General features: G+C 39.8%; 2 protein-coding genes across 4 annotated transcripts; both read right to left on the bottom strand.

Moving 5' to 3' along the window:
* Positions 1-31,114: 31,114 nt before the first annotated feature.
* Positions 31,115-98,070, bottom strand: PDXK (pyridoxal kinase). 3 transcript variants are annotated; one of them, XR_004255590.1, is made up of 12 exons: positions 96,540-98,067; positions 68,315-68,369; positions 58,928-59,032; positions 52,434-52,517; positions 46,476-46,522; positions 45,216-45,301; positions 44,767-44,812; positions 42,861-42,972; positions 41,544-41,680; positions 40,610-40,676; positions 38,721-39,019; positions 31,115-35,686 (listed from the first exon to the last, which is right to left on the bottom strand). XR_004255590.1 is itself a non-coding variant. In XM_032219304.1 (11 exons), exons 1-11 carry the CDS (start codon positions 96,630-96,632, stop codon positions 38,821-38,823), a joined length of 840 nt encoding a protein of 279 aa, XP_032075195.1. In that variant the 5' UTR covers positions 96,633-98,070; the 3' UTR covers positions 31,115-38,820. The 3 variants fall into 3 exon arrangements, 2 of the variants coding, with proteins under 2 accessions (XP_032075195.1, XP_032075194.1); XM_032219304.1 differs by having other exon boundaries at positions 31,115-38,828; positions 96,540-98,070; XM_032219303.1 differs by having other exon boundaries at positions 31,115-39,019.
* A 6,716-nt stretch (positions 98,071-104,786) lies between these two features.
* Positions 104,787-132,961, bottom strand: RRP1B (ribosomal RNA processing 1B). Its single transcript, XM_032219576.1, has 16 exons — positions 132,742-132,961; positions 132,281-132,363; positions 127,479-127,536; positions 126,553-126,638; positions 123,655-123,716; positions 122,599-122,728; positions 121,511-121,575; positions 120,970-121,136; positions 120,303-120,394; positions 119,712-119,809; positions 119,519-119,538; positions 111,841-111,966; positions 109,529-110,235; positions 108,280-108,414; positions 107,849-107,915; positions 104,787-107,440 (listed from the first exon to the last, which is right to left on the bottom strand). Exons 1-16 carry the CDS (start codon positions 132,884-132,886, stop codon positions 107,250-107,252), a joined length of 2,232 nt encoding a protein of 743 aa, XP_032075467.1. The 5' UTR covers positions 132,887-132,961; the 3' UTR covers positions 104,787-107,249.
* Between the last annotated feature and the right edge of the window lie 11,218 nt (positions 132,962-144,179).

The raw sequence follows: 144,179 nt of genomic DNA, 5'->3' as shown, positions 1-144,179 counted from the left end.
AAGTATAAACATCGAGGGAAGAAAAATGATTACAATTAATATCAATGGACTTAACTCAGCAACTAAAAGAAAGAAAATATTTTATAAATTAGCGGGTCACATGCTCGACCTCGTATTCCTCTCGGAGCAGTGGAGTTGTGATCTTGGTTTGAGGGGTAGTGAGATCTTACCCCTGTCATGGTCGGACCACTGCCTACTGAGGCTTGACTTTCGGAGACCAAACCCCCACTGTAGGGAGGAGGAACCGATTAGGTGGTTCCACCCCAGGTGACTTATGGACCCTTTGGGCTTTCAGACGGAGCTTGGAGTTATTCCTGATACCCTCGTCTGCAGTCTGGCGGAGACTCTGGTTGCTGCCTGGAACTCAGCAGCGACAGAAGCTCTTAACCGGATTGTGCCTTTACGGCCGATCCGAGGCAGTGGATCCAGGAGGGCCCCTTGGTTTACTGAGGAACTCCGGGAGATGAAGCGCCGAAAGAGACGCCTAGAGCAACGATGGAGATCCAGTAAGTCCAAGTCAGACCGAGCACTTTTAACATCCAGCATCAGAGCTTACCTCCGGGCAATTAGGATGACTAAAAGAACACACATTGCCTCTCTGATTGCTTCCGCTGAGTCGCGCCCAGCCGCCTTGTTCAGGATAACCCGTTCCCTCCTAAATAGGAGGGATACGAGCGATCCTTTGCAAGGCAGAGCTGAGGACTACATCCAATTCCTCGCGGATAAAGTTGCTCGGCTTCGGATGGACCTGGACTCCAATTGCGCAGAACCAGCTGAGGCACCAGGGGAGAATCTGGCAGGACACCACTGGATTGATTTTCAGGCTGTTACCCCTGAGGACGTGGACAAGGCCATGGGAGCTGCAAGTGCCTCCACATGTGTACTGGACCCGTGCCCTTCCTGGCTGGTTGCTAACAGCAGGGAGGTGACACGGGGCTGGATCCAGGCGGTTGTTACCGCCTCCTTCGGGAGGGGTTCTTTCCCCCCGCTCTAAAGGTGGCGGTGGTGAGACCCCTTCTGAAGAAGCCATCTCTGGATCCAGCCGTTTTAAACAATTACCGTCCAGTCTCCAACCTCCCCTTTGTGGGGAAGGTTGTCGAGAAGGTGGTAGCCTTTCAGCTCCGACGGTCCTTGGAGGAAACCGATTATCTAGATCCCTTCCAGTCAGGATTTAGGCCAGGCTACAGCACGGAAACCGCTTTAGTCGCATTGATCGATGACCTCTGGAGAGCCAGGGATGGAGGTTATGCCTCCGTCCTAGTGCTCCTTGACCTCTCAGCGGCTTTCGATACCATCAACCATGGTATCCTTCTGCGACGACTGCGGGAGGTGGGGGTGGGAGGCACTGCCCTACGGTGGTTCTCCTCTTACCTCTCGGACAGGTTGCAGTCAGTGTTGGTCGGGGGGCAGAGGTCGACCCCTAGGCCCCTGAATTATGGGGTGCCACAGGGATCAGTCCTGTCCCCCCTCCTGTTTAATACCTACATGAAGCCGCTGGGTGAGATCATTCGACGGCACGGGATAAAATACCATCAGTATGCGGACGATACACAGCTGTATCTGTCCGCCCCGTGCCAACTCAGTGAAGCGGTTGATGTGATGTGCCAGGGCCTCGAGGCTGTTAGGGACTGGATGGGGGTCAACAAGCTTGTACTCAACCCAGATAAGACCGAGTGGCTGGTGTGCTTCCCTCCTACTAATTGGCCAAGTGTTCCATCTCTCAGGCTGGGGGGTCAAACAGTACACCCCTCAGACAGGGTTCACAATTTGGGAGTCCTCCTGGACCCACAGCTGACTCTTGAACACCACTTGTCGGCTGTGACCAGGGGGGCATTTGCACAGGTTCGCCTGGTGCACCAGTTGCGTCCCTACCTGAACCGGGAGGCTCTCACAACAGTCACTCGTGCCCTTGTGACCTCTAGACTGGACTACTGCAACGTGCTCTACATGGGGCAGCCCTTGAAGAGCATTCGGCGACTTCAGCTTGTCCAGAATGCAGCCGCGCGAGCGATCGTGGGTGCGCCTTGGTTCACCCACATAACACCTATCCTCCGCAAGCTGCACTGGCTGCCTATTGGTCTCCGGATACGCTTCAAGGCGCTAGTTGTCACTTATAAAGCCCTTCATGGTATTGGACCTGGGTACTTGAGAGACCGCCTGCTGCCAATTACCTCCACTAGACCGATTAGATCCCACAGATTAGGCCTCCTCCGAATTCCATCTGCCGGCCAGTGTCGACTGGCGACCACCCGGAGGAGAGCCTTCTCTGTGGCTGCTCCGACCCTCTGGAACGAACTCCCCGTGGAGATTCGAACCCTCACCACCCTCCAGGCCTTTCGCAAAGCCCTTAAAACCTGGCCGTTCCGACAGGCCTGGGGCTAAAGAACTGTTGCCCCTATCTCGAATGGTATGACTGTTGTGTTTTAATCATGCATTGTTTTTTATGTCGTTTTAAATTCTTGTTTGTATCCCCCTTCCCTGTCGAGCTGTGAGCCGCCCTGAGTCCCCTTCGGGGGAAAAGGACAGCATATAAATAAAATCAATACAATACAATACAATACAATTAGGGAAGTTAAAACTTGACATAATCTGCCTACAATAAGTACATATTCAAAAGAGATATGTCAGCCTCTGCTTTGCTGCTGCTTCAGCTGCCATTGAAACGGGGAAGGGGGGCCCCTCCCCTCCGGGAAATCCAGGAAGGAACAGTCACTACTACTCTAGTCAAAGTATTTCCTGCAGCTCTATGGTACTGGGTCATCTTTTCTTATAAAAGTAAGTAAAAGGGGCGGGGGGTGGGTCCGTTTTCTTGTTTTAACATTTTAATATCTTCAATGAAAGTACTGAGACAGAGAGAGAGGTTAGACAGAGTGTCTTTTGTCTTGCCCCGGTGAGGATTTCTTAAGCAAATCCACTGCACTTTCAACATGAAGCCAGAAAATTGGGACTTTTAAAAAACACAGCGGGAGACGGGACAAATTGTTAAAAATCGTGACTGTCCCGCCAAAATCAGGACGTCTGGTCATCTTATGCTTTGCGCTCTTCCTGGTTTGTTTGTTGTTGTTTTTTTGCAGAAACTGCCTGGCTTAAGTGGGGAGGGAGGAGAAGGTGTGTGAGAGCCTGCTTTGAGCTCCTACCACTGTTTAGAGAAGCTGCCAAGCCTAAATTCAACTATCACATCTGAACTTTAATTTTTAACTCTTTACTTGCAAGAGACCCTCTGCAGCGCTGTAAAGCCTTTGCCTGGAACAAAAGGGGAAGGAACCACAAGGGCCCATAGAAAGGAGAAGGGAGGGGAGGGATATTCACTGACAGCTTCTCTCAGCCTGTCATTACTTCTGTTCTATAGTGATCCCTATTTTTTGTAGCACTGTATTTATTGGTATCTTACTAATAGCAATTTTTAATCTCTAGGAAACAATTATGCCAAGGAAAAGAAAAATTGATTCTGAGAGTAGGATCTTCAAAGAACAGTGGACTTCCAATTACTTTTTCATTCAGTAAAGGAAAGAGCTGTTTTTCTGATATGCCAGGATTTAATGGCTGTGTTCAAGGAATATAATTTGCGTTGACACTACGAGAGTCGACATAAGAACAAATATGATTGTTTGGTCGGACAAGCGTGAAAAGACAAAATATTAAAACTGAAAAATGGATTGACAACTCAGCAAAATGCTTTTGTGAAGCAGAAGCAGATAAATATTTCATCACTGCGAGCAGGTTTTCAAGTTGCCAAGCTAATATCACGTACTGGCAGACCATTTGTAGAGGAAGAATTTGTTAAAGAATGCCTTCTTTCTGTTGCCAAAGAGATGTGTCCAGAGAAGACTGATTTATTTAGTACAGTGAGTCTTTCAGGACCTACAATTACACGAAGGATTGAAGAAATGGGGGACAATTTGCACCAGCATTTGCAAAACTCCTCAAAAAATCTTTGCTATTTTTCATTGGCACTTGACACAAGCAATGACGTTTGTGATTCTGCACAACTTCTAATTTTCATTTGTGGGACAAATGATTATTTTGAAGTCACAGAGGAGCTTGCTGCATTGAAAAGCATCAAAGGAAGAACAACAGGAGAGGATATCTTTAAAAAGGTTCACAAACTCGTGACCCGTCAAAAGCGCGGACGGCAAAAGCGCGATTGACAAAATCGCGCCTTTGACGTCATCACAGCGCGACGAAAAAGATCGAAAAATTCAAATAAAAATTAATAAAAATTAAATTAAAGCAAGCCGATTCACATAAAGGTAAGGGTTAGGTTTAGGGTTAGGGTTAGGGTTAGGTTAAGGGTTAGGGTTAGCTTTAGAGCGTTAGCGTTAGCGTTAGGGTTAGGTTAAGGGTTAGCGTTAGGTTTTTCGTTACTTTAACGGTTAGGTTTAGGGCTAGGTTTAGGGTTAGGTTAAGAGTTAGGTTTAGGGTTAGGTTTAGGGTTAGGTTTGGGGGGCTTAGGGTAAGGTAAGGGTAAGGTTTTCGCTTTATTTTTACATTTTTCGAACTTTTTCATCGCGCTGTGATGACGTCACAGCGCGCTTTTGTTGAGCGCGATTTTGTCCTACGCGCTTTTGTGGTGGAACCCACAAACTCTGGATGATTTGGAGCTGGACTGGTCTAAACTAGACAGTGTGACAACTGATGCTGCTCCTAGCATGGTGGGATGTATGAAAGAAGTGGTTGTATGCATAAACAAACACAACCACTCGCATCCAATAGCCATACACTGCCTCATTAACCAATAAGCACTATGTTGTAAGTCACTGAAGTGGGACTCTGTCATGAAAGTTGTGGTGTCTTGCATTAACTTCATCAGGCTATATGTACTAAACCACAGACAGTTTCAGGAATTTCTATCTGAGCTACATGTTACCTATGAAGATATTTTGTACCACATAGAAGTCCGTTGGCTGAGTTGAGGGAGAGTTTTGAAAAGCTTCTATGACTTTCTTCCACAGGTTTCTGCTTTCAAAAAACAGAGAAGTACCAGAGCTCAAAGATGAAGAATGGAAATGTCACCTTGCCTTTCTGACAGATGTAACAGAACTACTCAACAGTTTGAATGTGAAACTTAAAGGAGTAATTTGAAGTAAAATTGGACCTCCCCATTAAACAAGTGAAAGAGGAAAATGTTTGCCATTTCCCTATTACTCAAAACCAACAGTTGCATTCCCAAGCAAAAAGTGTGTGGATTCAATGGAAATGTTGCAAAGGGAGTTTCAATTAGATTTAAAGAGCTTCATGCACATGAACAGGACATACAGCTTTCTCGGAACCCATTTTCTGTTGACTTTGAAATTGTTGATCCAATTTACCAAATGGAACTGGCTGAACTACAGAATGGTGACTCTCTGAAAGACACATTCAAGTCAAGCAGCATTACTAATTTCTATCATCTCTCCCCTCTGAGACATATCTTAATCTCAGGAACCATGCACTCAAAATGGTAACCATCTTTGGCAGCACCTATGTCTATGAACAGACTTTTTCCAGACTCAATCAGCTGAAATAACCAACCAGATCCAGACTAACTGATAAACACTTACATCACTTGCTATGACTGGCAGTGACAAATATGGAATCGGATATCTTTCTCATCAGCCAAAAGCAGTCTCACACTTCCCATTGAATTAGTAGTATACTTATGTTGGTTAAAATTGTTCTTCATTCTAAATATTGTATTATTTCATGGATTTTTTTACACTACAAATAAAGATATGTGCAGTGTTCATAGGAATTTGTTCATGTTTTTTTTAAAAAAAACCTATAGTCTGGGGGAACGTTATCTCTCCTTAATGCACCATTGGAGGCTGGGGAAGGGTTGTGTTGATTCTTGCCTGCTTCCAATGTCTCTTAATGCTCAATCTTGGGGGTTTCCTTTACAGTCTTAATTGGTGCAGTTCTCAGTCTGATTGGTCATCTGAAACATATGATCAGGAGTTATTTTGAAGGAAATCCTGTTTGTTTTATTGTTTTTTTAATGGCCTCTTTTAAGGAGCCTGAAGCTGCTGTTGTAATGAAGTTAGGCAAGTGGCAAGAAAGTTTGCACTCTTTTTCCTTTTTGGGGGGTTTTAATAAGTAAATAGATTCCTTGGGTTGAGCAAATACAGCTTAGGAAGTATTTAGTATTTAGTATTTATTAATACTTATAGGCCGCCCTTTTCCCTGAGGGGACTCAGGGCGGCTTACATAAAATGAGGGGAGGGGTTATACAAACAATAAACACACACAATACATAAAAGTAAAATAATAAGCAACATTCATTCATCATTCGGGTGGGGGCAATTATCTTTGTCCCCAGGCCTGACGGGCTAGCCAGGTCTTGAGGGCTGTGCGGAAGGCCTGGACGGTGGTGAGGGTACGAATCTCCACGGGGAGATCGTTCCAAAGGGTCGGAGCTACTACTGAGAAGGCTCTCCTCCTTGTAGTTGCCAGTCGGCACTGACTGGCGGATGGAACTCGGAGGAGGCCTAATCTATGTGATCTAATTGGTCGCAGGGAGGTAATTGGCAGGAGGCGGTCTCTCAAGTACGCAGACCCACTACCATGAAGGGCTTTATGAGTGACAAGTAGCACCTTGAAGCGCACCCGGAGATCAACAGGTAGCCAGCGCAGCTCGCGGAGGAGAGGTGTTATGTGGGTGAACCGAGGTGCACCCACAATCACTCGCGCGGCTGCGTTCTGGACTAGCTGAAGTCGCCGGATGATCTTCAAGGGCAGCCCCATGTAGAGCACATTGCAGTATTGTAGAGCACATTGCAGCACATTGCAGTATTGTAGAGCACATTGCAGTATTCCAGCCTAGAGGTCACAAGGGCCCGAGTGACTGTTGTGAGAGCCTCCCGGTTCAGGTAGGGTCGCAACTGGCGCACCAGGCGAACCTGGGCAAATGCCCCCCTGGTCACAGCCAAGTTGCGAACCCTCTCTGAGGGGTATAGAATTTGACCCCCCAGTCTGAGCGATGGAACACTGATCGAATTATTGGGAGGAAAACACAACAGCCACTCGGTCTTCTCCGGGTTGAGTACAAGCTTGTTAGCCCTCATCCAGTCCATAACGGCCTCAAGACCCCGGTTCATCACGTCCACCGCTTCATTGAGTTGGCACGGGGCGGACAGATACAACTGAGTATCGTCCGCATATTGATGGTATCTTATCCCGTGCCTTCGAATGATCTCACCAGCGGTTTCATGTAGATGTTGAATAGTAGGGGGGATAAGACCGGACCCTGCGGCACCCCATATGTTAGGGGCCTAGGGGTCGATCTCTGCCCCCCCCACTAACACCGACTGCGACCTGTCCGAGAGGTAGGAGGAGAACCACCGTAACACAGTGCCTCCCACTCCCACCTCCCGCAGTCGTCGCAGAAGGATACCATGGTCGATGGTATCGAAAGCCGCCGAGAGGTCGAGGAGAACCAGGATGGAGGGATGGCCTCCATCTCTGGCTCTCCAAAGATCATCGGTCAATGCGACCAAAGCGGTTTCTGTGCTGTAACCGGGTCTGAAGCCTGACTGGAAGGGGTCGAGATAGCTTGCTTCCTCCAAGGACCGCTGAAGCTGGAAGGCCACCACCTTCTTGACAACCTTCCCAACAAAAGGGAGGTTGGAGACTGGACGGTAGTTGTTAAGGACAGCTGGATCCAAGGATGGCTTCTTCAGGAGGGGTCTCACCACCGCCGCTTTAAGTGCGGCGGGGAAGTGCCCCTCCCGAAGAGAGGCGGTAACAACCGCCTGGATCCAGCCTCATGTCACCTCACTGCTGTTGGCAACCAGCCATGAGGGACACGGGTCCAGTACACAGGTGGAGGCACTCACAGCTCTCATGGCCTTGTCCACATCTCCAGGGGCAACATCCTGAAACTCAACCCAGAGGTGGTCTACCTCGTCCTCTTGTGCCTCGGCTGGAACTGCAGGGATGGAGTCCAAATCCGACCGAAACCGAGCAATTTTGTCCGCTAAGAATTGGGCATAATCCTCAGCTCTACCCTGCAAGGGTTCCCCCGTATCCCTCCTATTTAGGAGGGAACGGGTTATCCTAAACAGAAGGACAAAGGCAAAATGAATGGCTAAATTGGCCACGCCCACCCAGCACGCCCACCCAACAGTCTGAGAGGCCATGAATCAGCCCTGTGATGGAATAAATTGAGAAAGAATTAATATTTTTGTATGACCACTAGAGGGAGCCAAAGAGGGAGTTTTAGAAAAGAAATGTGTAATCATTTGATTGGTTGAAGAAATATAATGTTAGAAGTTGATTGGTTAAATGTCATAATTCTATATAAGGTAATAGTTAGGGCGTTATTGTCGCTGATTGGTTTGTAACCGCCCCGATCAGGCTAGCTGATATGGGAGTAGGAGGAGTTAGGGAGGGTATAACTGCTGTTTCGCTTTCGTAGTGGGTGTGGCTCTTTCTTGTAACGCACGAGAAATCCACCACGCTTTGCAAATCGTTGATCCAGAGAGATTTTTAATAAAAGAAACTTTATTTCTCTACTCCAAACCTCGTCTCTGAATTTCTTGTTCAGAATTCTGCAAACAAATTGGGGGCTCGTCCGGGATCCAATCTGCATTGGGACTCTGAGGGGTCCTCCTCAGGTGCACCCCTTTCCTTTTTGAAAGGAGGGGAACCACCCAGAGGACTGCGTAGCTCTTGGAAGCCCGTAAAAATTGTGCAATAGACGAGCAGTAGGAGGAGAGTGAATAAAGTGCGGAGCAAGCCTGAAGACAGACCGGGTAACATCTGCGCGCAGACCCTGGTGAGTACTGGTTTCAAAACACCAGAACACAAGACCCAGGGAGGTCAGGGTTAGAGTGTGTGGATGTGAGAACTAGCAACGGGGCTGGGTGGAAGTCCTTTTGAGGGATCTCAGGGGAGATCCGCAGGACGGAGTGAGTGATGGGGATATTGTGAATATCCGGAGACGGTGACGTGTGGAATTGAAAAGAGTTGCTGGGAGGAACACAGGCGCACATACTCAAGGAAAGGCTACCTACCCATATAAGGGATGGGGGGAAATACAAGTTCAGCTGAGAAAGGAATACAGTGTGTAAAGAAAATTAGAAAGAATCCTAAGCTTAAAATCGACCCGAACGGCCCACTGGGCCAAATGCTGGCCGGATGGGGATCCCCACCTTATAATCGGGAGATTTTGAGATTAGGATTGACTAAAGAAGATATGGTGAATTTATGTTGTTTTATCTGGTGGCAAGATGATAATGTAGAGTGGCTGCGGGACGGCTCTATGAATTTCTTTAAATGCCATAATTTATATGATTACGTGAAACAGAAACAGTGTAAAAGTTTGGACAATGAGTTGGATTATGCCCTGCTCTGGAATCCGGATCTTTGGCCACCAGAACGTATTCTGATGGTGAAACCCGGAGAACAGGAAGAAGAGGAAGAAACCCCAAAAAGGGATTTGCTGAAAAATATTCCTCCCCCGTATAATCTGGTTCATATCCAAAATCCACCACACCCGGCTAATATAGTAACTCCACCATTATATCCTGAAATGCCAGGAGGAATAAGCCAACTCACCCCAGGGCAGTGGTCCGGTCCCCCGATGCCCGTATTAAGTCCACAGGGAGGGGGAAACCCAGTTTGGACTCCTAATTGCCCCACTCCGCCAACCCCTTTTCTAACGCCATACACTCCGGGGGTTGACGAGAAAACAGGATGTTCAAGGGACAAACTAGATAGTACAAGGAAGAATTTAATGAGCCAACTAGATGAAGAGGAACAGGTTAAGCAATTTCCTCTAAGAGAGACCCCAAATGGAGTAAATGCCCAAGGGGCCCCAATTATAACATATGTACAAGAACCGCTAAGGGCATCGGAGGTTCGAGCATTTAAGAAAGAAATGAAAAGCTTCATTGAGGATCCATTAACAGCTAGTGATCAATTGGACTCTCTATTAGGACCCAACATTTATACGTGGGAAGAAATGCAGAATATAATGGGTATCTTGTTTAGCCCCGAAGAGAGAAACTTAATCAGAGTAGCTGCCATGGCGGTGTGGGAACGAGAGAACCCTGTGGTGGAGGGAGGAAATCAAGACAGAGGAGATGCTAAGTACCCCCTAGTAAGACCAAACTGGAATAATAATGAAGCAGAGGGAAGAAGAAACATGCAAGATTTAAGATTATTAATTATAAAAGGAATGAAAGAAGCAATACCAAAAACTCAGAACATGACTAAAGCCATAAATATAGAGCAGGGAAAGGAGGAAACACCAGCTACATTCTTGCAACGTCTTAAGGACGGAATGCGGAAGTATGCTGGGGCGGATCCTGACGATGCCCTAAATGTGCAGATAGTTAAAATTCAGTTTGTAACTAAGGCATGGCCAGACATTGCAAAGAAATTACAAAAGAGAGAGAATTGGACTACAGAATCTTTAGAAGTTTTGTTAAGGGAAGCACAGAAAATATATGTGAATAGGGAAGAGGACAAAGTGAGAAGGGACGGACAGAGGACAAGCCGAATGATGGCGGTCGCAGTAAAGGAGGCTATGCAAGCACAGCCCGAGCAAGGAAGAGGGCGAGGCTGGGTGTCACGTGGACGAGGGAGATACAATACCGGATTTAGAGGACGGCCAGGAATGCCAGGAATGAGAACTAGGGGCGGAGTCGCTAGAGGAATGGCCCGAGGAGGAAAACTAGGAGAAAGAGGAACTTGCTTCCATTGCGGCAAGGCAGGACATTTTAAAAGAGAATGTCCCGCTCTGGCCGGGGAGGAGCAAATTAACCGATTGATGGAAGAAGATGAAGATATCTATTAGGGAGGTCAGGGGCCCTTCATTAGGAGTTCCCGCCGGGAGCCCTTGATAAATTTGGAGGTGGGAACCCAGGAATATACCTTCTTAGTGGACACCGGAGCATCTCGCACCTCTGTGTGTGTGATGCCAAAGGAGGGAAAAATTGACAATCAGGCAAAAATCAAAGTTAGTGGGGTAAAAGGGGAAGCTTTTAATGTGAAGCAGTTAGAACCAGTGAAAATAAGATATGGGAAAAATGAGATCCGGACTCTAAAATTATTGTATGTGCCTGAAGCAGGAATTAACATCATGGGAAGAGACTTGATGTCTGCCTTGGGACTTACAATAAGCTTTGATAAAAGTGAAACAGTTTATGTTCTAACAGAAGAGAAAGAGCAAAAGATTGATCCTTTAGTTTGGGTGCAACCGGGAAATAGAGGTGGATTAGAGATAGAGCCTCTAAAGATAAAATTGAAACCCAATAGTGAGATAGTAAGCCAAAGACAATATAATATTTCGATGGAAGGAAGAAAAGGTCTCCAACCAGTGATAGATCAGTTGGTGAAAGACGGGTTGTTGGAAGGGACTATGTCACCTTACAATACCCCTATATTGCCTGTGAGAAAACCAGATGGTACTTACAGGATGGTGCAGGATTTGAGACTTTTAAATAAAATAGTGGAAACCAGACATCCGGTAGTCCCAAATCCTTACACTATTTTGAGCAAAATACCTGTAGAACACCGCTGGTTTAGTGTAATAGATTTAAAAGACGCTTTTTGGTCCTGTCCTTTGGACAAAGACAGTAGAGCTTTATTTGCATTTGAGTGGGAGAATCCTTTCACTGGGAGGAAACAACAGTATCAGTGGAGGGTGTTACCTCAAGGATTTACAGAATCTCCAAATTTGTTCGGACAAGTATTAGAACAGACCTTAGAAAAGTTCAAGTTACCAAAAGGAATAAACATGATCCAATATGTAGATGATCTCTTAGTGTCAGGCAAGAAGAAAATAGATACCGAAGAAGGAACAATAGCCTTACTAAACTTTTTGGCCCAACAGGGTCTGAGAGTAAGTAAGGGAAAACTTCAGTTTGTAGAACAAGAAGTAAAATATTTGGGACATTTAATTAGTCAGGGCTCAAGAAAGATCAGTGCTGAAAGAATTCAAGGGATTATAGAACAACCAAGGCCTAAAACGCAAAAAGAGTTGAGAAAGTTTTTAGGATTAATTGGATATTGTAGGTTATGGATAGAGGATTATGCCAAATGGACAAAAGGATTATATGAACAGTTTAACTCAAACAAAACCATTTAAAATTGGGTGGACCGAGGGGTTAGATGAGGACTTTCAGAGACTTAAGCGCTTGTTAGTCAGTGCTCCAGTCTTAAGACTTCCCAATTTAGAGAAACCGTTTCACCTTTTTGCGTCAGTAGAAGGAGGGACAGCCCTGGGAATTTTGACACAAAGTTGGGCAGGGCAAAAGAAACCAGTAGCATATCTGTCCGAAAACCTTGATCCTGTAGCTCAAGGATGGCCCACATGTATACAAGCAATAGCAGCAGTAGCGTTATTAGTAAAGAAGAGTGAGAAAATCACAATGGGAGGGGCGCTAATTGTAAGCAGCCCACATCAAGTGAGAACATTGTTAAGACAAAAAGCTGGGAGGTGGTTGACTGATTCAAGGTTGTTGAAATATGAGGGAATGTTACTGGATCATGCTGACCTAGTCCTGACAACTGACTCAGCATTGAATCCAGCACAATTCCTCAATAAAACCAGTTCATCTGAAAGAGAAGAAATTGAACACTGGTGTAGTGAAATAGTAGATTTAGAAACAAAAATCAGGCCAGATTTACAGGATACCCCTTTGGAAAAAGGAGAAAGATGGTATATTGATGGTTCTTCACGAGTGGTAGAAGGGAAAAGACAAAATGGATATGCTATAATCCAGGAGGGCACATGGGCTCTTCTGGAAGGGGGGAGAATGCCAAACCATTGGTCTGCACAGGCAGCCGAATTGTATGCCTTGAAAAGAGCTCTCATATTGGGGGAAAAATCAAATTTAACGATTTACACCGACTCTAAATATGCGTTTGGAGTGGTGCAAACCTTTGGGAAGATTTGGAAGGAAAGAGGATATGTGACAAGCCAGGGAAAGGACCTGATACACCAGCAACTAATAGAGGAGGTGTTATCAGCCCTTGTCCTGCCCCATAGAATTGCTGTAGTGCATTTGAGAGCACACCAAAAGGGAGATGAGGTTGAGAAGAAGGGAAACAGGTTGGCAGACCAGGAAGCTAAAGAAGCTGGTATGAATGAAGTTGTTGAACAAATCAAAATTATGATTCCCCATGTATTTGAAATGATGGAGATACCAATTTTTAATGAGAGAGAGGAAAACAAAATTAAACAGATAGGGGGAACGAAAGATGAAGATGGAAAATGGTGGTTACCAGATGGGAGACAAATTCTCAATTACTCCCTCATGAGACAAATCTTTGAAAGACTACATGAGGGGAGTCATTGGGGAACTCAGGCTTTGATTGATGAAGTATTAAAAAAATATGCAGGAGTAAAAGTCTATACTGCAGCACAACAAGTAACTCAAAAATGTATAATTTGTCAAAGGGTAAATAGAAATCAATTAAGGGAAAAACAAAAGAGAGGGAGGCCTTTAGCGCTCTATCCTTTCCAAAATATACAAATAGACTTCACTGAAATGCCACAAGTGGGAAGATATAAATATTTGTTGGTTATTATAGATCATCTGACAGGATGGGTAGAAGCCTACCCTTGTTTTGATGAAACTGCAAGAACTGTTGTTAGATTATTATTAGAACATATTATACCAAGGTATGGGATTGTTCAGAGAGTTGATAGTGACCAGGGAAGACACTTCACGGGAAAAATTACTCAAGGAGTGGCTAATGTATTGGGAATAAAATGGGACCTACACAGTCCATGGCATCCGCCCTCTAGTGGGAAGGTGGAAAATATGAATGGAAAGATTAAAACAATGTTGACAAAATTGTATTTGGAGACAGGAATGAATTGGACAAAAGCTTTGCCGATAGCTTTATTTAGAATAAGAACACAACCCAGGAGGGATGTGGGAGTCTCACCTTATGAAATGTTATTTGGAATGCCACTAAGGAATGCTGGGATACGAATGGGGAATTTACCTAGCAAAGACAAAGGGTTGATACAATACTTGCAAATACTGTCCCAGACTTTTGATTCTTTCAGAAAAGCGGGCTATTTAATACAGACTCCTCCATTGAGCTTCAAAGTACATTCCATTGAAGTGGGAGACCAGGTGTGGATAAAGACTTGGAAGGACGATTCCCTAAAGCCAAAATGGGATGGACCATTCCTGGTGTTGCTGACCACAGACACTGCCATCCGGACGAAAGAGAAAGGCTGGACCCACTACACCAGAGCAAAGAGAGCCAACTTGGAGGAGTCGGAAACTTGGAAGGCCTTTCAGAAGGAGCCATTGAAGTTGGTGTTGAAAAGGCAGTAATTCTTCTAAAGGAAAAGGCCCGTGAGTTCCTGGTTTGTGACCAATGTGTTGGTTCTGTTCCTGTCCATGTGAAGCTTGCTGTTGTTCCCATTGTATTGACTGTGTACTTTGTACCCACTGCAAGATCCCATGTGACATTGTGATAACTGAACAGTGCCTTCGGGAATACTTTTCCTATACTAACCCATTCTATACAGACCTTCGTATTACGCCAACAGTGCAACAGGCCATTGACAATCCATTTTATAACAACTATCACGAAGGAGCTCTTGATCCCTCTCTTTACATCGTGTATTGGCCGTTCTTATGGCCCAAGGGAACGACAACCTCGATGTCCCTTTTTCAGAGGACCGTTACCCGGGCAGGAAGCGGGATTTTGGGACTATTGGGCTCCTCGGCCATCTTGCAAGCATTTCCTGTTGCATTTTCTAGGCATGACAATAATGATGGGTGTGTTACTTTTGGTGGTGTGGGGAGCATGTGAATATGAGTATCAAAATAAGGAGGGAATAGTAGAGGATTTCTATGGACCTCCTTCTAAACAGAATCGCTCAAAAAGAGAGATAAGTTTTTACCATCATGCGAAGAGATTCATAAACCCACCCGTAAACACCATTTGTATAAAAGGAGGAGGATTACAAAAAGGAGAATTCCAATATTCGAAAATGACACATGAGGGATGCAATCTAACATTAGAAGTAACATCAAAACAACTTCACTGGAATTGTGTGGACTCTGTCCACCAACCTGGTAGGGAGAAATTGCTTTGTTAGGAATGGATCTATTCATGTTGGGAACAAACTCAGCAACATGAAAAGTCAATAATGGTATTAAAAGAAATTGGGGATCAGATCCAATTATTGGAAAGTATGGAAACATTCCCTATGGAAAGTACAGTAATAGAAAGAGAAAGGTTGAAAGAAATAAGGGAAAATATTAAGAAAATTGCCAAATAAGAGATGGGGGAATTGATGGAATAAATTGAGAAAGAATTAATATTTTTGTATGACCACTAGAGGGAGCCAAAGAGGGAGTTTTAGAAAAGAAATGTGTAATCATTTGATTGGTTGAAGAAATATAATGTTAGAAGTTGATTGGTTAAACGTCATAATTCTATATAAGGTAATAGTTAGGGCATTATTGTTGCTGATTGGTTTGTAACCGCCCCGATCAGGCTAGCTGATATGGGAGTAGGAGGAGTTAGGGAGGGTATAACTGCTGTTTCGCTTTCGTAGTGGGTGTGGCTCTTTCTTGTAACGCACGAGAAATCCACCACGCTTTGCAAATCGTTGATCCAGAGAGATTTTTAATAAAAGAAACTTTATTTCTCTACTCCAAACCTCGTCTCTGAATTTCTTGTTCAGAATTCTGCAAACATCTGTTTAAAAATTTTGAGGACCCCTGATCTAGTGGTATTTTCAGTGCACTGAACCAGCTATCCATCTTTTTTGTGGCTCAATCAGAAAGGGCAATTCCCAGTTATTAGAGGGATGAGACACATTTGCAGCTTTTTCAAGTGGCCAATAGGAGCTTAGCAAATTTTAGCCTTTAATTAGCAATAGTACTTAGACTTATATATCACTTCACAGTGCTTTAAAGCACCCCTCCAAGCAGTTTATAGAATCAGCATATTGTCCCCCAGGAATCTGTGTCCTCATTTTAACAAACTCAGAAGGATGGAAGGCTGAGTCCACCTTGCGCTGGTGAGAATATATGCAATACTAACCACTGTGCCACCATGTCTCTTAATTGTATCAACAATAAGGTGACCAGACGTCCCGCTTTTGGTGGGACACCCCCACTTTTTGATACATTTTCCCGCGTCCCGCCCGCTTTTTAAAAAGGCACGCTTTTTTTGGCGCTCGCAGCTCCCGCCCATCAGCTGCTGGGCTGGCTCATCGTTCTGTTCTATGCTACCTACAAATTTAAGCCAGCCCAGCCTGCCGCTCACTGGCCTGGACTCCAGCCAATCAGTGAGCTGGCCAACCAGCTCACTGATTGGCTGGACTCCTTAGCTGAGGACGCCTGCGCGAGTCTCCATTTTATTTTGTCTTTGTTTTGGGCAGCTGCGCTTACTCACTGGTGGTGAGTAAATCATGTTTTGTAATGTACTTATTTGGTACCGTGGGAATCGGGAGGCGCTGGGGGGAGGAGACAGCCCCCTTCTCCCCCTTTGGCTTTGCGGAGTTCACAGCCAGCCCCTGTGGTTCCATCCAGAGCCTGTGCTGCGCTGGCACGGGCGGCAAAGCTCTGGATGGAACCACGTGGAAGTTCTCTGTGGGAGTAAAAAGCCGCTGCCGGTCGCGCAGAGAACTTCCACTCGGTCACGGACGGAGCTTTGTGGCGGCGCCTGTGCTGTGCGCTTGCCTTCCCAGTGACCACGCCGCAAGTCCGCGAGGCATGGTCGCGTCCCGCCGCCCTCCCCTGCGGCTCTCCTGCCGCAGAGTCCGTTTTTCAGACTTGCTGCCCTTGCAGACAACTTTCACTCGCTTCCGCGGCTCTCTCGCCGCCCGGCAGAAGCCACGTGGAAGTTCTCTGGGCGAGGTGAAAAACAGCCGCCGCCCCGCCCGCCCTCCCCGGCTGGGCTGGCTTAAATTTGTAGGTAGCATAACGAAACGATGAGCCAGTCTGGGCGGGGGAGCCTCCCCCGCCCATCAGCTGCTAGCTAGCTCGCTGGGCTGGCTCATCGTTTCGTTCTATGCTACCTACAAATTTAAGCCAGCCCAGCCTGCCGCTCACTGATTTAATTGGCCTGGACTCCAGCCAATCAGTGAGCTGGCTGGGATGGAAAATTTTCAGCACGCCACGTGCTGAAAATTTTCCATCCCAACCAGCTCACTGATTGGCTGGACTCCTTAGCTGAGGACGCCTGCGCGAGTCTCCATTTTATTTCGTCTTTGTTTTGGGCAGCTGCGCTTACTCACTGGTGGTGAGTAAATCATGTTTTGTAATGTACTTATTTGGTACCGTGGGAATCGGGAGGCGCTGGGCTGGGGGGAGGAGACAGCCCCCTTCTCCCCCTTTGCGGAGTTCGCAGCCAGCCCCTGTGCTGCGCTGGCACGGGCGGCAAAAGCTCTGGAACCACGTGGAAGTTCTCGGGCGGCTGCTCCCTCGCTCTCCTGCCCCGGAGGGAGCAGCCGCCCGAGAACTTCCACATGGTTCAGGGGTTTCAGGGGACATCTCTGATATCTCTGACATCTCTAACCGTTAAGGGAGGAAGGCGACAATGAAAGGAGAAGGGAGGGGGAGGACAGCACCCGAACCGCGATAGCAGAGAACCGATACGCTTAGTCAAACTGAAAGTCGAGGAAAAGCACTTCGTCCCTTTCACCCGAACCAGAGCTAGGGCAAGCCCCGTGGCCGTTGCACACGTGCGCGATCCTATTTTCTCCAGGGGGCGACAAGCCCGAGGAAGAGGGAGCCGCGCAAGGCTGGTGCATTGTTCCAACTTCAGGCACCTTGTCATTGCAGGCTCTGGGCTGACCCTGCCTGAGAGCAGCTGCAAGCCAAGAGAAATTGAGAGAGAGGGAATGTGCTTCCTTCCGACCTTCCCGCAAATGCGCCGCGCTCTCCAGAAGGGCTAGGACGAGTCCGGCGGCTAAGCAACGCGCGGCCTTCTCCGGGACTGACAGCCGCAGCGAAAGTAGCCCCCGCCGGCCGGCCCTTGCTTTTGTCTGCTGGGTAGTGAAGGCGGCGGCGGCGGCGGAGGAGGAAGCAGCCCGGTGTCGCTGCTCGCCGCGTGCTCCCTCGCTCGCGGCCAGGCTTTGGTCCCGCCTTTCCCGCTCTGTGCGTGGGAGAATGTGTGTGTGTGTGTGTGTGTGTGTGTGTGTGAGAGAGAGAGAGAGAGAGAGAGAGGTAATTCATAAAATCACTTCCCCCTCCAGCCATTCTTCCCCGGCTTTCCTACAACTGACATTTCTGCCACTGCATGGTTTTTTTTAAAAAAAAAATTGTGGCGGAGGCTGTTTGCTTCAACATGGCTTGCCTCGTCTTTTGGGGCGGGAGGAGGGCTCTGCCTTAAGCAAGAATTGCATTAAAGACCAGAGCAACAGGTATTTCCTTATTTGCCTGGAGATAGATAATTCCTAGGGATACTTGCCATGTTCTTTCATCACCATGACGATCTTATTTTTTTGAGCTAAATGTATTTTTCCAGTTTGAATTGGGCATAATCTTTTTTTATTGATCCACTGTCAGGAAGAGGGATTATAATTTAAAACAGATGATTTCAGTGGCATCTTTTTTTATTAATTTAAATTTCTTTCCGTTCTCCATACCCATCTTCTTGTATCAAATAATAGCTGTGGATTCATTGGTATTAAGTGTATATGTTTGAAGCAGTGCAGGAAATCTTGAAAACTTATGAATTTCTCTCCCCTCTGTGGCATTAGGCCTTAGTATCTGATTTGCTATATAACACCTTGTGTCATATATAGTCAATATAGGCACAGAGTTAATTTTTTTTAACATTTTCTAATGGTGGTGTGCCTCGTGATTTTTTTCATGGAAAAAGTGTGCCTTTGCACAAAAAAGGTTGAAAAACACTGCATTAATATATCCATTTCGGCACAGTCCATAATTTTTCTTATTATTTCTTCTTCATTTAGGTTTAGTTTATTTTTCCACTTCTGGGCGAAAGCGATCCTTGCTGCTGTAAGTATATGTAGTATTAGATATTGTATTTCTTTTTTGTATTTCATCGGTATAATTCCTAATAGAAAGAGTTCAGGTTTCCAATCTAACTTAACCTTTGTTATTTCTTCCAACCAATTTTTGATCCTTTTCCAGAATTTTTTTGCCTCTTCACAAGTCCACCATAAATGATAATATGTGCCATGATGTATTGAATCACATTTCCAGAAATTTAGCGAGGTATTTGTTGAAATTTTGGCCAACCTTGACGGTGCCAGATGCCATCTATAATAAAGCATTTTGTACTGGTTTTCCTTGTATGGGATTGATAGTGTCATTCTTAAATTTATTCCCCAAAATTTTTCCCATTTGTCTAGTTCAATGTTATAGCCAAAGTTCTGTGCCCATTTTATCATTGGTTCTTTTACAATTTCCTCTTCCATTTGATACTTCAAGAGGAATTTGTATATTTTCCCTATCATCTTTCTGTCCAGACTTTGAATAATTTTATCCAATTCGTGTGGTTCTGTTTCAATACCATATATTTTAGTGTCTTTATTGTATTTAGTTTTAATTTGGAGGTAGGTTAGCCAATCACCTTTCATATTCTGATCTGCCAATTCTTCAATTGTTTTTAAATTTCCCTGTCTGTCAATTAGATCTCTGTATCTTAGAATTTTGTTCCAATCTGTAAAATTTGGGTGTGTCGTTCTTTCTGTTGGTGATAGCCAATTTGGGGTTTTCACATAGTGTTTTTTTTTTATTTTGAGCCATTGTTGCACTAAAGTTCCAATTAAATGATTTTGAAAGTATTTGTGCGTTTTATGTTTGTCATTCCATAAGAAATTATGCCAGCCTGCCTGCAGGTCATGGCCTTCTAAGATCAGAATTCTTTTATTCTTTAACTCAATCCAATCCTTCATCATTGTCATTGTTATTGCAGTTGCGTATATACTAGGCTCCCTGTGTGCTTCCATCCATCGCTACGAAGATCTGCTGACTCTGCCTGCCTGCTGGTAAGTGAGCCGGGTTTTTTCTTTTATTTTTTTAATGTATTTTAAAATAATATTTTATTTATTGTGCATATGATTTTTTTAAAATAGTGGTATTCTGTGTTGATTCTTTTTTTAAATTGTCTTAGACTATTTAAAAAAAGATTCTATCCAAAATAAATTGAAATAAGCCATTTTTAAAATTTCTATGCACAATACTTTGAAATGGACTCAGGAGTCATGATTGACACTGAGTGAATTTGCACTTTAATAATCAGGAAGATACAATGGCATTGAAAAAAGTGACTGATGACCATTTTTCACACTTAGCGACCATTTTCACACTTAGCGACCGTTGTGGCATCCTCATGGTTTAAAATGATTTTACTTCAATTTATTCTGTGTGGAATAGTTTGAAATGGTGACAGTATAAATTATTGCTGGTGTAATACTTAACAATGGTTTTTAAGGATTTCTTTTATTTATAGAATACCTTTTTATTATTTTGGGGGGATTTTTATTTTTAAATTGTTTATAAAATGTATTTACTACAAGAAATGTTCCTTTTTGCAAATGTGATCTTTGCAAATCTTTGTGATGCAATATGTTCAGACCAGGTTATGTGTCTCAAAGTGGCTGCTATTCTATGGGCAGGCCAGGTTGGTGCAAGGCAGCTTTGCCAGATTTGGTGTGTTTCACCCTCATTGAATTTTATATCGTATAAAATCATATAATTTTAATTTTTTTTAGATTATTAACATAATGAGTAAGAAAAGAGGATGCAAATTCAACGATGATCTAAGAAGTGAATTTCCTTTTCTTAAAAAAACAAAAAGCGATCACATAGTAAGATGTGAGAAATGTATCGGTGAATTTTCTATTGCGCACGGTGGGAGGCATGATATTACAAAGCACTTGGAGACGCAGAAACATAAGAGATATGTAGATGCTGTTGCATCTTCCTCCAGAATGCAGGACTATTTTCATAAACCAACGTATGCAGACGAAGACAAGAAATTAGCATTAGCAGAAGGACTTATGTCTTTTCATGCTATTAATCACAATCATTCCTTCAGATCAATGGACTGTACATCACAAGTTGTCAAAAAGTTATTCAACAAAAAATTTACCTGTGCTAGAACTAAATCCGAGGCAATTGTGCGTAATGTGCTTTCCCCATATGCATTTTCAGAATTAAGCAAAAATCTAGAGAAAATTAATTTTGTATCCATATACTCTGATGCATCTAATCATAAGGATATCAAATTATTTCCAACCCTTATTAGATTTTTTGATTCGGAAACTGGAATAAAAGTTAGAATGTTAGATTTTGTTTCTTTGCCTGGAGAAACTTCGGAAATAATTTTCAGTCCCATTGTTAATATTTTGGAACAAAACAATTTAAAACACAAAATAATTGCATATTGTGGAGACAATACGAATGCAAATTTTGGAGGAAAAGTGAGAAGGGGTACAAATAATATTTTTTATAAATTAAACCAAAACCTTAATCAAAACATTATTGGTGTTGGTTGTGCAGCGCACATAGTACATAATGCCATTCAAACAGCTGCTGACTTGTTGCCCATAGATGTGGAAAATATTATTGTTTTGTGAAGATGCGGAAGTCGAATATTGCAAAATGCTTGGATATAGTAAAACGCGCTGGTTAGCTCTTTTGCCAGCTCTCGAAAGAATTTTGAAACTATACGATCCTTTGAAGTCCTACTTTCTATCACAGGATAAAGGTCCTAGAATTTTAAAAGAGCTTTTTGAAAAAGAATCTTCAAAAATTTGGCTAGAGTTTGTACACAATCAAGCAGCTCTTTTTCAAAATAGTATAAAACTTATTGAAGGTGACAAAATTTCGGCAATCGAAGTAGCAAATGAACTTAATAATTTAAAATTTCAGTGTCAACAGCGGTTAGAAACAATTTTTATTCCCATAACTATCCGTAATATTATAAGGCAGCTAGAAGAAGAAGGTGCAATAAATCGTGCAGATACCATGAATCATTTTAAAAACTTCTATAGTAACTGAGTAGATTATTTAGAAGAGTGGACGGTACATTTTAACAATATCGAACATTTTAATTGGGTTGAATTAAAAAAAGAACTTGATTGGCATGATGTGCAAAAATCATTCGAGCATATTCATCAAAATTTCCCAAATAGTGATATTTCTGAAACTAATCTTTTTACTGAGGTATCACATTTAAAACTATATATGAATAAGGAAAAGGTTGAATCTTGGGCATCAGCAAAAATGACAATAGAGAATAAATGGATAGAAATATTTAATCATTTTCAAAGAAACCATATTTCATATAATAATGTATTAAAAATTGTGGAATATGCGCTGTCCTTACCAGGAACTAATGCTGCGACTGAACGTGTTTTTTCTGCGGTAAATCAAGTGTGGACATCAGAAAAATCACAATTAAGTGTTGAGACTTTGAAAGCCATTTTATGTGTCAAATATAATTTAACAAATTCGTGTGAAAAACTTCATGACCTTTTAAACAATGACAGCAATCTACTAAAAAAAATTCACTCAAGTGAGAAATATGCCAAAGAGTAAAATTATTCTGTACATAATTTTTGTCAATATATTTAATAAATATAAATGTAAATAAACGTATTATATTTGTACTGTACATAATTTTTGTCAATATATTTAATAAATATAAATGTAAATAAACATATTATATTTGTAAATTGTAGTTATGTTGAAATAAAAAAAATATTACAATACTATTTTTGTGATGTATGAAAATTTTTGTTGCTCCGTATAAAATTTTTAATCAAGCCCCCCCACCCGGCAGAAGCCCCGGGACCGAGTGGAAGTTCTCTGCGCGAGGTGAAACGGCTGGCAGCCGCCTCTCCCATGAAGATGAAAGAATGGAAGGAGGAAGGAAGAGAAAAAAGGAGGAAGGGAGTGAGTGAGGAAAGAAAAGGATGGAAGGAGGGAGGAAGGAAGGAAGAGAGGGAAAGAGCAGAAGACAGATAAGGTGAAGGTAGATAAGCAAGAGGAATGAAGGAAGAAGTGAGGAGTCTCGAGGAGGGGGAAAACATTTAGTGACCAAAGTTACAATGGCATTGAAAAAAGTGACTGATGACCATTTTTCACACTTAGCGACCGTTGCGACCATTTTTCACACTTAGCGACCGTTGCAGCATCCTCATGGTCACGTGATCAAAATTTTGTTTGGCAACAGATTCGTATTTATGCTGGTTTCAGTGTCCTGGGGTGACCTTTTGACCAAAATTTTTTTTAAAAAAAAAGCCCCCCCCCCCCCCCCGGTCAAGGGCGTCCCTCTTTTCCAATCTGAAAATCTGGTCACCTTAATCAACAACCACATCATCAATGAGGTTAGCTGCATTGTATACACACACATACACACACACACACACACACATTGTCATAAAAGGAAAAACTCTATTTTAAAACTGGAATCCTAAGGACCAACTTTAAATTGCCTCAGTTACGGGCTGGGGATGGACAAAAACAATTTCATGAGGGGATGGCAGAAAAATGCTGATGCCAGAGCATGCATCTTCTATGATTTGGGACATCATGAAGAATCTCAATTCAACTCTCCGTATGAAACATACTGTACATCTGCAATATTGTAATGCAATCTCTTCCTCCAACCTGTATATCAGGATCTCTACCATTAGAATGAATACACAAGGCCATCTTCCCGGTATCACCAACCCCTGCCTCCCAGGATCTCCTGAGTAATCCAGTATTTATGCATACTCATGTCTTCTGTTACAGACATCAATAGTGTCTCTCCATCCTAATGCTCACAGGTGGTGAGCACCACTCAGAGCTTTCTGTCTTCATAAAACCAGTAATCATAGGAGCAGCCACCATGAATCCCCCACCATTTCATTTTTATTTCACTAGAACAAAACTGAGTCTGCTAACTATCAAATTCTCATTTGCTGAATCAGGCCTTGATGACTATCTGGAGCTTTTTATATCCATGGATCAAAGTCATCCCCCCCACCCCCCGGTTACATGGCCAAATAAGATCCAGGGATTTTGCAGACATTGACAGTTTTGTTTCTCATTCTGCTGAGGGGGGGGGGGGACGGACGGACTGGAGTTCTATAGTTGCTTTTGTAAATATTTTAAAATATTATTTTAAAATAATATTTTAGTTACTATATAGTACTCTTTGTTTATAAGCACTTTGAAAGCTGCTCTGCTTCTTTTTAGGTATGGTATTTTGCAAACTATTATGTTTGTAAGTCCAGTACTTTGCAAAGATAAATCCCCCCCACATAATTTTGGGCACCTGCTGGAGAGCTTTGCAGGAAGAACTGATCAGTGGCAGCAATGTTTTTTTTTTCAGGCTGCAAGCTGGGAGCCCTGAAAATCCCCATCCCACTTTGGGAACCTGTCTGGAGCTGCTTTATATCCTGGACGGAAGACTTGAACCACTTCACCAGAAACAGCTGATGGGATGGTGGTGGCAGGAGTTGGAGGTTCTATACCAGTGATGGCTAACCTTTTTGCCATCGTGTGCCAAAAGCGGGGGGAGCATGGGGGTCAAGCGCACGCATGCCCTAACCCATGATTCTATGCACCCTCCCCCCACGCTCCCCACGCTTTTGGCACACGATGGCACAGTTGCACAACCCCCTGGAACATTTTAAACACAAAACCCCAAATAATATATAAACCCCAAATAATAATATATAAAAGCCCACCTATCCCAAACCCCATCTTATCAGCTGTCCCAGAACTGCATGCTGCTGTTGGTTCTGCTCATCAATAAAGTCCTTGTTTCCAATCAGCCTCCATTTTATTTCCAGCGCTTTTCTCCCAGCTTGGAATTGGACTAGATTCCCCCCCCCAACAATTGGCACCCTAGACTCCAAACTAACCTGACCAATGGACCAGTCCCAGGTGTCTACCTTGCTGGCAGCAGCCCCCTTGCATCTGTGGATGATCCCCCCCTCCCGGACCTTGGCCATTTGGAGCAAGGCTAGAAAAAGAGTTTTGAGTCTTGAGCTCAACAGGCTGCTTGGAACGTGAGTACCTCTAAATTTTAACTTTAGAAACCCAGGAGGCTGAAGTGTGTGTGTGTGTGTGTGTGTGTGTGTGTGTGTGTGTGTGAATCCTCCCTCTGCCACAACTGGCTCCTGCTCCCCCTGTGCTTTTCCTAGCCACAAACTGCTTCATTGCTTGTCTCACTGGACTGTGACCAGTGAATTCTGGAAAGCAAGGGGATTTGGCCAGCGCTCAGGACCATCTGTTAAAAAAAGTGAGAATGTGCTTCCTTCTTTCCCATCAGCCTCCATTTTATTTCTAGCGCCTTTCTCTGGCTTGGAACCAGACCGATTTTTTCTTCCAACAATATATTCTATCTGAAACAAAAAAATAAATGCACTAGCCTTTAAAAACAGATCTGTCTGTATGACTAAAAAGAAGAAAATGCAACATCAAATGAGTATAAAGCAGTTTCAAAGCCATTTTGTAGTCTCTGTCTCTCCCTCTCTCTTCCCCCCCTCACTCCCCTCTCTCCCCTCCATATAATCTCAGCAGTTCTTTTAGAATTTTTAGATTCTCTGCATAATTGTGGGAAATTTCTGCTAAATTTATTATGTATCAATTTTTTTCTTTAAAAATTTCTAAACCATGGTCTTGTTTGCCAGGCAGCACATGTATATTATTTCTTGAGTATTCTTATCAAATATTAGGGATACTCCTACTTTTCCCAGATGTCCTTGTCAAGAAGTGTTAACAGTTCTGCATATCAGGTGCTAAACATGTTTGCACCAGTTGTAATGCATGAGATGACTGGTACCTTATCATTCTTCTTGACTGGCCTTGTCTTAAATCCTCCATCTGGATGGATTTGTAGTTCTGTGTAGAATAGTATAATTGTTTAAAAAACACAACATTGTACTTATTGATGAACTGCAAAGACTTTAACAAAACATAACTGTCTTAAAGGTTGATTGTTAACTCATGAGAATGTGCTATTCTCCTCCAAAAGTCTGTGTAATCAATACATTTTGTTAAATCGGGTAATGGAAAGGCACACAAAGCTAAAGGCAATAACAGCTCTTTATTATAACACAACAAGTAAGAACAATCCAGCGAAGGTTGAGTCTGACAGCAGCTCTTTTATAGGGAGCTGTCAGAGCCTTCGACCAATGAGATTAAACCTCTGTTCCCGCCAGAACAGAGGACCTTGATGGAAACCATTATAATTGAAGCTAGTATCTAACATATTTTGTCCTTCCTAGAGATAATTTATATGTAGTAGAAAAAGTAGATTATCTTCTGATGTAAGTAATACAGAAAAAAACACGTTTATTTGCAATAATACATGCATTTGTGGTAATTTGATGATACTGTATGTTTTTGCCATACAATCATACTGTATATCTTTTTTCTACACCAAAATTGTCTGTTAAAGAAATCTTGTACAAAGTGGCACTAAGGAGACCAATTAATGTCAATCCTCCTGGGAATATGTTTAATAAGAATGGGCCAAGTGAGAATAATTAAATTTGTTTTCTTTATTACAGAAAGCAAAGTTAACTTCATTGTGTAAATACTAACATTGGAAATGGGAATGATAATTTTAAAAATCTTTTTCTTTAAAGAAAATGTTAAGTTGCCTTTAAATGAAGGCATAAAACCTCCTGAATTCTGGATTGACTCATTGTTTTGCTATGTCAAGATATCAGCCATGCAAGCTGAATACCACCTATTTTAGAAGGAAGAGATCCTTAAAACAAAAACCTCATATTTTGTTAATTGGCCCATAAACTCAAGAAATTCATCTGAACCTTCTAATTACTAAGGGCAGCACCTAAATAAAATGCTGGTCAAGTTTAAATATTACAAAAGCTGGGGTGAAAGTTATTTAAATAGTTAAAGAAAAGTTATTGTTGATTTTCATCATATTACGAATCATGTTGATTTGTGTGGCTTTAATCTTAAACAAATTCGATAACTGTAATTTATTCTTGGTTTAATTATTTTAGTCACAGCTATACACATTGGACAAACCCATTTACTAGTCAGCTTGTGCTTAAACTGCCAGTGGTTCTCCTGGAAAATAAAAGAGGCACAGAAATTGCCCATATAATTTTTGCAGCAACATCTCTGCTGCTTTTTATATTTATATTTAAATTTATACGGAATGGTTTGTTTTAAGAACAATGGAACTGGGAGGATATATTTCCCCAAACCTGCATGTGTGGATTAGGACTCAGATCTACCGTGGTATTTTAATTTGTGTTTTAACTGAGGAAATATTGGTTAGCTAGGAGGAATGTGAAGCCTCAAACTGCTCCCCACAACAATTTGCTATGGTTGCCAGCTACCTGCCCTTAATTCTACTTTAGAAATTTATGGGAGTATGCCTAATAAAATCTGCTTGAAAACATAAGTTTTCAGCTTTATAAAGTTGACTGAAAATGAAACTCTCGATTGATACATATTGTGTTTATTGGTCTTTTAAACTCCCATAAATTAAATTGCAAATTTAATGAACTTCTGTTGGAAATATTCTTAGACTACAGTTCATAAAATCCATACAAAATTGTCCTGGGTGTGGAAGATTACATATGCATCTAGTCAGTGCGGGAAGGGGATGGGAATAATCAAGAGAGTTCTGTCACATCTGGACCACTGAACTCTGGATGCCAGCAGTAGATGTCAGCAAAATAATTCTGAAATCTTTAGCTCTTGGCTGCATCTCATGGTCTTCTGCATCTGATAGGGATTACTATATTTTGTTTGGTGGAACAGTAAATGGGTATCAGGATCCTTGGTTTATTCCTCTCGAAACATATTAACACCATGAAACTGCTTTTTACTCCTCTCTCTCTTGTGCCAATACATGCATGTGTGCATGGACATACACATATATTCATAGCAATTGTATTCATATATCTTACCAAGCCATTATGCCAAGTTTACAAACCACGATAGATGGGTTTGCACATAACCTGCCAAGAACAGATCAAGAAAATCATATGATTTATGATCCTTCCTGTCACAGGATTACTGGAATTTAGCTAACTATATACCGTAGCACTATACACTATACTATACACTTTCTTGGTCACTGCTAAAAACCAGACAGATTCTGGTAGCATTAATTGATCATTCTTGACGAACTACATCCTCCTACCTATCTACATCTCGCATTCTGCTTAATAGCGTCATCCTCCTACTTGATCATTATTAAATAGCACGTGATCTTGCATATATGAAAATATCTAATTTCTTCATTTAAAGCCATATTTGTATTATGCAGTGCATTGTCATATGTAAAACCTGGAGTTTTCCAAGTGTTCTGGACCACTATCCTCAAATAGCAAGATTAATGATTCTAGCTGTTAGTTTTTGGAGTGTACTAGCTTGATTCTAGCTGTTGGTTTTTGGAGAGCCTAATTTTTAACTTTAGCAAAAAAAAAAAAAGAAGCTTTTTGGATATATAAATGCTACAATAGTGCCATTGTGTGTTCAAGGGAACTTTAGAACACTGTTGATGAAAACTACAGATGACTATGAATATTGCATTAAAGTAGAAGTCATCAATCATTTGTTGCATGACAAGGATGGACAAATTGTAATTTTCTGCAACGCAGTCTAAAGCAGGGGTGTCAGACTCATGGCCTACAGGCCAGATGTGTCACGAGCTGGCCATACCCATGCCCGGTTTAGCGAAGGGAGAAAAAGTCACGATATGATGCCATGACGACACAAGTTTGACACCCCTGGTCTAAAGGCTCAGATTATTTTTTATTACAGTGCTTCTTAATTTTTTTTCTTTCAGGAGGAAGTTTCTTCCCATTTTAAAAATTATAAAGGATCTCAAAAGAGCATTTGTTCATATTGATATATGCATTAATATTTATTGTATTAAAAAAAATTAAATTCTTTTTTTGCAGTTAGTGTTTTCCCTTCTGTACATTTCTATCTTGCGTTCATAATCTCGTTATTCATTATCCATTTTTATATACATTTCTTTAGTTATTTATACTTAGCTACTTATGATCAAGTATTATTTACCTATATTGTGCTTTATATTTTTACTGTCATTTATTCTCTTACATACAGTTATAGGTATACGTTCACATAGTTATTCTTTTTCTTTGCCATTCTTATATTATTATTATTCCATTTAAAAGGTTATAAGGTATAATTTGGAATGTATTGTTTGGAATGTACAGAAGGGAAAACACTAACTGCAAAGAAACCGATTCGGAACTGCTGTATGATATACGATGGAACTTATTGTTCCTATGTTGTTTTTAAGTTATGTGGTTTTTGTTAATGTGTTTAAGTGTTCTGTTGATGTGCTTATGTGTATAAAATAAAAATTAAAAAAAATTAAAAAAAAATTAAAATTGACACTTTCACTGCCGTTACCAAATTCCACAATTGTTTGTGATTTTAATTGTATCTAATTTAACTGTTATTTTTCAACATAGTCCGGCAGACTCAAGAGATGACCTTGGAGGGATCCTCAGTGTTTAAGAAACACTGTTTTATGATATAAATTGCAGGTAGGCTTATAGCTTACCATGCCCTCCATTCCACACATCAATATTTTCTCTTTGCTTGCCCTGGTTTGTGTCTGAATGGAGGAATCTTGGAAACTGCAGCAGGAACCTTTACCACTCATTTTATTAGTTCATCAAGCTGAGTGTCTTTCAAACTTGGCAGCTTTAAGATGCTTGCTTTAATCCTTTAGTGCAACTTTAAGACATGGTTTTGTACTGAGGCTCTGTCCTAAAATGGTTATTATCTGTATTTATTCTGCACTTTTCACTTCAAAAGAACATAGCTCTTGCTTGCAGATGAATATCCACAAAGATGCATGAAGAAATTGACTATTTTTCTTAAGAGGATGGCATTTCAATGATTTGGTCCATAAAGGTGTAATAAAAAAGTAAAGTTATTTTTAGAATAGAGCAGCTCATTTCTAATCAAGCTTCTTTGGACTCTAGAAGGGTCAACTTGGCATCCCGATTTAGCTGCCAGATGCTGATCCAGGTCCTTGTCGCTCTCTCAAAACACCAAAAAAACAACCCCTACCACTCTGAGGAACCTATCAGAATTTGAAAGTTTCTATGATCTTTGGCATTTTGACTAGAATGATGTGACTGAAATTTGGACTTATAGACTCATATAGCATGCGTCTGTACTGTATGTAATGTTTAAGCATGGCTTGCACAAACCTGGTGGACCTTTCCAAACCTTTTTGCACAGCAGTCATTTTGGCATAAAATAGTAGGGCACATAGAGATGTTAGCAATGATAACACTTGGGGTTTCGTTTAATTTAGGTTTATGGGAGCCAGGAGTTTGCTGTTGCTCAAGTGTAAGGGGAGATCACACTACATATTTGCCACTTTAGTCTATGGAAGCTGTTTTTTTTCTATTTTTAAATACTGCCTACAAATTTCCTGTATTTTCTGATTGTATTCTAATAAGCAGACTGAGCCATAATTATATATGGTTATTATACCATCGCCACAACAAATCTAATGGTGGTCTAAGAATTTTGCATGATATATATGGAGAGGGAGGTTGTTATCCAAATATTTATCCATATATTAATACCCATTAATAAGCCCACCTGTGAAAACAGACCCTCAAATTTTAAACCAAAATGCAATGAAAAATGTGTCAACCACAGATAAGCCAATTGTGAATATTAAAACATAGAAAGAATTTGAGGTCAGCTTATCTGCAGATGGGCACATTTTTCATGGTATACTAGTTAAAAATTCATAGGTGGCTTTGTGAAAGAATATATTACAACCTGTAATGCAAAATATAATTCCTCCCTTGAAGAAAAAAAATAGAAAACTAATATCCCATAATATTCTTCTTTTTGGTTATTTTATAGAATCTAATCTAGAAAATTGGAGGCTTTTAAAAATGTTTTTAACTGTTTCCATTCTTTTATGATTACATCTACAGAATATATTCTCCTAGAAAATAATTTTCTCTTTATATGCTTTTTTTGGGGGGACGTATGTCCCTCATTAATTTGAGCAAAAGTAAAAGGGACCTTCTGGAAAATCATATCATCACTAGCTCAGCTATTATGCTTCATTTTAATGAAGCACAAGAGTTAGCAGACTCCATTTTTTTAAAAAAAGTACATAAATAGACTAACCATCACACTTTGTTCAACAGGAATTAAATCTTGGTCTTCACTTAGATTGCTCATTGACTTTATTATCTTTCTACTTATTACATATTTTAGCATGTAAACTTTACTACAAAATGGATAAAAGTCACATGTGCCAAACCAGAAAATATACAAACAACATTCTTCATAGGGACAGTGGCCACTAACAGTTATACACAACTGCACATCACGTAGATTCTTTTTTTCTGGAATAAAAACTATTTGTCTACTTATTGTCCCTACAACTTAAGAACAATTAATAAGAAGTATAAACATAGAACCATTTGATTTCTTCAATACAAAGCACTACACAAATGTCATAGACATAGAAAGTTTGCTCGCAAATATTCTCCATTTAATATTTTAGAGCTAAAAATATATTTCAAAGGCATCTTTAATTAAATCCATCTAGGGCTGTTGGGGTTGATCAAACTCTCTTTCTCATTTCCACAGCCATCCTCTTCTATCCAATCTTGCAGCTTTACATTCTTGGAAGAAGCTGATATGATGTACTGTAGCTGAGACCTAAAATTGTACAACTGTCTATAAAAATATATAATTTTATTTCCCTTGCTGAAGGCCTGCACTGCTAAGCCTTCAATTTCTACGTTAATTTCATGTACATAGAACTTTAAGACACACAGAGAGAAAACATGCCACATTTTTCTAGACACAACTATTATTCTAATAAGCAATGCAATGAAAGGCAATATGTCAAAGATACACATAATTTCCACTTTTCAACATATGGCACAATTTAACAGTATTTTTTATGTGCTTCCTCTACTTTGTGTTCTTTAAATGCACCCAAACTATGATTTTTGATACAAGTCTTAAGTTCAAGAATACATTTTTGCTTTAAAAGGCAGGCAAACTTGGAGTACCAGTACCAGTTGCACGGGTATCAATTGTCTTTGGATGACATCATCCAGACCTAGGACTAGACTTTTGGAAAATAGTATATGCAGTTGGCCAAAATAGCACATCCTTCTCCATAGCCTCACTTTAATCCAAATGGAAGCAAGAGGGTAGTGTGTTTCTTTGCTATATTTGCTTTTTATATTTTGCCAATTTCACCATAAACATCACTTCCATTCTTTTAGGATGTATTTAAGGACTAAATTTTATGCTTCTTAAAAATTTGAGAAAACACAAATGCATTTGCATGTGTAACATCCCTAAAGGAAGAAGTTCAGTATTCTAATTCAGCTGGAATTCTGCCATTTCCCATGCAGGTGATCTATTAACTACTCAACACCTAACACAGTGTTTTAGATTTGAATGAAATAGTTCAATAAAGTTCTCAAATTGCAACTTTGCTGAATTAGCACTCCAAGTCATGTTACCTTGTCATTAATATGATTTAAATTTGTACAGGATGATCTCTAACATTAGGAAAGGAGAAATATTAGGCCACAGTTTACATCACAAACAGACATGGTCCACAACATTTCAAGTTTAAAAGCAGGAGACTCTTGGGGGGAAATGGAATGAGAGGGGTCTATTAGTTGATATTGCTGGCTCTAGTATTCTTTTCCCACTAGAAGTTTCCAGTTCTTGTAAATGCAGATTTTTGTGTAAGCAGCTCAAAGATCAGAATAACTGATCAATAATACAGTCAGTTTCTGTATACTTTTCCCCAACTATTTTTATACTGAATGTGAGAGTACAAAGGCAATTTAATGTAGTAGCAAGCACTGATCAACCCCCTATCCCCCTAGCCTTAATCTAAAGGCCATGGGCCATTGCTGGCATTAGAGCCACCAAATCAACAATGATCAGAAGCAGAGAAAAAGATTAAATTCATTGTTACACATCTGGCAATTTCTAAAGTTCAGTTATAAATTTAGTCACTTTAAATATCCCTACCTTACTTTGTAAACATATCAAACTAGATAGATGTACAGAATATGTAATGAAATGCTCATCATCCATTTTATCTACACTTTATATAGATTAAAACCTCATTACAAGGACTATGTAGTCCTTTGGAATTGATTTCCAAAAGGTACTTTTGATCCTGCATGCAATACTTTAAAACAGCTGCTTAGTCTTGGGAAACAAAATGGCTGATTTAATGCACTGCAGACAAGTGCTACCTTTGTGTTCATGAATATTCCAAATAAAACATCCAAAACTTTGTATAGTTCTTCTCCATACGACTTAATTAAATGATACCGATAACCATGCCACTTTAGGATGAAAAAAGCTCATTCTTTAGTAGATTGGGCTCTTTGTATGAACTCATGATTATTTGACTGTTGATTCTCTTTAGACATTTCACATGCTGATAATGATCCTCAGCCACCATTCACATTATGATCCTCAATCATCATCCACATGTTCATATCAAGTAATGAAAAATAAAATAAAATAAAATAAAGGCCACCTGATTTAACTAATCTGGTTTTGTTTAAGTTTGACATACCTTACAACAAAAAGAAAATCTAACCATAGTTATTCACAGTAGTATTGAATAAAGATACAATCTTTCTTGCTATTTATTATGAATCAAGGAACAAGTATGATAACAGTATCAGAAAGATTATAATTAACACCAAGATCAGGGAACTCAACAAGGCAGTATCTTTAGCTAGAAATCTTGGTCCTCTAAATTCTTTGTAAAGTATTGCATTGATCAGATTTGATGCATTTTGAATACAATTTGGTAAAGAAATATCAAAAGAAAGCAGTTTTAGTATCTGTACATGTTTCTCAAAAGCATGTTAAAATGCAAGGATTTGTATGTTTTCACACACGTATTTCTACTTATTTTCTACGTTATTATGTTCAATGTTGTGAGAAAGAATTGAATACATTAAAGTTAATTTAAGCTTCATTTTACATGAATTTTGGTCCTGCTGATGAGTTAGTAAAAGATTACACTATGTGCAAATGTAGTAGATGTTCCTCACGCAGTATATTTTAAAGAAAAAAAATAACTTCAAGGAGATAATTAATTGCTTAACCATTTCCCTGCTATTGATTTCTGTGCACAGCATTGTCATCTTCTGAAGCTATTTTGTTTAAAATCTAAGCATGTCAGAATTCAGTTACACTTTTTTAAAGAACATGATTGGCTTCTTGTGAATCACAAACAATTCAAACCATAGTAATAAAAATTAGTTTCGCAGATATACTGTAACGGTCCTTGCCAAAAGTGGGATACATAAGAGCTAGAAATTATCACCACCATTCATTTTTGTTAAAATAACTACTAAAAAGTAGTAGTGGTTATTCAATTTAGTGTTATATGTCAACATGGTTATACTTCTGCCAATATTAAAATACACACTATTTAACTTCTTTAGTTTCAGCATGTTTCTTATCTAGGCAAGATCAGCTTTGTGTCCATATGTCTTTCCGTTTGCGTGCGTGTGTGTGTGTGTAGAGAGAGAAAGAATGAGTCTAGTTCCTTGCATTAAAGTATTTTAAATTGCTGAGGCGGAAAAACATAGTTAGGTTCACACTTTAGGATACTGGCTAAAGGCAAGCCAAGAAACCACTCTATTGTTTGTATAATTCAGCCAGTGAATTTGCTATGGTTTATGATAGAGACTGGTAATCTTTAGAAATGGTGGATATCATTATACAATCTCACACAATACTGAAAGTGCCAAGCACATAACTGCATTTTTGTAATGCCAAAATGACATACAATTATCTCATCCTGAGTTCCCACAGAAGAATGGTGAGACTTCCTGTGATAGCACATTTTTTTTTAAAAAAAACAGCATTTTACAGGATTTATTTAGAAATTTTGATGCCTATGTGTTACCCAAACCCATCTATGGTTATAGCAAATCCTTGCCTCTCTTCTGATCTATTTCACTGCTTTTTGGAGAAAAAATGGACAGAGAGAGATGATTGGATACTGCCAGCATCTTCTTTCCTTATTCCAGATAAAAGCAGATGTGTGAGGATAGTGTTGGTGCCTGACGTGTATACTTGGGGAACAGTCATCTATAATGTATATATTGAAACTCAGTTGAGGATAAAAATGACATGGATGGGCCTGTAAGTAGGACAACAACTCTATGAAATGTTCTTTCCTTTAAAAGATTATGCCGATATATGAAGTATTTGTTAGTAGCTTTGTGTACTTCTGATTCCAAAAGTATTGGGAACTGGTTGCTAAAAGAAAAAACAGTCATAGGGAAACTCAATCACTGTTCTATGCAATATGTAGTTTTACTGTATATATCTAATCAGATAATGTAAAGCAATTAAAAATCTCAGCAACTACCAATGATCTGTGATAACATACTGAACTTTTATATCTCCTTTTCTTTAGTGACTTCCTGTTGAGTCTCAAACATAAGAATCAATGTCTGTAGCAGGAGCAACAGTGTTTGCTTAATTTTCCTCAGAATTAGGGGAATGATTAAAATTAGCCAGCACAGATTTAAAAACACAGATAAATAATATTTAGTATTAAAATACATCAGTTTAAAGTAATATTTAAACTTTATTATAAAGTGAAGATGAAGGTTGATTTTGAAGGGATCTTTTCTTTCCTCCAAAAGGAATACTTTGCTGTTCTCCAGACTAGCTGGATGCCTGGCTAAGGTTACAGTTGTACTGACTTGGTGATTATTCTACAAGAGAAGGCATTTGAGAAGGTTTAACATAATTAAAATTCTGCATTGAATAAACATTCACCTTTTCTTTAAAAATAAAATAATTGTTATTTATCTAAGAAAAAACCAAATCCAAATGCTCAATTTGAGTTAATATATACTAGTTAATGTATGACAAGGGAAAAGGCAGCTAATTTTGTAAAAGACAAATTAATTCTCCTAGAGAATTACCAGTTTAATTGGTAGCATATTTTTGATTATTGCAGCTTTAAATATCTATTTTTCTATGAAAGATGATGAGCCTCAATATAGTTGCCCCAGATTTAGGAATATTATGGCACTAATTCACCTACTAGGAGCACAGGGCAAGAATGATGATTGTCAATTTTCAAATTTCCCCAAATTGTGCATAAAATGCAACTTTAATCCTTGATATGTTCTATACACTTTTAAATGTCCAGATTTAAAGTCTCTGTGCTCAGCTTTTTTTCCAAAATTATATTCCCCCAGTCCAAATACTATGTTGGATATAGAAAGGGCAGTGAACACTGATATTGGATTTTTTAAAAGTTAGAATGGCAATTGTTGACATAACTACTTTGTTTGGTTCTGTTGGCAGGAATCTCATGTGGTTGTAGATTGTCACATTTCCTACATTTTAACTGCTTAAAGGTTATTTCATGGAAATGTTAACAATAGATAAATGACTTCAAATTTCAGTCAATTATAGAATTTTTCCATATTTCAACAAGAGAAATACTTTTTCAGATACAGAGTTTGCCTTTTGTTCTAATCTTAAAGGGAATGCATTTCTCTCAGATCTGTTAAACATGTTTTAACAGAAATCATGTTGGTATTTTGTCTCCAACAATAAAAAAGTAGGTAAAAGAAGTTCTTATTCAAAGTGAAAAAGAGACAAAGAAAAAAAAGAGTTCCATTGGTCTAAACTATTAAATAAAACTTTTCAAGGTATTGTTTCTATAGCAAACCAGGTATCCAGTCAAGATATAACTGGGTGATAGTGTCGGAATCTCCTGTGCTTTAACCTGAAAACCTGAAATCAGAATTCTACCAAGATGAGGTTGATTCATCTAATGGAATGCTTGAAGCTATGAAAAAGGGCGTATACTGGCATTTTCTAGTAAAAGAAGCAAATATGGCTTCCAAAACAATGCAGTGTCTAGGAAGTGGTTCAAAATGTCTTTAAGCTTCCAATACAGATGCTATGAGATTGCATACCAAAAGGCTGGACAGGGCATGTAGGCAATATTTGGCCAATGTAGTTTATGAAAACAATCAATGATATGCAAGTGTTGTTTACATTTTAATTCTTTCTGCAGGCAAGATGTAGATAGACAGTTTACCGCCCATGCTGCTGTCATGCTTAGCAAAGACATTAATGCCTACCCATTAGTGAAAGGCTATTCCAGAAGACAGAAAAGGTCTTATATTGCCCTAGCCCTAAAATAGGCCACAAGTGAGAAACTTGTTTGATGCTGAAGACCACTTTGGAGAAAGAAAGAAAAACCCTTTCAGGTGTATGAAGGTTAGATCATTTAAATATTTTTAATGAATGAAAGTTAATAAGTCTTTAAGATTCTAAGAATGGATTTCACAGGTTGGTTCAAGAGTTTCATGTGTTAATGACAGCACTTTTGCAAGAATCTGAGATTCAAAGATGTCCCAAGAAAAAGATATTTATAGAAATAATGAAAATACCCTGATTACCTGTAAAGAAGAAGGATCGTGGATTGATATGATACCCTGTTTTTTCTATTCCATATTACTTATGAAAAAATCAACAATGGGGGAAAAGAAATGAGACTAAAGATTTAAAATTAACTGTGCATGATCTTAAGACTAATAGATAAAGAGAATCAAAGCCAATTTAGTAATTTCAAAGAGATTGGGCGGAAGAGGGTGTCAGGGTTTAATGACTGAGGTTTAGACAACAGGTTCCTGATGCTTAGTTGGCAACTGTAGCTGGTTCTTTCAGAGGCAAAGATGGCCACAAACACAGTTGCCAGTGAAACATCAAAAAATCTGTTGTCTAGGCCACCCTGAAGCCCAACACCTCACAACAGATACTGGCCATGAAAGCCTACACCAATATATTCAAAGAGATTGCATTCAAAAGAAGTCCTGTTCTCTACTGATTTCCAAAGTATTTAGGCATATTTACATTTCACTGCAATGTACAACTTAATTATTTTAGAGTAAAACATTAATAACTGTAAATTCATGAGATTGGTCTGTACTGGTTAATCAATATTAATGGGCATTAAACTCCCAGAAAAATCTATGTTCTTTTCCGGTGTGCTATTTTTTGAAAGGGATAGAAACTGCAACAGCAATGCCTAGTGTGTTAAAACTCTGCCTCTGGTGTAACTGATTTATTAGATGGTGCTTTAATTTAATTTTCCATTCATAGAGCAGGAATACCCTCACTCGCAGCAATAAACAATGAATTGGTCTTAATATGAAACACATAGCCTTTCACATCACTCCTAGTTGTCAGAAGATGAACTGGGATACTCAGATTTTACAGTAAGTATTGGTTAAGGAAAAAACTGATAAAATTGAATCAAACCTATTCTATCAGAGGTAGAATCACCATTATATTCTACACATCATTATTCTTTCTAAATAAAAATATGACATGGGATATGTTTAATAGTTTGATAATAAAGGATTAGCACCTCTGGACAGTGGAATCTTGGATTTATTCACAGATGGGAATGGTTCAGACATGTTATACCTCCAAGGCCTGTGTACAGTACCTAAAGACCCACCCACCCATCCCTTTACATTGCCTGAACCTCTCTTTTGCTCCAGTTGAGGTACTGAATATTTAGCAGGCTACCAAACCTCTTCATTTAAGGGAAATGGTAAACTACTTAATTGGCACATGACACTTCATCACAGTTTATATACTCCGTCTTGAAATCTTTGGCAAGGCAGGAAACCTTGCGTGCTTATACCCAGGTTTTATAATGAGATTAAATTAATTTGACAGCCATTTTCATACCTGGGAGGGAGCTGTAATACACACCTAACTTTTTTTCTCTTCTTAATTCAAGCAAGTCCAGCACATGTGCTTGGTAGTGGATCTCATCTATGCTGGGCACTATTTCATGGAAGTCAGGTTTCTGTCACAGATCTAAGGCAAACATCACAATTTACAGGAAAGAAAATGAGGACATCAATACATTGTGCGTTGTTAGGAGATACACAACCTTTATAACACAGTAGCAGTTATTATTATCTCTGGATTTTCTATATCCTTTTTGCTTTGGACCATCCTCAGTTCCAGCTGGGCTGAATTAGGTTTGTTTCCTTCTCCAGCTTCGGCTTAAAAGAAAACAAACAAAAAAAATAATACCATGGAAATTTAATATTAATATAAAACAGCACAGAAGAAAATCTCAGTTCTCCTAGACCTATAATTCTCCCATCATGAATAAACTTTACTGTCCTTCTGCTAGTTTTAAGATCAGTGCATGAAGTTTTAATATAAGAATTGTGAAATCTGTAAGTCTCAGATATGCAAGTTTGGTTTTTTGGGTGTGTGTGTGTGTGATGAATGTGAATGCCTGTCTCTGGGAAATAAATCTAGTCTGCTCTCACTAACTGTTGGAAGATATTAACAATTTATTTACAGATAGACCCATGATCATAATGGAGTCTGTCCATTGTGGTTGTAAATCATGACAGTCATAAAATGAGTCACCCACATAACCAACCCAATTTGTATTTGTGTTTCAGTGAAGCATTTGTGTATGTTTGTGTATCTCACAATTATTGCTATCTGTTTTTGTTCTGTTATTTTCATTTCATACATTGAAAACTGCACTTTATGGTTTTGTTATTTGTATTTTGAAGTTGCATTTACAATGAAAATATTTGCTGTTTTCTCCCTAGTATTTATTCAGCACCATGCTAATCCATCTTGTGACCAATATTCATAAACAGAACTATTTTCTGTAAATGGGGCATCTTTCTCCATTCCAGCATCACATTGGCTGGAAATTAGAAGAGTTGTAATTTTAATGCACTTGTCTGTTCCACTTTAAAACTATCTCTGCCGGTGGCTCTTGCAATACATTCTATATGTAAGATGAAAGGAAGATAAAAGAATAGAGCATCATAATTTTTCTTCCTGTTTCTAATGATAAGGCTTCAAATTGTGGCCCAAATTAAGGCAGTTCAGGAAGTAACTGGATCCAACTAATTTTAAAGATCAAACAGAAAGATTTATCAAAAGTTAAATTACTTTCTCCCAGAGATTTGTAAATTATCTGTAACATTTAAACAATGGATTAATTTAATCAGAACTTCAAGGTTGTAACCTGACTGTTATTTTGGCTGGGTTGTTACATAATATTGTTGTTGTCACTATTTCTGAAGAAGTAATAGTGGCCTGTTTTACACATAATGTAAACCAATATATGAGTGGATTCTCACATTATATAACCCCCACCAAATCACATTATGGCTTTTAGGGAGTCATAATGGGACAGTAAGTAATTGGATTTACATAACAGACTGGGCTAAATGTTATAATTAGCTCCTTGTGTGAGTTTTGTCTGTATGATTAATGTATAGTTTCATGTGTTGTTCAAACCATAATTCATCAAACCATAAGGTAAACCATGAGTTACTATGTTATATGAATAGAACCATTAAGTCAGCACAGAAGTCTAGTTGCCTCGTTATTATCTGACCATTTGATCCTTTCAACTAGAGGTACAAAAAAACTGAACAGGGGGCTTGAGCAAATCACATGCTCAGTCACTCAGCAATGACACTTTTTAGTAAATCTTCTAATAATAAATGAATATACTGTATGCAGAATCATATACTAACTAATTTACTAACTAACTAACTAACTAACTAACTAACTAACTAACTGTATGCAGAATCATTGTGAAATTGACCTACCCTTTGCACTCTTGATGGTCCTTTGCAAAACATGTTGCATCGCTGAAACTGTCTTTTCACAGGCCATCTGCAATTGTAAAAAAGAAAAAGAAGTTTTACGATTATTACCATTTCATTATTCTGACCACATTGAATATTGATTGATAGTTTAAATCATTATTTAAATTAGATAAGAAATGCAAATCAAAGTGCACTAGAAAGAGTGCAGAAAAGAGCAACAAAGATGATTAGGGGACTGGAGACTAAAACATATAAAGAACGGTTGCAGGAACTGGGTATGCCTAGTTTAATAGAAAGAAGGACTAGGGAGACATGATAGCAGTGTTCCAATATCTCAGGGGTTGCCACAAAGAAGAGGGAGTCAAACTATTCTCCAAGGCACCTGAGGGTAGAACAAGAAGCAATGGGTGGAAACTAATCAAGGACTGAGGAGAAATTCCCTGATAGTTAGAACAAAGTGGAACGGCTTGCCTCCAGAAGTTGTGAATGCCCCAACACTGGAAGTCTTTAAGAAGATGTTGGATAGCCATTTGTCTGAAATGGTATAGGGTTTCCTGCCTAGGAGGGGGTTGGACTAGAAGAGTCCAAGGTCCCTTCCAACTCTGCTATTGTATTGTTTTACTTTTAAAACTGTTTCCCTATTTTAGAAATGCTGTCTTGACTGACACACCTGACAGAAGTTGATTTGTTATGTTTTTTTCTTTGGTGGGTAAAATTATAGATTGTGGTTTAACATCAGGTCCAAGGATCATTTTTATGTTATCTCCTTTACAGATAAGGCTTCCACTTTATTTTAGATTTTTTTTTATGGCCACCCAGACTTTTACTAACCTAATATATAGCCTTATTTTGCATAATCTCTTGATCCTGCTGAGAATAGACAAATATTTTTTCTGTAATTGATACAAAGAAATAAAAAAAAATCAATCCATACCTTAAAATTGTCTGGGTGTTTGTGAGTCCAAGCCAAGAGCATAGCAGCAAATAGATCTCCTGTTCCAACAAAGACAGCATCTACTTTGGGAGATTCTATTCGGATCCTTTGTGTCACTATGGTGCCATCTGCTGTAGCTAATAAGGCATTATTACATGTTATTTATATTCTTTGTTATAGTATCATATAGAACAGTATATTTTAGCATGGCTTTGTCATACATTACAGTAAATCAGGGCCCAAATTTAGATGCACTGATAGTAAACAAGCTATGAACAATATTGGGTGCATGTTGCAATTTCGTGGGAGCACAAGAAAAAAAACAATGAAATATTGGACTTTGACACCAAACTGAATTGGGCTAGTGGACTTTGCAAAATTAAGGACCCCTGCTTCCTCAAATCTTTAGGCAAGTATACCTATCCTGAAGTCTCCCCTTTCAATGAAAACTTGGAATCTCTTGGAGAATGTGGAATGAAAAGTTTAGAAGTGAAATTAGTTACTTTCTGATGACTCAATTACACTTTTTGAATTGTGATAAGATGCTCCAATGAGTCAACACATCTGAAAAATTGTTTCATTCAGTGGGATTTCCTTCATACTGTAGAACATACAGCTACTTATGTTATGGAATTCTGTATAATTGGCATTTCAGATCCTGGGCAGCTTCTGCATGATGTGGGTGATGTATCTAACTCACATAAGTTCATTTATTAAGTGATTCAGCACCTGAACAGTTTGACTTCTTTTAGTAAATACTAAAGGTATACAATATAACCAGTTATTTTAAAAGGAGTGAGAACTAGGGAATGGAATGGTGAATCCCACCCATTTTAAACAAGTCAGCATTAAAAGAATGCAAACTGCTTATCAGAACATAAAATATTATTTTTTAAATCACCTAATATATATCTTGAATATAATTGGCATCACCACTATTAATGAAGAGGGCAAAGTTACAATCATCTCATGATCTATAGTCTTCCTTCATGTTTTAAACAAGATTATTTTATATAGCATTATTGCAACAATAAAGCAATGTTCTATTAAGCAGAAAATCACTGACTCATATTAAGTGATACCTGCTCAAAAACAAACTCTATTTAATCCAAAAATCCATACTCTCAAGCGAGACAGGATTGCAGCTAAAATATTTATTTGTATGTTTCTGCAATTTATGCTTTATACATTTGAATAGTAACTGAAAACAAAGCATTACTTTTACTATGTATTAACAGAAATGGGAAAAGATGGGTAATTGTCATGCTACCTGTAAATGCTCAATAGGAAAGACAATTGATTAAAAATAAAACGTACTTCTCCTTTGGCTTCCTAATGCAATCAGATAATCGTTTCCTGAGGGTGCCTGAAGGTCTGAGCTGGTGATTACAACCGTTTCTGGTCCCATATTGTGGAGCATATCCATTACCTTTCCAAATATATGAGAGAAAATATATTAGTATTAATGTGCGTTTGTGAGATGGTGACTCTGCTTCTTGGGACATAAATTTCTAAACTGTATTCCTTTTTATATAAAATATAATACAAAGAAAAAAAATGTTTCACAGCTTCAGTTATTTAAAACTGTCTTTATCAGAGGTGAAATTGCTCTGGCAATAAACTGCTTCAGTGCATGCAGACATGCAAAAAAAAGTACACAGAGACATGTATAAATCTCTTAGATCTGATTTATTCAGTCAGTAGATCTATGTCACTAACAGAAAGTAAGATATTTTTTGCAAGGAAACAGAAAAAGATGAGAATATCTGAACAAAAGAACACATGATGGCAAAATGCAGCATCATTTTTCTTTTGAGAACCAACACTTCAGCTATGCTGATGTGAAAGTATTTTCTAGAATGACTTTAGGAAAGCAGCTGCAACTGAATTAATTAAAACTGGTTCTGGTTCTGGTTATAGTAATAGGAACTTGGAAGAAAAGGCAGAGATGGTAAGATTATGTCCTTCATATAAACTAGCCTGCAAAGCAATTGGGCTCACTTTATAGAATATGTTGAATTGTCTTTTCCAACTAATATCTTGTAACAAAATGAATGTTCATCTCCTAAAATTAACATGGAACATTAAAAGACTGAGATAACATTACAACAACCCTGTTTTATACTTGACTGAACCTTAGATTTTCCCATATCCTATAATATTGTATGAGAATAAACCAATATGTTAAGGAAAAATTTTCAATAGAAATTTTAATAGGTGGCCAAGCTAAAACTTAAACTTGTTAATTTGTAGGCTACTAAAGTTGGACCTTTCACTTCTGCAGCTAAAATAGTTAATTTGACATTTTGTAATATTGTCTTAGAATGAGAATTTCATTTTGACAGAACATAATTAGTAAAATTAATGTCAAAATATTTTACTGCAAGAATCAAATGCACTGCCTTTTATCCAGCTTACATATGTTGAAGCAATAACAACAGGATGGGACATCCAATGGTCACTGATATCAATGGTACTTCCACAGACATAAATGACAGGATTGTATCATGAAAATAATATCAATTTGTGTACTCTACAACATATAATACAACTGATCTTATTTTGATTTAGCACAGTCTTCTGCAACTTGGTCCCCATCAAACTACACAGATTTCACCTCCCAACATTCTAAAAAGTGGTTATGATGGTTGATGCATTCTGGAAGATGAAGTCCATGTATTTTAAGAAAGGATAATACCAGGAAATGCGGAGTTCTTTCTGTATAATTTCATCAAGACATTCTCAACAATTAGCTTGAGAACAAAATATTCTACTTGTCACCTTTTCATGTGGCTGATACAATAATTTTGGAAGCCTTATATGTGGATTGTCAGAAATTTGAAGGATAAAATAATTATCAGGAACTAGGAGTCTTACTAGGAGCGCTAAAGGTGTGAAATTAATAGACATCCCAGAAAAAATATAGATATATTAACAGATTTCCTTAATGAAATGTTCTAGGATAAGTATCCTCTGTAGTAAAGTGGAATCTGTTTATCACAGAAACTCAAACATCATTACTACAAAATTGGCATAAACACCAGGGGCAGAACTACATAGCAGCTGGAGATGAAATCTGATATTCTCCATTTCATTTATTGCTGACAGATATCACAGTCACTTCTAATTTATAATTTTCTGCATAATGGGTAGTGGGATTTTAGTAGAAAAGAGATATAGCTCTATCATCCTGAAGGAGAAGCCTGGCTTCCAACACACTTACCTCTATTGCTTCTTTTTCAGTATGTATCTTCCTGCCAGTAAGTAACCTAAAGTAAGGAAATTTAAGGAAAACTGGTAACACTAGTTTTCAAAATGCATTTTTGAAGAACAGTAAAATAACAATAGCTTTATTTTTATCTTAGCTCGAATGCAAGTAAGAGGATTAACAGTTTTACTGCATAAATGTATTTTTCAATTTCCTCCCCACATGATAGTTTTTTTAAAAAATAAAATAAGAGAAAAATGTACTATGTCCTTTAAAGAGACACTAATTTACCATTTTTAAACCAACAACCAAGTTTATACATTTTTTAAAGTTTTAAAGATTTTTCAGAGGGCAAGAAAACTCCTAAGCCTATTTTCTTCTTCTTCCTCGTCTTTTGTTGCTGCTATTCATTGCTGAACAATGAAAAGAATTACTTTGTTTGGAAAATTTGTAACAGCACTCACTCAGCTTCAAACTGATTTGGTGTTATTATATCTGCTACAGGTACCACATTATCCTTATACACTGGAAAGAGGTCCTTTGGAACATACTGTAAAACAAAGGAAGTTATAATAATTTTAGAAGGTTAGGCAGTTCATTCTAGGAAAGTGAAAAGGGTTAAAATACAAACACATCCAGGGACAGTTCCAATTAAATAACTGACTGAGACTAAGTAAAGTACCATATTTTTCGGAGTATAAGTTGCACCTTTTTCCCTCAAAAAATGAGGCTGAAAATTTGGGTGCATCTTATACACTGAATACAGCAATTTTGACCTCCTGAAACCCCGCCCCTTTACCAAAATGGCCGTGTATAGTCTTTAGGAGGCTCCCAGAGTGCTCCTGGGGGTGGGGAGGGCAAAAATGAGTAAAAAACAGGCCGATTTTTGCCCCTCCCAGCCTCCAGGAGCACTCTGGGAGCCTCCTAAAGACTATGCATGCCCTTTTTTGACAAAAAAAAACCAGGCCCGTTCTCAGGAAAAATGGGTCGGTTTTGGGAGGTCTGCAGAGTACAAAAACTTTTTTTTAAATTTGCCTCTTCAAAATCTTGGTGCTTCTTATACTCTGGTGCGTCTTATACTCCAAAAAATACTGTATATTTAGAAAGTTTCCATGTGAAGGAATGTCAAAACAAATGTTGACAATCCCCAACATAAGGTTGTAACAGCTCCAAACTAGATGCAATACGGTCTCCTAATCTTCAGATATCTATGATTCAGCTCTTTCATGTATATTTGCAAAAAATGTATGAATTTCTATAGATATGAGGTGTATAATAGCAATACTCTACATATTTCCACACATTAAAATGCAAAATTGTAAAAAGGTCAGAGTGGCATAGAGAAAATAACTTAAAATTCATTGACATGCCACTTCCAATAAATAGATTTTCATGGAAGCACTCATTATGCAGCCATGCTTCAAGCAGTTTCATTTTTCTGTCCATCATGAAAACTCAGGATTAGTTTTCTCTTCAAAAGCAGTTCAGTCTTAAGCAATGTTCTGCAGAAATAGAAGATGCCTATGTATATTTTTCACTGAAAACTGACACTGCTGTATTTAGAATAAGCATGGAAATACATGTGTGGGGGATTGTCCTAATAATTTCCGATGAATGTTGTAAGGTTTATTATGCCTAAAAAATACAATATGTTGGAACGTGTAGTTACTTTAACATAACACATTTGTTTATAAAAATGGGCCAAATTCATAATGGATACCAACCATACAGCCTTCCCCGCTCCATTTGTCACCCATCACAGGATCACACACTACAAAAGAAAGTTAAAACTTAATCATAAGAAGGGAACGCATAGTAGCATGTAAGATTGTTTTAAAATTAGTAACAATTAAAACAAAACACTGTCAGCCTTGTTTCAAATTTCAATATTACTTCCAGTAATGTTCAGAAATGGGATGTAAGAGATCTTCTATAATGACATATCACATTAAATGACATGATAGTGGTATTCCTTGCTTTAAAAATTGTTCCTGTCCTGTGCAAAAAAGAGAAGTGGATCTCTGTAAAAGCAATACCAGAGCGCGGGGGGAGGGGGGAGGGGGGAGAGAGAGAGAGAGAGAGAGAGAGAGAGAGAGAGAGAGGGAGGGAGGGAAGGAGAGAGAGAGAGAGAGAGAGAGAGAGAGGGAGGGAGGGAGGGAGGGAGAGAGAATTTGTGGCAGAATCCAATCTGAGTTGATCACCGGGAGTTTTATTCTTCCACGCTTTTTGACGTGCTGGAGTCCATCCTCGCAGAACTTTTCCCTCTCCCAAAAGTGTGAATGATCATTTGTGCATTTTACATGAGTCCATAAGAAATCAGGCAAAATCACAAGTAGTATGGCTACCTTAAAAAACTACAGAAACACTTCTCAAGCTCGGACCATTTAAGTGACCAGAACACCAGCAGGAACAGTCTAATGCCCCATAACAACTTTTCCCAGTCTAACAGCTGTTCATAGTTTTGAGCTTTTGTTCCCTGGCTAACGACAGTTGTAGGTAACTTAGCAGTCCATTATAACTGGAGGAAAATTGGTTGTGAAAGACTGTCTTAGGATGATAGAATGTGTTACTTCTTTAAAAGCAAAAAATAATAATTTGTTCCAACACAGCCTTATTTGAAAACTCAAAGACAGCAGGTAATAGCTACATGTGGTACAAGCTTCTCAATGAGTGCTGTATTCAAATTATCTTTACATTCTGGTACTGAATTGCCTCTTTAATATTAGAAGAAATAAGCCAATTTACGTAATAAATAGGTAGCTGACTCTTGTAACATCAGATAAGGTTATTGTCTTGCTTTCTGTTTTATATTCATGAGCAAAAAGCAGTTAAAAACAGAGAGTAATTTAACAGATTTATCTCAAGTTCCAGATAACATTACAAATCCAACTTAGTCTGTAGTGCTTTTGTGCCTTCTTATATTATTCATATATCTTTTTGAAGCCTATAGAGAGTTTTCAGGAAAGCTATTAATGTGATGGACATATATTGAATTATTAATTTAGAATTAATATCATAAGAATTATAAGGCCATCCCTCTCACAATTTTGTACTCTAGGCAGAGTACAAAAGAAAACTTAAAAAGAATAAATGCAATGGGGGGGGGGGCAACAGGGTCAAGGCTATCCAATTCTCGGAGTGCATGGTGGGATTGCAGTAATAGAGAAGGCACATAGCTTATAGATGATACTGCTTTAGAGAAGGGATCTGGGGCATGCCCATTCTCTGCACCTAGTGTGACATTCAGAGACCACAGGGTAGAAGCAGTGCTGCAAATAACCAGATCCTAAGTCATGTAAGTCTTTATTGGATCCCGCAGAGGAAAACCTTCTGAGCGTAAAGACATTCTTCTCTTATATTATTACGAACTTTATCTATTTAAAAACTGCGCTCAACCGCTTGGCGGTTCCAGAACGGCGCCCATCTTGTTGCTGAGTGAAGAAGTGTTTGTAGGTATGGATGGTTGAGAGAATGTTCCCACGTGTTTTTAAACTTAAATTTTTAAATTTTCCATTTTTATTCTGTATCATTGTATATTTTAATATTTTATTATTAGTGGGGTATGTGTGCGGAGAATGTCTGGTCGGTATGCATGAGGGAATTGAGAGTGCGGCCCGGAGCCCCCTCCACTGAGTGCAGAAGCAGAAGTGGATGTGGGCCCGGTTCAGCCTCTCGTCCCAGAGTGTATGATATGAATGGCCTGCTGGGGAGAATGGGGGCCGTGGGAGGGGAGGGGGGTCTACGGCTGCAGGGACGGGCCAGAGCATCCCGGTCATAATTGGGAGAGGCAGGCACAATGGGAGTTTCAGGGCGGGCCATTACAGGGGAAGGAGCACTCACTATGTCACAGGGATCCCTCATTCTGGTCCTGAAAACTCAGCCCTAGGACCAGGTGGCAAGAGATGCTAGGGCCCTGGCCTCAGGTTGCTGCTGCTAGATGCCAGGTCTGTGATTCAGAAAGCTCCCCTCGTCCGGGACTTAATATTAGACGAGGGGGCAGACCTGGCATGTATTACTGAGACCTGGCTGGGCCATGAGGGAGGAGTCCCCTTCTCAGAAATGTGCCCAGAAGGATTTCAGGTGCTGCACCAACCACGACACCAGAGAAGGTGTGGGGGAGTGGCTGTTGTCATCCGAAAATCATTAGCACCTTGCAGGATCCCTGCTCCAGAGACTGTCGGGTGTGAGTCCCTGCTGGTGAAGCTGGACCTTGGGAGTCAAGTGGCCTTGTTGTTAATGTACCTACCTCCCAGCTGCGTAGCAACAACCCTGCCTTTGCTCCTGGAGTCAGTAGCCGGTTTGGCGGTTGAGTTCCCCAGACTTATAGTACTGGGGGACTTTAACCTGCCATCTCTCAGCGAACGCTCTGATGGGGCGCAGGAGTTCATGGCTTCCATGACAGCCAAGGGCTTGACCCAGGTAATTCAGGGTCTGACTCATACAGCAGGACACACTCTTGACCTTGTGTTTCTCTCAGAGCAGTGGAGAGGTGATCTGGAATTGAAAGGCATAAAGACCTTGCCCTTGTCATGGTCAGATCACTTCCTACTGAGGCTTGATTTTCTGAAACTACTCCCCCACTGCAGGGAGGGGGAACCGATTAAATGGTTCCGCCCCAGGCGCCTGATGGATCCTTTGAGATTTCTGATGGAGCTTGGGGAATTACCTGACTCCCTTGCCCACAGTCCGACGGAGTCTGGGGCTCTGGATCGGATTGCGCCTTTGCGGCCTCTCATTGCGGCAGTGGATCCAGGAGGGCCTCTTGGTTTACCGAGGAACTCCAGGAGATGAAGCGCCAAAAGAAACGCCTAGAGCAACGCTGGAGGGCCAGTAAATCCGAATCTGACCGAACACAATTAAGAGCCTTCATTAGGACTTATCTAGTGGCGATTCGGGCGGCTAAATGTTAGCATTTCTCCGCTCTCATTGGGTCCTCAGAATCATGCCCGGCCGCCCTGTTTAGGATAACCCGCTCCCTCCTGAAAGGGAGGGATGCGGGCAAACCCTTGCAGGGAAGAGCCAAGGAATTTGTTCAGTTTCTGTCGGACAAAGTTGCTCAGATTCGGATGGACCTGGACTCCACTTGGACAGTACCTGCTGAGATGCCGAGAGTGGGCCTTGATCGGATTTCCTGGAGCGAGTTCCAGCTCGCTACTCCTGAGGAAATGGACAAGGCCATGGGAGCTGTAAGTACCTCCACCTGTGTACTGGACCCGTGTCCCTCCTGGCTGGTTTCGACCAGCAGGGAGGTCACACGAGGCTGGCTCCAGAGGATTGTTAATATCTCTCTTCAGGAGGGATCTTTCCCGCTGCCCCTAAAGGATGCGGTGGTGAGACCCCTCCTTAAGAAGCCTTCTCTGGACCCAGCTATTCTTAACAACTATCGTCCAGTGTCCAACCTCCCCTTTGTTGGGAAGGTTGTCGAGAAGGTGGTGGCCTGTCAGCTCCGACGGACCTTGGATGAAGCTGATTATCTAGATCCCTTTCAGTCAGGCTTCAGGCCTGGTTACTCCACAGAAACTGCTTTGGTCGGGCTGACCGATGATCTCTGGTGGGCCAGGGATAGAGAACATTCCTCTATCCTGGTGCTTCTTGACCTCTCAGCAGCCTTCGATACCATCGACCATGGTATCCTTCTGCGACGACTGGGGGAGGTGAGAGTGGGAGGCACCGTGTTACGGTGGTTCTCCTCTTACCTCTCAGATAGGTCGCAGTTGGTGTTGGTTGGTGGACAGAGGTCGACCCCTAGGCCCCTAAAATACAGGGTGCCTCAGGGCTCGGTCCTGTCCCCCGTCCTATTTAACATCTACATGAAGCCACTGGGTGAGATCATTCGTCGCCACGGGATCAAATATCATCAATATGCGGATGATACCCAGTTGTATCTGTCCGCCCCGTGCCAACTCAGCGAAGCGGTAGAAGTGATGTGCCAGTGCCTGGAGGCTATTAGGGTCTGGATGGGAGTAAACAAGCTGGCACTCAATCCCGACAAGACCAAGTGGCTGTTGATGTTGCCCCCCAAGAACGGACCAGATATTCCATCTCTTAGCCTGGGGGGCGAAACCCTTCGCCCCTCAGAGAGGGTCCGCAACTTGGGTGTCCTCCTGGATCCTCAGCTGACATTAGAATACCATCTGTCGGCTGTGACCAGGGGGGCTTTTGTCCAGGCTCGCCTGGTGCTCCAGTTGCGGCCCTACCTGGACCGGGAGGCACTTCAAATGGTCACTCATGCTCTCGTCACCTCTAGGCTTGATTACTGTAATGCGCTATACTTGGGGCTGCCCCTGAAGAGTGTTCGGAGACGACTATTGATCCAGAATGCAGCCGCGCGAGCGACATCAGGTGTACCTAGGTACACCCATGTTACACCTATCCTCCGCGAGCTGCACTGGTTTCCCATCGGTCTCCGAATGCGCTTCAAGTTGCTGGTCGTTACCTTTAAAGCCCTACATGGCTTAGGACCTAGATACCTACGGGACCGCCTCCTGCCACATACCTCCCAACGACCTATAAGATCCCACAGATTGGTCCTCCTTCAGGTACCATCGACCGGGCAATGCCGGTTGGCGACTACTCGGGGGAGGTCTTTCTCTGTAGCTGCTCCGGCCCTGTGGAATGATCTCCCCGCAGAGATCCGGACCCTTCCCACCCTCTCGGCCTTCCGTAAGGCCACTAAAACCTGGCTGTTCCGGCTGGCCTGGGGCTGTTGACCCCAAAATATGGTCCAGCCCCACTTGGAATGGAGTGCACGGTGTGTTTTTAAGTCTATCTTTTCTTTTTTTTCTATGCCTTTTGATTTATTTGTATGTGAGCCGCCCAGAGTCCTACGGGATTGGGCGGCATACAAGTGTTATTAAACTTTGAAACTTTGAAACTATAGATAATAACAAGTATCTTGAATGGCACCCAAATATCTATTGAGAACCAATGATGTAATGTGGGCAGAGCAAGGCACAGCTATTGCTACCAGTACCAACAAATTCTGGAGCATTTGCAGTTTCTGGTTGATCTTCAAGAGCAGTCCATGAGAGCACATTGCAACATCCAATCAAGTGATGACTAAGACAAGAGTCACCATAAAATGGGTCTCCAGAAATTCAATTGGCAAAAAATATGGAGTTGTTATTTAAAGACCCTCTGAGTTGCAGTTGCCACTTGTTCCTCAAATAGGAGCCATGAATCCAGGAGGATCCCAAATTGCAAACTGGCTCTGATTGATGGAGTGCAATCTTGCCTGGCAACAAAGGAGGGAGAATCTCCAGAGCTGGATTAATCAGTTCTGCCAAATTATCCAGTTCCACTGCATTCAGGAATGGCTTCTTGAAGAGAAGCTGGACTACCATTTTCTTCAAAGTCTATGGAATCATATTTTGAAGGCATTTTAAGTGAATGTGTTTTTTGAACTGTAATTGAAATGTGTATGAACTTTAATTAATAAGTACAATTTTCCTTTATCTCCAAACTAAGTTGTAAGTCAAGATGACTGATACCAATTTCTTATAACATAAACACCGCTAAAAAATCTCAGATTGAGGAATCTCCAATAGTATATAATGAATAGCAGCCTTCCTGAACTTAGTGCTCTCCAAGGCTGTTAGTCATCAGCATCTATCATTTCAGGTTGGCAGGTTAAGGCTGGGATGGGTGACATAAAATGAATTGCTTATGTATCAAAAACTTACCATATACCAGATTGGAGTTCTGTTGCTTCAGCTCTTGAACAATATCAACCACCATTGCAAGGAATGATTTATCCCGGGTATAGCCTTTGATAAATTGAGAAAGGAAAATTATGATTATATAATAATAGCTTTGTTTCCATGTGGATACCACAATTGGTATATTATACCGAGCCTAGGTGGCGCAGTGGTTAGGGTGCAGTACTGAGGGCCACTTCAGCTGACTGTTATCTGCAGTTCAACGGTTATAATCTCACCGGCTCAAGGTTGACTCAGGCTTGCATCCTTCCGAGGTGGGTGAAATGAGGACCCAGACTGTGGGGGCAATATGCTGACTCTGTAAACCACTTAGAGAGGCCTGAAAGCCCTATGAAGCGGTATATAAGTCTTTAAAAAAATAAAACAAATTGAATTTTAAAACAAAAAAAAATAACTTATTTTAAATTTGTAACTGTATTGAAGAAAGTTGGAAGTTTCTCTTTTTCTATTGCTTTTCGATTTTCTTTTATTCCTTTGCACTTCTCTTCCTCTATTTTTCCCTTCTCTTTTTATTCCTTACATTTTATATTTTGTAGAAATTGAAGGGTGTATAACTTTCAATATATATTACGTAGGAATTGTAATAGTATGACAAACTGTTGTCTGTGTCCACAGTAAACATCTCAATGATTGATCCTTTATGAAACATCGTAAACTTTCTGAGATTTGGGGAAACTATTGCCTGGCTTTAGTTTAGCAATGCTTTGATTTGTCCTATAGTTGTATTTGACAAGCCTTCTGTGCAATGTTGTTCCTACTTCTAGATTAATAAATTAACGTGTGGTGTGTGTGTGTGTTCATAACAAGTCTCCCATGTACATTTTTTTTTGGTGGAAAGCCAATACAGTCTTATACCCCAAGGAGCAGAATAGCCTTTTGGCCAGCTTATGTATGGATTAGCTGAATCATGCTGATTTCTTTGTTTGTGTGAATAATATAGTGCCAGCGATAATATATTTATTTTTAGCTTGATTCACCCAGTTAGTCCAGGTGTGGAAAATAGAAAATTTACCAAAGGCAAAGATGTCTGGCTTTCACCAAAAAAACCAAGGTGTTTTTTTCTCAGTTCAAAAACCAAGGTGCTCTTAATTATTTATGTGTGATTTTTATATCTGTTTCCTTTCCATTGTTAAACAAATCAGTTAACCTTTTTCTTAAAAAAATAGACAACTGTAAACAAATGGTAAAGACAAGACATTTAAAATAGGGACTAATATATATGAACCCAGCGTTTAGATTTTGACAGTGCAATGTTTCTCAGCCATTACCCAATTAGTCCTCGAGTTATGAATGTAATAGAACCTGTCAATTACATTTGTAACCCGAAGATTCATAGGAAACACATAATTTGACCACAATCACTCCAAGCTTTCACCCACACAATCACTATTCAAATGTGTGTGTCGTTAAGTGCACCTGACGAATCTCAGGGTGGGAAAGGCCATGGGAGGGCCTAGTGATAGAACAAGGCACCTGCTCAAGACCACCCAAGACCTCCCCCAACCCACTGAGATACCTCATGCTGTTCACGTTTGCTTCCCCTCACCCCTACTGAGACACCAAGACTCACTTACCTTGCAAAGATCTAGTGAGCTGTCTCCTCTCCAGCCTCTCTGTTGCAGTTTCTTTACCTGCTCCTACTGCTCCAAAAGCGAAGCAGTGAGAGCAGAGGGAGTACAGGACAAGCGTGCCCTGCTCGGCTTCTCTGATTCACTGAGGCTGCCTGCCACTTCTGGAGCGGCAGGCAGCCTCCTTGAGTCTCTTCCAAAGGTTTCCAGTCATGGTGTGGAAAAGCATTTGCACACCAATGGGAGACCTTGGGGTAGCGAAATTGTCTTGCTTCAAGCCTCCCATTGGCATGCACATACTTTTCGCGCACAGACTGGAAGCTTCTGGGTGCCTTTATCTCACAGGCCTTCAGGAACCCTTTCTCTGCAAAAGCGGATGGGTGCCTGAAGTCGTGTAAGATCATGGCCCCAGAAACTTCCAGTCTCCAGGCGAAAATGCTTGAGTGCCGATGGGGTGCTTTGAGGTGGCAAAAATATAATTTTGCTGCCCCAAAGCCACCTGTTGGCATCCCAATGCTTTTCCACATTGAGAATGGAAACCTTTGGAGGAGACTTACTGCGGCTGCCCGATGCTCCAGAAGTGGCAGGCAGCCTCAGTGAGTCAGAGAAATCAAGCACGTTTGTTCTGCTCTCCCTACTCCACTTTTGGAGCGCTGGGAGCACACAAAGAAACCATGGCAGAGAGACTGGAGAGGAGAAAGCTCACTAGATCTTCACAAGATAAATGATAAATGAGTCTCCATAGGCTTGCCTATGGAAGCCCGGCGGAGGGAGGGAGGAATAGGTGAATGCTGCAGTGCCTCTGTGGTCGTTTGTAAGGGTAAATGACTGCCATGGTGCTGAACATTTGTAACCTCTGGACTGTGTCATAAGTACTTTGGGGGGTGGGGGGGTGTTATATCGCAACTTTGCACAGTTGCTAAGTGAACTGTCGTAACTTGGGAATTACCTGTAGTTTGTAAATCATGGTTTATGACTTACTAGATTATGCTAGAGTGTACTAACCTAGTACTATATAGAATCTGAATCTTTTCAATCTTATTCTCCACTTAAGCTTTACAGAATAGAATTAAGGATTTAATGTATGTAGTCACTTATAGCATATTCAACGGTGACTCTAAAAGCTGGATTAAATATATTGATAATGACCTACCTAGTATTAAATTCTGCTAACCACAATGAGACATACTGCAAGGTAAAGAGTGGTGCTGCAAATTCAGGAAAGGGATGGAAAAACAAGTCTGCCTTTTTTGAATGAGATCCAGCTTTTCAAGCCCCCTCTGTGCACCATGGTTGCCTTTCCAGGATCAGAGACAGCAAAATAAGACCACCAGGGATATGCTTAGAGAAGCTGTAAATTAATAGGATTGAAAGTCCTCCTCTGTCCTGGAAAAGAGGGGTAATGCATCATATTTGTATTGTACAGGCTGTTTTCTTCCAAATGGCAATCTTTCAAATGGAAGTGATTAAGAAAAAAAGGTCTTCTTTTTTTCACTCTACCAGAACTTTGGGAATCTTCTTTTGGATTCTTCCCCTACCCTTTTAGTGGTAAGATTGTTTTACCCTTGTTCTGAATAAAGTAGATGTGACCAGTTTTTTCTGCCTTAGCTAAATTAAACACAAATGTTGCATTAAACCAAAGCATATATAGCAGGATGACCTTTATACCTTTTACTTATAGTTAACTATTGCTTTGAGTTTAGTTAACATGGCTAGTGATAATCTTTGAGAGTTTAGGATTGTGGCTAATTATTTACCCACAAATTTTCCCACTATCAACCAATATGTTTTACTTTGTTTTCAGATAAAGTCCATGATACTTGTGTATACAATGAACCAATACAGAAACACAAGACAAATTATCCATGGCTATATTGGGAAAATATATTAAAATAGATTCCTCTTTAATTCAAATTAAGTATGCATCTACAAAATACATTATAAGAAAGACTGGTGAGAACTACAATACAATTTACTATATGAAATAGGGAGAAGTGGCTATTCTTTATTTTTATAAAAAGATTTTATTTTTATTCTATTTGTATTAGATAAGATACAAGGAACATATTTAAAATATTGTGCACTGTGCAGCCTTCATTTTCAATTTACCAGCCTAAGAGCTGATAATGCGAGGCAAAATCTGAACAATCATAATGAATAGTGGTTGTTTCAGTATGTACATAATACAATCAAGGAAAAAAGGAAAAGAGTTGTAGGCTAGTAGCATTTCATGATTCCAATAATATATTCCTTTCAGTATTGTACATGAATAAATATGCAAATATTCTATAGCTTTGGTTTTTTGCTGTGTCAATGTTGTGATTCTGAGCGGAAGACAACTAATCTAGAGAAGGGCAACATTAGAGGTAAAATGGTGGAGGAACAAACTGGTTGAAGTGAGCAATGCAAGTTCTTGCTAGATATTTGCCTGGAGTCCCAGTTTCTAGCTTGAAGCCAAAGCCTTCCTGAACTATTTTTGTTTTGGTAAGTGTAAACTTCATCTAGAAGCAAAGGTGAATAATTTCCAGGTCCCAAAACCCACAACCACTCTCCTTGCTAGGTCTGAGCTAAAAACTATTATTTCCCATTCAGACCCCCACAAACTCCTGACACTGGGAAAGAACCTAGACCAATGATGGTGAACCTTTATGTCCCACACCCACAATGCAATGTGCTCCCCCACCTACACATGCACACACAACCCCCCATGCATGCATGCTTGACCACCCCCACTGAGGGGGGAGTTTTACTGGAGCCTCCGGGAGGGCGAAAATGGCCTCCCCTGGGCTCCGAAACCTCTTCGGAGGCCAGAAATGCACTCCGTTTTTGGCACCAGGAGGCTTCAGGGAGGGCTCCGGAGCCCGGGGGAGGCAATTTTCGATCTCCCAGAGGCTTGAGGAAAGTTTCTGAAGCTTGGGGAGGGCAAAAAATGAAACTTCCGGGCCTATAGGAAGTTCAGAAATGGACTGTTTCTGGCTTCTGGAGGGCCCCTGAGGTCCGGGGGAGGCCATTTTCGGCTCGAGGAAAACCTCCGGAGCCTGGGGAGGGTGAAAAAGCGGGCCTTCTGGAACTTCCGTTTTTAGCCCTCCCCAAGCTCCGGAGGAGAAAGTGGCCTCCCCCGGCCTTCCAGAGAGGCATAAAATCAGCTGGCTGACACACACGTGTGCTGGAGCTGACATAGTGCAATGGCTCACATGCCCACAGAATTGGCTCCACGTGCCACCTGTGACACACATGCCATAGGTTCAACATCACGGATCTAGACGATATCACTTGGTCAATTAAGGATCCAGTTCCATAGGTCAGGTCCATAACTAAGTATCATTAGCATATTGATATCTGATCTCATACTGACTAATTATCTCACTGTGTGATTTCATGTAAATGTTAAATAAGAGCACTAGAACCTGGGGACCACCATAATGGAAGGATGTTGGGCTGGATCATCTCCCTCCACACAAATTATGGAATAGCTATAGCCATGAAGGAAGGACAAGAATCAATGTAACGTTGTACCTCTATGTTTAAGTGTTGAAATCAGTCTAGAAATACACCATGATTTATGGTAATGAAAGCTAGGGTGGATGCACTATTTTTATCCCAGTCCCACCAGAATTAATGTACAAGTGCAATAAGTTCATATGGATGCAATTACATATCTGTTCTGCGATACATATATTGAGTTCACTTAAGAACTCAATATAGGTATTGAATATACATTGAGGATATATTATATTAACTGAACCTAAGTATTAATTTTTGAATTGTTTTGCTTCATTAAGATCATCTACCAAAACAATCCAATTGCACATAGTAACCAAAAAATAAAGGCTATTTTCAAATTGTCCTGAAATGATACATATTTTCAAGAAAGTCAAAACAACAATTGGAGGTAAAAAATCTTGATAAAATTAAAAAACGTGTAACTTTGTAAGGTAGGGTATTCTTTAAATTTTATTAAGGTAGGGAAATTCTTAAATGCTAAAGAACCTTATGTGGCTCTTCCCTATACTGTGGGACTCTAATGCTTATCAGCCCCAGCCAGTGGTGTATTAACCATTAAGCAGACTAAGCACGTGCTTAGAGCACCAGGCCCAAGGGGGCATCACAAAGTTGAGAAAGAAAAAACCCTCAATAAAGCTAGGGGCGGGGGCACCAAGATTTGTCAATGCTTAGGGCTCCAGAGAGCTTCATTCCACCACTGACCCCTGCTAGAGAGTTGTTGTATTTGGAAAGCTTAAGAAATTCTTTAGCTGGCTAGCTACAGGAAATAAAAACTGTCACCTTGCAAAATTCCTGTGCAGTTATTCTTATATTTTGCTCACTTACATTTTCCTCAAGGAAAATAACAGAAACATCTCCTAAATAAAAGGTTTGTTTATACTGAAAATTCATTTCTACCACAGAAAACAGGGCAGTCTCATTCATTTATATCCAAAAATGTCATGGAAACCAAAGAAGAAAAAATGTCAATTGTGCAATGCCCTTCATGGCAATCTTTATGGGTTATGGATCCAGACTCACATAATTACATTTTCCTGTTATCTATACGTTTAAAAACATCCTTTATCTTGTAGAAGTTACATAAATCAATATATAAATCAGCTTAATCTAGCAAGTTTCAACTAGTCAGTACAGAAAGGAAATTAAAAACTATTGTACTTTTTGCAAGGAGGTAAAATCAGATTAACGATCCATAGAGAGAAAGTGTACCGTTACAGTTATTTATGATCATGCACTTCCTCTCTAGATAAGGGACCCTTTTGCTTTTATCCCACTTAAATGTTAATGTATAATAAGGTTGATCAATTTTATTCCGGTTGAAATCTTTCTAGTTTTTTATTCATTGTAACTAAATTGTTACAAAAAACAAAGCAGTAGATACTTTACCAGTAAGTACATAGTCGTAATGATTCACATTGTTCAGTTTCAGTCCTTCATACAGTTCATGAAGTTCATTTGAATTTAATACGTGTCCCTTCCAATGATTATAACCTGAACAAAGAATGAAAACAGAAATTTGGTGCTGTTATATGGCATTTGGGTTAATGGACCTCATTTAAAGATAACAAGTGGAAATGAAAGTAAGAATGGCCACTCAGCAATACATATGATATAGTTTGAACACTTCAAATAAAGCTTCAAATTGCATTAGTACTGTTATACTAAAAATAACAATAATGCCTGGGGGAAAATAAAAAACTAAATAGTTTAACCATCGGAGCTGGGAGAGGGAAAACTGGGCTTTTAATGCTGGGGAAAATGTTACTTAACATTTGGGCCACTCAATTAAAGGTGCATCTAGAGACCACACAAGGACATTATACAAATCATGAATTATCTACCCCAGTTTTTGAGACAAAGATCAACCTTTAGATTTTAATATTAACAAACACTAGAAAACCTGGGACCGGTTGAATCATTATTTCAGAGATATTTCCTTACCAGATTCTTCCATGTCTTTAACAGTGGCACAGCTTCTAATGTACTTGAAAAGTTCTTAAAAATTCAGGGGGATACTGTATTTAGAAGTGTATCTGCTTTAAAAGTAGCCCATATTGTACTGTACGGTGCAGTTTTATACATTTTATAATATTATAAATGTTTATGTCATAAAATGCTTTATGATAATTTTATAACATTTAATAAAATTTGCCAAATTTCCATTCCACAGGAGTCATGGTCCTGTATTTCAGACACATTCTAAACATTAACCCATTTGAAGTATCTTGATTCAAAAGGTTTTGCCCTACGATGCACCATTTTGCCCACACAAGGTTACATGTACAGACAGTTTTAAGTAATGTATAAATGTTTAAACATTAACAAAGGGTCCAAGAATATTCCTTCTTGGATAATAGTCTGAGAAGTTTTATATTCAAATATATTTTATTCTTTATGCTGTTTCTCTCTTCCCCACAAAATATTAACAGAACCCACAATGGTCTGGGAATCAGTGTCTCCACTACATAATTGACAGTCAGGCTGAAACTAACTTAATCAACCAAAATTAGCAAACTTCCTCAAATAAGTTTATTTATTTATTTTATTTATTTGTCTTGTATGCCGCCCACTCCCGGAGGACTCCGGGCGGCTCACAAAAGACAAGGGAAAGAGGGGAACGAGACAAAGACAACATATTAAAAACAAAACCAACATTCACAATTTCCATGGAGGTAGATGCTTCTCGGCTCCCCCCAGCCTGCTGGAACAGCCAGGACTTGGTGGCTTTGCGGAAGGCCGGGAGGGTAGTAAGGATCCGGATCTCAACAGGGAGCTCGTTCCAGAGGGCTGGAGCTGCAACTGAGAAGGCCCTCCCCTGGGGAGTCGCCAGCCGACATTGGCTGGCAGATGGAATCCGGAGGAGACCTAACCTGTGCGATCTAATTGGTCTGAGAGTGGTAATCGGCAGGAGGCGGTCTCTCAGGTACCCAGGTCCGATGCCATGTAGGGCTTTATAGGTAGCGACCAGCACCTTGAAGCGGATTTGGAGACTAATAGGTAGCCAGTGCAGCTCGCGGAGGATAGGTGTAATGTGGGTGTACCTTGGTGCACCCACAATCGCTCGCGCGGCTGCATTCTGGACTAATTGGAGTCTTCGAACACTCTTCAAGGGCAGCCCCATGTAGAGTGCATTACAATAATCCAGTCTTGAGGTCACAAGGGCGTGAGTGACTGTCTGAAGGGCCTCCCGATCCAGGTAGGGTCGCAATTGGTGCATCAGGCGGACCTGGGCAAAGGTCCCCCTGGTCACAGCCGACAGATGGTGTTCTAGAGTCAGCTGTGGGTCCAGGAGGACTCCCAAATTGCAAACCCTCTCTGAGGGGCGTATAATTTCACGCCCCAGCCTGAGAGATGGAACAGTTAGACAATCTTTGGGAGGGAACATCAGAAGCCACTCGGTCTTGTCTGGATTGAGTGCCAACTTGTTTGCTCCCATCCAAACTCTAACAGCCTCCAGGCACTGGCACATCACTTCTACTGCTTTGCTGAGTTGGCACGGGGCAGACAGATATAGCTGCGTATTGTCTGCATATTGGTGATACTTAATCCTGTGCCGGCGTATGATCTCACCCAGCGGCTTCATGTAGATGTTAAATAGGAGGGGGGACAGGACCAAACCCTGCGGCACCCCATACTTGAGGGGCCTTGGGGTCGATCTCTGCCCTCCGACCAACACCGACTGCGACCTGTCCGAGAGGTAGGAGGAGAACCACCGCAAAACGGTGCCTCCCACCCCCACCTCTCGCAACCGTCGCAGGATACCATGGTCGATGGTATCAAAGGCCGCTGAGAGGTCAAGAAGCACCAGGATAGAGAGGTAACCCCTATTCCTGGCCCGCCAGAGATCATCGATCAGCGCGACCAAAGCAGTTTCCGTGCTGTAACCAGGCCTGAAACCCGACTGAAAAGAGTCTAGATAATTGGCTTCATCCAAGGACCGTCGGAGTTGCGAGGCCAGTTACCCAGACCTAATCCACATATTAAAGGATAAGGTCTGCAAACACAGTTAATTAAATTAGGTCTCTCAGAGCCACTGCATGTTCACAATAATAACATACCTACGCACACATACCTCAAATGTCACCCTAAATAGAATCAGCATGTGACACCCCAGACAAGCTCCCCCTATAAGAATCTGGTACTGTACCCCAAGCAAACGGTTTTGCTTTTAGGAATAAACATTTCTTCTTTCCTCATAGCTGTCTGGATCTCCTTTTTATTTATTCTTGAGAAGGAACCCCAAATTATTCTTCTGACAAACGGGTAAGGGCTATCACATTTTTTGTTTGAGATACAGAATGTACCTGCACCCTGTGCTTTTGAGGTACCTGGATTCAAAAATTGTTCCTCTGTGATGCACTGTTTCACCCAATTAAAGATTATACGCAGATAGACATGAGAGTTTGAGTAGTGCATTGGTTAAAAAAATCTTACAGAAAGAAAGCCCACTTTTGTGGTGAAGGAGCCCTGCTTGTATTTTGGAGTGTTGCTGGATGGAAGCTTTCACCACTACTGATATGCTAACTCCACATACGATCACTCCTTTTATAGTGAGTGCACACGGATCAGATGAGTTCAGTAAATCTTTGTTTGATGCTGTAGCCTGTGAAATAGTTTGATGCATTTCAACCCAGTACCACTGCTAATATTGTTGAGTAATAATGGCCGGAAATTGATTGGTTTGTAGGTGATGATCCATTACTTTATCTCCCAATGTATTTATTTTTGCAGATGAAAATAAATCAATGTTAATATTCTGTTAACACTATTATACTTTGGAATTTTTAAAAAAATGGAATTTGAAGGTCTGCTATATTCCAAAACTGAAAGTATAAGAAAGGGTTTTTCAAGTTTTATGAGGCACAAAATCCATCAGCTTATAATGATAATTATTCGCCATAGCTTTTGAACCAAATTCAATCACCAGATTTCTCTGACCTCTTCTTATTAAAGTGTTTGCATTTCAGGTCGTGACAGTACAAAAGTTCAAAGATGCACACATCAGTTGTGCCAAGAATACTTATGAATAAACATTGGGAGGGAAGGAGGAAATGCTCCAAGGCATTCAAGGACACAGTACAGTATCATAGTGTGAACAACAGAAAGCATTGGGTAAGCAAGAAGTGGGTCAACACACAAATATTTTATCTGTGGAAACTTTCAAAATTCTACTCTTACCCCTCAGGAAAGATAAATTAATCCTTTGCATTTTACTTACATTTTCCTTAATTTAGTGTGGACTTTGAAGTTTTGCTTAATAAACAACAGAAGTAGCTTGCATTTACTTTTACATTTTCAGTTCAAGCAGACAGTCCAGAAAATACTTTGGCTAAACTACTCTAAAAGGTAAAGTCAGAGAAAAATGTCAATTAAGAAGGCTTTTATGGTATAGTTGTATAAGCCTGATCAAGGTCAATTTATTGTGCTCTTATATAACAATTTAGGTAAGAAAAATACACAAAGACTGTACTTGACAAATTAAAATAAAAAAGACAGTCTGAATAAAAATGTTTTCATAGATGACAAAAAGACAACTAAAATGGAGCTTCCCCCACTTATATTAGTAAAATTGCCTTACTATGATGCACATTCCCTCAACTTTACTTTCACCTGATCTACAGTTGCCTACAAAAATTTACATACAAATGGTATGTTTCAGTGAATTTCTAAGCAGAAGCTCACCTAACTTCTAAATGGTACTTTGCTTATTCAATTTATGTTACATTTCTAGTTATTTTTACATCTATCTCCGAAACATTGTCTTAAGACATATAAGTTTAACCCTGGAGTTCTCTCCTGATCCTCAGAGATTTCAATCAGTTAATTGTGAGAGATGCAGAGGAGATGGGATGCTGTATGCCCAACTTCTCGTCTTAGTCTTGTTTCTCTTTAAAAGATTAAACCTTTTATTTTAGGAGATTGAATACCTGTAGTCCTTGATTTATGACCACAATTGAGCCCAGAATTTATGTTGCTAAGTGAGACATTTGTTAAGTGGGTTTTGTTCCATTAATGTCTTTCCTTGCCATATTTGTGAAGTGAATCACTGCAGTTGTTAAATTAGTAATACAGCTGTTAAGTGAATCCTATTGTCAATTCCCCATTGACTTTGCTCGTCAGAAGGTTGAAAAAGGGGATCACATAACCCCAGGATACTGCAATCGTCATAAATGTGAACCAGGTGTTAAGCATCTGAACTTAAATTACATGAAAATGGGGATACCGCATTGACCATAAGTGTAAAAAATGGTTGTAAGTCATTTTTTCAGTGCTGTTATAACTTCAAATGGTCACTAAATGAACTGTTGTAAGTCAAAGACTACCTGTAACCTCTTCTTCAGCACACAGCCTAGAAAAAACATCTCTCCCTGATAACATGTAGATTCAAAGACTTGCAAAAGGTTAGCAAGCATACTACTGTTCACAACAGCAAACACGGGTTATAATTGTAACCTCTTCTTAACTATTATTTTGCCTGTGATAATGCATGTCTTTTTTTAATACTTAGAAAGTTTCTCATGAACATTGGATGAAATATGCATGATGGCCCTTAGATTAACACATGAAAGCTTCAAACTGGGTAGAAAATAGGGCATAGGCACTGTATTTGCCGCCTTCTTTCACTCATCTTCACATTTTCCACTAACAATATGAAGGTGAATATACCTGCATTAAGGTAAATGAAGTAAAATTATCCACGTGGCTTGGAAACCTGATTTATAAGAGTCCTGGATTATCTGAAGAGTTACACTAAGGAAAATAACAAAGCAAGATATTAATCCACATATTCTTGAAATCTTTAGGTGAATGTGCAAAGAGAAGTAATTATATGTAAATTCAGAAATCCTGAGATCATTAGGATAGTAAAGTAGCATTCAAATGACACATTGAAAAAAGTGTTTATTTTGCAATGAGAATACTTAGCAAAGACATTATTTATTTAGGAAATACTCCTAAATGAGTTTATTTTTTAGTGTACCATTCTGAACACTAAATATCAAATTTCATAGAAAAATAACAGGAGATCCATTATTATCACACCTTAACTAAATGATGGCCTGACTCAAAGGAAGACAAAAGCCTAGAAGCCAATTCCTAGAGGAATCTATTGATAGAGGTGTTACTTTTTAACCTGGCAAATGGATTACATTGAAGGAGAGCATCTGAGAACTATAATCTGCACATTTGTAAGATAATATAAAAAAGGGGAAGATTGCTTTAAATGCTCAACCATTTACTTTTAATGTTGTAAGCCACCCAGAGTTCCTGTGACAAGATGGGTGGCAAATGGAAAGGCAGGGCTTGACGTTGCGCCGACATGACATGCAATCTTGGAGCTCCAGGATTGCTGTCGATATCTCTGCTGCTGGACGGTCCTTTTGCACCTAAACCATCCCGTAGAGACAGTGATAGAAAAGGGCACATCCTGCTGATTTCAAGGACATTGAAAAGTCCCTGATTGATTCAGGAGAAGCCCTTTTTTCCAGCAAAAGAGAAGCAGCCATTGAAGCTGCACAAGGTTGGGACAGCCCCTGAACGGAAGAAAAGCAGGAGATAAAGTGTGTCAAAATGGTGAGATAATTTTTAATATTAGAGAAGAAAACACCCAAAAAGACTTAGAGTAAAATTAAAATTGAAGACAGAAGAAAGCAAGCAGCAAATTAAGCCTGGATTAAAAGTAATGTGTTATCTTTCTTTAATTTTTTTTAATGGATAGAATTTTTACAAATGCCTCTTACTTTTTAATTTGGACTGGTCTTTTTTTCCTCCTTCTTCTATTTTCCCCCATGTTTTGTATTGTGGATCAAGAATCTCTTTCTTTTCAAAGCTGTATCGCACCTTTTAAGCATTTTTTTCTTTCCTTTTCTTAATTTTGGAGCTTAAAGAGAGAGGAAAAAAAGTAACACTGCCACCTAGAGGCTGGACGCTTGGAAACATCTTATATCTCAAGGCTTCTGACTTTGTTTATTGAATGGGACAGTGGGAAGAGCACCGTTTGTTTACGTAGGTGCTCTTCTGGAGTACTATCAGCAGCTGGACTGGAGTAAAGAGAAAGCCTTGACTTGAAAGATTACAGTGAATATCTTTGAAACCTAGCAAAAAGCCTCTTAGTGGCAGTGTTTACAACTTGGAAAAATGGCACAACATGAAGAAGAAAAGGAATTAACATTGCAAATAATTATGCTAGAAATTCAAAAACTACAAATAAGTACAGAAAACATTGAAAAGAGATTTGAGATTATGGAACAAAGAATAGAAAGAATGGAGGGAAGATTTGAGAATATTTTCAAAACTATGATGAAATTTGAGGATAGAGTTCAAAAAATTGAAGGAAAATATGAACAAAGTGATAAGAAATTGTTGACATTGACAGTAAATCGAGCATGGAGGGAAATGATAGGAGTGGAATATTGAAAGGAGAGGTTGACGAATTGGAACTCTAGCTCAGACTTCAAAATATGGAAGAAGAAAAGGGAGGAAATCTGGCAAAAATAATGAGAAAAACTTGGACAGAAGCACCAGTGATGACTAAAGGCAAGCTGATGGAAGGAACAGATGGAGGGTTTCGAGTCTTTACAAGATATACAATGAACAACAAGTTGCCAAGAGAAGTCCACATAAGACTTTTCAAGAAAACAATTAGAATACAAATTCTACAAATGGCAAGAGATATAGGACTGCACTACTACTGGAAGGATACAGGATGATGAAATGAAATGTCATAATAAAAATTAAGTTAAACAGTAAAATTTTGACTATTATGTATAAGATAAAGTAATAATAGTTTATAGTTAAATACATGATTAACAATGATAATAATGCATATATACACATACATACATACATACATACATACGATTGATAATATGAAATTTTACATAAATTGTGAGGACTATGGAGATGAAGTTAAAAAGCTTTGTTATAAAAGATAAATAATTCTATATAGAATAGAATATAAAGATGTAATATTACTGGATGATTTCAGGATGATGTAATGAAATGCCATAATATAAATTTATTTTAAATTTAGAATATTTCAAATAAAGAGGATGTTTAATAGCTATAGTCAATGAATGTTTAATAATTATAATAATTGTATACATATATATTAGACTGATGATATGAGACTTTATGTAAATTACAAGTGAAGACTATTGTGAGGAGGCACAAAAGCTTGGTAACCAATCGACATACTGTAGGAAATTCGAGGATGATTTTTATACTTTGTGTGTGTCTATGTTTGTTTGTTTTATGATTGTTTAAAAATAAAAACTTTTTAAAAAAAAGGTGGGTGGCAAATGAATGAATGAATGTATAGCAACATAACTCATTCAGAAAGCAGACTCAAACTTCTATGCAGGAGATACATTATCTAGCAACTACCATGTTTCCCCAAAAATAAGATCCTATCTTATATTTTTTTTGTCACCAAAAAAGGCAAAACGTAGGCCAGGGCTGATACGCACGAGTGGCGGAAAGTGGCTACAGAAGTGGGCCTGCAAAGCAGGCAGGTGTTGGAGTGTGCAAGGCCTGGTAAGTAGAGGAGCTCTGTCCCCCATCCCCAGTCTAGCTTAATTTTTACCCCTGCACCTCCCCCCACCCCATTCACCCCAAAGTGGGCAGGGTCTTAACTAGGTTTTATTTGGAGCGTATGGCTTTTATTGTGCAAATGTGTAAAAATCGAGCTAGGACTTACTTTTGGGGTAAGTCATATTTTTGAGGAAACGTGGTAGTTAGTTAGAACCAAATAAGTTAATTCTCTTTTGATCTGGACTTTTCTGTTAAGATATAACATATTAGTTATATGTTGGACTGGCCTACTGTCAAAAGTAGCCTATGCTATCATTTATTTTGCTTCTGAATGAAATAGTTCTGTGCCAGGGATTCTAAAATAAGTAATCAGACAGTCCTAATCTGGATCACAACAATAATTTACCACAATAATTATCAATTGGACAAAGCTACACTAATCCTAAGGGTTGTAACTATATCTTACCAAGTCAGAAGAAGTCAGGTAGAATATACAGTCAGTAGCTGGACAAGAATCAAAGAATGGGTAATTTGCAATAGTAATCCAAGCATGGACCAACAAGATGGGGTGCACATTTTGATTCCAACAATTTTCCAAGAGAACTCTCCACCAAAAGCACAGCTGGCATGAAATCATCACATAGCTGGGGTTTGAGGCACCTGGCATTATAGTCTGGTACATTCAACTGGGGGGGGGGGGTGTTCCTGTACAATGGCACTTTTTTTCTTATGGATTTAAGACTTGCAGCTGTGTTTCAGATTCCATACAGGTTGGTGGGGAAAGGGTCTGATTCTGACCAGATCACTGAATTACAGGGGTACACATGTTTCTGCTTCGGGATAATTAACCGCTGCCTCTTCTCCCTTCTTTGAGTATAACATAAATGCTATGTAAGTAAAGGCTGACAAGTACATAGCTGATTGTTTTAAGAGTGCTTAGTCAGATATACTATGTCAATACACAGAACAGATAGTTTTACATCCATTCATTGAATATGGCTGGTAGCAGGATTAAACACTAAGGCAGTGTTTCTCAACTTTGGCAAATTTAAACTGTTAATTTAAACTGTTTGGACTGCAACTCCCAGAATTCCCCAGCAGCCTAGCTGGTTTAGGGAATTCTGGGAGCTGAAGTCCATGAAGGTTAAACTTGACAAGGTTGAGAAAGACTTCACTAAGGGGAATTTTTACAGGCATAATTTGAATCATAACTGATTAAATTACACAGGGACACACACTTACCTGTATGATTTGAAAACTGGACAGAGTTCACAGTATCTATTTCAAAGCCCAACACCTATAATAAAAGAAAAAATGTTTATTGAGTTTTCTTTCATTTTTCAAGGGTAATAAGATATTGTTATGACTCAGTATTCAATATGAGTTGACAATAGATATGAATAAGGAAAACCAAAGAAGAAAATGCTTTGAATAAGGAAAATATGCAGGGACACATCAACAGATTAGTTAAAAAAGACATCAGGCTTCACAATATAACAAAAATAGTACAAATATTTGCAGAAATAAGTTTAACCCTAAACAAACAACACTGCAGCTAAAATAAGAATAAGAATGGAAAATTCAGTTATCAAGATTCAGGCAGCTGAAAAAAAACCAAAGGTGAATTGTAAGGCAACTTATAATCAATCAGTATACAAAAGCATAAAATTTTACAAAAGAAATAGCATTATTTTGTTGAATTGCAATGTATACACATGTGCTCATGTACATAGTGCATAAGGAAGAAGTAAATACTAGAGTTGCGCAGAAATCTAGTTGTGAAGAGCAAAATTAAAGTACATGTAGGCACAAATATAACCTATTAGGAAGATTTTAAACTAGCTGCTTCATTTCCTAGACTTTGTGGCTGCTCTCCAGAGCTAATCCATGATCAGAAAACATGTTTGGTTTATGCTGTTCTGATGCTACCTCTGTGCACTGTCACTAACATTTTGCTCTTTGAATCCTTTTTTTATTGAATGTTTTAATCTTTAAAAACAGAAAGAAAAACACAAGAAAAAACAAAACACAAACCATACATAACAACATAAAGTAATTATACAGCCTTCTGTATTGGATTTCCTGTTTAGCCTTTATAATTCTCCATTTTGCATTGCCTTCCTATTGCTTTTACCTTATCCTATAACAACAGTAGTTCTAACACTTATAATAATATTGATTATTTATATCAGTGGTCCCCAACCTTTTTATCGCCGCGGACCAGTCAGCCTTTGATAATTTTACCGTGGCCCGCTGAGCGCGCGCAGGGGTGGGGGGGCGTTGTTCGCGACGACACATTGATTGTTTATATATCACGTGCGTACCAGCGCGGGGCTCTCTTCCCTGGAGCCTTTGCGCACGGCCCAGGAGCTTTTGCGCACGGCCCAGGAGCCTTTGCGCTGCAGCGATCATGGCCCCTGGCCGCTGCAGCGATCATGGCCCCCGGCCGCTGCGCGGCCCGGTGCCAGGTACTCCACGGCCCGGCACCAGTCCGCGGACCGGGGGTTGGGGACCACTGATTTATATCACCATATATTTACATTCTCTATTTTCTGTTTTGGCTGCTGTTTTCTAGCCACTTATAATTTTTATTCCATATTTTAGAGAAATCTGATTCTTCTCTTTCTTTTAGTTCTATTGTCATTTTGTCCATCTCTGCATATTCAAGTACTTTTCTAATTATTGTTTCATCTGTGGGTGTATTGATTTTTTTCCAGTTTTGTGCGAAACCAATCCTGGCTGCAGTGAGTATGTGTATGATTATGTATTGAGATTGTTTATCCATTTTGATTATGTATTGAGATTGTTTATCCAATAATCCTAATAGGAATGCTTCTGGTTTCAGTTCTATTTTTCACTCTGTAATTTCTCCCTGGTTTGTTGGCACTTTCGAAATAATTTTGTCTACTTGATTGAATTTTCTGTGTCACTTCTTGTGTAATTAAATTTAATCTATGTTTAATTATTTCTTTTTCTTCTTTAACTTCCTGGTTTTGAGATTCTTTCTGGATTTTATATTTTAATTTCCCCAGTTTCTCCTAGAGCTCTGTATATCGTTTCTTTTTATCTTTGTTTCTTCTTATTGTATATGTTATCATAATGTCACGCACATAGGCTTTGGTTGTATTCCATAGGTTTTGAATGGTTGTCGGTTCGTTCCAGTTTTCCTTTAGGAAAAACGCTAATTCTTTTTCCACATATTAAACATAGTTTTTTTTCTTTCCCAACCCTCTGATTCATGGTCCATCTCTTTCTCCTTTTTGCCTCTCCTTTCCATTTGATTGTTAACAGGTTATGGTCTATCCACATGTTCGGTGTTATTTCTATTTCCTCTATATCCTTCTCCATTTCCGGGTCCATCGGCTCCATGTCAATCCTGGACCATGAATTATGGGAGTTTGAAAAAAATGTGTATTGACTCTTCTGTGGGTTGATTTCTCTCCAGACATCTTTTAGATTTAATTGTCAGGCCATTTCAAAGAATGCATTTAGTAGTGTTCTCCTTTCATAATTTTTTTAATTATCTGTTTTATAGTCTTTCTTTGGGTCTCCACCGCATTGAAATAAACATATGTTGTCCAGTTCCAGTTCTGCAATCCACTTATTTAATTTACTGTAATATTTTTTCTGGTTCATGTTTGGTGCATATATGACTGCAATTAGTACTCCTTTTTGTTTTATTGATACTTCAATTAGTAATGTTCTTCCCTCTTCATCTGCGTATACCTGTTTAGGTTTTAGCCAATCCTTTATATATAATGCAATTCCCCTTTTCTTTGTTTCGGCCAAGGCCAGATGTAATTTCCCTAACTTCGAAGATTCCAGGATACTACCATTTTCTTTTTTTAATATAAACTTCCTGTGGGCATGTGATGTCCATGTATTGTTTTTGGAGTTTAGAAATTGTTTGTCTTCTTTTTATAGGTGAATTTAGTCCATTTATATTGACTGATATTAATTTCACTTCTTCCGCCATCCTGTTGTTTGTTGCCTTTGTCCTCTACTTGGTTTTGTTTCCCTTTGGTTTCTTGTCCTCACTCCTTCTCTTTCCTGAACTTCTGTATCAGTCTTCTCTCTCACTTCTTGGTCTAATCCTTTTTCCTCCGTCTGCTGCTCCTCTTGGCTTTTGGTTTCCAACTCCTCTCTGCTCTCTGATTCTCCTTCTATGTAATGTTCATAGAATTCCTGGGCTTTATCTTCTTATCTTGCCAGCATATTAACATGCCTTCCAGTATCAACCAGCAGAACATTTTATATTTTATCAGTTGTGCGGAGAGAAATTGGTAGTTCCTTCTTTGCTCTCTGATTCTCTTTGGTATCTGTTTGAGGGTTATGACTTCTTTTCCTTTATAGACCAGCTGTTTGTTTTACCTTTTACTGGGAACTGATCTGTTTGAAACTAAAGACAGGATTGGTATAACCTGTATCACAACCATATACCCTGCGCCTAATAGCTCTCATCAATGTAACTATATGAATATGGTTCACAAGATAGCAAAAATAATCAAGAGAATGTGATTAGTTCCATCAAGATGCAGAATCTATGGTTACAAAACCTGGGCAATAGTATTTTTCCATTTTGAGATACTACCCTGTTCCTTAATATTTATGTAAAGCTGCTAAAGCTGATACTTTAAAAGCCCCGTTGTTCTTTATTACCTAAGAAGCAGTTAATGTCTGCTAAGAACCCTCTCTATCATACCCTCTTTAAGAAGCAGAGAGGTACATTATGCCCAAAAAGATAATATAGTGTATTTCCCTAATTGCAAATTCAATGTTCATTTTAAGGAAGAAAAATGTATTTGCACAATATATTGTTTTAATTAATCATTAGAAACTAGTAGGCATAATTGTAACTTTTAAGAGCCATGATAAGAGCATTTATCAGTTGTACATCAATAGGTTTAAACTGCTTCATGTTAGTGTTTAATGCAAGCTAAAAGAATTTAGCTAACTAGAAAGCCAAACAGAAGCTCCAGTTTTATATAAGCTGTAGTTCAGACTCCTATCCATTCACAATTATGTAAAAAAAATGGAAAATATATCAAGATGCATTTGGGTCAGAGTTATTTACAGTTCTAATGAAGTTATCTTAATATCAACAAGTGGCGATTTGTAGAAGATCTGCAGGGACAGTCCTGGTTAATATTTGGATGCGAAGCCATCAAAAAATTCCGGGTGTTTAAGGTAGATTGATATATGATATATGCAGAATACATACATTTATCTATATTTCATTTTCCCTTGGAACCCTGCTATGCCATTATTACTAGCTGGCCATAAAAATGGGAGCAAAGGGAAGAACAAGATAAAGAGAGCTGAAGAATTCAGATTAAACCTTCAACTGGCTCCATTTACAGCAGATTAACAAAAACAAACTACAAGAAATACCTTTTACTCATTTTTTCTTCCCTTGAGATAAGAACTGATTTTTCTAAACCATAAGGAAAGATAAGCTAGAACAAAATATGAAAAAGTTTTTGTGAGAAGCAGTAGATAGTATGACCTTGTATATAGTATAAACCAGAACTTTTCAACCTTAGCAAACTGGTTTATGTTTCTTATTTCCAGCAAATCTTACTTTTGCTTTATCTTATTCTATCTCATTTTTCAAGTCTATTTTATTCTTTAATCTATCCATTTACATTTCAGCGCTCTGGACTCAATATTGCATTTAGTCAATCTATTTTCCTTTTTATCTCGGCTGCTACTTTTTGAGCCCTTCATCTTCACCCCAGTCCTTCCCACTACTCTATCCCACAGTTCCTTGCGTGGTGACATGAATTCTGGCCCTTGTGAAGACAAAGATTGCCAATCCCTATTGCAGATGCTAAGGGAGAGGGTGAACCCCTGGATGCTCCTATATTGTAACGGCTTAGGTAAGACCTCTGCCCCCTACCCCAACAGTGACTGTAACCAGCCTTGGAGGAGGAAGAAAATTGTGTCCCCCACTTCTAAATCTTAGTGGTACTAAAAGTTGTTGAGAAAGTGCAGGATAGATGCACCCTGTACCCCAGTCCTACCAGAGATCATCCACAAGCATGATCAATGTCACATTGGTACTATATTCTGGTCTGAAACCCAAATGAAAAATGCCCAGATAATCAGCTTTCTCCAGGGGCTTCTGAAGCTGAAACTCAACCATCTTATCAACAATTTTCATAAAAAAGGGAAATGTGCAGACAAGATGAAAGTTGTCCAGTACCACTATATCCAGAGATGCCTTCTTGAAGAGCGGGAAGACCAATTCTTGCAGCAGTGCTCTTCAGATATCTTTTGCCATTTCATCCCCAGAGTTCCTCTAACAAATAAGAGAAACTACTGCAACTAAGGACTTAGTTAAACTGTGTATCAGATTCTCAGAATTAACCACAAGTTATAACCCCAGCAGTTTATACCACAATTAAAAGTAAGGAAACATGGAAAAAATCAGTCAAAGTAAAAGCAACAGTTGGTTTTAAAAATTGCAACCTCATCAACACATGCTGTGGAGAGAAAACATGGAAATGTTGATCAAGAATACTGAGAGAGATTTAGAGACTTCTCTTTTTAGAAAATCTTACCCTCATGAAAACAAGAACAAGTCAAACACTTACATACATGTTAAATCAAATTCGTCTCAGATAAAACTACTTTAAAAGTCCAAATAAGTCCTGTAAAGATCAGAACGTAATAACCAGCACAAGTCAGACTATATAGACTGATCTCTCTTATTCTCTCTTATTTAATACAGCATATCAAACTGATATAATTATGAGGTTTAGCAGTATTTGAGAGAATACAGAAAGATAAGAAAATTCATTAAGAATGAAAGGAAAGGCAGGGAAATGAAAAAGTTAAATTCCTCTGGGACCTCAAAATCCAGACAGACAGGCGCCTGCCACATAACATCCTGGACCTAACAACTGTCGATAAGAAAGACAAAAAAGTCTGGATAGTGGATGTGGCAGTGCCTGGAGATAGAAGAATAAAAGAGAAAGAACTTGAGAAGATAACAAAATACAAAGACCTACAAATAGAAATAGAATGACTATGGCAAAGGCAAGCAAGGATAGTACCAATAGTAATAGATGCCTTGGGTGCAATCTCAAAACATCTGGAGCACCACTTGATCACCATTGGCATTGATAAATTTGCCATCAGTCAATTGCAGAAGGTGACTTTATTTGAAACAGCTTTCATCCTACAACAATATTTGTAACACCATCAAACATCCAGACCTGCCTATTCCAGGTCCTTAGTAATGACTCGATGGTAGACAAAAATGCCAAACCCAGTCTGAACATCTGGCTGACTGTGCGATGATTAATAACAATAACAACAACGATGATGACAATAACTATGAAACACAAACTGGGATACCAAATCTCAAGTCAACATGGCAAAATAAACCATCTATTATATACGGATGATTTAAAAATGTATGTGAAAAGCCCCACTGAACATGAATCAATACTGAACACAGTTCATCTGTTCAGCTGCAATATCAGAATGAACTTTGGACTTGAAAAATGTGCTTATATTATCCATGCAGCAAGGAAAAATGGAAAAAAATAGAAGGAATAGAACTGGGAAATGGAAGCATCATGAAAGCATTAGCAAAATATCTAGGCATATTAGAAGCAGATAACATCTTGTATGGAAAAGGGAAGAACAAGCTCTGTAAACTAATGCCATGAAAGCGAAGATACAAAAATCCACTAACAATTCAAACTGCTGACTTTGGAATGAAAAAATTGAAACTGTTTCACATTTAATATGAGTGCAGCAAAATCGTGCAAACTGATTGCAAAGCTAGACATGACCAAGTTGCTAAATTAATCCACTGATCATTATGTAAAAACTACGACTTAACTGTATCTGAAAAGTAATGGGAATACAAAGTGGGAAAAGTTGTCGAAAATGAGAAGGTGAAGATCTTGTGGGACTTTCAAATACAGACAGATTGTCATTTGGAACACAACACACCAGATATCACAGTTGTTGAAAACCAAAGCGTACAATTTATTGATATCGCTATACCAGGAAACAAAGTTGAAGAAAAAGAACTGAAAAAAATCATGAAATATCACGATCTGGCTATTGAAACTACACCCCTATCAACCATTAGCACTAATCAATGGTATTTGTGATGCAGTTTTGAATGTTCATGACTGAGTTTCATGTTAAAATTAATAAAAGAGATAATAATAATAATAATAATAATAATAATAATAATAATAATAATATCACGTGGTGATACTGATAGACTATATCTGCCCCGAAAATCAGGTGGCAGAGGATTATTACAAGTGAAGCAAACAGTTGAAGAAGAAAAACATGCACTGGCTGATTATTTAAAAGAAAGTCAAGAACATCTATTAATCGAAGTAAAGAACAAAAATCTACTGAAGGCCCAACAGACGAAACAAGAATACAGAAAAGATGTGATAAAATCAAGAATGGAGAGTTGGCAGAACAAAGCACTGCATGGCCAATTTCTGGAAAAAATAAAAGATAAAGTGGACAGTGAACAAACTTGGTTATGGTTAACAACAGGTACATTAAAGAAAGAAACAGAGTCACTAATCCTGGCTGCGCAAGAACAAGCTATCCGCACAAATGCCATTAAGGCCAAAATAGAAAAATCCTCTGATGATGCCAAATGCAGACTTTGCAAAGAAGCTGATGAAACTGTTGATCACATACTCAGCTGCTGTAAAAAAATCGCGCAGACTGATTATAAATTGCGGCACAATTCAGTAGCACAAATGATCCATTGGAATTTGTGCAAAAATTATAATATTAAAACAGCAACAAACTGGTGGGAACATCAGCCTGAAAAAGTCACCGAAAATCAGATGGTCAAGATCTTGTGGGATTTCCGTATACAAACAGACAAAATACTGGCGCATAATACACCAGACATCACACTGGTTGAGAAAAATAAGGTCACAATCATAGACATCGCAATACCAGGTGATAGCAGGGTTGCTGAGAAGGAACATGAAAAAATCGCAAGATACCAGGACTTAAAAATCGAAATTCAACGACTATGGCACAAACCAGCAGTGATAATTCCAGTGGTAATTGGCACACTGGGTGCTATTCCAAAAGCACTGGAATTACATTTAAAACAGTTAAAAATTGACAAAATCACCATCAGTCAAATGCAAAAAGCCGCACTGCTTGGATCTGCACGCATATTACGAAAATACGTTACGACGTCCTAGGCCCCTAGGTGGGGCCCGACTAGTAACCAATGCCAAATCCGGCGAAACAACTGGCCGCTGTGATACAATTGTATAATACAATAATAATAATAATAATAATAATCAGGTATAGTTTAAAATGCAAACAAGTGATTAGGGTAATCATAATAAAGAGCCATACAAATCAGAGATACAAAATGTAATACTTTTTAAATTAAAGTGATCTGGTTTCCATCTAACGTGTTTAAATTGAATTTGGAGAAAATCTGGGATATAGAATAAAATAGAATAGAGTAGAATAGAATAACAGAGTTAGAAGGGACCTTGGAGGTCTTCTAGTCCAACCCCCTGCTTAGGCAGGAAACCCTATACCAGTGTTGGGTTCCTACTGGTTCAGCCCGATTGGGCCCAACTGGTAGTGGTTTGGCGGCCTGGGTCACTGGAACTGGCAGCGACCCAGGCCTGCCACGCCCTGAACCAGTTCTCTGGACGGTGCCATAGGCGCCATCATCTTGTTTTTTGCTTCTGCACATGCGCAGAACAATTTTTATTGTACTATGCATGTGTGTGTGTGGTGCAGCCACAAACGAACCAGCAGTAGTGACTGCTGGAACCCACCCCTGCCCTATACCACTTTAGCAGGCCAACATAAAATTTTCAAAATAGTTTGGGAAAATAAGATTCTGAGAAAAGAATGTCCTTAACCTGGATTTTGAATATTTTCCCACTGTTACTTTTTTTAATGTGTTCCCGATTTAATTAATAGTTCATAAACCTTAGGAAAAGTATAACGCTTCTAATATTGTAATGGGGACTTTTAAAGCTCTCGTTGATAAATGAGCTCCTAATCCAGCCAGTTTCTATTTTTTCATTCTCAGCTAACAGCAGGATTCCTTTGTGCTTCCATGCTAAGCACAGTTTTATTAGGAGTTTTCTTCACAAAGTTCAGTCTAGACAGTGGACCTTGGCCTCAACGTTATTCGCTTCTTTTCTGATTCTCATGATCATCACACACTCCTTTCCTGGTAGTTCGAATTAGACGCGTCTGAAAATCATGTTACCTTTCCAATTTTCCTTTAAAGAGGGAGAAATAGCATAGGGAAAATTAATTGCACTTTTCTTCTAAGTAAATATGCATATAATTATGTTATAAAGCTAAATTTATTTTTGTCAGTTTCACAGCCTATTTTTCTTATCAAGTGCAAATTCCTTGATTGATTTTTCTGATAATTATCTCACAAGGGTGTAAACGGATAGACTATTATCAGATCTTTAAAACAGGTTCACTATCTTTTCCAATCTATTTGCAGCAGAAATCATTTTAATTCCTTACACCATCCTCTACTATCTCTAATTTGCACTTTAGTTTCATGCTTTCTTTCTCAATGGAGATTCCTGTTCTTTAATTTGAAAAGAATCATTGAAGCAATGTACAAGTAGGTTAGCCGACAATAGAAATTGTTACAATCTTTCTTTTCAGCCAACAATATTTTGTAGCCTGTTCCTTTTGAAGATTAAGATCTATCAAAAGGATCTTGCTATTAGATAGTCCTTGATTTGCAACACTTCATTTAATGACCAAAGTTACAATGCCACTGAAAAAAGTGACATTTTTCATACTTACAACCATTGCAGCATCCCCATGTTCACATGATCCCAAAGATCACATGATCAAAATTCAAATGCTTGGCAACTGACTCATATATATGATGGTTGCAGTGTTCTGGATTATGTGATCCACCTTTTGTGACCTTCTGACAAGCAAAGTCAATGGGGAAGTCAGATTCACTTAACAACTGTTTACTAACTTAACAATTGCAGTGATTCACTTAACGAATGTGGCAAGAAAAGTCATAAAATGGGGAAAAACTCACTTAACAAATACTTTACTTAGCAACAGAAATGTTTGGCTCAGTTGTGGTTGTAAGTCGAGAACCATCTGTAATACAATTACAGTTGTCTTTAATTAAAAGAGAGCCTTTCTAAAGAACGAACATTGCTTTTCAGTGTGATGCAGGGGAGGGGCTACTCATGGGTATTATTAAAGCCTGATTGGTCCAAAGACTGATGGGAATTCTTTAATCGCCTTTTCCTCCCCTTGGCTCTCCCAGTTTCCTCGAGGTCACGAATGCCGAACAACTGTAAAGACATAAAAGACAACTGGGTCACTCTAGCCCTCTGCCTGACTGACTACGTCTAACTAGGGAGGAATGTAGCCCCTCCCACATCATACTGAAAAGCAATGCTCAGGTAACGACCGACGTTCGTTTTCCAGTGTGTCATGTGGGAGGGGCTACTCGTGGGACATACCCAAGCTATAGTCCCTAGGGTGGGAAAGCTGACGTAGGAAGTGGGGTGTTGAAGGACCCTGAGTCCAAAGGACAGTTCAGCGGATGTGAAAGCATCCAGCCGATAGTGGCAAATGAAGGACGTTGGGGTTGTCTACGTGGCTGCCCTGCAGATGTCCTCAAACGGGGCTGGATCACAGCCCACACCGCTGTGGTCACTGCACTCCATGTGGAGTGGGCTGTGATCCCCGAAGGAGGAGTCTGACCTGAAGCTTCGTATGCTGTGACGATGGACTGTCTCTGTCATCTTCCAATAGTTATAGAGGAGACTCTAGCCCATGGTGGTGGGATGGAATGAGACAAATAGTGCCTCAGATTTACAAAATGCCAGTGAGCATTGTAGATAAATACAGAGAACCCGTTGGACATCCAGCTGGTGCCAGAGGCGCTCCCTCTCGTGGGAAGGCATTGGGCAAAAGTTTGGAAGTATGATGTCCTGAGCCCTATAGAAGGGAGAATTAACCTTCGGGAGGAATGTTGGATCCAACCGAAGGACTACCTGATCCTGGTGTAATAGACAGAGATCCCCCATGGATGACAGTGGCCTGAGTTCCAAGATGCGTCTGGCCGACGTTATGGCGACCAGGAATGCAACCTTCAAAGATAAAAGCCTGAAATGGACTGTCCTTAAGGGCTCAAAGGGGGACCTTGTCAAGGCTCTGAGAACCAAGGGAAGGTTCCACATTGGAAATCTATGGACCATGGGTGGGCACAGGTTTGTCGCTACCCGTAGGAATCTCCTAACATTTGGCAGTTGTGACAAAGGGGTGTTACCTTCCCTGGCAAGCACTGACGACAGCGCCACCACTTGTCGCCGAAGGGTGTTATGGGACAGGCCCTTGTCAAGGCCATCCTGCAAAAAGTCAAGGACCTAAGGAACTGAGGCCGCAATAGGGGATATGTTGAAGGAAGAATACCATTTGGTGAACGCTGACCATGTGGAATTATAGATCCTTGTGGTTGACGGCCACCTAAACGCCTTGAAGTTCACAATGACCTGTGAGGAGAGATTTGCATTTCTCAGGAGGATCTAGTACAGTGCCAGGCGGTCAAGTGGAGTCACTGCGGGTCTGGGTGGATCAGGACCCCCTGGCACAAGGAGATTTCCTCCTGAGGAATCCTCCATGGGACAGAGACTGACATTTGGACTAAATCCACAAACCATGGCCGTCTGGGCAAGTGCGAAGCTAGCAGGATGATGTCTGCTCTCTACTTCTACCTTTCTTGGGGTCCCCGGAATCAGAGTAAGGGGTGGAAATGCGTAGAGTAGGCCTTTCGACCATCTGCTCCTCAGAACGTCCATCCTTTCTGCGCTCCAAGTTCTAAACCTCATTAAAAAACGTGGGAGCTGCGCATTGACCGGAGTTGCAAAAAGGTCCACCAACAGCAAGCCGAACCATAGACAAATCTTGTGGAACAGTGCAGGGTGGAGCTGCCACTCCCTGTGGTCTATGGTTGCTCAGTTTAGCCAATCGGCTTGGTGATTGGCCGTCCCTGAGATGTGTTCTGCCACTATTGACAACAAATGTCTCTCCGCCCATGATCCGAGCTTCAGAGCTTTGAGCCAAAGACTCCTGGAGTGTGTGCCCACCTGACGGTTTACGTGGGCCTTTGTGGCCATGTCATCTGTCAGGAGGAGGACATGCTTGTCGATTAAAGAGTTCTGTAATTGGCGAAGTGCCAGGCGAGCTGCCTTCAGTTCCAGCCAGTTTATATTGTGGTGCAGGTCTGAGACTGTCCACCAACACTGCGCCAGCTGGGAGTCCATCAGAGCCCCCCAACCGTATAAGCTGGCATCCGTGGTGACTGTGATTCGCTCTGGCTCCCTGAACTTGGACCCACACTGTAGAGCCAGTGAGAGCCACCACTGTAGAGATAGTCGCACGTCGGCTTGGAGCGGAATGGTCATTATTGAGTTGCTCATGAGTCTCTTCTGACATGGATGAGGGCCCACTGCAGAGCCCTTGCATGCAGGCATGCCCAGGGAACTATCCCGATGCATGACACCATCTTGCCTAGGAGCCGTGACAGGTCCAAAATGGAAACAGATCGACTTGCGCACATCTGTCAGACCAAAGTCTGCAGACTGGAGTGCCGATTTGGGGATAGTAGGACTAGTCTACCTGGGGATGAAGCTGTCTACCTGGATCTGTTTCAGTCGGGTTTCAGGCCCGGATACAGCACAGAGACGACATTGGTCACGTTGGACCATGATCTCTGGCAGGCCTGGGACAGGGGCTGCTCCTCTGTTCTGGTCCTATTACACCTCTCAGCGGCTTTCGATACCATCGACCATGGTATCCTACTGCACCGACTTGAGGGGTTGGGAGTGGGGGCACCGTTTTACAGTGGTTCTCCTCCTACCTGCCGGATCAGTCTCACTTTGTGTTGACTGGAGGGCAGGGATCAACCTCGAGGCACGTCACTTGTGGGGTGCCCCAGGGGTCGGTTCTCTCACCCCTCCTGTTCAACATATATATGAAACCACTGGGTGAGATCATCCGTGGTTTTGGGGTACGGTATCATCAATATGCTGATGATACCCAACTTTTCATCTCTACCCCAAACCACCCAAATGATGCCCTTGACATGATGTCCCGATGCCTGGAGGCTGTGTGGATCTGGATGGGGAGGAACAGGCTCAAGCTCAATCCCTCCAAGATGGAGTGGCTGTGGTTTCCATCATCCCGATTTGTGCATCTTGTTCCATTATTGATGATAGGGGGAGAAATTTTAGCCCACTCAGAGAGGGCCCGCAATCTGGGCGTCCTCCTGGATACACGGCTTAGTTTAGAAGAACACCTGACGGCCATGACCAGGGGGGCCTTTTACCAGGTTCGCCTAGTACGTCAGTTGCTCCCCTTCCTGGATCGGGATGCTCTGTGCACAGTCACTCATGCCCTCGTCTTTTTTTGCCTGGATTACTGTAACGCTCTCTACATGGGGCTGCCCTTGAAGAGCACCTGGAAGCTTCAACTGGTCCAGAATGTGGCTGCACAGGTTATCATGGGGGCACCTAGGTGCTCCCATGTTACACCCCTTTTAGGCGGCCTGCACTGGTTGCCGGTTGTCTTCTGGGTGCTATTCAAGGTCCTAATTATGACCTTTAAAGTGCTCCATGGCTTAGGCCCAGGGTACCTGCGAGACCACCTACTGCCACCGGTAGCCTCCCATCGTCCAGTGCGATCCCACAGAGTTGGCCTCCTCAGGGTGCCATCGGCCAGACAGTGTCGGCTAGTGACCCCCAGGGGGAGAGCCTTCTCTGTGGGAGTGCCTTCCCTCTGGAATGAGCTGCCCCCGGAGCTTCGTATAAACCCTGACCTCCGGTCCTTCCGGCGCACCCTAAAAAGTTGGCTTTTCCAGCAAGCCAGCCTGGCCTGAACAAAACAAAACAAATTATTGATCACTGTTTATTTTAATTTGAATTTTTTTAAAAAAAATGTAATTGTCAGTTTTAATTGGGTTTGGGATATTCTATTTAATTTTTTTTAACTTTTGTATTATGTGTTTCTTTTAATGTTGTACATCACCCTGAGTCCTTGGGAGAAGGGCGGCATATAAATCTAATAAATCTAAACCTAAACCTAAACCTAGTCCTGCTACGGAATCTATTACTGCTCCCAGATGAAGGATCTTGGTTGTGGGTGAGAGCTGACTTTTTTGGAAGTTCACGGAAAACCCTAGGGTCTATAAAGTTCGGATTGTGAAGTTGAGGTCGTGAGATTCCTGCGTACGAGACTGGGCGTGTACCAGGATATCGTTGAGGTAGCATTGGAGTCTCACCGGGATGGAGCATAGGGGAGCCGCCAATGCCGCCAGGACTTTTGTGAATGTGCGTGGGGCTAGACCGAAGGGAAATGGGTAGTGGGACTCTTTGTATGAGAACCTGAGATACTTGGGATATTGCGGTAGGGTCTGGATGCGCAAGTATGCCTCTGTGAGGTTCACAGACGCCAGGTAGTCCCCCTGTCTGATCCCCTGTAATATTGATCTCATGGAGGAGGTTTTGAAGCGGCTGTAGACCAGGTAGGCATTCAGGCGCTGGAGGTCTAGGATTGCCCTCCACCCCCACTTTGTTGTCCCCAACTCTTCGGGACAACAAAGAGATTGGAGTAAAACCCCAACCCATTTTGCTTTTGGAACCGGTTCTACTGCCTGAATTTCCAGCAGGTGCTGGATGGCTAGGTCTATCAGGTGGCACCTGTCCAGGTTCCTTGATGGGGGAAAGATCCTGAAGAGGTTCGGGGGAGAGGAATTCCAATCTGAGGCCATCCCTCACTGTTGTCAGGACCCAAGCATCCATTGTGATCCTGTCCCAATGGTCTGCAAATTGTGCCAGCCGGCCTCCTATGGCCAGACTCAGATTGGAGTCATTTCCCTTTGCAGAAGGGATGCCCCTCCCACACACAAAAGGGCCACTTGGCCTGCCTCTGACCATGGAACCTACTCCTGTCTTGCTGGTTTGGGTGAGTATTTTGCCTGTCTGACCTAGGGGAAAAATACCTCTAGTGCTGGTAGTCCAGCTCAGGAGCCCTATAAGTGGGTCTATGATAGTAAGGAGCCGTGTGTGTTTCGGTACGTTTAGAATTAGAAGGTAAGACTTTCTTCTTATCTTTATTCTCTACCAGAATCAGGTCTAGAGATTCACTGAATAGAGAAGTGCCTGAATAAGGGGCAGATGCTAGGTGCCACTTGGACTTATTATCCGCCTGACAGTTGTGCAGCCAAAGGAGGCTCCTGGAGGCCACAGATTACGAGAGGGTGCGGGACGCATACTTAATGGAATCTAAGGTAGTGTCAGCTGAGAACAGTGTGGCAGCAATAATTTTGGTAATATCTTGCAAGAGGTGGCTGTAATGGGCTGGAATGCGGTCCTGCAGCTGTTGCAACCACAAGATCGTGGTGTGGCTGAAGTAAGATGTAGAGGCTTGGAAGTTCTTATGCAAGGTAAGTTCTGCTCTCTTGTCTTCTGGTTTTAGTTTGTCTGCTTCATCGCCCGACACCAAAGCCGAAGAGGTGGTCAAAGCTGCCACTGGTGCGTCTACATGCAGTGCTTTGGAGAAGGCCTGCTCCATATTGTAGAAGCGGTGGTCATTAGTTCCTGGATTGGAAAAGGCCGAGGGTGTGCCCACTGCTTCTTTACTACCTCTAAGAACAAGGGAGGTACTGGAATCTCCTCCTTGTCCCTTGAGGTATTGGAAAACATAATCAGATTTGGATCTCATGGCTTGGAGGAAGCCACAGGAGTTCCTTCCCCCAATTTAGTTGTTCCACAGGTCTTATGCAGTAGTGGTTTGAACATGGAGGGAGTGAAGAGACCCGGAAATGCTGGGGGATCAGGAGGAAGGGCCTTCTTATCTTCAGAGAATTCCATTTCACATTGGGTCTCCTCTCCCATTACAGAGCCCTCGCTGACCATGGAAGGGGAGGCTGGACTGGATGAGTCACATGCCGGGCCCTAGGTTGTCTAACCTGGGACCCCGCCCAGGGCCTCTTATCCCCATGGGACTTATCCCTTTGCTGTCTTAAGCCAGTGGCTATGCCTTTAGTAATGGCTGAGGCAATAAGCCTCCAGGTACTGTCTGGGAGGAGGTCCAGATCATCCAAATCCTCCTCTGTGGAGCCTTGATCAACTGGCCCTTGGGAAACAAGACCAGCCGGGGGAAGATAATCCTTAGATGTGTCTTCCAGGGGATTCCCCCATCACATCTCTAATTGCCCTCGGTGATAGCAGGGTAGATGGAGAGATTTCCAGCCTGGAGTTCCTGCAAGGCCTTGGGAGGGGGGTGAGGGAGAGGGGCTGAAGTCCCTCATTGGGGATCTGGATCCCTGCTGGCGGCTAGGTCTAGCTGGACACCTGGACCGATGGAGGGGGGTAGGCCTGCCTTGGGCCTCCTGCATCCTTTCCTCCCTGGCTATTTGTTTCTCCAGAGCTCATTGTCTGTGCTGTTCATCCCGAACAGTGGCTCTGGAGGAGTGCTGGGCAGCCAAAGGCTTGTAGGTCGCTGCCCTAGTTCATTCTCTTCCACCTCAGGGGCTGGTGATTCCCTGCCCAGCATCGTCCCTGGTGGCCGCCATCTTCCCCCTACTCACAGTGCTGCTGCTCCAACACCCTCAGGTGACGCAGATGCGTGAATAAGGTGGCAGTTTGCTTCACACTCCAACACTGCCATTGCGGCTTCAGATCAGCCTCGATAAGTGGCCATGATCAAAATTTAGCGCTGAAACCTCCTCAAAATGGCCACCGCCTCGTGGCGTCTTCAAAGGGCTACTCTTGTCAAGTTTGCAGATTGGCCTCTCGAGCTGTCAAGCGGTGTGCTGCTGCAGCCGCTCCAGGCGATCGATAAGGGAGCCACGCCACCCTCCCGCTAAGCTGTTCGAAGGAGCCTGTCACCCCTGTAGTACCAGGGACCGGACAGTTCTCCACCTGGCTACTGAGGGTAAGAGGGGAATGCCAGACCGGCGTTCCACCCCCATTAAGGAGGCAGCGTCCAACAGCCTCTCTTAGATGGCAGCAGCTCACTCACACAGTTTTATAATTTGAAATTTTACAGTTAAAGCCAATTAAATTGCAAATCAATTAGTTGAAATAAACTTTCCTCAGGTAGAGCCAATGAACTAGTCTGCTTGGACCAAAGACTGAGAGGAAACTGGGGAAGCCAAGGGAAGGAAGAGGTGTATTAAAGAATTCCCCTCAGCCTTTGGACCAATCAGGCTTTGGGAATACCCACAAGTAGCCCCTTCCTCATCACACACTGGAAAAGAGAGACATTTTTTAACTGAAAAGTTTCTTCTAAATTATTACTTTTGTTTTATTTCCTAAATGATTCACTTACAAAGGCCTGTGGTATACACTCAGAGAAGCATCAATCATCACTGACTCTAGCTCCCTCATGTAGAGAACCAGTTGTTAAGCTAATAAGTCAGCCATTGAGAAGAGGGCAGCAGCCACAGATACTAACAGAGCAAGTTTGTATAGGTTTTGCTGTGTCAGTTTAACCAGGCTATTATCTCAATAATGGTACAACCATAATACCTAATCCATCTGGAAAATTATTATTTTTTTTTAATGATTAGTAGCAATCAGAAATTATAAGAAGTCCAATTTTTAATGGAAAACCTTTCTTTATTATCTTACTTTCTGACTGGTGGCTTCCATCAGCCAAGTGAAAAGCAGAAATCAATACACTATGCAGGATAGACGCTTCTGGGGGAGGAGCCTGTCGCCGACGGGAGCTCAACGGGGCTCCTCTCAGAGATCTGGTCTGTATATCTTATAAGATCTATAGATATCTCCCCTTTCTGGCAGAAAGGGGCAGGGAGAAGGTCAGTTGTTAGGATCTCTTTGTAATTCACAGCCTTTTTTTTCCGCTGTGAATGGAGAAGAGGTTCAACATTAGCTGAGCTTTTACTCCAGCCAGTTCTTCGCAGCTGCTTTTTTGCAGCCCTAGGCAGGTTGCCCCCCCCCCCAGGACAAAGCTAAGCTATTTAAAAATTAATCCGGGCGGGGACCATTCCTGAGGAATTTCTTCTATTAGTTATCCAAAATACCAGCTTCAATTTTGTAAAAGGCTCCCTTTTCTAGCTGCGTCACAAGATGGCGATCTTATAGCTTTTGTGTTTGATGTGACGTACTTAGTCAGCCCTACTCTCCTGAAGGCTTCTCCGTATTAACTGTTAAAAGATTAACTGAGGGGAGCAGAGACTTTGATTGTTGGCTTGCTTGATTGCTTGTTTTTATTTTTTATTTTTTTGGAATGGCTCCTAAATCTAAGCAGAAGCGCTTCCTTAATAACACATCTCAAAAAATTGCTATGAAGTCGCTGCCCTTGCCTCCTACGCCCTCCACTGGAGATTTGTTAACACAAGAATTTCTTCTCAAAACGCTTAATAATTTCAGACAGGAAATTAATCAACTGATATCGGATTTATATGATCAATTTGATGCTAAAATTGCTCAAGCAAAGGAGGATATGATCGGAGTAATGACAGTTATGACAGATTATATTGCTGAAACGGAGGATAAATTGGAACTTTTGGAAGAAACCAACTCTAATTTGACATCCAAAATCCAAACGTTACAACAGGAAATTGAAAATGCTCAAAAACAACTTGTCATGATAAATTATAATAAGACTGCGTTTGCAATAAGAGTTAGAGGACTGCGTGAAAAGGAACAGGAGAATTTGAAACAGATCTTCTTTGAGGCTCTTAGCTGTTCGGTGGGAAGTCCGGGACTTAACTTTGATTGGCAGATCCAAAAAATTTACCGCCAGAATTCGTGGGTAGCAAAACAGCGACAGCTTCCGAGGGACATAATTATATATTTCACCACAAGGGAATCCAGAAATGTGATAATACAGAGGCTTTACAACAAGAGGCTGAGAATTGATGGACAGGACTTGATTGTTTTTAAAGAAATACCATCTCAAATATTAAGAGCAAGGAGAGACTACATTTTCTTAACTGAAGAACTCAGAAATTCTCAGATTCCATACAAATGGGAAGTCCCGGCTGGCATTACAGTTACATTTGAGAATCAAAAACATCGCTTTAACTCTGTCTGTGAAGCCCGAGAATTTTATTACAAGACTTTGAAGGCGGGACTTCCTGATTCATCCGGACCTGGAGAGAGACAAGGAGAAGGAGAAGACAAGCAGCGGGACACGTGGCCACAAGGCGGAGGGTGTTGCTTTCCTCTTCCGGAAGGGCAGAAGAGTAAAGAATAAAGACTTAGTGATGCTTTTAAAACTTCATGATTTCTGCCTGGTATAAAATGGAAAAGTTGTACATCGATGATGAGATATGGAGGCTGAAAGAAGCGCTGCTGATTGTGGACATATATTGTATATAAGATTTGTTTGAACTCTAACTCAAATTGCGCATGAATTATTTTCCTAGGCGAGGAGAGCGGAGATCGCGATCTTCTTGAGTTGTGGTTTGGGACGAACGGAGTTGGGAGCTGCGTGGGAGATGGAAGGGTAGCGAAAGCTTAACTAGACTACTTGGGGCTAGAATGCAAGCTGATGTTTGTATGAATTGCTATTTCAATATAAGGTTAAGAAAGATTAGTTAGAGAGTCTCCAGGAAGGTGGAGTAAATATGTGAGGAGCAATGGACGCGGATAAAATATATATGTGGACATGGGTAAAGGCAGGGTGGAAGGTAAAAAATTTACACGTGGATGTGGGTAAGGACAGAATGGGAGGTGTTGGAAATGAAAAATGAAAGAAGTACTTGAGTTTAATGGTTTTATAGAAAGGTTTGGATATTTGGATAAAAAAGAGATAAATTAAAGGTCCGAATAGATAGATAAAGCAATGAGACCTTTAGTTGGAGAACCCCAATTGATTAACTTACCTGGCTCTAATAGAGTTTGAAACCCTGCAAGTAATAAAATAACCGAAATTTGGAATGAGACACATTGTTTAAGATTTACAGAGGATGGGAAGCTGTGTTAATGTAGCGGGTTTATTGATCTTTCTTGTTTTTCTTTTTTTTGTGTGTCTTTTTCTTTCTATTTTTTTCTTTTAATTTTAAAGTTAGTTGGTCTTATTACACTCCAGTGCTTGTTAAAGAACTATGCCGGGTATGGGACCTGGGAAGCCGTAAGGGGGTTAGGGAGGGGGGATTATAGGGGGGAGGGGGGAGGGTGGAAATACAGTTTCAATTCTTAGAACAATAAGAATGCACTTGTATACTGTTGCTTGCTTTTTTTTTCTTTTTCTCTTTTATTTTCTAAAAAAATAAACTGAATAGATTAATTGTAGGGATACACCAAAGTGAGGAGTAGAGGGAAAGAAGAGGGAGAAGTAAAGAGGGAGTGAGAGGGGAATGTAAGGAGGGGGAGATGGAGGGAGGGGGAGATGTCTGAGGGGGAAGGGAAGTAGAAGAGGGGAATGTTGGAGGGGAGAAATGAAAGTTGGAGGGGGAGAAGAAAGGGTGTATGGGGGATTGAAGTGATATGTTGGTTTTTTTATGGTGGATTTTTTTTCCCTTTTTTTTGTTTTTTTGTTACGCACAGTATATAAGTGATTGTATAAAATGAAAATGAAAATGAAATAAAAATATGGTAATTAAATACACTATGCAGGATAGCAGTTTAATAAAATATTTCCATCCCCAAATAATAAATGGAATGTGTTCTACTTAAGATAAGGGAAAATGCAAGAAATCAAACAAGCTTGCTCAAATCCTATGTGATGCAATTCATTTGGTTGACCACAAGCTCTGGGCTTTGATTTTTAAACTATGTAATATATTTGTCACTGACAAATATCAATTTACTTTCTTTTTTCTGATTCACTTGGCTATAAGACTCACATTTTGACTACTTTTCAAAAATCTTCTTTATTATGGTTAATTTGGATGTTTAAAGCAGCTTTCATGTTCTCCTATAAATAGGAACAAAACGTCAGCATGAGTCAGAATGCTGAACTGTTTTTCAGTTCTGATTCAGAGCCATTTAGTTTACAGAGGTTTCAGTGCTCAAATGCACGACTTACCTCCCACATTAGAAACAGCTGCCACTATAGAGCAGAGATTAACCTCACAGCTTCTACACTGCAAGGGAGCACATTCTGGCATACTTTGATGTCTGCTCCAGTACTTAAAATGCATGATAATTTTCTTCTGGTGATTAAAAACAAACTTTTCCTTTCTCCAAATTAGATATTCCCATAGTAGATTCATACTACTGTGGCTTCTATTCAATAGCAGGAATGGTTTTTCAAAATCTACTCGCAACTTATTTCATAAATGAAAAATGGAGGAATTTTGCAGAATATCCAAGAATCTCTTATTTTACCTTGGTCCCATTCATAGTTTCTCTTGTGTTCCAATAGGAAAAACTGGTAAAATGCTTAACTTCCAGGATTAAAAGCAGAAGTGTCCATGAATTGGGGACCTAAAAACCGAGGTGGCTGACCTAGCAGTGCAATCGAAGACTTAGCCGTTCGTATATGTGTCAATATAACATGTACAAAGGGAAAGTGCTTCAAATGTGCACTGAAAACCCTCCTCCCGCCCATCCCCAAATGCTAATAATTGAAGTAAAGCACTACTGAACTAACTACAAAGCAGGGAAAATTAAAAAAAATCAAAGGAAAAAAAATGTTCCAGTAGAATTCTTGTGCAGTTGGCACTGGGAAACGTTTAGGTAAAATCTGACACTGGGTAAGCTCTAGTATCTTAAAAAGCTATATCACTGATGGTGAACCTTTTCGGCACAGAGTGCCAAAACCAGAATGTGCATAGGTGCTGGCCAGCTGGTCTTCGTGCCTGCTGGAGCCCTGGAATCTCAAAGACCAGCTGGCCGGTGTGCATGTGTGCACCGGCTGCCTGGTCTTTGGGTTTCTGCCGTATGCATGCGTGCTGGCCAGCTGGTCTTCGCATGTGCAGAAGCCCTGGAAACTCGAAGACCAGCTGGCTGGTGCGCATGCTGGCCACCGGGTCTTTGGGTTTTTGGTGTGCACATGTGTGCTGGCCAGCTGGTCTTCATGCATGCTGGAACGCTGGAAACCCGAAGACCAGGTGGTTGGCACGCACATGCTTGGGACAGGTTATTTTATAGGCATCCTCCTATATGAGCTACTCCGATGTTTATAGTTTAGGCAGGTTGAATTCACAAAAGGGCCTTGAAGGTTATTGCATCCAGATTTTAGAACTAATCTGATTTCCGATTATGGTTTATTTCTGAGAAATTTTCAAAATATTTTAGCTGCTGTGCTTTATAAAATGCAGTTTCTGGTGCATGTTTCCATTTTTATTTTGTCTGTCCTTGCATATTGTAACTGCTACTTTAAATGATCCATTATGAGAATGGATCCATTCTATTTGCTAAAGTTCAGTTATAAATATGTTGAATAAACTCCACATCTTTTAATATTTTCATATTCTGCTTTGATTGACAAATTCTCACATCAAGCAAAAGAATATGGAATTAATTTAAATTTTGATGCCTGTAGGAAATTTTCAACACTACGTGAAAAGTTCACAGTAACGGAACCAGGCTGATCTCTCTGGAAAGAGATTTCCACAATTAAATGCTACAACTGCAGAAACGTTCTGCTAGGACTGTTAAATGATCAGCAGGACTTTTATTGTTGAACTAAGTGATGGTTAGCTAAATAAGAGTTTCTTTTTGCTCCCCATGCCCGTTCAGTGACATCATGAATTATGACAACCTTTCACATTTATTCTCTAGAAGAATTGCTCAAGTATATCAATAATGCTGTGTAATTATAGATCAATGCAAAACGCTGAAAAATCCAATGCAATGTTTTATTTGCTTATGTGTTATTTTTAACTCCCTGTCCCAACATGTCTTAACAGGCTCCTCCTTTTCAAATAAAGGCTGAATACAGAAGGAAATTTAGACATAGAGGATACTATCCTAACCTATAATCTTAACGTAAGAACACAAGCAGTATCCTGATGAATTGGATCAATGGCCCATCTAGTCCAGCAGACTGTTCTCCCAGTGGAAAACCAACTGCACAAGGAAGTCCACTAGTCTACCAGCAGATACTTTCAAAGGCAATCACATTGCTAACAATATTAATATTGATAGCCAGCCATCTCCACGACTTCTATGAATTGGTCCAACCCTTCTTTGAAGCCAATCAAACTGATAGTCACTATCAAATCTCTTCCCCATTTTATAGTACATAGTTCTCAGAAGACTGTGCAATGTGATCTTCTCAGGATGTGGTCCAGCCTTAGTACTGCTTTGTCATTGTAACAACTCAACAACTGGTTTTCACATAACTCATTTTCAATGAAACCAAAGACAACCTTCCAAGAGATATAAAAGCAAATACAGATAGTTCTTATTTAGGAACCACAACTGGGACCAGCAACTTGGTTGTTAAATGAATTGGTTGCTAGGTGAAATAGCAATGGTGCTAATGATCTTAGTACAGCTTTCCTTTGCTTTACAGATTTGCAAAGGTGGTAAATGTGAAGACTGGTCATAAAAGTTACTTTTTCATCACCATTGTAACTGCCACTAAACATGGCAGTCACTGACTGAGCATTACTTGTACTATTCTATAGACAGTAGAATTATGTGTTTATGTCTGCAGTAGAAAACATTGGTTTCTTATATTTCTACAAAATTGCTTTGTAAAAGGCAGCATAATGGCATAGATTATTACATACTGCTTTCTAATACTCCAGTGACTAGTATTGAAAACCAGAGAGGAATATGGAATATCTTCTGTCCGGCAGACATATACTTCAAAGCTTAGTAGGCTAATCTGCCCATGCTTAGGTAACAGCAAAGGAGGAGATGGGGCAGGGCAGGAAAATGTCAACAAACCAGATAAACTATTTATCACAATCCAAATACTATTTTGCTTCCTGCAGTTTTACCAGAAATACAGTTTTCATGCCATATTAGTTGTTATTTTGCTATAATAGTTATATTGTTATTTTTCTACCATAAAACGCTACCAAAGCTTACTAAAATGGCAGAACAGGAATTGTTTTCTAGGCTTTCCCCTGACAACTAGTACATAGGAACATAAGATAGTAAGTCAGACATTTATGTATTGTTGCTAGTCAACAGTCACATTTTAGGCTACTACATTTTTAGGACATTTAATCTTGGATAATTTTAAAACATTCTATATCAGGGGTGTCAAACTTGATTTCATTGAGGGGTGTATCAAGGTTGTGTTTGACCTCAGAGGGATGGGGTGGGCCTGGCCAGGGTGGATGTGGCCAGCTCAACATCATTCGTGTTTGGGGCGCCTGTGGTGACCTGAGCGCTCTGCCAGAGAAAACGGGCTCCCAAGCTCTGTTTTTGGCTGAAACAACCTCCTGCAACCCTCTGCCAGTGAAAATAGAACTCAGGAGGGCTCCCTGTGGCCCGCATGAGCTCCATTTTAGCTGCCAGATGCACCACAGGCCAGTTCTTTGCTGTTTCTACGGCGGGCCCCCGGGCCAGATCTCAGCATTCCCCGGGGCAGATCCGGCCCTTGGGCCTTGAGTTTGACACTCCTGTTTTTACATTTTACTATCCGAATATTTTTCTACATTTTAAAATATGTAAACTTTAAAAAGTGAAGAATATCAATTTTACTTTTTATTTTTCTTCTAATTATAATTTGGAACATTTCCTCCCCAACAAAATCAATTATTACAGTAATTCTCAACCTGTGGTCCCTAGATCCTGGGGGGGGGGGGGGGGGGAGGCGACAGCAATGTGATCACTGGTAGTCCACAAAGTTTTGAAGAAATGTTATGATTTAAATCTTGAGTTAAGTCTTGGGAGTCCATAGCCATGGTCACAAAAGATATTTAAAGGGGGTCCATGGTGAAGAAAAGGTTGAAAACCACTAAATTATTATGTTAGTCACAGAACTCTAAGATCAAGTTACTTTAACTTGGTAAAGTTAATCTCCTGCCTGAATTGCAATAATCTTCACCACAGAAACTTTTTTGGTAAAATTTCATTGAATTACTAGTGCAGATTAAATTTATAGATAATTTATAATTGCAAAAATGAGGAAATGCTATGTGATAGTTTAGAAACCAAGTGATGTTTTCCATGACAATGTCAAAAGTAATTCAAGGGATATAAGAAGGTAAATATATAAATATGATGAAAATCAAGGAAAACATACATATTTAAAATATATTACTATTTTCTGATTGCAATTTGTAGTAATACTATTCCTTTTATTGCTTTCCTTTTATTGATGTGATTGTAATAAGTCCATGATTACTGCACACTGCATGCATAACTTTTTCAAGTAAAATAGTGCTTGCTAAGTCCTTTATTGTATATGTTTTAAAAATTTTCAGTTTTTAAAGTTGGTTTCATATACTGGAAAATAGAGATTTAAATAAAAGATATAAAATTATAGTATGAAATATCTGGCAGAGAGGTAGGTTATAACTAAAAAACATCTAGCCATGAAGTCCCTATAGTATGCATGATGTTCCAGCTGATTTGTGTCTGCTGCTGAGCAAATAATTTTGGGAAGAAGTATTTGGGGATCAAGTTAGCTATTTATCTTTTGCAGTTATCAATTTTATGTAATACAGACAATAATTTTACTAGATGTAACAAACAATGGATATTCTTTTCCAATTCTTTGGTATCCCTGTGTCACATAAAAACTCTCTTCCACATATTTCAAGAAATGTAATTCAAATTTAAATATGAAATCATATTGCAAATCAATTTCCCCTCAAAAGTATACAAAATATATGTGTGAGTCCTTGGTATTCTCTGAACTTGGTTGTTTTCTTGCTGACGTTTCATTACCCAACTAGGTAACATCTTCAGTGCTAGTAGGGATTGGGGTTTGCTCTGTGTTTATACATAATGGCTTGCCCTATTGTTATTGATGAGAGTATTTTCTTCTTGATAGTTCCTTGATTCGATTATTGTTTACTGTTTGAGTAAATAACTGGGTTGGTAGTTCCTGGATTGGGGTATTATGTACTGGTCTGGTATTAATCCTAGTGTTAAACTCTGCTTATCTTGGTTTTGAATTATGTCTAAATGTTGTTTATTGGTTTATGACTGTTGATGGTTTATTTCTCTGAGTGCCAGGCTTCCAGAAACTCTGTAGCATTTTTGGACTTAGTTTGGTCTAGAATTTTCAGTTTCCCAGGTGAAACTATGGCTAAATCTGTCCATGTGCTGTGCAATATGTATTTTAAATCCAATTTCATGAACAGAAATCAATGTTTAAGTTGCAGCAATGATTAATTTAGTTGCATAAAAAACAACCCACAGTGCTTTAATTGGGAAATAGTTTTTTCTAGCATATCTACATTTTCCAGAGAGGTAATCACATCAGTCTGTTGCAACAAAAACTAAAGATGTCATGGCATTTTAAAGGTGAACATATTTACTTGGTACTAACTTTTCTGAATTTTAGCTACTAGAAATTAAAACATTAATTTGAGTCAAAAGTGTTCGGAGACTACAATTGGTCCAGAATGCAGCCGCGCAAGCGATATTGGGTGTACCTAGATACACCCATATTACACCTATCCTCCGTGAGCTGCACTGGCTCCCTATTGGTCTCCGAACGCACTTCAAGGTGCTGGTTATCACCTTTAAAGCCCTACATGGCCTAGGACCTGGATATCTCCGTGACCGCCTCCTGACACATATCTCCCAGCGCCCAATAAGATCTCACAGGATGGGCCTTCTCTCCGGGTAACGTCGACTACACAATGTCGTCTGGTGGCTCTTCGGGGGAAAGCCTTCTCTGTAGCTGCCCCGGCCCTATGGAACGATCTACCCCCTGAGATCTGGACCCTCCCCACTCTCTCGGCCTTCCGAAAGTCTATTAAGACCTTGCTGTTCCGGCAGGCCTGGGGCTGCTGATCTTGATTGAGCTCCAGCCCCACTAAGATTGAGTGTATGTTGTGTTCTTTTAATTCACTTTGTCTTGTATTTTAAATTCTTTTAATATTTTTAAAATTGTTTTTATGTAAGCCGCCCGGAGTCCTTTGGGATTGGGCGGCATAGAAATCCATTAAAACCTTAAACCTTAAACCAAACCACCTCCCCCCCAACTTGGGTAAAGAATAGAACTCAAGAAGGTGAAAATAGAAAATGAAATGTACAATGCTTTCTGATAACTTATCTAATTAATTGTCATGATTCATGGAACAACTCCTTGTAATAGTGAGCTGATTAAACAAAGTAAAATCACATGCATGTTGAAGGGGTTTTTTTATATGAGTTTCAGGAGATAAAAGCTGAATTGCTTCATGAATGGTACTGTATTTCAAAATGAAAGCAGTACATGTTAATAAAAATGCTGCTCATAAATAACTGCCTTGATAAAGTGGCAGAGTATCATGGAAAGTAAAAGTTTTCTAAAAAACTAATGCTTGAATATATCCATTTGTGAAGTTAGATTTGTGTCCTGTTTATTTTCTTCTGTAGAAAAGATCAGTTAGTTTCATTTGCAATGCAGAAAGGGGTACAATTTATTGTGCATAATAAACAGATTAGATCAGAGAGAAGCAAACAGATGTTTTTCAGGTTCTTTGGATTACAACTCCCATAAGACACAGCTAGAATAGTCAATGTTCAAGAGATATTAAAATAATCTAAAACACCAGAAAGTGAACATATACTACCTGTTTTCTTGTTAAAAGCATTTTAAGATGATGCCATCAAAGAGCCTAACCTTGAAAAAAGAACAAACTAAACTTGATGATACTGAATAAAATAGAATGACATAAAATTACAAAATATATTAATTTTAAAAAGAGGAAGTCTTCAAAATATCACTCATTACATTCCCTAGAATTTGATTACATATCCTGGCAAGTTTTTAAGGTGCCCTAATTAATACATTTCCCATTTTTTCTTTCTACCTCTCCATTAAATATAAAGGAATCACAAGTTAAGTCCACCACGGGCAATTTCTAACCCTCCCTACAATAAATAGAGGCCCACTTCTTTTTCTCTTCTTATTCTATCACGCTCCTTTGAACAACGCTCGCCAATATTGCCTTGGGATAAAGGCGATGTTGGCATAAAAAAAAAGCCTCGGAAGGCAACCGCTACAAAAACAAGCGGCGTTACTATACAATAAAACCAGGTGCGAAAGGCTTTTGGACACCTCCTTGCAGAGACCCGAGGCCTGATGCAATCGTTTGAGCCATCAAGGGCTTCTCAAGTCATCCCATCAAAGCCTTGTCTTAGAGAGAAGTGTGCATCTGCACGTATAAACTTGGCAGCTCCCTTTGAATAGCGAGAGGCGAGTTCTTGAGGGCAACAGCGGGCAGAACCCTTGACGGCGTCACAGCCCGGCACGTGCGTCGGCAGAAGGCGCACTCCGCGCTCCTCCAGGCTTGCCCAGCGCTGCAGACGCGAGACCGCTCGCGACGGCTCGGTGGAAGCTTCGGGCGCGCGTAATTAGCCGGCTCAGCTCTTCCACCTACCTGTAGGGGGAAAGTCGCCGCCTTGTTGCCCACGTAGCCCCGGACGACATGGCTCTGGATGGAGAGCACCCTGCACTCCTCCTCCTCTTCCATGCCTGCGTACCCGGGAGAGCAAGGAGCGGAGCGCGCACCAGCAGGTCAAGCTGGGCAGAGGGACAGAGATGAGGTCCGGGCCAACTGCTGCTCGGCGGCGGAAGTGGTTTAAGGGCACATCTACCCAGCGGCGGAGTGGCAGAGAGAAAGGGTGCCCGGCAGAAAATGACAGGCGAAGTCAGGCGATCGGTTTAGACACCTAAAATCTCTCCTTACATCACAGATGAGACTGAGCAGGCAGCAGCTCCCTCGCACTCAATTTAAAGGCACCCTCACACTCCGCCCTGCAGCGGGAGGGAGCGGCTCGAGCAAGAAGGAGGCTGCCTCGGAGGACACGCGAGGAGAGGGAGGAGGCGGAGGGGAGGGCAGGAACGGCGGTTGCCCCCCCCCCCCGGCGTTTTGCTGCTGCCGCCAACGTGAGCAGTCAGCTGCCGACGTGCGGCATCTACGGCAGAGGCGGCGCTGCGGGTGCCCACGCCCCACTTGGGAAAAACAGAAAGATCACACTGAAACGCCCCCGTGCAGAGCTTCCTGTCCGCCCTCACCTTCCCAGGTCACGGCAGTACTGGAGCTCCCAATGCTTCTCGTGGAGGACGCTGAACGCGGGGGATTCCAGAGAAGCCACATTTGAAAAGCGTCTTGTGACACATTTTAAAGAAACAGCAGGTTGCTGTGTCTTTCGGGCGGGGCTTTGCCCAAGATTATATCCCACCCCCATCTGTCAAGGCTTTGGATGCAGCTCTATTTTTCTGCTGCCAGCAAGGGGTGGTCTGGACTTTTGTAGCCCTGATTTGACAATCCTAGTTATCTGAGGCATTCTGATCACAGAAAAATATTAGCAGGGTGGTCCATTCAGATTGTGTCTGAATCAAATAATCAAAGTTTCTGATTGGAATATGGGTATATGTTACCATTTTCTCTCATGCATGTATTGAGTTTTGATAGCAACATAGGATATGAAGGTTCTGTTCGTTTGGAAGCACAGACAGAATTAGCAAACTCTTGGTATGGCCACAGTAAATCCATTGAAGACAAAGAACTAATAGACGATCCTTATACAAATAAATTATGGGATTAATGGTCACAAGGTGCAGTGAGCATCACTAGATTAGAAGAATGTAAAACTGATCATAAGGTTGTAAAATAGAAACCAACTGAATTGATTTGAGGGCCCATGAGATCTCTGAGAAATACCTGGCACATTTGCAAAGCTCCACAAATATTTAGGGAAAACAAAACAGGAGTGAAGGAGGGGACTGAGCATAGAATACAAAGAGGATTTGGAGAAAAATAGTGTGTAAATAGCCATTCCTGGGGAAAAAGGCAGGTAACTGGTTGGAATGTGTAATCAACTTCATTCACAAAAAGCTCATATATTCATCCTCCAAATATAGCCTTGTTTTTTTTGTCTCCACTTCCATCATTAAGGGAGAAAAGATGAAATAGCTGCACTGATTTTATAGAAAGTATGAATTACTATGGATTGATTTACTTATATTCAACTCATTAAAATAAACTGGAACTTGAACAAATTAACTTGCACATCAGAGGTCTACTTTCCCCCCCCTTTTTACAGCCCTTTAATCCCTTTCAGGGTGAGTCCGGCTGACATTTACTGTCTGGATGCCCTTCCTGACACCTAAGCAGAGTTGGCAGCAGATATTTTCTCTTTATGCCGATAGAGAAACATCTGCTACTGTCTAGGATTGAACTCTGAATCTTTCAAATAGGACGTGACTGTCTTTACCTCTAGGCTATCACACCACTCATTTCAGAGGTTTACCTTATTAAGGTATAAATACCTTAATATTAAATCTGCATCCAGCCCTTATGATTTAATCCACATTTGATTTGTGACTTTCTCGGATGGGTCAGCTTTGTAAAAGTATGTACAAATTGTAATCAATTTTATCAAAACCATTTTATGACTTCATACGATAAATATATAAATTTAGATTTAGATTTTAATAGATTTTAATAGCATTTATAGGCCGCCCTTTTCCCTGAGGGGACTCAGGGCGGCTTACAATAACAAGGAAGGGGAGTGAAGACAAAACATAAAAAGAAATGTGCAATAACTGAAAAATACTAAAAACACAACATTCTCTCAGCATTCGGGAGGGGCGGAAGAGTTTATCCCCAGGCCTGACGGGCTAGCCAGATCTTGAGGGCTGTACGGAAGGCCTGGACTGTGGTCAGGGTACGAATCTCCACGGGGAGATTGTTCCATAGCGTCGGAGCAGCAACTGAGAAGGCTCTCCTCCGGGTAGTCGCCAGTCGGCACTGACTGGCGGATGGAATACGGAGGAGGCCCGCTCTATGCGATCTGATGGGACGCAGGGAGGTTATTGGCAGAAGGCGGTCTCTCAAATAGTCAGATCCACTACCATGGAGCGCTTTATGGGTGGTAAGTAAGACCTTGAATTGCACCCGGAGATCCACAGGCAGCCAGCGCAGCTCGCGGAGGATAGGTGTTATGTGGGCGAACCGAGGTGCGCCCACAATCACTCGCGCGGCCGCGTTCTGTACTAGCTGAAGTCTCCGGGTGCTCTTCAAGGGCAAAAAAAAGCAGTTTATGAAACCAATATTTTGTTTTCTGTGTTCTATAATTTAGTATGACCTCTGTAAGAACTTATTTTTGTGGTTTTCTTTTTCTCTGTGTAACTCATTTATTATGCTTAAACTCAGTATTTTTGGCTTTGTTTCAGGCACTGAAAAAATGGGCACAAAATGTGCTTTAAGAGCAGATTATATTGTTTGGCATTGTTCACCTTGTTCTGCTGAAATCAAGCAACAAGGCAAGATTATCTCAATTATTACTTTGGCTACAGTTCATTTTGTTGCTCTTGGAATATATTAAGCAAAGTTAAAGTCAAAGAAAGAGAAAAAAGGAGAACTCTAGTCACACCACTTAAAGCAAGTATTGGCCATTTAAAACAGAAAAGCAGACTATAAATGAAGTACAATGAACAAAATGTACTAGGGAATATATACATTTTATTGAATCTACAAATCATCCCCAGAAGCATGTTTTAAGATTTCGTGAAAATATGGGTCTTCAGAAAATATCTGCAGATTTTAAATGTAAATTAGACAATCCGTTGGGCAGTCCCATGATCACCTAAGAAGACTATATTATCATAAATAGAAAAATAACCATAGTGGCAAATTAACTTCAGTAATAAGTCAATGTTTATTTACCTAAACAGATAATCAGAATGATTAAAGGATGACAAAAAAGCAGTGGGAATGAGAGTGATTTATTTCTAGTGGCTTCCCATTACTCTGCTTGTGGGAAGCTGGCAGGGAGCATTGGAAATTTCATCTAGACGGGATAAGTTGGAAGAGGTGATTTTTATCGTTAAACAACAGAAATTCCAATTTAATTCTGGAGAAAGCAAGAAAGTTTTTGGAGAAATTTAAAGATGAACTGGAAGAAATGCAAATGGGAGTGACAATAATAGATGAGATCAAACAAATATTACAAGACTAAAGAGAATTGCACATTGGGCGCCACAAGTATTGACTTTTCCAAACTCTAACTCTGAATTATAAGGCATTTGTGGATGATTTTATTAAATTTTAGAAGAATTACAAAAAATCAAGGGATGTTGGTATGTTTTAAAAAAGTTAATAGTTAAGACAAAAATATTAGTAAAAATATGAAATTAGAAAATCAAATAGAAGTGATGAAGAAAACTGGTTTTAAAATGGAAAAAAAATAAAATACTTGGGTATCATTATGACAAATATGAATTGTATGTTAGTTCAAAATGATTATGTTAAGGCCCAAAACAAAATTAAAAAGTACATGTTAAGGAGGATTGGGTTTACCAAATTTGAAATTATATTTTGCTGCTTGTTGTTTGATCTGGATGGATGTTGCCAAGAAACTTTTAAAGGTAGATCATGACCTGAGGTTTTGATGGCATCATTATTTTATGGTATAATAGAGCTAAAATTAAGACAAGTTTTATATTTCTGTTTAAGTGTGTACAAGTAAAATTAAATGTGGAATATCCAAAGCAACTAAAATAACAGTTAAACTAACAATAATCAGAGTTCTAAATTAATGGAGCATATTCTGTGAATTTTATCAAATGTCATTTTTCTACCTTTGTTAGGGAAATATTCCAAGCGAAACAACCGAAGTACTTCAAAGCGTTAATAAAGTGCATTTCTATTCTATAAAAAAGGAATAATGATAATGGGCACTTCTGCAGAAAGAAAAAAAGGCACTTTGCTAGAAACAAGAGCAGACTATATTTATCCACTATACATATTAAACTAATTTTCATGTAATTAATAAATTACATAAATATGTGCATGTTGGTTTTCTGAGGATGCTGTACACTGAATAGACATTTATCTTGAGTAGATCAGAAATGGTTTTGAATAATATAATGATTGTGCTAAATTATCAATTCAGTTTGCTTCAAGATATTTCAAGATTGTCCATCCTGCTATTGTTTGTATGTAATCTGTTTGCTTTGCCTTTTTCCTTTTGTTAATGTTTCCTCTACACACTCTACTGGATAACAGATAGTTTCCTGAGAGCAGACTATTACATGATTTAAAACTGTGGATCTGGAAAAAAATAATTTTTTTACACTAGGTTTTACAGTAGTTGTTGTAAGCTGAAGTACTGTGCTTCCTTTATAATAATACATTTTAAAATTAATTTTGGATATTGATAACTTTTATCTTTTCTGATAGTAGAATAAGTAATTGAATAATTTTCTTTTTTTCCCTAAAGTACCAACCTAAGTCTAATTTCTGGCAAGATAGCATTTCAAATTCCGCATTTTCCCTTTGAAATGTAAGCCATAGGTTCCCATATTCCTGCATTCTTAGCACTTAAGACTTACATATTGCTTCATAGTGCTTTTACAGCTCTAAGCAGTTTAGAGAGTTAGAATATTCCCCAACAATCTGTTCACAATGGCCAATGGAAAGCAATTAAGCACCTTTTCATACTGTTCATCTTGTCTTAAAGATTAAGCTCAAAGTAAATATATATTAAATGATAATGTTTCTATCATTCTCAAGCTTCAATTCTTCTTTTTATCCTGCAAAATCCTGTTCTTCATAATTGCCACAATTTAGTTCCTTTCATTTGGTTCCCTGTATTTGCTTGCATGTGCATAGACATTCCCACACAAATATTTCTGTTAGGAAGTCAAATTAGGGATTCTATGTTTCTGGCATTTTTGTTAACTACTTAACATTGTACCACCTTCATTGAACTGGAGTGCACAAATTCTTTTTCACTCTTTTTAAAATATACGTACTTTTTCTTAAGGAATTTGATTAGATTAACTAAAATTCTGTTGCCAAGAACTGTTACAAGTTTGTGCCTGGTTATTTTCAGATTTTATTTATTTATTTGATTTGTTTGCTGACCATCTGATTAAGAAGTGGTTCTGGGCCGTGACCCGACAAATGCGCGCACGACAATAGTGCGCCGCTGCAACCGCGGCGAGAGAACCGCGACGTTATAAACGCGCCCACAACACGCTGACAAAACTGCGCCCACAAAAGCACGATTTAAGTTAAGGTTAGGGTTAGGGCTAGGTTCAGGGTTAGGTTTAGGGTTATTGGGTTGTTATTAGTTGTTTGTTGAAGGTGTGCTTTTGTCGGCGCGCTTCTGCGCGCATTCATCGGCGCAATTTTGACCTCACAGTTTTCTCACCGCGGTTTCGTCGGCACGCTTTTGTCGAGCGTGCATTTGTCAATGAACTGTTCTGGGCAGCTTACAAATATTAAAAGCCAATAAAACATTGAAGCAATAAATAATCTTAATAACAAAAATTTACAATTAAATGATGGGGAAGAAGGGAGCAAAATGCACTTAGGGGAAGGTGAGGTCTTGTCTTAATCATCAGCCACCAGCAGCATGATATATCCAACTGGAAGAACCAGTCTTCAGACCCTTATGGAAAGTTAGGATGGATGTGATTCTCACCTCAGGAGGCATGATGTTCCAAAGGGCAGGAGCCATGGCAGAAAAGGCTCTTCTGCTGGACCTAGCAAGCCAAATTTCCTTGATTGACGACATCCGCAGCATGCCCCTTCTACTGGCATGGGTGTGTGAGCCAAACCTGGGGTGAGATGGTTTTAAAAGTGATAACCACTATTCAAGTACCTGGAAACAAACTAGGAGCTAGTTCAGCTTGTGGAAGAGCAGTGTAGTATGGGTCACCTGAGGGGCCCCAAGTACCGCCTGTGCCACTGCATTCTGCACTAATTATAGCAACAGCACTTACTTATATACTGCTTCACAGTGCCTTACAGCCCTCTCTAAGCAGTTTAGAGTTAGCATATTTAACCCAACAAGCTGGAGCTTCATTTTACCAACCTCGAAAGGATGGAAGGTTGAGTCAACCTTGAGCTGGTGAGACTCGAACTGCCAAAGTGCTGGCAACTGGCAGTCAGCAGAAGTAACCTGCAGTATAATCCTATACAGTTTATTCAAAGCTTATTTGAATTGAATAGGTATTTTCCTTCGTCAAGTAAGGAAACAACATATAGTTAAAAATTTCTAGGTACTTTGATTTGGAAAAATCCATATTAGATCTTCTGAATAAGACTATTTTTCAAATGCATTTTAAAAATTAGAAACAAAACAATAGTTTGATAATGTTAATATATTTCTGCCAGCTTAACCGGGTTCCTTTCAGGTCTGTATTAAACATATTAACTAGACAGCAAGTGAGGTAACCCTAGCATCTGAACAGCCTAGCTTACCCCAAAATTTGAATAGCATTTAGTCCTATTGGTGGGATTTTGTCAAGTATGCAGTCCTCATTTTCTATAAAACGAGCACAAAATGTGAGTCCTAATCATTCTTAAAAATATATGAAAGTATGTCAGGATTCTCAAATTTTGTCATCAATTTTCATGAATTGATAATCAACTTGCCACATGTTAAGCTTTTCTGATCCAATTGGCTAATCAATAATACAAACATGAAAAAAAGCTTGCAGATGCATGCCAACTTTCCTGTCACAGGGTCTTCCTATGGGATTATAGGGCTTGGCCCAGTGAAACAACTACTAGTTTTCCATTTAAGAAAATGGATCAAGGTTAATGGCATGCTAGTTTTGTTTTCTTTAATCTAGCCCTGCAATTTAGGTTAGAATTAGCTAATTACTTACAGTGCTCACTTAATAACAGTGCCACTTTTTAAACTGCCTTGCAGAGAACTTTTTTCCTCTACCACAGAATGTTTTAAAAGTTTTCTGTGTACGCTTGCAAGTTATGTTGCTCGAGCAGATACTGTATGTACTCAACTATTTCTAACCCCTAGTTATGCCCATTTTAGAAATAAGGAAGGGCATAAAAATGGGAAGCATCCCCTCAGACTGGCCTTCCTCCCTTGGGTCTGGAAGAATACTTCATCTTCCATAACTTTAAATTTATAAGGGATCATTTGCATTGAGAAGAAAAAGCTCCATGGGGCATCTTCCTCTTTGGGTCATCAGTGAGTCTTCCTCTGGATCACTGTTAAGTAATTTCTATATTTGTCCTTGAATTAACAAGAACTAATATCACTCAGTCCAATTTAAATTTGCCAGACAATATTATCAGACAGTATTGCAGGCTAATTCTGCCAACTGTCAGGAATTCAGGCTCAAGGTTGACTCAGCCTTCCATCCTTCCAAGGTTGGTAAAATGAGAATCCAGATTGTTGGGGGCAATATGTTGACTCTGTAAACCACTTAGAGGAGAGCTGTAAAGCACTTGGAAGCGGTATATAAGTCTAAGTGTTATTGTTCTTCACTAAAATAATAAATCGCTTGTGTCTAGATCCTAGGTTGTATCAGACATTGTATCTCCTCCATCAAAACTCTCATCTCAGTTCTTTCTGCTGTTTTCTAAGACTCCATCTCTGATGCCAGCCCAATAGCATCCTCCTATGGCAACATTTTCCAATGAGAAACAAAACTAAATCAACTTCTAATTTCAGCTTCTTTTATCAAAAACCCATTACAGTGACTTCGGATGTTTGTGAGAATACGCAGACAGCCATCAAAAAGCCCATGGACGAATTTGGCTATCATTTTAAAAACGTGTGATAAAATATTTTTGTTGAAAGTATGTTTAAAATTGCTGCATAAAAAGAATAAACATCTTAACACATAACAAACAGAATGTATAAAAATTGCTTTTAATTCTGTCAAAAATGTCATTCTGAAACAAAGTTCATGTAGAAATTGTTGTGATTCAAAGTTGGAGAGAAAATGAAACCATTAGATACTCTTAAAAGTTTTAAATACAACTGTAAATGTTATATTTTTGTATTTCAGTTAACTTTCAGAAAAATTACTGCAAAATGGAATGTATGTATATAAACTAAACTGGGCAGAAAAATGCATACTGTTTAATAGACAGCATGATGATGCATTTTATCTTGTTTTCAATTGTATAATCATTACAGGAACTGCAATTGCCAACAGTATCCTGTTAGTCATGGTCAACTCTAGATTTAAAAACTGCCTTTTTTTGATAGCTCTTCCACCCCCACCCCACCCACAACATGGTCCTTGATAATCTTATCTTAAGTTTCTTAATGTGCTAGATATTCACTATGTTTTTCCACTGTGCACTAACCTTTCTTAGAAATATTAACAGTGCCTAGATTTAACAAACTGGTTCTGGTCAGTGAAAAACTATGAAATGTTTAGACAGCTGCTTATGGATGCAGCTGCTGATGCTGGCCCAGAGGTTTGCCCTGCAACACCCTGTATAAAAAAATCTATAACTTATTGAATATAATTGATTCTAGGCATGTCCTTGTCATAAGTAGATAATTTAGACTCAACCTTTCCAATTCCACATTCAACTGAGTTGTTTTAAAGCAATATCTTAATCTTGATTTTATGTTAGCATCCATCAATAAGATCGTGTTAACAAATTTTTCTTCTTTTATATTTCATGAAAGTGTCAAGAAATATATTCAACATCTGATATAAATGGTAGAAAGATCTTGTATTTAATTCTTAATTGATTTACATTACTTAAAACTGTGACACAACCAAAACCACCTAACTTCAAGTACATAAAATTCTTGTCAGTGATATTAACAAAACTGAGTTATCTGAAAATAAAACAAAAAATACAATTGCTTTACAACTTTATAAGCACTCTGAAGAAATACTAAAGTAACTGATTGCTCAGAAGAACCATTCATTCTTTGGAATACAAAACAGAAGTAGCATTTTTATTACAAATCTTTTTTTTAAAACCACCAATTTATGAACTGTTTGCTGAACTGTTTTTATAGTATTTTGATTAAATATTTTTAATAAAATTATTTGATGTAAAATAATTTTATAGTAACATCAAAATGAAGAGAGGCATGGTAACATCAGCTTATTACATACTGAAGACACTGGCTCCTGGGAAGTTATTCCAAAGTATATAAACTTTTTGAATCATTCTGTAAAGATGAAGAAGGAAGGGAAAAAATTCTATCCTTGAAACTCCAATACCACTAGCAGCAAAAAAGAAAGTATGTTACCATTTATCTAAGAAGATAATTGGTGGCACAGTTCTAACAGTGGGAACTCAAACCTTTCTGTTCCTCAGCTTGATCCCAAATTATGGTGAATCTAATTAGTAAAGCTGTTTCCATGTATTGCAAATTGACAAGACAGGAACTCTGAAGGTGGGAGAAAGATTCCAGCAAAATATTATTTGCATCTTGATGACATCAGCAGGACTTTAGATATAGTGAATCCCACCCCATCCCCTTTTTGATTCACATAGCCTTAACCATCCTTACCCTGCAATCAAAGGCACAGAGGCTTCTGTAAAAGTGATAATATACAGTAATTTAGTTAATTTTAATAGAGGAAGAACAATGCCTTGATTGAATATGTTTGTGAAGGCAAATTGCATAAACATGCATTTATTAGGGGAAAATACACAGTAGATTAACTTCCATATAAGTATAATGGATCATGCTGGCTTGGAATTTTAGTCACAACATATCTGAAGGGCATCAAATTAGAACCCACACATTTTATGAACAGAGGAGCAATTCTCAAATTGCTAAGATTATCACACATGCTTAAGCACTATATGCAAAGTACGCCGGTGTGTTTGAATAGTAATAGTTTTAATGTATACTATTCAAACAAGTGATTCAGGCAAAAAAAAAATTCCCTTTGAAAAACTTGTTTTCAATAAATATTGTTATTTTAACCCAAAGTCTTAGATAGAAAGATGGAAGGCGTGAGGGGGGAAATGAAACAGGGTAGAAAACAACAGAGACCATTTAAGATTAAAATAATAAATGAAGCTTCAAATAAAGCTTTATAAAAATATTAATCAGATAACTTGTTTTTTAAAAAAACTGATTTTCAAACCTGAGATGTTTGAAAATGTATGATATCCATATACATCTCATATCATATCTATTGCTAACAACATATACAAACAGTTCTAATCTGCAGCCGAAGAAGTGTTTTTGAGGAACCAGAGGCCACATAATCGAAACTGTATGTATAGTATCTTATTAGCTGAGAAAATAAGATTCTGAAAATTATTCCAAAAATAGCTGGATGTTGAAATGATCAGAACATTTCCGAAATTCTCTTCCATTTATTGGCCTTAGAAGAAATCCATAGCAGTTGGTCTCTTCTTAGCTGGAGTTATAAGAGACTTCTTTATTTGAGGGATTTCCATCAAAGAGATAGAGGAAGACTTCAGGACCCCATGGGGTGGTTTTTGCTTAGGATTGAAAGCCACCCGGGAGATTCCCTGTGGACTGACTAAGATACTTTTGTCTGTCTTCTTAAATTCTGTAAAGCAAAATATTAGAAAGAAAAGCATGTCTTGTGTTACCCTGTTACTAACCATGTAAAGTACTTATGTGTAAGTGAAGGGAGAAAAACTACATCCTTCTAATAGATGTTTTTTTAATAAGCAAAAGACCTTCAGAATGCAGACATGGTTTAATGTTTAAATTATTTTAAACCAATTTATTTTTCACACGTTACTTGAAAATAGATGGGGATCTCAGAAGAGCAAAATAAACTTTTAAGCTTCTAGCAAAATACATGCATTACTGCCATTTTAACAACCCCAATGTTTATGAATAATTCAAATGAACTTAAGTCTTTGATCAGCAAAAAAACTTTTTGCATTTAGTTAATCACACAAATGATATAATAACACAGGCCTTTCAAGCAAGAAAGAAAATGTCTTACCAGCAGTCATATTCTTATTCAATCCAAAGGTAACCTTTTTGGAGCTGGAAGATTGTAGCTTGCTTAACTAAAAGAGAAATATTGTTGTTTTTCTGGGCCAATTAAATCTTTTTCAATATCCTTATTAAAATATTGAACCAAATCATAATAGTTAGAAAGCATCAGCCAACATACACCATCATCCAATTTGCCAATGTCCTGCAAGTGGCCAGATGGCCCACAGGTAAGATTTCAAAAGTCATTCTAAAAGCAGGAAGTTTGTAGAATTGCATATTTAGTCTCAGAATTGAGATTAAACAAGCAATCTAGAACAAGGTCTCCTACACAGTGATTCATCACTATCCTATCTTGAAAATGTCATTGTTTCAATTGGGACTCAAACTATTATTCTAAACATTCTCAAGATATAAACTATAGAAAGGTTATCATACCGGCATGGCGGTAATGCTTCTTTTAGCTTTTCTAAAGAAGGCTGGCTTTGGTAAAGTTGTCTTTTCAAACTTTACAAAATCATTCTCCACCTTGGCCTTTGTTTTCTTTATTGGAAGGGCAATACTACCAGTTTCCTGAAAGAAGAAAAAGAACACAAAGTATACATAACATAGTCAATAATACAAATAGCACATAATATGTTCATCTATTAAGAATTCTTCCATCCCTCCACCCACACTTTGTTTTTGTACAGCCACATTAAATCCAAGTCGAGAGACTTATAAATCTACCAAAGATACCTGAATGTCTTTCCATGGGAACCAGACCTAAGAAATATCATGCATAGGGAAGTTAAAGAATACAAGATAAATATTTTGAAAAGAGCAAAATGATGTTCTTTTTCCAAACAAAACAATTTCATTTAGGATTTCCAAATAAAATGATTTACATTTAAGGGCATGCAAAAGTTGTTCAATTTAAAATGTTATTTTTAATTCCCCCCCCCCTTATTTCTCCAACCATTCACATTTGCTTAACAGATGAAAGGTTTAAATGTAGCCCTGATATAAATAGGGGGAAGCGGCATACACCTACATTCTCAATATCCCTAAATGCTTGTCTTCCTTTAGTTTAGACCTTTGTACACCCCAGATGAAGCTTGCAGGACATATTTAAGATGTTCAGCTAAATAGAAGAAGAGATGTTGGCCAGAATCATGTTACGTAGGCTTTGTCTGTTTATTTTCTTTTAGCTCTCATGTGGTTCAGAAGCAAGCCTTAGTAGGCTGATGTTAGCCTTTTATAATAATTTTCCTTTCAGTTAGCCAATTGATTAGCCTAAGTATATAGAATTTTAAATTAACTTGTGAAATAATAGCATTAGGTTGATAGCAATAGCACTTAAGACTTATATACCACTTTACAGTGCTTTACAGCCCTCTCTAAGCAGTTTACAGAGTCAGCATATTGTCTCCAACAATTTGTGTCCTCATTTTACCTACCTTGGAAGGATGGAAGGCTGAGTTAACCTGGTGAGATTTGAACTGCCAAATTGCAGGCAACCAGCAGGCAACAAAAGTAGCCTGCAGTACTACAATCTAACCACTGTGCCACCTCAGCTCTTGATGCTGTTTTATCACTAACCAACTGCAATAGAGTAAGCATGTTCTCTTTTCCATTTCAGAAAAATGGATTAAGAAATTTAGAAAATGATTTAGTTTGAAAAATTCAAGAGAGTATATCCACCTACTTCTTTCTTCCTCTTCTTGTTTTCAAGTTCATTTCTTTCTGTGGAATTTGGGGCTTTCTTGCTTTTTCTTTGCATTTTCAAGCCAATTGTTTTCTGTTTGGAGCATATAATCCTTCCCAAATTCCCCAACATTTTTTTTCTCTTCAACTTGACTTTCTGGAGCACAATAGGTTCTGACTCTACAAGGGATTTTTTCTCTCTATTAACACTCTCTTCAGATAAAAGCTTTCCAGTGATTCCTGGCTTTGATTTCTGCTGCCTCTTCATAATTTTAGCAGTATGGCCTCCTGTAGTATAATAACTAGGGTCCTCTTCACTGTCATAATTCTGTCCATTCTGACACATGATTTTTATAGGAACTTTTGGCAGGCTCTCATTTTTGAGTGGAGAAGGCTTCTTTATGCCATTGGCTAAACATGTAAGTGACTTCAAGGAAGAATCATCACCAAGTCGTTCAATGAGAATCACTGAAGCAACTTCATTGTTCTCTCTACTTGAAGACTTCTGCCGCTTCCTGATATTTGAGGATTCGTTGGCTGGATCTGGTGTCTTGGATTCAACACTGACTGGTCTATTGTCATTATTTCTAGAGGGCATGGAAGTACCAGCTTTCTGACTGGATTTTCTCTTTCTTTTCTTCCTCTTCTTTTGTAGTCCTGTGTTGACCTGTTCTTCCTCACTATCATTCTTTTGCATTTGACTGTTGTCTGTCAAGAAAAATTAAATGATATTAAGTTGAATAGCATTTCTCGTGACAGGTTGGTAAGACAATTCTACTTTTAAATAAAGAGAAAAATATATCTGATTATAAAAGCCATGATTAATCCTGCCATTAATTCTCACTTAAGTATTTTCAAATAGTTTGTTTAAACATTTGGGGAAAAGATGAGAAAGAGAACGTTTGAACCCTCCATGGCAAATGTTATGCTTTTAATAAGTAGAATGTTGTATTAGCAAGGATCTTGGCAGTTGTGGATGATTATGATCATCCATCATTAATTCATTATTTATAATGAATTACTTTCACATCTGAACTCTTTATACTTATGGAAAAGCTGCAGCCCTATCCACACAGCTCTGTGGTTTTCAGTCAATACAGTCAAATAGCAAAACCATTTCTGCTGTCCTCTGAGGGCACTCAGTTAAATTTAATACAAAATATTATTATTGACAATAAAGTTATTACTGCCTGTTACTAAATCCTACTTAGTTCAATAGCATTCCCTTCCATGAAAATAATTATACCAGCAGCCTAAATTAGCAGATTATATGAAACAGTCTGTTTTAGGCATTATGTTGAATTATAATATGATTCATTTTTTATTTATTGTAGTTGGCAAACCCAGTGATCTGCCTTAGTGTTACCGTGTTTTCTCAAAAGACTCTTCAGATCTTATTTTGCACCCACCTGCCCGCTCCTTCCTTCATGCCTGTAGTTGCAATGGCTTCCAGATCTGACACACTTTTTGCTCGGATGGAGAAATGGTGAAGACTCAAAGCTTCATCTGCTTGCAAATGGGATGCTTTGAAACAGAGCAAAGCATGTTGGGATTGCCTGCCTCCCCTCCTCTGCCTCCACCGCACTTTTCACCAGAGGGAGACGAAGCTTCATCTGCTTGCAAATGGAGCACTTTGAAACGGAGCTAATCGCTAAGCTTTGAGCCTCTGTCATTTCTTCATCCAGGCGAAGTGTTTGGGCACCTATGGGGTGCTTTTCACGCAGAGGGAAATGAAGCTTCATCTCCTTGCAAATGGGATGCTTTGAAACGGAGTGATTAGCAATTAGCTCCATTTCAAAGTGCCCCATTTGCAAGCAGTTTCATCTCCCTCTGCGTGAAAAGTGCCCAGCAGAGCTGGAGGGGGGGGGGGCCAGAAGGGCAGGCAAATCCAATGAGCCACCCACTCCGTCCCACCATCTCTCAGCTTGCCCTCGTCTATCAGCGGGGCATCAACATCACCTTCCTCCCCCTGCTGCCGGGGTCCACCGCGCAAGCCTCTTGTGAGCCTGGCAGCCACGCAGTACCTCTGGCTCGCCTATCTTCCCCCACCTTTGCCTCCATCCTCAGACTTATCTGCACTTCAACAAGGGGATGGCAGACTACCCCTGCTGCCCCTATGCGCTCGTCGCCTCTTGTGCTGGCCATGCCCATCTCCCAGGATTATTTTTAGGGTAGGATTTATAATCAGGCTAGGGCTTATTTTCAGGGAAACGGGGTATGTACAAACCAGACCTTTATGGTTGATTCAACAAACTGTAATTAAAAATAAATGTTTAGTGTTATCAGGGGGAAAAAACAGATTTTTCCCCCTACCTTTTTCCCCCAACTGAGCTTTATCTAACATTTTGCCAGATTTTCTTTTCAATTTCCTCCTGCTGAAGGTATCATCATCCTCATCTGTAGAGACATCTTCAGGGAAATCATCTTGAGGGAAACTCCCTGAAAAGGACATCAGAATAAGAATTGCCATAAGCCAAAGATTCTTGGCAAGATTTTTCACCCACATTAACATCCATGCTTTTATTAAACACATGCATGTATTCTATCATGAATATTTTATAGCAAATAAAATATTTACTTGAATAAGAAGGGAAGCAGAAAAACTGAAATAAGTGGTAGGTAATCAGGGCCCCAGGCTTAATTGCAAAGAGCATTTAAAGATAAAAATAAAGATAAAGAAAAAAATAAGCATAAGTTATCTAAATCTTCAGAATGTTAATAGTCTGCAGTCAATACTATATAAATATCTCTGCACACAAGCAAAATGATGTACTATTTGTGTTTTATAATACAATACAACAATAGACTGCCAGTTTTCATCTCACAGAAACCTAATAGTAAGGAAGAGTGGAGGGAAAGGGGGCTGGCCCCACATATTTTTGACACTGACTCCAGCAACTGTAATGACTATGTGGCTTTTCATGAAGATGAGAAAAGAGTCTCAAATTCCAGCTGTAAAGAGTACTTCAATCTGATGTTGGTGATAATGTAAGTCCAGTTCAGGTACTAGCATATTGCCTGAACTTGAAAGAAGATAGGAAAGATCAGGCTTGGTTTGTGCATGACTGAGAGACCACCAGAAAACCCTAGAGTTGTCTGAGAATTCCAAAATTATCTCAGAAAATAAAATGGCAAATACTTCCATATTGTTCCCAAGATCACTATATGGACATGGCCACAAAGCCATCAGAATTAGAAAATAACTCAAGATACATTACTTTCACTTATGCATTGATGTGGAAAATCATGATTATTCCGACTTCCTGGGCGGGATCTTGCTGATGGTGGCAGCTTAATAGAGCTGCTCCCGGGTTTCTGGTCGTGTTATCTGCCTAGACATCTGGCAGATACCTCACTCTTCAGGCAAAGAAGAGGGGGAGAGAAGATCCAGCTGGTAAGAGCTTTTCCTTTGAAGTTTGCAGCTTTTTGGGCTGCGAAGAGAAGGGGGGGCAGCCGAGGCTGAATCATTATCTCCGTGCCGGAAATCTCTAGCTGTTGTTTCCACAGCTCAAAGTAAGATACCTCCACTTAGGACAATATTTGAACTATTTATCTGAATTTAATACAAGCAGAGGCCGTATCTGAGAACCTTATCTGTTTGTTTTTTTAAATCCTAGCTTCATTTTTTACAAGAGCTTCCTTCATGTACTTTTTTTTTTCCCTTAAAAAAAAATTGGCTCCTAAAATGGCGATTGTGCATTCTCCGTAACAATGCCACATTCCTAATTCTTCTGCAAAAAACAGTGATAAAAGTTCAAAGGGAGGAACAGCCGGCCAGCAGTTTCTTATTAATTAGTTTCACTTCTCTGAAGAGTTTACAAGACTTTCTTCTTATCAACTTTGTTAATATATATTTCTGACATAGAGAAGTCAAAAATGGCGCTGAATATGCCGAGCTGCTTCGTTACAATGCTTTTTTTTCTTTTTCTCTTTTTTTGAAACCCTTTGAAAAATCCTAAAGAGCTAACAAAGGGGTGAATTAATATCCTTTTTTCTTTCTCATAAGCTGCACAGTGAGCCAGTAGAGCTTGATTAATTGCTCGTAGATAAGACTTATAAGACTTATAATGGCATCAAAATTAAATCCTGGGAAACCTCCTCCTAGAAGCACATCTCCGATACCTGGCACAAAGTTGCCCCCTACTGGAGATGTGCTAACGAAAGAATTTTTTTTGGAAACCTTCAGAGAATTCAGAGAGGAGATAAAGGAGATAAAGGACGAATTAAAAGAGTTTAAGATCGACTTATACGATAAACTTGATACTAAGATTGCCAAAATAAATGATGATATGCTGGGACTTGTAACTGTACTGATAGAACATGTTTCTGGAATTGAAGATAACCTAGAGGTTCTTAATGAAGCTAATACCAATTTGACATCCAAAACTGAGGTGGTGCAACAAAAAGTTGAAAACACTGAAAAACAGATTATTATGACACAGTACAGGCAGATGGAGTTCGCATTAAGAGTCAGGGGGTTGCGTGAGGATAAACAGGAGAACTTGAAACAGATTTTTTCAGAGGCTTTGACCGTCTGATGGGAAGACCGGGGTCCAACTTTGACTGGCAGATCGATAAAAATTATCGTGTTAATTCTTGGGCGGCAAAACAGAAGCAACTCCCTCGAGATGTAGTTATATACTTTGCCACAAGAGAGTTCAGAAACATGATACTACAAGAGTCCTATAACACCAGGCTTCAAATCAGCGGCCAGGATTTGATTGTCTTGAAAGAAATACCACCTCAAATGCTAAGAGCCAGGAGAGATTATGCTTTTCTAGTGGAAGAATTCAGAAACCGTCAGATACAGTATAGATGGGATGTGCCATTTGGTATTATAGTTACATTTGACAAGCAAAGATATCGTCTCAACTCTGTATGGAAAGCTCGAGATTTCTATCACAATATTCTGAAGGTGGGACACCCTGCACCATCTGGATCTGGAGAAAGACCACAAGAAGGACAAGATAGATGGCAAACTACACAACTACCAGACAAGGTGCACCATCTCCCCTTCCCGGAAGGACAAGGTGCCATGGAACAAAGACCTAGCCATATGACTACCACCATATGACTACCAGACGAATGGAAAAACAAGCTACAATGCAACAACCTCAACAATCATTGGCCATTGATCAAGGAGTCACAGCAACAAGCTCAGAAACCATGGGAGGAGCTAGGCCAAAGGTTAAACAGGCCATGCAGGAGGCTCTAAAAAAGCTTCAGCCAACCAAAGATGACAACTAAGATCTTGACATGGAATGTCAATGGACTGAACTCTCCACAGAAGAGAAAGAAAATATTTCACTATCTTAAACAGTTCAAGAATGATATAATTTGTCTGCAAGAAACTCATATCAAATCAACCGATCAAAAATATTTGTTTAACCCCAAACTTGGTCAACATTTTGTGACCTCTGCTACGGAAAAGAAAAATGGTATAGTTGTATACTTAAGAAAAGACATTAAGGCTGAACTAATTGAAGCAGATCCCTTTGGAAGATATATCGCGCTAGACCTAATCTTAGAAGGAAAAAAGACATTACTTTTGGGAATTTATGCTCCTAATCAACAGCAAGACGGATTCTATAGAAATCTTCATGCTAAATTAGTACAGTGGGACTATAAGTCTTGTATACTATTGGGTGACTGGAACGGTGTGATTGACACTAGAAGAGATAAGAAGACCTCTCGCCCTAATACTAAAATGCGAGCTAAGCTACCCAAACCTTTTTTTGACATGATGGACGATTTTGAATTGAGAGATATTTGGCGAGAAAGAAACGCAGAGGAATATGATTTCACCTTCTTTTCTGATAGACATCAATCCTTTTCAAGGATTGATTTTATACTAATCACTAATGATTTACTTTCTAGGGTGAAGAAGACAAAGATTGCGGCGAGGGTCCTTTCGGATCATAACCCAGTTTGGATGGAATTGGGAAGGATAGTGCAGGCAAGAAGGTCTTGGAGGCTGAATGAAAACTTATTCAGATATGAGAAGTACATTAATGATTGTAAAAAATTGTTATCTGAATACTTTGTTCTGAATATGAATAAGGGTACATCTATGGAATTTGTATGGGATGCAAGCAAAGCGTATATGAGAGGAGTACTGATGAATATAAACAAAATACATAGACATAAACAAGGGCAAAAATGAAAAGAATTGGAAGAGGAAATTAAAGGGAAAGAGTTGGAGTTAATATTGAATCCAGGCGATACAAAGGTTAAGGAAGCAATTACTATATTAAAATCCCAATTTGATATGTTGATCTCTGATCAGGTAGCCACTAGTTTACTATATGCAAAACACAATACTTTTTGTAACGCAAATAAACCGGGCAGATGGTTAGCTTATCAGATTAGGAAAAAAGGGAAATTCGAAATGTAACCAAATTGATTTATAGAGGGAAGGAGGTGTTTCAACAGGAGGAGATTCAAAAGGCATTTCAGGAATTTTTTACAGAATTGTATAAAGGGGACAAAATTAAGGGTTTAGATATAGATAAATACTTAGATAAAGAGAAAATACCCCTAGTTAGAGAAGAGCACAGACAAAAGTTGAACCAACCAATAGCCTCAGGGGAAATCTTGCAGGTAATTAAACAACTAAAGTTAGGGAAAGCACCAGGCACAGATGGCTTGACAGCGGTTTACTATAAAAATTTACAGTTAGAAATGGTAGAACCTCTTAGAGAACTATTTAATAAAATTCAAACGGAAGGTAAAATGCCCCCATCTTGGAAGACAGCGTTTATATCTTTAATACCCAAAGAAGATCAAGATACTACCCAACCAAAAAATTACAGACCTATCTCATTACTTAATGTAGATTATAAAATTTTTACTAAAATACTAGCAAATAGGTTAATGGTGGTTATTCAACAATTGATACACACGGACCAAACAGGTTTTATACAGGGGAGACAGATGAAGAGTAATGTTAGACTAATTATTAATGCATTAGAATATTTGGGAAAGAACAACCAAATTCCTGCTGCGTTCATATTTCTGGATGCTGAGAAGACCTTTGATCGAGTTAACTGGCAATTTCTGTTGAAGATATTGCAAAAAATGCAGATAGGAGATAGCTTTTTACGGTCAATTAAAGCAATATACCAACAGCAAACAGCTCAAATCATAGTCAACGGAATTTTAACAGACCCTTTTCAAATCGGAAAAGGTACAAGACAGGGCTGTCCTTTGTCCCCACTATTGTTCATTATAACTTTGGAAGTATTGTTGAATAAAATACGGGGCTTGGATGGTCTAAAAGGGATCAAGATTAGGCAGCAAGAATACAGAGTCCGCGCTTTTGCGGATGATTTGGTCATATTGGAACAACCGCAGGAATCTAATATGGTTTTAATGAATACGATTAATCAATATGGTCAAGTGTCTGGTTTTAAAATAAATTTAGGAAAAACAAAAATATTAGCTATAAATATGAATACTAAACAAAAGGAAGAACTAGGAGGGATGCTAGGATGTGAGGTAGTCAAAAAAGTCAAATATCTTGGGGTTAATATTCTAGCATCAAACGGGAAATTATATAAGCACAATTATGAACCATTTTGGCGGAGTATACAGATAGAGATGAAAAAATGGGAGAAATTGCACTTATCCTTGCTGGGTAGGATAGCGGCAGTGAAAATGAACATCTTACCAAAATTTTTATTTCTTTTTCAAATGTTACCTATACTTAAAAAAGATGCGAATCTTTTAGAATGGCAGAAGGGTATCAACAAATTTGTATGGGCCGGAAAGAAGCCGAGGGTAAAGATGAAAATAATGCAAGATGTACGCGAGAGAGGAGGCTTGAAATTACCTAACCTAAAATTATATTATGATGCAGTGGCGCTATCCGCAATTAGTGATTGGACCCATTTAACCAACGATAGAATACTGAATATCGAGGGACACGATCTGGTATATGGCTGGCATGCTTACCTGTTATTCAACAAAAAATTGGATAAGAATTTTAAAAGTCATATCTTAAGAAATGCTTTACTGTGGGTTTGGAAAAAATATCAATATAAACTAAATGACAAGTTACCCATGTGGGCAATTCCTAGACATGCAATTGAAAATATGAATATAGCACAAAAACAGGATAGAACCATCTACAGACAACTTCTCACTTCCGAAAGGGGGGGTTCTACAACTAAAATCTTTAGAGGTATTGAAAGAGGAGAAGGTAGTTCAAACATGGTTGCAGTATGGCCAATTACAGGCCAGGTGGAAAATAGACCAAAAAAGTGGTTTTATCCAAGTTGAGGATAATTTGTTGAAACAAATAAGAGATCAAAGTTTAATGCGGATATATAATGTACTAATACAGATGGATTCGGAATCCATGATAAAGTGGGCTCAAAATATTGAAGAACCAATAATGTTGGACATATAGGAAAGAATATGGGTAAGAAATGTAAAATTCACACAAGCACAAAACCTGAGAGAAAATTTTTATAAGATGTTTTATAGATGGCACTTAGATCCTAGAAAGCTGGCTTCTATGTACCCGAATGTACAGCCTAAATGTTGGAGATGTGGTTCTCTCGATGCTACATATTTTCATATATGGTGGACTTGTCAAAAGGTTAAGGCATTTTGGATAAAAATGTGGTGGATTATGCAAAATATCTTTAAAAGAAGGATAAAGTTTACTCCCCAGTTATTTTTACTAGGTATATGTACGGACTTTACATTGGTAGAAACTAATTTGGTTCTGCACCTAATAACGGCAGCAAGACTGTTGGTGGCGCAATACTGGAAGAAGGAAGACTTGCCTACAACTCAAGAATGGACATTGAAAGTCACAAACCTAGCTGAGATGACGAAAATATCGGCATATCTTAAAGACCATTCAAATGAGAGATATAAACGAGACTGAAAAAAATGGATTGACTATATACAAAACAAATATGGGACTAAGAAATTACAGATAGCCTATGTTTAAGATTAGGAAACATAAGATTAGGAATAATCTAAACTGTTCATAGCTAGTGCAACAAGAAGAAGCTGAGTTCAATGCATAGAACTCTTTTGCATAAAAAGAGCCAAGGTGGCGCAGTGGTTAAATGCAGCACTGCAGGCTACTGCTAGATCAGCAGGTCAGCGGTTCAAATCTCACCGGCTCAGGGTTGACTCAGCCTTCCATCCTTCCGAGGTGGGTAAAATGAGGACCCAGATTGTTGGGGGCAATATGCTGACTCTCTGTAAACCGCTTAGAGAGGCCTGAAAGGCCTATGAAGCGGTATATAAGTCTACTGCTATTGCTATATAGATGTTATTAACTTCTTTTTTTTTATTTCCTTTGTCTTAATATATTGTAGACTGTGTTTGTTAAAAATCTATACCGTTTACGGGCTCTGGGAAGTCGGGGGGGGGAAGGGAGGTGGGGTGTTAGGGGGGAGGGGATGATACATAGTATGTGTTAGATTTTAAGGTAACGTGACTGCACTTGTATACTGTTGCTCTTTAATTCCACTGTAAAAATAGGACAAGCTGAATATATTAATAGATTGTAGAAATACACCGAAGGGAGGAGTAGAGGGATAGAAGAAAGAGGGGTAGATAGGGTGGGAGAGAGGACTGGAGGGAGGGGGAGAAGGAAGGGAGGGAGTGTATCGGGAGAGAGGAGTGGTAGAGGGGGAGGGGAAGTAGGGTAGAGGGGAATGATGGAGGGAAGATGGAAAGTTGGAGGGGGGCGAAAGAAAGGGTGTATGGAGGGTCGAAGAGGTACATTGGGTTTTTATTTTGGGGGGTACTGCTGATAAGAGGAATGGCTGTGTTTATTGTTTAATGTTATATGGCCCCGGTTCTGCACAGTATATATGTGACTGTACGAAAATGAAAATGGAAAATAAAAACACATTTACACGAAAATCATGATTATTCCTTCAAAGCACAATACATTCAACCCTAGAGTCTATTTTCTATTCATGTTATGCTTTCTCAAAGGCTTGAAGAAAATGATGAGTCTTACCTTCTGCAAGATCTTGAAATCTGGAAAGAAAAGTGAAAAGAAATTATATTGTTTTACTCATCTACAAACCTTCTATAACAGAAAGTACTGTACTTATTGGTATGGAAAAATGAGTTTAAAAAAGGAAGGACTTAAGTGTTAAGAGAAAAAAAAAGATTGCCCAGAGAAATCATAAGAATTTCAGGAAACATACTTTTTAACCAATTTGTAGAGGCGCTTTCTGTTAAAAGCAGGCGTGTTTTTTCTGCTGCTCAACTCAAAGATTTTGCTGGCAATTGCTTCATAATCAAACTGTCAAAGAAAGAAAGAAAGCAATTTAGATCAGCTTTAAAAATTCAAAAATGCTAAAATGTTAGTATCATAACAACATTATTTTCTTTTTTTATTTACCAACCAACAAATTTACTTTTTCTCACCAGTCTAAATCTACACAAATTCCTACTAGGTTCCCATTAGAGTTTGATGAACCATTAAGTATCACAGTAAAATATAAAGGCGCAATTCAGAAAGACTTGGACCATCACTGTTTATGAGTCAATACATGCCAAATTGCTCAAATGGCAACTGATGTTCCTCAGAACATGAAGTACATATAACTTATAGATGCCAACCCCACCCCACCCCACCCCACCCCACCCCACCCCACCAATATTGCATTTGGGAAAAAATTGATAGCTTGATTTTGAAACCCTGCATCAGCCTTCCCCAATCTGGTCCCACAACTCCCATAATTTTAGTAACTAGAGTTCTAAAACTAGTATTGTTTGATAAAGGTGGAGCCTACCTGAAGAACAGGTCCAATGTTAGCATCTATATCTTTTGAAATATGTCCATGTGCCTCTGAATTTGGAGGCTGTTTGTTTGAAAAGCCCTTGCCTATATTATGAAGAAAAAACAAAAATGAGATGTCAGAGATTGAATAGATAGTCCTATCCACTTCAGTCCCACACATTCTGCTCATCATGGCGAAAATATTTCCTGCCTTCATTTAGCCAATGAAGTTGAGTATCTCCAAGAAAATGATTACATAATTTAACTAGTGAAGTCTTGACCAAATCTGTTAGAACACCTTGAGAGAGCATCTGAGCATGTAATATGAGGAAATAAGGGGAAGTCCTGATATATAAGAAAAAAGCCTCTCCTTTAACACTGAACACAGCCTATAAATAACGTTTTCAGCAAAAACGGTGTTAGGAGCTGGAGGAAATAAAAGAGAATACAGTCTTTTATAAATACTGGACAAAGGCTTGCTAGAAAACAAAGCAAAACTTAAAGTTTTGCTTAGAAAACAAATGTGTCAGGAAATCTCTTTTACAATGGATTCCTCTAATTTCAATTTCCTTCTAAATGAACTGGATTCACAGAAGTTTCTGTGCTAAAAGAAAGATCTGTGAAGAAAACACTTTTTCTAGAATTTTCCAAAGCAAGTGTCTGAGAAATGATATTCTCACCTCTGGCCATTTCTGTATCTTCTTTGTCGCTCCATTTTTCATTTTCTGAGGAACTGTCAATATCACTGCCAGTTTCTAGTTCTTCCATTAAATCTTCTATGGCAAATGGGGACTGATCCACAATGGTTTCAAAGATGCCACAAATTATGGCTTGCAGCATAAGATGACTGAACAGTGAAAAGAGGGGGGGGGATATATTTAGAGAATGTGGTTAATACAACTTCTTTGTAGTCTAACTCTTAAACGCGTTCTGAGTAATTCAGAAAATAAAGAAAAACAGACAATCGCATGATTATAGTTTCCTAATTTTCCGAGGTATGCAGGAGGGTAAAGAACAATTATTTTTATAATGGCTACATAGAAATGCTGTTGCTATAGTTACATATACTTGTACTTTCAGGCATTTTTAAAAAATATTTCTCAGTCAGCATGTTGCTATCCTTCACAGTAGCTTTTCCTTGTTCTGCACCTCCATTCAGATTTTTATTTACTATTTTTAAAACAGTAGATTAATATAAATATTGACAAGATTTGAACATACTCCTTGGTCCTGGCAATGATTTTGCAGAATGGTTCAATAAATTTAATGTTCTGGCCTGCTGTGAGCTGTAAAGATAAAATACAAAAATTACTTCAACATAATCTTTATCAGTCAGTTCTAAAATCATCATCCAAAATCCAAGAGCTACCTGAAACTGAAATATCTTATTCCAGAAGAAAAAAGAAATAATGAGAAAAGGTAGAGTTAATTTGGAATGATTACATAGTCAACTGCAATGCTTTCAAAATTTTGAGCAATTCTTGTATAATAGTCATTTCAGCAGTTATTGGCACTGATATAATCAGTACTGCAATGATTGTGTACTACTTCTAATATAAACATTCAAAACAAGAAAAAAATGGAAAAGACATTTCTATTATTGCTGCTCAATGCACAACTGCAGTTTATTTATATATAGCAGACATAAAGGGCAAAGCACTACCAGCAAAGAGAAAATATTGTTTATTGGCATAAGATGTTCCAAAATAATGATGAACTGGTTAAATTAATAGTATAACTCTATAATACAGAAAATACACATTTTAAACATTGTTATGTATAACTACAGATAAGCTGACTCATGAAATGTAAACTAAAATACTATAGTATTATAGTCATAGAAAAAAGGGTATTGCCACCTTTCAGTGAACACCTTTTGCTGACAAGATTTGTGTGGTGACACCTGTGGATTTGTATTTTTTTACTTAAAAGATAAACAATAGGGAAAAGATTTAGATTTAGGGAGGGTGACAAGCTATTAACATGTTTTTTATATATATACTGGGATTAATGGGTAAAGATAACTTTTTTCACACTTCTTTTTCACGCTTGTTTCTTTTTGTATTTTCTGTTTGTACGCTTATTTACTTTTATTCCTTTCATGTATACAAAACTAATTGGAAACCAGGGTACTGTTCACAAAATAAAATAAACTGAGCCTTAGAGCATCACACAGTAAAAACTTGACACCACTGATTTTAATACATTTTATAAAGAAGTAAAGTGTAACAATCTTCCCCTAACCTGATGCTTTTCAGGTGTTGGGGCCAGCATAGAGAAGCCTAAATGTCATGCAATTTGCTACTGACCTCTTTAGCTCCAATGTTAGCCAGTTCTTCCAGATAGATATCAATGAAATGCAATTTTATACCAATGGGGGCATGGCTGTTTGGATGCATAACTTCCATTATTAACATGTTCAGAAATCGTTCAATTAAACTGGAAATGTAAAAAAAAAAGTTTGTGGCATAGACGATTCAGTTGCATTACATCATAAAATATTTTGTCAGGTCCAAAAAGTGCTCACCAAAATATATTTGGCAAAGCATGGATCGAATGGTTTCATCTCCACGTAATGTAGGAACAAAAAAAGAGGTGCATGTGCCTGACACCAAAACAGAGTCCAAATCTCTCACTAGTATACACTTTTTAAATCATAGTTTCACAAATGGCACCTCTTCCAGAATGGCAGCACTTCTCCAGTTCACACATGGTCCCTGGAAACCACTGGTTGGGCTATCTTTTGAAAAGGCAATCAAAGACCAAGGCGGCGAGACCCAATGGTGCAGAAAGTAGGTCCAAAGCCTGTGGGGACTCAACTGGGTGGGAAGCAGCCTCAAGGTACCCAGAAAGGCAGAATGAGGGGTAAGATAGTTGGTGGGGACAGTTGTAATGTCCCTGTGGTCAGTTGTAAGAACAAGCAGATTGTCAAGCAGTCACATTTTCATCATGTGACTGTGAGGGAGATGTATTAGTCATAACATTGAGTATAAATTGTATGTCTCTTCATTCAGCACCATTGCAATTTTGAATGGTCACTGAATGATCATAAGCTGTAGACTACATGTAGATCAGATGAGATTAAATCAATGAGTAGATAAGTGATGTTCATAGAACACGCAGTTAAAAGAAATATGTCAGCATCATTTTTAATAGATGAAATGCTATGTTTGGTAGTTAAGCAGATAATATAGATCTCACAGAAATCAATGCATGTATCTATCACGCTAAGCCATGATCTGATTTGCAAAACTAGGTGCACCATAAAACATGATTTACAAACACACTATGGTGAGGTATTTATAATGAAAAAAATCAAAAGCACACAAGATAGCCACATTATACAAACAACAGATATGGCCTACCTTTCATTCCATTCATTTCTTTTCAGAACTTCAAAGGACTGTCTCAGCATCATGCGGATCAACTAGGTTAGAGGGAAAAAAGATGCATACAATTTTCCCAACCATGTTAAGTTTATAGGACAGCACTTGATGTATTGAAAGAACTTGAACAAAACAGGGATGTTCTGTATGCATTTTAAGCTAAATTCTACCCCTCATGGATGAACTGTATGTTCACATGTTATGAATTTAGTACCCAATGCTATGTTGGCTGAATGCATCATGGATTTCTGTACATCCACTGTTTCTGAGTGGAATAAAGGTTGTGGTTGTGGTCCATAAATGAGAAAGCAGGAGTGAGAAAGATAAGTCCAATGTCTTGTTCATTCATTGAATACAGGACAGCATTTTACAATGGGAAAGGAGATACAGGTAGTCCTCACTTAACGGCCACAACTGAGCCCAGACACTTGGTCATAACTTTTTGCATTCATTAAGAGGGTCATCATGTGACTTGACTTGATTTTACAACTGTTTTTATGACGGCCATAAAAACAGCCATCATGGTTGTTATGTGACCCAAGTGGTCATTAAGCAATCACATGGTTGTTAAACAAACCCATTCCCTAAAATAAATATTTTTGCCAGCTGCTAAATTGACTAATGATATGGAAGTTGAGATATCGCATAGCGCTCTAGACAGCATGCTTTATAACACTTCAATTTCCTAAGTATCACTAAAATCTATCTATGAAATTGATTAGGACAATTTTCTCAAATCTGGCACCTTCTAAATACATTGGACTATAATTCCTATTATCTCCAAAAAGCAGAGCTGAACAGCAATCCTATGGGCATTATTAATCAAATTAAGCATTTGTTTAGGAAACAACAGAATTCCCATTACCATGACTTTGGTAAATAACTTATTTACAAAACAATAGGCCTCAGTCTCAAGCAAGGAGCACATGGAGTTTGCAAAAGATAAATGTAGTTTATAAATGTAGACACAGATGGCTAACAAGAGCCATAAACAGATACCAGGGAGCACAAGTGAGCTGGCAGAAAGTGTGTGCATGCAACAGGACATGGGAGGTGCTACAGAGTATGGAATTCTTCAAATCTCATATTCCCTGGGATAAAAAGTGGCAGGAGCAACTTATGATCTTCGCTGCCAGCTTCCTCAGTGGTTTTTTTTTTTTTGTGGGAAACTAGAGATAAGGTCAAAAAAGGCAATTGTGGCTGTAGTTTGCTGCAATGTCATAATCTTGAGCCAAGTGCCTGAGCACCCAGATTGCAATTATGTGACCTAGGGTCACTGCAACAGCCATAATGGTGTGGACGGTTGTTAAATCCCCCTCATTTAGTACCATTGAAATAACGGTAATTGAATTAGCTATCATAACTCCAGGTCTACTTGTAATGGTTCAAATAACTCATCTCTCTTGCTGTATCTGAACAAGCATTTAAGAACTAGGAATCCTATTTGAAGGATTATATAGAAATTTTATTGTATATGCTAGCTTATATATATTTTTTCTTAGCTTTGACTAAAATATTAATAATTTAATTGTATAACAGGGCATGAATATTTATATATTTTTATATCATAGAACCTACCAAAGATTCATACTGTATATACTCGAGTATAAGCCTAGTTTTTCAGCCCACTTTTTGGGCTGAAAAAAGCCGCCTCGGCTTATACTCGAGTCAGTGAAAAATTTGCCCGAAATGGAGGAGAAAAAGGGGCGGGGCCATGCCGCTGGGTGACACTCGTGAATGGCCCAGTGCCCCTGTGAGTTTCCCCTCCCTCTGTGTCAGTTTGCCGCGCAGCACGCACCGCACCATCCCCCCTCCTCACGTTCTAATGTAATGCAGGGCTGTCTTACGATTCCCCTTCCTCCCCCTCCTGCCGCTCTGCAACGATGTCCCACCTCCTCCTTGTTATGGCAAGCAGCCACATAGCGATGTCCCACCTCCTCTGGTACAGTGATCCAATGATAGGAATCACTGTGCCGTGTGTCATAGGAGGCGGGACATCGCTCCCGCGGCTGCACGGGACATCATCATCACAGCGGGACATCAGCATCATGAGGTGAGTGAAGTATTTCATTGAATACACCGCTAGTTTACTGTTTTTCTTTGAAATAAATATTCAAAAACATTATTGGTATCTATTTTTATTTTTGAAATTTACCGGTAGCTGCTGCATTTCCCACCCTAGGCTTATACTCGAGTCAATAACTTTTCCAGTTTTCTGTGGTAAAATTAGGTGCCTCGGCTTATATTCGGGTCGGCCTATACTCGAGTATATACGGTAATTGTTTATACTACATTAACATTACAAATTCATTAATACTCACAATGCAAATATTTGGAATACCAACAATAAATAGTAAAATCTGAACATAATTTCATTAAATAATAAAATACTAAAAACCCAACAATAAGTTACATTACTCATATATGTATTGTACATTAATTATTCAAGTAAATAAAGAGAACTGAAATCTGGATTAAAATTAACAACTAAGTATGCTAACTATGATTTAGAAGTTCTTTTCAAACAAAGTTGTACTTTTGCTTAGAAAGTTTATTTTGTAAGAATGTAAACATATTCTAAACATAAATAGCACATTTAAACGTGAAAATGCATTTTAAATTGATATTATTTTGTTTTATTACCAATCCTATTTCTGGAAGTGAATCTTTTGTTGTGGAACAATATATCCCTGGATATATTGGAGGTTTTAAGAAAAGACTGGACAGTCACCTATCGGAAATGGTATAGAGTCTTCTGCTTGAGTAGGGGATTGGACTAGACCACCAAAGTCCCTTCCAGCTCTATTCTGATTCTGATTCTCTGTGTTCTCTTTTTTCCAAGGAACTTTTAAAAAGGGAAGAAGAATTTAACTTTACCATGTAAAATTTATCTAGACGCAATCGGTCTAATCCATTCCATTCACGATTCACAGTTTGCCAGAAAGTCTGAATGAACAAGTGTCCTGTTTTGAGATAATAAATATAATGTTTAAATTCCATATTTTCTTCTTCAACGTTTTCATCACCTTTCATAAGTGACAAATTATTTTTTAAGAATCCCAGCAGCAGACAGACCAAAGGAACTAAAGAGCTGGTATGTATAGCCTTTTTTTTGGGGGGGGGGGGGGGGTCGGCGTTGTTGCTTTAAACACTGAATTCTCAGCTGATCCACCTGAGCTGAAATCTTGCCATAGATAGTGCCAAAGCGGAGAATGGGCAACCCTCACCCCCTTTTTGTATTCTCTTGTCATCTGTTCTCAGAGAATATTACACCAAAGGCCTGTCCAGATTACTATTCCACCTCGACAAGAGTTAACCAGGCCCCTGTGAGTAGTAAAGTACGGAGAGGGAGAATAAAAGGACAACAGAATCCTCCTACCTATATTTCTCAGCAGTTTGTGTTCAGAGATGCATCCTTATAAAGTTATGACTTGCAACAGTTAATAGTTTTGTCTAAAAATATTTAAGCCCTTTAAAAAAACATCCAAATTTGGGGTTTGTTGTTGCTAACTCTTTCTACACCATTAAGCTGTAAAGAATTTAAATTTGGTTGCCATTTAATCCTTTGTATTAATACTAATATATTGGCCTGTAGTAAATACTAGCTTTCTGTGCTATATTCTGCCCCAGAATATGTGATAGAAATATATTTGCTGCTGTTGCTGTTTAAGGATTCTGATAAATCTCCAGGAAATAAACTTCTGGCTTCATAACTTATTCTGCCTTGCACTATTTCTATTTGCGATGCAAAGCCTTGGCTACAAGCTCCCAAACATAAAAGAAATAAAAATAATGAGACTTACGAGTATCCATATTCTCGATTAAATGGATTAGTTGTGATATATTATTTGACAACTCCTCCTGGAAATTTAAAATTTTGTTTAGTAATAAAGTCACAAAAGTAGATTCTTATCAGTATAATATTCAGGAAATTCCCCTCTCAGAAAGCTGACCTTGTTATCAGACCTTCCCTAAATATAGAAAACTGATGATGGGTATAAGCACCAATACAATTTGAGCTTGGTTAAGCTCTTCTGCCATAGTTAGATACAATAAAGGTAGAATATGCAGAAGTTTCCTACTGTGTTTCCTCGAAAATAAGACCTAGTTCTATATTTTTTGGGCTCCAAAATAAGCACTAGAGCTTATTTTCGGAGATACACAATTTCAGGGTGATCAGCCTAGCTGGGCACCCTGCCCCCAGCATGTGCACAAGAGATGACAAATACACAGGGACTGACGGTATCTGGCAGAAGCTGCAGCCTTGGTTGGCGCACTCTAGAGTTGTGCAGCTCGCACAGTGCAGGTGAGTTGATTTCCTGCCTAAGCAGCAAACTGAGGCAGAGGTGCAAGACAGGCGAACTGGATGTGCTGCGCAGGCTGCAGCCAATACATGAAGATGAGCGTCTTATGGCAGCCCAACAACTTTTGCCTTTCCCACACGGCGCATCCAGATCTACCCCCCCAATCTCCATCTGCTGCCAGTGCTGTTGCACAAAGACGATCCTCCCACAGCTGCCCGCTACTCTGGCCCATCGACTATCAGCTTTTCTGCAACCCGTCCAGATCGCGTGCCTCCCCACCTCTTTCTGCTCCTTGGCAAGGAAATCAACTCACCTGCACTGCATGGGCTGCTGCCAGTCACCATCAGCCTGTGTTTGCTCACCACCTCCTTTGCTGGCCACCCTTACCCCCTTTATTACGGGTTATTTTTGGAGTAGGGCTTGGAGTATTAGGCACACACTTAAAAATCAGACTACGACTCATTTTCGGGGTAGGTCTTATTTCCAGGGAAACACAGCCTCGTATGTGTTCACGAGACTCTTACTGTATATACTCAAGTATAAGCCTAGTTTTTCAGCCCACTTTTTGGGCTGAAAAAAGCCGACTCGGCTTATACTCGAGTCAGTGAAAAATTTGCCCAAAATGGAGGAGAAAAAGGGGCGGGGCCATGCCGCTGGGTGAGGCTCGTGAATGGCCCGGCGCCCCTGTGAGTTTCCCCTCCCTCTGTGTCAGTTTGCCGCGCAGCGCGCACCGCACCATCCCCCTCCTCACGTTCTAATGTAATGCAGGGCTGTCTTATGATTCCCCTTCCTCCCCCTCCTGCCGCTCTGCAACGATGTCCCACCTCCTCCTTGTTATGGCAAGCAGCCACATAGCGATGTCCCACCTCCTCTGGTACAGTGATCCAATGATAGGAATCACTGTGCCGTGTGTCATAGGAGGCGGGACATCGCTCCCGCGGCTGCACGGGACATCATCATCACAGCGGGACATCAGCATCATGAGGTGAGTGAAGTATTTCATTGAATACACCGCTAGTTTACTGTTTTTCTTTGAAATAAATATTCAAAAACATTATTGGTATCTATTTTTATTTTTGAAATTTACCGGTAGCTGCTGCATTTCCCACCCTAGGCTTATACTCGAGTCAAAAACTTTTCCAGTTTTTTTGTGGTAAAATTAGGTGCCTCGGCTTATATTCGGGTCGGCCTATACTCGAGTATATACGGTAATTTATACTTCTGTGGAGAAGCCTTTAGAGACTGTTTATATTTCAGATTTTAGTATATCATAATATTAATATACCAAAATTGTTATTTACTTTAAATAATGGTAATCAGGACAGAATCAATAATTTATTATAGAAATAGTTAGAAAATCATTTTTAAGAACCAAAACAAAAATGAATATAATGGCTTAAATTTATAAACCATATTATTTATTTATTTATTTATTTATTTATTTATTTATTAAATTTTGTATGCCGCCAACTCTCAAAAGAGACTCAGGGCGGCTTACAATAAAAGGGAGGGGGGGTATAAAAAATAAAACAACAGTTTAAAATTACACAACAGTCACAAACCTGAAGTGGGGCTGGACAACTCAACAGCCCCAGGCCTGCCGGAACAGCTAGGTCTTAGTCGCTTTGCGGAAGGCCGGAAGGGTAGTGAGGGTCCGGATCTCAACGGGGAGCTCGTTCCAGAGGGCCGGAGTTGCAACAGAGGAGGACCTCCCCCGGGGTGTCGCCAGCTGACATTGGCTGGCAGATGGGATCCGGAGAAGGCCTAGTCTGTGCGATCTAATCGGTCTTTGGGAGGTAATTGGCAGGAGGCGGTCTCTCAGGTAGCCAGGTCCGATGCCATGTAGGGCTTTAAAAGTAACGACTAGCACTTTGAAGCGTGTTCGGAGACCAATGGGAAGCCAGTGCAGCTCGCAGAGGATAGGTATAACGTGGGTGTACCTAAGTGCACCCACAATCGCTCGCGCGACTGCATTCTGGACTAACTGAAGTCTTCGAACACTCTTCAAGGGCAACCCCATGTAGAGTTAATGATTCAACTGCAGAGGACCTTTTCAAATTGGCACTATCTATGCTAACTAGGATGGTAAGAGCTGCTGCCTAAACAAAACTGAAAAATAATAGGTCTGGAAAAGCTGAAAAGTTTATCCTGTCTCAAGAATACTATCTCAGGTATGAATTCCATGTTTTGACATAAAGAATTCTGTCTATTTCAGTCCGTGGAAGTGAAATGAAAATGTTTGAATAATAGTGAAAATACCTATTTATTGAGCCCATCAATATTATTGCTGCCTAGAATTCCATGGAATACAAGTAAATTATTATGAATACTAATGAATACATATGTCCCTCACATTTATAAATTACTAACAGATGAGCATATATTATGCAGTATTCTGCATTAAGATAGCTGTAAAAAATTGAACAAAAAGGTTTTACAGATATTCCTCCACTTACAGACATTGTTTAATTGCAAAACTTCCAAAGTCAATTACAATCTACATTTGAATTTACAACCATCACCCTGCTCTGTGATCATGTGATTATAATTCAGGTGCTTGGCAACCAGCTCACATTTATGACTAGGTACACGATCCCATGGTCATGTCATCACAATTTTTGACAGGTTTTTGCTGTTTTCTGATTTTAAAAATGGCAAAAACACCATTAGTTAAGCTGGACTTGCACTTACGATTGTGTAACTTGAATTATGGCCATCATTAGAATGGTTGAAAAATCTAGTACAGTCACAGGATGATTCAACTTATGACTGCAACAATTTATGATGGAAAGTCTGGTCCCAATTGGGGTGGTAAGATGAGGACTACCTCTATAAGGCAACTAAGATTTATTGACCTCTTTTTTCTCCCTGGTTTCCCAAAATAATAAAAAACCAGTACCATACAGCACAGCTTTAAAAGTAAATTTCATGACCACGTATTGTTTTAAAAAAAACATCATAAATTCTAAATGGGAATAACCAGGATAATTACTTTCCAGTTATACCTGGAAAGATATAAGAACAAATAAAGCAGGCCACTTGTGTGCATTTTGATTGCTCGCATGTCCCCAGGATACTATAACAGAAATAAATACATGACAGTTACTAAGTATCAAAATTTTGATCACATGCAATGCTGCAATGGTTGTAAGTGTGAAAAACTGCCATGTCATCTTTTTTGGTGCCATTTGTAACTCTGAACAGTTGCTAAACAAATTGTTGTAAGTTGAGAACTACATTTTCAATTTAGTAAGTAAAAAATATAAGGCACATGCTGAATTGAGAACAAGTTATAAGCCAATAGTGTAAAGCAGTGTAAAGCAATCTCTAGAAACAGTGACACAGTTCTGGGATGCAGCAGAAGAAATACTGCAGCAAAGATGTAATGAAGTCCTTATCCCCCTCGACTTTTGCACTGGTAACACTGCACCTGAGTAGTATGTATGATTCTAAACATCATATTTTTAGAAGGACATTGATAGATTACAACAGATTCGGAGGAGGGCAACAAAAGTGATACTGGGACCGGATGACATGTCTGTGAGGAAAGACTGAAAGAACTAGGGATGTTCAGCATGGAGAAATGAAAACTACCAGACAGGATATCAAGATTCAGATAAGCTAAAGAATAAGTTTTCCATTTCACAGAAACTAGGATTGGTAATGGATATATGTTACAGTTCTTTTGTCTAAGTATAAGAGAAATTTTCCTATTAGTTAAGATCTGTACTGGATGCATAATGGAACTGTGGAGTATCCATCTCTTAAGGATAGCTGGAATATGTTTCATGGAATATTTAACTTTAAAATAATTAGCTTTAATATTTTTGTGCCTCTGAAAATCTGGTGAAATCTATAGAGATCAATTATGCTCAAATACAATGTTCAAATATTTTTTAAAAAATGAAATATCACAGTATATATGAAAATAAAATTGTACCACCACCCCCCCCCCCTATAAATTCATAGGCATTGTGAAATTTATCCATGGACCCTCAAAGGGTTGCAGACCTGCCAATTAAGAAGCCCTGGACTAAATGATCCTTCAAGAGCCGAGGTGGTGCAGTGGTTAAATGCAGCACTGCAGGCTACTTCAGCTGACTGCAGTTCGGCTGTTCAAATCTCACCAGCTCAGGGTTGACTCAGCCTTCCATCCTTCCGAGGTGGGTAAAATGAGGACCCGGATTGTTGTTGGGGGCAAATGCTGACTCTGTAAACCGCTTAGAGAGGGCTGAAAGCCCTATGAAGCTGTATATAAGTCTAACTGCTACTGCTATCCTTTCCAACTCCATATAACATACCTGCAAGAGAGGTTTATCCTGCATCCACATACAGTAAAATAATCCTTTCCATATTTTTAACAATTCTTCTTGACTGAAGCAACCTATAGCACAAAAAGAAACTATTATTTAAAAAAAGTAAATTGAAACCAGCCCTGCAACTGCTTAGGGGATGGAAAATACCCAATTAACCAAGAATTATGTATAATTAAGTGCAATCAAATGCCAATCTGCCAAAAATACACAATTAGCAAAGAACTATGAAGAACTGTGCAATCATACAAATATCCATTTTCATATTATCCCTTAAAATGTAGCAGTAGATATGTCACTTGTTATTCATATAAACATCATCTTAAAGCATATTTTGCTAACGCTTTGGAGACGGTCCTTCAGGTATTTAGCAATAACTAACACGTGTATTTTCGTCTTCACCGCAGGCCTGACAAGATGTTTTGTCCCACGTGCTTCTCCAACCTTACCCTCTAGACTCTGGGTCCTGAGCGTCATGTAGCCACGTAGCTTTTTCAGTGCCCGATCCCGAATCCGTTTCTCATTCGAGGCCAACCTCTGAGCAAATTGGATCTCAGGAGATTGTCCAGCAGAGAGGACAGCAGCAGGAGCCATAATCCCCAACAACCACGTCCTTCTTTCCGTACAGGAGGCACAGCGAAATCGGCCTGAAGCCAGACGCTCCCTGGCGCCCGTGAATGGCGTCACGGACAAAAATGTGTCGCACACATTTAAAGTAACATTAATATAGTAGCCAAACGGCTAGAAAATATTAGGAAAGGAGTCGTTAAAATAAGCCTTGCGTAACTAGCAAATTAAGAGACGATAAGAAATGCCCCGGAATCTGATTTGCAAAGGCAGTGTCGTTTTTAGGCGCTGGTAGTGACTCTTAAGCACGCAGGCATTTATACCTTGAAGTTTCGCGCCAATATTTACTTCTGTTAACCAAGCTGACAATGTAGCTTACAATGGAGATGAAAAGTATGAAGTGTTCCAATACCGTATTTATTTGAAATTGACCAGCATTTAACTTAAGTGTCTTGTCAGAAGATTAGGAAGAAATCTCCTGTATTATCTTATTGTCCCAAATATTAGTTTTATATTTTGAAATTCAATTTTGGAGAAAAATATTTTCAGGTTAATAGTAGTATGCAATTTGTAACAGCAGTACTTTTGTAGAATAAAATAAATGAAACAAGATATTAGATAAAAGGTAAAAGGCAAAATAAGAAACTTCTAAACTAAAAAGTCCCTCATGTATTATAATAACCACTATATTTTCTAAGTAGTATATAAAAAATAGTGTAATGCAATTTCACATGGGCCCATGAAAAAGAAGTGTTCTCATTGCTTTTTATGGTGATTTGATTACATATTTCTCAATCTGTACAACACAATAAACTAAACTAATCATGGATTGAGTTGGGATACCATAAACATTTGAAATAGAGAACATAAATTTTATATATTGCCCAATCCAGAGCTTCAGCTTTTAAAGAATATTAAATAGCTTCTTATGATCTAAAATGTAAATTCTGGAAAAAAAATGCTTTCGGCTATATTTGACTTTCAGAAAATGTATGTTAAAAGTTGCCTCTCATTTTTTTAATACTGATGATGTAATAAATTTCCAAAGACTGTTATGTACAGTTTAATTTTGATTACCGTAGTTGTTATAATAACCCGGGTTCCCCAAAGTTATTTAAGGATTTAAAATGTTACTTTCTCTGTAAATATGTTTTTATTTTCCATTTTCATTTTCGTACAGTCACATATATACTGTGCAGAACCGGGGCCATATAACATTAAACAATAAACACAGCCATTCCTCTTGTCAGTAATACCCCCAAAAATAGAAACCCAATGTACCTCTTCGACCCTCCATACACCCTTTCTTTCGCCCCCCTCCAATTTTCCATCTTCCCTCCATCATTCCCCTCTACCCTACTTCCCCTCCCCCTCTACCACTCCTCTCTCCCAATACACTCCCTCCCTTCCTTCTCCCCCTTCCTCCAGTCCTCTCTCCCACCCTCTCTACCCCTCTTTCTTCTATCCCTCTACTCCTCCCTTCGGTGTATTTCTACAATCTATTAATATATTCAGCTTGTCCTATTTTTACGGTGGAATTAAAGAGCAACAGTATACAAGTGCAGTCACGTTACCTTAAAATCTAACACATACTATGTATCCCCCCCTCCCCCCTAACACCCCCCCTCCCTTCCCCCCCAACTTCCCAGAGCCCGTAAACGGTATAGATTTTTAATAGCAATAGCAATAGCAGTAGACTTATATACCGCTTCATAGGCCTTTCAGGCCTCTCTAAGCGGTTTACAGAGAGTCTGTTGCGATATACGTGCAGGTATGCATCTGCCATGCTGTAACACGTATAGAACAGAAGCAATAATTAACCATATGATTAAATCAGTAAACTAAAAGCAATAATTGGCCATATGATTAGACCAGTAAGACAAACTGTCCAACTCCAAGCGTTGATTAAATCAGTACCTTTAACACTAAGCAGATCAGCAACCACAGACTTGTAACTAAGCGTTGATTAAATCAGGGGTTACAACTGTTTAACTCTCAAACATTAATTAAGCATTGGATGTTTGCATGATGATAAAAGGTTTATTGACTATGAGTGTTCTTCGAGTCTACATGAGAGTAAATGAGTTACCATATACTGTAAGCTTGCACAATCATGATTGGTCCGCATTGGCTATGTGAATCCACCCCTCCCTTGTGTATGATCAATAAAAGAAGCCCCCAGACTTCGTTCTGGGTCGGTTTCGTCCCGAAGGAAATTCGTGTCCGAGTCTTCTTTCCTCATTGGCTTCATGAACCACCCGCGGAGAAATCGCAAGAGTCAGCATATTGCCCCCAACAATCTGGGTCCTCATTTTACCCACCTCGGAAGGATGGAAGGCTGAGTCAACCCTGAGCCGGTGAGATTTGAACCGCTGACCTGCTGATCTAGCAGTAGCCTGCAGTGCTGCATTTAACCACTGCGCCACCTTGGCTCTTTAACAAACACAGTCTACAATATATATTATTGTTACTGTTTTGTTGTGGCCCTGCAGGAGCCATTGGAGCTGCCACCAGACTCCGACAGCGAGGGGCCCTATGAGTCGGCTCTGAAGGATGTGGAGGACCCTGGACAGGGTTCCAACTCCGAGCAGGGCGCAGAGAGTCTGGTTGGCCACCAGGTGGCGCCTGAGCCTTGGACCAGTGGGGAGGAGAGAAGGGAGAGTGATCCAGAAGCCAGCAGTGAGTTGTTCCTGGATGTACGGCATCGAAGAGCTACTCGGCGTCAGGAACAATTACGCAATTACAGGAGGTAATTGCATTCAGCGGATGGTCATTAGGCTCCTCTCCAGACTATAAAAAAAGACTGCTTGTGACATGCCCTTCTTGCAGAAGTCAACGCATTGACTAAAGAGAATGTAAATAACTTGGCAGGCTGGATTGCTGCCAAGGTTTGTCGGACTTGGTGCCAAGGTCCTTATCTGTTTGTTTGCTTGGCTTTCAGCCACCGAGATTCTGGTCTTGTTATTAAAGGACATTCTAACTAAGCTTGTCTCGGCTTTCGTTACTGGACGGAGGAGGGGGTCAGAACACTGTTTTATTAAATTATATCCTCCAAATTTGGAACCTTTCAATCTATAAATAATTTTTGATTTATTAAACTTGGACCATTGGAGAAAAGAGGATTAATATTTACATCCCAGACTCCTGATGTCTTAACAAAATCTTAACAAAATGTGCGCTCACATTTGCGAACGGTAGGGAAGGTAAGTGAATCTCACCCCTGACATCCCTCCAAAGTTAATAGTCTTTTATGTGACAAGTTTACTCACTCTTTCACTCACACAAGTGCAGAGGCCTGGTACTATAGCTCCCAGTCTGGCAAGCCAAGGTCTCCTTTCAGTTTAATATTTTGTAGACGTTTCAGTCTTATTCTTGCTTTTTTCCCTTGCCAAATATAGTTTAGAATCATTTTGTTTAGTTCTTCAAAAAAAAAAATTCTAATTTTATCAGAATTGTTTGAAATAGGAATAACAGTCTCGGCAAAATATTCATTTTTATTGTAGCTATTCTTCCTATCAATGATAGTTGTAGGTTTTCCATTTCTCCAAATCTAATTTAATTTGTTGTAATCTTCTATATATATAAAAGCCAACTACCACTCATTCATCATGAAATCTCCAGTAAAGCCAACAAACTTGAAGTTTGGCATGTATATTCCTCTTGGCTTCTAGGTGCTTGCTAACAAAGGATTTTTCAAAATGGCCATCAGATCATCAGTATTATATTAACACGTGTTGATGCTAAGGAGTTAGATGTTCTACTACACCTTCCTCTTGGTAGACTGGGTGTGGGTGTGGCCAGAGCGTGACTAATCCGGCCTGTGGGCTTTATGTTTATCACACCCTCACATAGTTTCGTAGGGAAGCACAGGTATCCAATTAGTAGTTTCATAGAATTATCTTCTTTTATAGTTGCGCATCTTGCTGTTAACTGAACTCCTAAGTATTTAATTTTCTTAACTACTTGAATATCTATTTTTTCCACTAACTCTTTTTTTGTTTCTCTGTGACATTTTAAACTAGTATTTTAATTTTCTCTTTATTAATTTTCAGTCTTGCAACTTCACCGTATTCTGCTATTATTTTTATTAACTTGGGTCCAGATTCTTGTGGTTCTTCTAAGATAAATGCCAGGTCATCTGCAAATGCCTGTAGCTTATATTCTTCTGTTTTTACTTCCATTCCTTTTATTTTTGAGTCTTGTCTAATGTTTCTATTAAGTACTTCCAATGTTAATATAAATAAGAGAGGGGACAAGGGACATCCTTGTCTTGTGCCTTTTCTTATGTTTAAGTTCTTAGTCACAACCATTACATTTGCAGTTTGCTTGGAATATATTGCCTCAATCATGTTAACAAATTTCTCCCCAAAGTCCATATATTTTCATTGTAATAACATAATTTGCCAATTTACATTATCAAATGCTTTCTGTGCATCTAAGAATATCAATGCCATTTGTTTTTCAGGATGCATTTCATAATATTCCAATGTGTTTAAAATGATTCTCATATTATTCCTAATGTGACTTTTAGGTAAAAATCCATTCTGATCTGAGTGTATAAATTCATTCAGGAATCTTTTTAAACTTTCTGCAATTATTGAGGCATATATTTTGTAGTCTGCATTTAATAGGGACATTGGCCTATAGTTTTTTATCTGCATTAAATCTAATTCTTCTTTCGGTATCATGGTTATATTTGCTTCCATCCATGTGTTTGGAATTTTGGCCGCTAACAGTTCTTCATTATAAACTTCCAACATTGGCAAACCCAAAGTATCTTGTGAACATTGATAAAGTTATGCCAGTAGTCCTTCTGGTCCTGTTGTTTTATTATTATTTTGTCTCTTGATCGCCTCAGTTAGTTTCAGCATTATCTTTTTACTTAACATAACCTTCACTGTTTCTCATAATTTGGGTAATTCAACTTTCTCCAAATATTGTTTTATTTTTTCTTCTGACACCTCTCAATTATATAGTTTTTCATAGTAATTCTGGATTATTTTCTTTTTAGTTTAATTTTGATAGTGAAGGATTCCCTTGTCATATAGCAAGCTGTGTATCAATTTATTCTCTTTCTCCTTTTTCAATTTATATGCTAACCATCTTCCTGGTTTGTTGGCATTTTCAAAGTAATTTGAAGTAAATAAGTAAATCAGATCTGATATTGAAGCAGAAATCATGACTTAGGGTCAAAACAAGAAGAAATTATACACAATTGACTCAGGCAGACACCTAATTCACATGTATAAGGAGGGATATGTAAGACAAAATCTGATTTGAAAAATTGCTATCAGTTCCACTATGTAGTGTTGGAAGAACCCCTTCTGGGTCGGCTCCAAGTGGGGAAAAAGAAACTGGAGACAAGGAAACTGTTTGGAAGATGGTTTAATATTGGACAGGACCACATGGCTTGAGTCCTGAACAGAAAAAGTGATCACATGCTTCAATGTTGGGGTGAAGAAGAAGAACAGAGAGGATGAGATGCTGAAAGTTCCTGGCTTTATACTCTCTATTTGACTAAGGTGACCAGACCTCTTTTGGCGGGACAGTCACAATTTTTAATAATTTGTCCCGTGTCCCGCGGCGTGTTCAAAAAGTCCCAATTTTCCAAAAGAAAGAAAATCAATTTTAAAAAGGATGCCGTTAAAAAAAAGTTTTTATTTCTCTGAAGTGTCATTCCCGATGTGGCCTTTAGAGGGCAGTGGTTTCCCTCTCTCTGCTCGGCTCGCAGCACCCAACGAGGGGTGAGGCTCCCTCCCCTCCTGCGCGTGTGTGCACTGACGCGTGATGTTTTTCTGCAGGGAGAGCGACGGCTTTCCGGCGGCAGCAGCACGGCGAGGAGGAGGCTTGGTCCCAGGCCAAGCGGCTCAACCATCGGAAGTTTTTTTTTTTTTTTGCCTGCTTCTCTCGGGCGCCGCTCTTCCTGCAGCCATTTCTACCTCTTTCTCCTTTTTGTCCTTTCTCCTCCTTCCCCCCAAAAAGAGAATGAGAGGGAGAAAGAGGAGGTGGGGGGGATAGTGGGATCCTTGCTGCTTTCTGAGCTTGGTGCAGCAAGGATCCCACTATCCCCCCCACCTCCTCTTTCTCCCTCTTTCTCCTTTTTGTCCTTTCTCCTCATTCCCCCCAAAAGAGAACAAGAGGGAGAAAGAGGAGGTGGAGGGGATAATGGGATCCTTGCTGCTTTATTTTATGGATTAATTGGTGGAAATGTGCTCTCATTCATGATCCATTCCTATGACTTCATGTATGGCCTGGAATAAATGTACAATAGTTATTGTTTCTTTTTCCATCATATTTTTCTTACAAAAAGATGAAAAGGACTGTTGATGGAGCTACCTGGCATTTGGAAGGCAGGATTGCTCAGATAGTCCTCGAGTTATGCCTAGTAACTGACTGACTGTTCAAAGTTATGACAGACCCCTCCCTCCCTCCCTCCCAAAAGGTACTTACGACCTGGTTCAAAGTTCTGACACCTCATGTATCCCCTGCAGTCACTCCATAACTGACCCACATTTATAGCCATTTGCAGCATCTTGTAGACATATGACTGTGACTTACATTTTAAAAAATTCTATGCACAATACTTTGAAATGTATTGTGCATAGAATTTTTAAAAATAGTTTTACTTCAATTTATTCTGTGTGGAATAGTTTGAAATGTTTTACTTCAATTTATTATGTGTGGATTCTTTTTTTAAATTGTCTTAGATTATTTAAAAAAGATTCTATCCAAAATAAATTGAAATAAACCTTTTTAAAAATTCTATGGACAATACATTTCAAACTATTGTGTATAGAATTTTTAAAAATGGTTTATTTCAATTTATTTTGGATAGAATCTCTTTTTAAATAGTCAGGAGTCATTGACACTGAATTTGCACTTTTAATAATCAGGAAGCACATACTGAGTTTCTTTGAAAGAAAATCCAATAATTTAAAAATCCAATAATTTGTTTCCTAGTATAATTTGATTGCTTATTAGTAACCTATGACTATCACTAAGTGTTGTAGCTTATGATTCTTGATGAATGTATTCTATTTTATTTTTCTTTATGTACACTGAGAGCATATTCACCAAAGACAAATTCCTTGTGTGTCCAATCATACTTGGCTAATAAACTATTCTACTCTACTCTACTCTACTCTACTCTACTCTACTCTACTCTACTCTACTCATTTCTATTTCAATTCTAATAAGGAGTTTAGCTTCTCTCTCTTGAAAATGTAAGCTAGCATAAGGCATTATAATGCAAGCTAGCCTTAGCTTTCAAACAGTTCATTTAGTGACCAAAGTTACAATGTGACTGATGACCATTTTTCACACTTAACAACCGTTGCAGCATCCTCATGGTCACGTGATCAAAATTTTGATGTTTGGTAACAGATTTTATTTATGATGGTTTCAGTGTCCTGGGGTCATGTAATCACCTTTTGTGACCTTTTGACAAAGTCAAATGGGGAAACCAGATTCACTTATGTTACTAACATATCAGCTGCAGTTATTCACTTAAGAACTGTAGCAAGAAAGGTGGTATAATGGGTTCCATCAGCCGAGAGCTCAGGGAAGGGGTGGGGGTGTGGCCGTTGTTATCCGAGAGTCTCTAGCACCTCGTAGGATCCCTGCTCCGGAGCTTGTCGGGTGTGAGTCCCTGCTGGTGAAGTTGGACCTCAAGGGTCAAGTGGGTTTGCTGCTAACGTACCTGCCTCCTAACTGCATTGCAGCAGCCCTCCCCTCGCTCCTCGAGTCGATAGCCGAGCAGGCAGTTGAGTTCCCCAGGCTTATGGTTCTGGGGGATTTCAATTTGCCTTCACTCGGTGAACGCTCTGATGGAGCGCAGGAGTTCATGGCTTCCATGACAACCATGGGCTTGACTCAAGTAATCCGAGGACCAACCCACTCAGCGGGTCACACGCTTGACCTCGTATTCCTCTCGGAGCAGTGGAGTTGTGATCTTGGTCTGAGGGGTAGCGAGATCTTGCCCCTGTCATGGTCAGACCACTACCTATTGAGGCTTGACTTTCGGAGACCAAACCCCCACTGTAGGGAGGAGGAGCCGACCAGGTGGTTCCGCCCCAGGCGACTTATGGACCCTTTGGGGTTCCAGACGGAGCTTGGGGTTATTCCTGATACTCTCGCCCGCAGTCCGGCGGAGACCCTAGTTGCTGCCTGGAACTTGGCAGCGACGAAATCTCTTAACTGGATTGCGCCTCTACGGCCGCTCCGAGGCAGTGGATCCCGGAGGGCTCCTTGGTTCACTGAGGAACTCCGGGAGAGGAAGCGCCAAAGGAGACGCCTAGAGCACTTATGGAGGTCCAGTAAATCCGAATCGAACCGAGCACGTTTAACAACCTGCACCAGAGAATACATTCGAGCAATTAGGACGGCTAAAAGAACACATATTGCCTCTCTGGTTGCGTCTGCTGAGTCGCGCCCAGCCGCCCTGTTTAGGATAACCCGTTCCCTCCTAAATAGGAGGGATACGGGCGATCCGCTGCAGGGCAGGGCTGAGGATTACGTCCAATTCCTCGCAGACAAGGTTGCTCGGTTCCGGGCGGACCTGGACTCCAATTCTGCAGAACCAGCCGAGGCACTAGGGGATGATCTGGTAAGCCATCGCTGGGTTGAGTTTCAAGCTGTTACCCCTGAGGATGTGGACAAGGCGATGAGAGCTGTAGGAGCCTCCACATGTGTGCTGGACCCGTGCCCCTCCTGGCTGGTTGTAAACAGCAGAGAGGTGACACGAGGCTGGATCCAGGCGATTGTTACCGCCTCTTTACGGGAGGGGGTCTTTCCCCCCGCTTTAAAGGCGGCAGTGGTGAGACCCCTCCTGAAGAAACCATCCTTGGATCCAGCTGTTTTAAATAACTATCGTCCGGTCTCCAACCTCCCCTTTGTGGGGAAGGTTGTTGAGAAAGTGGTGGCCTTTCAGCTCCAGCGGTCCTTGGAGGAAGCCAGCTATCTCGATCCTTTCCAGTCAGGCTTCAGACCTGGCTGCAGCACAGAAACCGCTTTGGTCGCGTTGACCGATGATCTCTGGAGAGCCAGGGATGGAGGCCATGCCTCCATCCTGGTGCTCCTTGACCTCTCGGCGGCTTTCGATACCATCGACCATGGTATCCTTCTGCGACGACTGCGGGAGGTGGGGGTGGGAGGCGCTGTTTTACAGTGGTTCTCCTCTTACCTCTCGGACAGGTCGCAGTCGGTGTTAGTTGGGGAGCAGAGATCGACCCCCTAGGCCCCTAACGTATGGGGTGCCGCAGGGTTCGGTCCTGTCCCCCCTTCTTTTCAACATCTACATGAAACCGCTGGGTGAGATCATTCGACGGCACGGGATAAAATACCACCAGTATGCGGACGATACTCAGTTGTATCTGTCCGCCCCGTGCCAACTCAACGAAGCGATGGATGTGATGAGCCAGTCTTAAAGACTGGATGGGGGTCAACAAACTTGTGCTCAATCCAGAAAAGACCGAGTGGCTGTTGTGTTTCCCTCCCACGAATTGGCCAAGTGTTCCATCTCTCAGGCTGGGGGGTCAAACTGTACGCCCCTCAGACAGGGTTCGCAACTTGGGAGTCCTCCTGGACCCACAGCTGACCTTTGAACATCACTTGTCAGCTGTGACCAGGGGGGCATTTGCCCAGGTTCGCCTGGTGCACCAGTTGCGTCCCTACCTGAACCGGGAGGCTCTCACAACAGTCACTCGTGCCCTTGTGACCTCTAGGCTGGAATACTGCAATGTGCTCTACATGTGGCTGCCCTTGAAGGGCATTCGGTGACTTCAGCTAGTCCAGAATGCGGCCGCGCGAGCGATCGTGGGTGCACCTCGCTTCACCCACGTAGCACCTATCCTCCGCGAGCTGCACTGGCTGCCTGTGCGATTCAAGGTGCTACTTATCACCTATAAAGCCCTTCATGGTATTGGACCTGGGTACTTGAGAGACCGCCTACTGCCAATTACCTCCACTAGACCGATACGATCGCATAGATTAGGCCTCCTCCGAATTCCATCATCTAGCCAGTGTAGACTGGCAACTACCCGGAGGAGAGCCTTCTCGGTGGCTGCTCCGACCCTCTGGAACGAACTCCCCATGGAGATTCAGACCCTCACCACCCTCCAGTCCTTCCGCGCCGCCTTAAAGATCTGGCTGTCCCGGCAGGCCTGGGGTTAAGATTCTAACCCCACTCGAATTGTGTGACTGTTGCGTTTTTAATAATGATGTATTGTCTGTATGTTAGAAATTGTTTGTCCTCCCCCCCCTTTTTTTTGAACTGTGAGCTGCCCTGAGTCCCCCCAGGGAAAAGGGCGGCATACAAATAAAGGGAAATACAAATACAGAAATAATGGGTTTAGTGACCAAAGTTACAATGGCATTGAAAAAAGTGACTGATGACCATTTTTCACACTTAGCGACCATTGTGACCATTTTTCACACTTAGCGATCGTTGCAGCATTCTCATGGTCACGTGATCAAATTTTTGATGTTTGGCAACAGATTCGTATTTATGATGGTTTCAGTGTCCTGGGGTCATATAATCGCCTTTTGTGACCTTTTGAAAAAAATATAAAAATTTTAATCAAGCACCCCCCCCCCCGGTCAATGGTGTCCCTCTTTACCAATCTGAAAATCTGGTCACCTTATATTTGACCCCTCTCTCTGTTTCCTGTTCCTGTGTAAGAAAATGTATTCTGATTGGTTGTCAGACTCCCATGGGGCCATGCAGGGGCAATTCTCTAAACTGTGAGTGTCATGTTTTGTTGGGTTCTCAGATGCCATGTGGTGAGTTGGGTAAAGGGCTAATACTATCATGCCTTAATCCCATCACCCTGGAATGAAGAGCTTTTCCAAAAGTTCCTTCCTCCGCCCCCCTCCTCCCCAATAAAAGCTGTCCCCAGTGCAAGGGTAGGAAAGGTGAAAGTCCGAATAGGGGGGGATTCTGCTGGAACTTCCTGGAAGCAGCTGGTCAGAAAATCTGCCAACGATGGGGATGAGTGGGGGTGGTGGGAGCTCTTAAAGATGCCCCTGATCTTTAATCATCAACCAGGGACCCTCGAATAAGGGTGGTCCTCAAAGCCAGCAGCCGAAGCCTGCGAACATTCTTGGGCTCTCCCTGCGGAAAGCGAGCATTGCAATAGCGTGGAGCTGCTGTACAATGGAACAGCCAGTCTCGCGGGGGTGGAGGAATGATACTAAGCCCTTCTGAAACCCAATTTAAGTGGTAATTACTAAAGTTAGCCTCTGCATCTGGGGTTGGCCGATCGGAGCAGCAAGGGAACATTGGCTAGTGGTTGGATAAAGGGACGGCTCCCTCTTCCCATGC

The sequence above is a fragment of the Thamnophis elegans genome, chromosome 6, assembly GCF_009769535.1.
Source record: "Thamnophis elegans isolate rThaEle1 chromosome 6, rThaEle1.pri, whole genome shotgun sequence".
NCBI lineage: Eukaryota > Metazoa > Chordata > Lepidosauria > Squamata > Colubridae > Thamnophis > Thamnophis elegans.
This window is presented reverse-complemented; position numbering and strand designations above follow the sequence as displayed.

Excerpts from the sequence above, each read along its gene's own strand:
- PDXK (XM_032219303.1), bottom strand. The coding sequence starts at position 96,632 with ATGGAAGAGGAGGAGGAGTGCAGGGTGCTCTCCATCCAGAGCCATGTC. Across the intron at positions 52,518-58,927 it reads TTACGACTATGTACTTACTG|GCTATACCCGGGATAAATCA; the intron begins GTAAAGTATCTA and ends AATTTATCAAAG. Across the intron at positions 44,813-45,215 it reads CCAAATCAGTTTGAAGCTGA|GTTACTTACTGGCAGGAAGA; the intron begins GTGAGTGCTGTT and ends TCCTTACTTTAG.
- RRP1B (XM_032219576.1), bottom strand. The coding sequence starts at position 132,886 with ATGGCTCCTGCTGCTGTCCTCTCTGCTGGACAATCTCCTGAGATCCAA. Across the intron at positions 127,537-132,280 it reads AGGATAAACCTCTCTTGCAG|GAGGAGTTGTCAAATAATAT; the intron begins GTATGTTATATG and ends TTAAATTTCCAG. Across the intron at positions 121,137-121,510 it reads ATCATTGCCAGGACCAAGGA|TCATCTTATGCTGCAAGCCA; the intron begins GTATGTTCAAAT and ends TTCACTGTTCAG.